Below are 140,013 nucleotides of genomic sequence, written 5' to 3'. Positions count from 1 at the left end.
CCGTTTCCACAGTGGCTGCACCATTCTGCATTCCTACTAGCAATGCACGAGGGCTCCAACTTCTCTGCAACCTCACCAACATCTGTTTTATTTCTGTCGCCCTAGTGAGTATGAAGTGGCAGCTCATTGTGGTTTTGATGTAAATTTTCTAATGACTAATGACATTGAATATCTCTTTGTGTGCTTCCTGCCATTTTTGTACATCTTCTTTGGAGAAATGTCTGTTCAGTCATCTGCCCATTTAAAAAAATTGGGTTCTTGTCGTTGTTGCTGAGTTGTAAGAGCTCTTCATATATTTTGGATAATAGACTCTTACCAGATATATGACTTGCAAATACTTTTTCCCACTTTGTGGTTCATCTGTTCACTTTTTTAAAAGTGTCATTTGAAACATTAAAGTTTTTAATTTTAATTAAGTTTAGTTTTTTCTTTGGTTGTGTCTGCTTCAGGTGTCATATCTAAGAATCCGTTGACAAACCCAAGGCCATGAAGATTCACCCTGTTTTCTTCTAAGAGTTTTACAGTTTAACACTCACATTTAGGTCTTTGATTCATCTCAATAAAGTTTGGTGCATGGTATAAGGTAGGGCTCCAATTTTATTTTATTTTTTTGCATGTGGATAGCCACATGGCCCACCATCATTTGCTAAATAGAATATTCTTTCCCCCATTGAATGGCATTGACAGCTTTTTCAAAAGTCAGTTGGCCATAAGTATGTGGCTTTATTTCCAGACTCTTAATTCTATTCCATTTGGGCATCCTTCTATTCTATGAGTACGCAGTTTTGATAATTGTAGCTTTGTAATAATTTTCGATATTGGGAAATATGAGTCCCCTAGCTTTGTTTTTCTTTTTCAAGATTATTTTGGCTATTTGGGGACACCTGAAATTTCATATAGATTTTATTTTTTAAATTTTATTGTTTAAGGTATTACAAATAGTCGTACATATGTCTGTCTGTCTCTCTCTCTCTCTCTCTCTCTTTTCCCCACTGACCTCCCCCCCGGCCTCTCCTTCATATAGATTTTAGAATCAGCTTTTTCATTTCTTTCCACTTTCATTTGAATTGAAGTAATTTGAGTTTTCTCTCTTTTTTCTTATTCAGTTTAACTGTTTTTCAATCTGTTGATCTTTTCAAGGAACCAACTTTTTGTTTTCTTGATTCTCTCCACTGCTTTCCTATTTCTTATTTCATCTGTCAATGCTCTACTCTTTATTCTTTCCTTCCTTTTAGTAGTTTTGAGTTTAACTTGTCTTCTTTTGATACTTCCTTAAGGTGTAAAGTTAGGTTATTGATTTGTGATTTTTCCAGTTATAAATTTACCTCTTTTCACTGCTTTCCTCACCTAATAGATTTTGGTATCTGTTTTTTTTTTTTTCTTCTCATTTTCATTTATCTCAAAGTGTTTTCTGATTTCACTTATAATTTCTTCTTTGACTTATTGGTTATTTGAGAGTATGATGTTTCATTTCCACATATTCATGAACTTTCCATTTTTCCTTCCATTTTGGTTTCTAATTTCATTTTGTTGTAGTCAGCGAAGAGTCTTTATAAAATCTTAGTCTTTTAAACTATATTGAGACTTGTTTTGTGGCCTTACATTTGGTGTGTCCTGGAGAATGTTCCAGGTGCACTTGAGAATAATGTATACTCTGCTGCTGTTGGGTGGAATGTTCTGTTTTTACCTGTTGGGTCTACTTGATTTATTGTGTTTATTGTTTAAGTCTTCTATTTTCTTATTGATCTTCTGTCTAGTTTCCTAATGGATCTGTTTCTCTCTTTCCTTATTGATCTTCTGTTGTCTACCCATTATTTAAAGTGGGGCATCAAAGTCTGCAACTATTGTTGAAATGTCTATTTCTCCATTCAATTCTGTTAATTTTTGCTTCATGTATTTTGAAGCTCTGTTGTTAGGTACATATATATTTATATTTGTTTTACCTTACTGATGGATTGACTGATCAATATGTAATGTACTTTATTGTATCATATACTTTTTATCTTAAGTCCATCTTGTCTGATATTAGTCCAGCCACCAAGCTCTCTTTTGGTCACTGTTTGCATACTTCTTCCATTCTTTTGTTTTCAACTTATGTGTGTTTTCAGATCTAAAGTGAATCTCTTGCAGACAGTGTATACTTGAATCATATTTTTTTTATTCATTCGGTCAATTTTTGGCCTTTTGATGGGAGAGTTTAACCCATTTATATTTAGAGTTTTATTACTAAGGGAGAACTTATTTCTGTCATTTTGCTGAGTGTTTTCTATGTGTCTCATAACTTCTTTGTTCCTCAATTCTTCCATTACTGCCTCTGCTGTGATTGCTTTTCTTTCTAATGTATGATTTTTATTTCCTTCTCATTTCTTTTTTTATATCTATCTAGATCTAGATCTATATTCATTTTTGACCTTAGTAGTTACCCTGAGGAATACAATTAACATCTTAATTGTATAACAATTCAGCGTGAAATAATACCAATTTAGTTTCAGTAGTATACAAAAACTCTGCTCATCCACAGCACTGTCCTTCCCATGTTGCTATGGTCACAAATTTCATCTTTATACATGCGTACCTGTTAACATGGGTTTATAATGATTGATTTATGAATTTGACTTTTAAATCATATAGAGAAGAAGTTAAAAACCACAATTGCAGTGTGATTAGATCGTATAGATCTCTACAAACATTTGTCTGACTGATGGTACCCCACAGTTCTCCTAGGTTCTGTTCATTTTTCATTATTCTTGTTTTCTTTGTGCTCCTCAGACTAGATAATCTTAATTGATGTATCTTTAAATTCACCAGTTCTTTCTTCTGTGTGCTCAAATCTGCTACTGATGCCTTGTAGTGAATTTTTCATTTCAGTTATTGTACTTTTCAACTCCTGAATCTCTATTTAATTTCTGTTGTAATTTCTATTTTCATATCTGTAGTCTCTATTTGATGAGATGTTACTCTCCTGGTTTCCTTAATTCAGTGTTCATGTTTATTTTAATACTTTGAGCATTTTTAAGACAATTGATTTAAAATCTTTGTCTAGTAAGTTCAAAACCCGGGCCTCCTGATGGACCGTTTTTACTAATTTATTTTTCTTGTCAATGCACTGTATTTCCTTGTTTTTGCATGCCTTATAATTTTTTGTTCAAAACTGGACATTTGTTGGCAATTCTAGAATCTAAAAATATATATATATATATTTTGAATTTAGAGAGAGAGGAGGGGAGAGGGAGAGAGAAAGAAACATTGATAAGAGAGAAACATCATTGGCTGCCTCCTGCATGCCCCCTATTGGGGATCAAGCCCACAACATGGGCATGTGCCCTGACCAGGAATTGAACTGGAGACCTCTTGTTGCACGGAACAATGCTCAATCCACTGAGCCACACCGGCCTGGTGGCAACTCTAGAAATTTGGTCCCCATCAAGGGTTTGATTTTGTTGCTTGTTGTTGTGTGCTTGTTTAGTGTTCTAAACTACAGTTGTAAAATCTGTATTCTTTGTCAGGTGCGAGAACTGAGGTCTGTGTTCCGTTAGCTTAGTGGACAAATAATGTTTTGATAGTTTAAAAAAATGGCTGGAGCTCTGCCAAAACAGAAAAGAAAGAAGAAGAAAAGACGACTCCCCCAGTGTTTGAAGGCTGGCTCTGCATGAGGGCCCTTTACCCGTCCGCCCCAGCCTCCCCGTTCTGCTTTCATGGTGCCTGACCATCAGCCAGAGAACATGTAGGCTGTCTGTGGGCCTTTTCTGAATTTGCATCCAGCCCTGGTCACGTATTAACTTGTTGATACTGTGGGATGCGTGGGAGCTTTTAAAAGCCCTTGTTCCCCAAGCACCTTCTTTCACAACCTCTTCCTTCCCAGGTTTTCTGGTCTGTCAATTGCTTGTCCCTACTGACGTTTCTTATGCCTTTAAATGCTATTGGCAAGCACCGCACGTAGGAAGCCGCTCCAGCCCGGGAACGCTCTGAGTTGTTAACAACAAAGGCACCCTCCTGGGCCAGTCCTTCAGACAGGTCACAGGCAGCCACGACTCGCTGAGAGTAAGTTCCACCTTGTCCCTTTGGCCCCGGCAGCCTGCGGCGAGGGCTGCTGTCTTCATGGCCACTGCCCGTCTGGGGAGGGAGGGATGGTCGGTGGGCGATTTTAAATGCCGTGATGCTCATTTACTGAAAAGCAGCAGCTTCTTTATCCCCAGACCTATCCCTCGTGTACGTGTCTGACTAGATTCCAGAGCTCTTTGGAAGTTGACTCAAACAGTTTTTTGCCAGGTGATTAGTGGCTTTTGTGGAGGGCTGGCGCCCTGGAGTTCCCCGCGTTGTCATTGTCAGTGCTGTCACTCTCGGGTCAGTGTATTTTAAAATGACCCCCAGGTCATTCCTACCCTCAGGCGGCCTGGGACACCTACCCCATGGACGGACCCCAGGCCCCCCCCCCCCCCAGCCCTGCTTCTCCGGGTCTCTCTTCCCCAAGTACACCTTCAACAATGTGGCCTCTGATTTCTGCTCTCCATAGTCACCCTTCTCTGGGCCTTTTTAAAAAAATGTACTATCCCTCTTTATACATAGCCCTGGAGGCTTCCCCTCACACCCTGCAGTGGCCTGGCCCCCGGGCAGCTGCTGCCCCTTTGGCCCTTGTCAGGAAGCCCGAGGCAGCTGGGTGTTCTCCGATGCTGATCCCCGTGGCTGGTGACGCTGCACACGCTCAGGGCTTTTTCCTAAGGATTTCTGTCCGGGCAGCGCTCCCTCCCCATGGAGTTGGCTTATTAAAGCTCAGCATTTGGAGCAGTGGCCTTTCCCGTCTCTCATCCGAGAGGTTAAAAACGCTGACCAAGGAAGGGCCAAGGCCGGAGCTCTGCAGTACAGGACGAGGGGACGCTCACCAAACGGCCATTCCTTTAGCAAGAGTCCTGGCTCGGCTTCCCCCAGAAGCAGAGCTGGAGGCAGGGATATGGGTGCGAGTAGTTTATGTAGGCGGCACTGCTGGGGAGCACAGGGCCGGGGTGGGGAAATGAGATGGGGAAGGGCAGCGCCAGGAGAGAGTGTACTCATGAATCAGTCACAGCTATGGGCAAGTGGGCCATCCCACTGAGCCCTGGGTCATTGGATACCACAGTTTAGAATTGCTCACAGGGGTTGAGGAAGCTGCCCATCATTGGTTGAGGGTCACTCCTGGGCACTAACATCTGGATCACGCTAACATGAGGCAGATCACACTCATAGCCAGAGTCCCTCAGGTAGACACAGGAAGCCATTGGTTTGTGTAGGACCTATCTGCCTGGGACTCCAGGGTGGGCCATGGGGCCATGGGTGAGACCCAACAGTATCTGCTTCACTTCAAAAACATTAAGGACCTCGTACTGTGCCAGGATAGAGATGCCGCAGTGCCCAGAACACAGAGTTACCCTCTAGGGCCGTGGTCAGCAAACCGCGGCTCTCGAGCCACATGCGGCTCTTTGGCCCCTTGAGTGTGGCTCTTCCACAAGATACCACGTGGGGGCGCTCACATACAGTGAGATTGAAACTTTGTGGCCCATGCGCAGAAGTCTGTATTTTGTGGAAGAGCCACACTCAAGGGGCCAAAGAGCCGCATGTGTCTCGTGAGTCGCAGTTTGCCGAGCAGCAGTTTGCGGACCACTGCTCTAGGGGGTACAAAGTGATAGGCAACACACTAAGTCAGCAAACAAGCAAGCAAAATGACACGACGTAGTGATGACGGCTACAAAGAAAATAAAGCAATGACTGGGAGGACTGGAGCTGTGGCCACTTCACAATGGTGGTGGGACACGCTTTCCGAAGCGGTAAATATGAACCAAGAGCCTCAAGGAGGCAGCAATGGGAAATTCTAGGAAAAGTGCTTTGGAGGAAGAAACCAGTGCTATATCCCAGGGCTTGTTTGAAGAACAGAAAGAAGTTCCGTGTGTTAATAAACTATGGCATATCCACACAATGGAGTAATATACAGCTGTAAAAAATGAGAAAGCATTCTATAAACTAATATGGAGTCATTTTCAGGATACTCTATTTCCAGAACACTCTCTGGATGTGGGAGTATGCTCGGGCCATGTCAGGGCAGTGCAGAAGAATGTAGTAAGTCACTCTTCACTGAAGAACAAAGATAAGTAAGAAAATACAGGCACCTACCTGCTCATTTGTGCAAAAGAAATCTAGGAAAATAAACCAAAATTGAAGAGTTTGATTAAAGGTGAAAGGAAGAGGTTTGAGAATGGGCAGAAAGAAGAGTGAAATGGGAAAAGGTATCAGGTAGTGAGGAAGGTGACACTTTCTTGGGTACAGGCAGTCCTCGGGTTATGTCGGACTCAATGTCCATCGTTTCGTGTTACATCACCATCTCCCATTTATTTATAAAAGAAAAGTTCAGTCATTTCGCCATATATACATATATGCTTCATGCTTTTTATTATTTATTTACCACAAGTAAAGGTCAGGAATTGTTATCTTTATTTAAAATTTTTTTTACTGTTTCATTTCATTACTGCTGTGTCTGTGCTCCATGTGAGTGACGTAGGTGCTTATGTAGGTGGGTTCCGACTTATGGTGAAAATCGCGTTGCGTAGCGCCGTAGGAACGGATCTCCGACGTAACCCGAGGACCTACCTACTGTATATCTTTTTTATTCGCTCTGGCCCTTAGAACCATAGTAACATTTTATATACCCGTCACATTCCTCCAAACAAGCAATAATTGAAATCAGCTAGGACAAGAGGTTAACCTGAGATGAAATGCAAACAACGTGAATTTAGCTGTAAGAAACGGAGAGCATAACCACATTGTAGGATGTGGGGAAGAAAAGGAATAATTTAAGTAACTGTGGAAAGAGCATCTGACTGAATATTGTAAAGCTAAAGACAAAGTGTACATCAGTGCTGTAACCTAGTTATTAAATGGTTGCTTTCAAGGGTATAATTAGCAAGTCTGAATTCTTTATGTGTACACTAGACCAAATAAGTAAATAAAGTGTAGATAATGAAAGCTGGTTACTCACTATAGAAGAACTTACAAATAAGAAAAGTGGGAGGTGCCCTGGCCAGGGTGGCTTAGTTGATTGTCGTCCACACAGAAAGATTGCCAGTCTGATTCTTGGTCAGGGCACATGCCTGGGTTGCAGCTGGATCCCCAGTAGAGGGCGTGCAGAAGGCTGCTGGTCAATGTTTCACTCTCACATTGATGTTTCTCTCTCTCTCCCTCTCCCTTCCTCTCTAAAAAATCAACAAGAAATCTTAATAAAAAAGAAAAAAGTGGGAAGGCTAAAGTAAACCCTGTAGTATTGGATTAAAATCTGAGATATAAGTATGAACTCATGCTATTTAATAAAAATACAAAGGTAAACATAACATGTGTGTTCATGGGTGATTACACATATATATTTCCTGGCTCTATCTATAGAAGCAATGGCATCCAGGAGCAATGAACACACCTAGTGCCCCGTTCCTGGTTTCTAAAACCATTCTTCAATGAAAGGAACTAGGGCTCCATAGAGAAATGGTTGATTCCAGGCTTGAGGCAGGAAAAATTTGAGGTGAGTCTGGTGGTTCCAGAAAGTATAAAAACCCTCAAAACAAACAAACAAACCAACAAACCAACCAACAAGGAGGGAGCATCTGAAAAGAATATAGGAATCAACCTCCAGGAACTCCCAATGGTCAAAGCTAGAATAATTTGAGCAACAAAATAAATGATGGTATTAGATTTTAACCCCCAAAATAAAATAAATAGCTATGTGTCCATACTGATATATATAAATAAACAGATAAAAAGAATAAGGGAAAAGAGACAGCTCTCTCTTACAGTATAATCTAATCTAATAAAAGAGAAACATGCAAATTGACCACACCTCTGCTACACTCCAAGGCATGCCAACCAGCCAATCAGAGCGACTATATGCAAATTAACCCAACCAAGATGGCGGCCAGCAGCCACAGAGCTGGAGCAAGCAGGAGGCTTGGTTGCCCTGGTGATGGAGGAAGCAAAGCTTCTCGCCTGCCCTGGCCAGCTGTGGCCGCCACTCAAGGCAATAAAGTTTCCATTATAGAAGATAAATAAATCCCAGATACCTGCTTCCAGCCAGCCTCCACTGGGAGCTTGGGTGGCTGGGGACCATGGCTAGCCTGCAAACAGCCATCAGCCCCTCACCCAGGAAGGCCACACCTTCATGGGGTGAGGGGCCCCGCTGGGGGGCTTGGCTAACCTGCAAACAGCCATCAGCCCCTCACCCAGACTGGCCAGGCACCTCAGCGGGGACCCCCACCCTGAAGGGGGTGTGGCCAGTCTGAAAACGGCCCTCAGCCCCCTCACCCAGGCTGGCCAGGCACCCAAGCGGGACCCCCACCCTGATCCGGCACACCCTTCAGGGCAAACCAGCCAGCCCCCACCCGTGCACCAGGCCTCTATCCTATATAATAAAAGGGTAATATGAAAACTGACCTTAACAGCAGAAAGACTGGGAATGACTGGTCACTATGACACACACTGACCACCCGGGAGTAGATGCTCATGGAGGAGTTGCCCCCTGGTGGTCAGTGCGCTCCCACATGGGGGAGCTCTGCTCAGCCACAAGCCAGGCTGATGGCTGCCAGTACAGCAGTGGTGGTGGGAGCCTCTCCTGCCTCCTCAGTGGCACTAAGGATGTCCAACTGCAGCTTAGGTCTGCTCCCCGTTGGCAAGTGGACATCCCCCGAGGGCTGCTGGGCTGCAAAAGGGATGTCTGATTGCCAACTTAGGCCCAATCCCCCAGGGAGCAGGCCTAAGCCAGCAGGTGGTCATCCCCCAAGGGGTCCCAGACTGCGAGAGGGCACAGGCCGGGCTGAGGGACCCCTGCCTCGAGTGCACAAATTTTTGTGCACCGGGCCTTTAATATATATATATATATATATATGTATATATATATATATATATATGCCTAAGCGACTGTTATGACCAGTCAACTGTTCGACTGGCTGTTATGATGCACACTGACCACCAAGGGGCAGACACTCAATGCAGGAGCTGCCCGCTGGTGGTCAGTGTATTCCCATAGCCAACCTCCTATGGCTGGCCAACCTCCCATGGTCCCTTCCCCTGGCTGGCTGGTCCCAATCAGCCCTGATCGGGACTGGGCAAGACAGCCCTGATTGCCAGCCAGGCTAAGGGACCCCACCTGTGTATGAATTCCTGCACCAGGCCTCTACTCCTATCTAATAAAAGACAAAAAGGGTAATTGACCATACCTTCGCTATACTTCCCATGGGCTAATCAGGGCGATATGCAAATTAACTTCCAAGAAAGATGACGGTTAATTTGCATACATAGGCACAATGATGGGAGGTGAAAGGGGAAGGACGGAAGAATGGTGATCAGAAACCCAGGCTGCAGGCAAGAGGTGGGTGGCACAGCAAAGGCGGTCCACAGGGATCAGAGAACGAGGGCCACTTTGCCCGCCCCCTAGCCGTTGGTTGCCATAGGAAAGCTGGGCTGCAGGCGAGGTGGCACCCCCGGGACCCAGGAGCTGCCTCGCCTGTGGCCCCGTCATCACCATCGCGATCGGAGAGCTGGGGCACAGGCCAGGCGGCACCCCGGCACCCCAGCACCTGACATGCAAAGGTCGGGGATGAAATAGCTTTTCCCAACCACATCTGCAAATATCCCGGGGAAGGCATCACCGAAGAGTTCACAACAACGCTCTTACTTGGCAAGGAAGAAAACAGCTGGCAACGGAAACAATCCCTTACATCAAAGTTAAGGTCCCTCTGAGTAAAAAAGAACATTTCCAACATAAAGGAGGGAGCAGGCAAAAATAATAGGTTCTCATGACTTCCACTGAAGTCTGAGCATATGACAGAGTCAAAACGAACATACAAATTAAAACAGACAGTGGACATTCAAATGACCCGAACCAACTGTCACTGTTTGTCCCAATAGCAGCAATGCTTATGTGATCATATAGTTTAACAAACATACAAAACAAGTCACATGATAAGAGAGGTTCGGCTTCTAAAGTAAATTGAATACGTTCTTTAAAAATTCTCATGTCCTCCACTCTGACTATAATTCTTAATTTTCCAATCAGAAAATTACCCCAGGTGATCCAGTAACATGTAGAACTCCAGTAACCTAACTTATTTAAGAAAACAAACATCCCAACCATTTTTAAAATATTTAAATTTATATTTTAGGGTTAAAATTATAGAAGATATTTAGATCCAAATATATTCTCTGAACAGAAAATATTTCAGTTTTTGATTTAAAAAAATAAACATAACAAAATATATAAGTGACACATTTTCCCAAGGAACTCTGAATTAGTACCTTTCCCTCTAACTTTCTTCAAATTAAGAGAATCTATGGAGTTCCCTATACTGCACAAGTTTTAATGAAAGAAAATAAGACCTTCTAAGAGCATCAAATACATGTTTTCTTATTTATAAACATATATACTCTTCTCTCTCTCTCTCTCTCTCTCTCTCTCTCTCTCTCTCTCTTTAGAATATATTCTTACTGATTCAGACAGGAAGGGAGAGGGAGAGAGATAGAAACATCAATGATGAGAGAGAATCATTGATCGGCTGCCTCCTACACGCCCCATACTGGGGATCAAGCCCACAACCCGGGCATGTGGCCTGACCTGGAATGAAACTGTGACTTCCTGGTTCATAGGTCGATGCTAAACCACTGAGTCACACCCGCCGGGCTCAATTCTTATTTATAAATTCATTCCAAGGACATATACAGCTTGAAAAGCTTTGGAAGTAGTTTCAAAAAAAAAAAAAACAACTAGTTTTTAACTAAGAAGAAAACAGTTATAGAAGAAAGTTTAAATTAAAAGAAAAAAATTGTTTTAATTTATTCAAGAGTGGGAACATCCTCCATGAAAATGTGTACCTTGACTGTGGATGGCTGGGTGGCCTTATCACACCTTAGGAATTCAAATGCTTTTTACAATGATAAGAAAGAGAGTTCTATCTCATTTCTCTCCCAGGGTAGATGTCTGTCAATAGAACGTGGACATCAATAAAAGGAGGGGCTTGCACAATCAATCCAGAAAGTCAGCAATCTATGAATAATCCAGAACCCAGTATTTATCTCCTCTGCCACACACCCTCCCTCCCAGCCAGTGAGCAAGATAATTACTCTCAAGTCAAGCTAAGTGCCCCCCAGTCACAGTGGCCCAATGCTGACATACAAAGCATACAAATAATTCTCACTCTGGCATAAAAGTGACAACTTTCTAGGAAGAAAAGCAGATACTGTAAATTTCTCAAAGTCTTCCTGAAACATTTTTTAAAGTAATTTTTACTTCTTTAGAAAAAATGCATACATGGCAAACCATCGGTAATAAAAGGCCCACTCTATAAAATTTTACCTGGTCCTACTCATATCTGCAATCATAATAATATTTACAGACGAATATATCTATACTAATAACAGAGTAATGTGCTAATTAGACTGGGAGACCTTCCAGGAGACCTTCCAGATGTTCTTCTGGACAAAGCCATGGTGGTGGGGCCAAGGTAGAGGCGGTTAGAGGCCAAGGGGGGGGGGGCAGTTGTGGGTGATCAGGCTGGTGGGGGGCGGGGCCGTTGGGGGCAAGCAGACCAGCAGAGGGGCCAGTTGGGGGCAAGCAGGCCATCAGTGGGGGTCAGTTGGAGGTGATGAGGCCTGCATCCTCTCCAATTTAGGACCCCTCAAAGGATGTCCTACTGCCAGTTTACAGGGATCAGGCCTAAACCAGCAGTTGGACATCCCTCTCGCAATCCGGGACTGCTGGCTCCTAACCACTCACCTGCATGCCTGCCTTCCTGATTGCCTCTAACCATGCTGCCTGCTGGTCTGCTCGCCCCCAAATGCCTCCCCACCATCCTGATCACCCCAAACTGCCCACCCTGCTGGCCTGCTCACCCCTATCTTCCCTCCCCACTGGCCTGATCACTCCAAACTGCACCCCCCCGCCCCCGCTGTCCTGATCACCTCCAACTGACCCCCACTGATGGCCTGCTTGCCCCCAACGGCCCCGCCCCCCACCAGCCTGATCACCCACAACTGCCCCCCCCCCCCCCTTGGCCTCTAACCGCCTCTACCTCGGCCCCGCCACCATGGCTTTGTCCAGAAGAACATCCGGAAGGTCTCCTGGAAGGTCTCCCAGTCTAATTAGCACATTACTCTGTTATTAGTATAGATATATTCGTCTGTAAATATTATTATGATTGCAGATATGAGTAGGACCAGGTAAAATTTTATAGAGTGGGCCTTTTATTACCGATGGTTTGCCATGTATGCATTTTTTCTAAAGAAGTAAAAATTACTTTAAAAAATGTTTCAGGAAGACTTTGAGAAATTTACAGTATCTGCTTTTCTTCCTAGAAAGTTGTCACTTTTATGCCAGAGTGAGAATTATTTGTATGCTTTGTATGTCAGCATTGGGCCACTGTGACTGGGGGCACTTAGCTTGACTTGAGAGTAATTATCTTGCTCACTGGCTGGGAGGGAGGGTGTGTGGCAGAGGAGATAAATACTGGGTTCTGGATTATTCATAGATTGCTGACTTTCTGGATTGATTGTGCAAGCCCCTCCTTTTATTGATGTCCACGTTCTATTGACAGACATCTACCCTGGGAGAGAAATGAGATAGAACTCTCTTTCTTATCATTGTAAAAAGCATTTGAATTCCTAAGGTGTGATAAGGCCACCCAGCCATCCACAGTCAAGGTACACATTTTCATGGAGGATGTTCCCACTCTTGAATAAATTAAAACAATTTTTTTCTTTTAATTTAAACTTTCTTCTATAACTGTTTTCTTCTTAGTTAAAAACTAGTTGTTTTTTTTTTTTTTTTGAAACTACTTCCAAAGCTTTTCAAGCTGTATATGTCCTTGGAATGAATTTATAAATAAGAATTGAGCCCGGCGGGTGTGACTCAGTGGTTTAGCATCGACCTATGAACCAGGAAGTCACAGTTTCATTCCAGGTCAGGCCACATGCCCGGGTTGTGGGCTTGATCCCCAGTATGGGGCGTGTAGGAGGCAGCCGATCAATGATTCTCTCTCATCATTGATGTTTCTATCTCTCTCCCTCTCCCTTCCTGTCTGAATCAGTAAGAATATATTCTAAAGAGAGAGAGAGAGAGAGAGAGAGAGAGAGAAGAGTATATATGTTTATAAATAAGAAAACATGTATTTGATGCTCTTAGAAGGTCTTATTTTCTTTCATTAAAACTTGTGCAGTATAGGGAACTCCATAGATTCTCTTAATTTGAAGAAAGTTAGAGGGAAAGGTACTAATTCAGAGTTCCTTGGGAAAATGTGTCACTTATATATTTTGTTATGTTTATTTTTTTAAATCAAAAACTGAAATATTTTCTGTTCAGAGAATATATTTGGATCTAAATATCTTCTATAATTTTAACCCTAAAATATAAATTTAAATATTTTAAAAATGGTTGGGATGTTTGTTTTCTTAAATAAGTTAGGTTACTGGAGTTCTACATGTTACTGGATCACCTGGGGTAATTTTCTGATTGGAAAATTAAGAATTATAGTCAGAGTGGAGGACATGAGAATTTTTAAAGAACGTATTCAATTTACTTTAGAAGCCGAACCTCTCTTATCATGTGACTTGTTTTGTATGTTTGTTAAACTATATGATCACATAAGCATTGCTGCTATTGGGACAAACAGTGACAGTTGGTTCGGGTCATTTGAATGTCCACTGTCTGTTTTAATTTGTATGTTCGTTTTGACTCTGTCATATGCTCAGACTTCAGTGGAAGTCATGAGAACCTATTATTTTTGCCTGCTCCCTCCTTTATGTTGGAAATGTTCTTTTTTACTCAGAGGGACCTTAACTTTGATGTAAGGGATTGTTTCCGTTGCCAGCTGTTTTCTTGCTTGCCAAGTAAGAGCGTTGTTGTGAACTGTTCGGTGATGCTTTCCCCGGGATGTTTGCAGATGTGGTTGGGAAAAGCCATTTCATCCCCGACCTTTGCATGTCAGGTGCTGGGGTGCCAGGGTGCCGCCTGGCCTGTGCCCCGGCTCTCCGATCGCGATGGTGATCACGGGGCCGCAGGCGAGGCGGGATCCCTGGATCCTGGGGGTGCCGCCTCGCCTGCAGCCCAGCTCGCTCTCCCTCTGATCGTGATGGTGATCACAGGTCCGCAGGCAAGTCGGTTCCTGGGTCCCGGGGGTGCCGCCTCATCTGCAGCCCGGCTTTGTGATGGCGATCACTGGCTGGGGGGCGGGCAAAGGCGGCCCCGGTTCTCTGATCCAGGGCTGGAGGGCAGGGCAAAGGCGGCCCCCCGGGCTGCCTTTGCCCTCCAACCCGGCTCTTGGCTGCAGCCTGGGTTTCCAATCACCGTTCTTCCATCCTTCCCCTTTCACCTCCCATCATTGCGCCTATGTATGCAAATTAACCATCATCTTTCTTGGCAGTTAATTTGCATATCGCCCTGATTAGCCAATGGGAAGCATAGCAAAGGTACGGTCAATTACCCTTTTTGTCTTTTATTAGATAGGATACACACATATATATATTCACAAGATCTGCAGTTGGTGAGCCTGTGGAGCCACAGGTGCAGTTGCAGTCTGAGGCAAAGTCCAAAGGCAGGCGATGACCATTCCCCCACTGGAGGACGGCCAGCAGTCCTTGCTCCGCCTTTTTGTTCTACTCAAACCTTCAGTTGATTGGATGAGGCCCATCACACTGGGGAGGCCAACCTGCTTTTTTTAGTCTCCTAATTCCAATGTCAGTCTCCTCCCAGGACAGAGCCTCCGGTGCCGGGAGATCACGTTCTCTCCTCTCATGACCCCTGGTTGAACCCCTACTGTGGGGCCCGGCGCAGGGGGAAGAGCTAAGAATGCAAAGTCAGATGAGACAGGGCTGTGCTTTCCAGGTGTCAATAGTTTACTGTTCAGTGGGAAGAGACCTAGAAAGACATTCCCTCCTGGGGACTTCATCATGCCCCTGCTGAAGGCGGCCTGTCTGGGGAGACAGGGGTCCAGGTGGATTTGGCAAAACCCAACCATCCTCCGTCACCTGCCTCCCTCCCGAGCCCTCATTGTCCTTGTGATGCAAAGGCTCTACCCAGAGGAAATGAGTCATTTTATCTCATTTCATTTTTATGACCAACAGATGTGGCAGAGCTGTTCCTGTTTCCAATACCTGGTAGGTCAGGCAGATAAAGCTGAGCGAAAACAGACACAGCGATGCTTGTGTGTGTGTGTGTACACCATGCACACGCACACACACACACACACACACACGCTCTTCTCTGGCTTCCAAATTTCTTAAGTGTTAGGTCATTTTCCTCCCTGGCCAAATGGCTGTCCGCCGAGTGGGGGGCGGCCCATAAATCGTCCTGCCCGTGATATAAAACAGCCTCATTGCCAGCGGGGCTGTGAGCGCGGTGCTGCCAGCTCGTAAAGCAGGGCCGTGTCACCCCCGCAGAGCGGAGGCAATAAAGGGCGCGGGGAATTACCTGCTCCGCAGCTGTGCACCGCGGGGACGTGGCAGCGGGCCTAATGGGCTCCCCCGCCCGCCCTGCCACCTAGTAAAGCTCTGCAGTTAAACGTAATCCCGCCCTTGCCCCAGAGCAATTTCTCTCCGGGAGAGAGGCAGCTCCCTGAGAGAGGAACTGTCCCCAAACCCAACCTTGCACCAGAACTCAAAATGTCCCTCTAAGAGGGAGGTGACGTCATTGGGCCATCAGCATCTCCCACGTGTGTAGCTGGGGCTCTCTCCCCAAGGCTCACTGCTGCCACCAGCGCCTGCCCTCAGCGCCTGCCCTCAGCGCCATCACCAGACCTGCTCAGCCAGTGCCCACAACCCCAAGCAGCACAGCCGGGCAGAGGGCTCTCCCACCGCTGGTGACCACCTACAGGGGGCCTCAGAGACAACTCACTCCCCAGTGACTGACTACCCCGAAGCTTCTCCATTTTTCTTGAGTCTCTGATGACCCTTCTCCTGCAGACACAGGACTATGCCAGGGGAGAGGCTAGAAGCCCTTTCCTATTCCCAGTGCCAGACTGATAGGTCGACCTCCCCGCTGCGCTCCTGCCCCTTCCCTCCTGTTCTGACAGGGCCATGGGCCAGCCTGCTGTCTGAGGCCAGTCCTCCCACCCTGCTGGCCCACCCCCGCCTGTTGGCCCCACTCCACCGTGTCTTTTCCGCCTCTCTCTCTCAAATGGATCCCTCTCAGCCACTACACTTAAGTTTTTCCCACAAAATAATCGCAAACAAACCCTCTCCAGCGATTGTTCTCTCTTTTCTGTCCCCCTTGCTGGCACAGTTCTTGAAAGACTGGTCTCTACTTGCTTTCTTCAGGTGCCACCTCCCCCTCCCCATGTGCCAACCCACCCCTGCTCCTGTCGCCAGCGAGTTCGCTCAGCGAGGGTAAGTGACCCAGTGAGTGGGAAGTGCACTTGTGCTGTAGAGAAACAATACAGAAGATGAGGAGATGGGGCTAAGGAGGAGGTTATACTTCTATTTTATTTTATTTTTTAAATATGTCTTTATTGATTTCAGAGAGGAAGAGAGAGGGAGAGAGAGCGAAACATCAATGATGAGAGAGAATCATTGATTGGCTGCTCCTGCACATCCCCAACTGGGGATCAAGCCCGCAACCCAGGCATGTAGCCTGACCTGGAATCGAACCATGACCTCCTGGCTCATAGGTCGATGCTCAACCATGGAGCCACCCAGGCCGGGTGAGGAGGTTGTCATTTTAAACAGGACGGTCAGGACATCAAAGGCCTGAAGGAGAGAAGGTGTGACTCAAGTGTATATCCGGGGAAGAGCATTCCAGGCAGTGGGAACGGCCAGTGCAAAGCCCCTGAGGCAGAGTGTGCTGGGAGTATATGTGGGTCAAGGAGGAGGCCAGGCTGCGTGAAGTGGGTGATGTGGGGAGGAAAGATGAGGTCTGAGAGCCTCTGGGCCTGAGGACTTGGCTGAGTGCAACAGGAGCACAGGGTCAGGGACAGGAGAGCAGAGAGTGACACGATCTGAATGAGGCACCACGGGGAGTGAGGACAGGCTGTAGGAGCTGGCGGGGGGGGGGGGGGGGGCGGGCAGGTAGAGCGGTGAGAAGCTTGGGATGAGATGGGACACAGCGGAGGAGCGGAGTGCTGGTGAGCCAGCTCTCGCAGGGGGAGCAGCCTGCTCCAGTCTGATCCCCATCCGAAAGGCGCCCACCATGCATCCTCGCAAGGCCAGTGGCCTCACGGCCGCCGGCAGGATTCCTGTGAACTCTCCTCGGCTCAGCGCAGCACGGGGCGCCTGGGGGTTTCGGTGGAAGGTGAAGAGCTTGTGGCTTGTCTCTGAAAGAGCCCAAAGGACTCCTGGCGGGTGGGGTGTGGGATGTGAGAAAAACCAGGCCAGGGGTGGCTGCAAGCCGCCCGTCTAACTCCTCACATGGAACCTTCACCCGGTCTCACAGTGGTCAGGTGCGCCCGCCCCGCGGCCACCGCTCCTGGGGCTGCTCCTTTGGGTGAGTTGCTCACTAGAGGACCCAGAGTCCTGGGCAGCTGGAGGGCATCCATTCGCACGGCACAAACCGCAGCTCCAGACCGAGGCTGGGCAGAGGTGCTGGAAAGCTGGGAGCCTGGGCGGGGCCGGGTCCTTGGACACTCCCCGCCTGTGTGCTCTGAGCATGCCGCCACGAGGTCCTTCTGTTGAGGGAAGGCCACCAGTTCATCCCACGGCGGGGCGGGGGGTGCAGGGAAAGGGATGCCTCCCTCTCCCATCCTGCACGCTGAGAGGTGAGCGCCCAGCTCTGGGGCGCCTCAGAGCACAGGATGCCCGCGGCCCCCGTTGGACCCAGGTGGCTGCGGTGCTGCCTGTCTTGGCCATTGTCTGTGCACCGGGTTTCCTGCTGGATGGACTTCCCTCCCTATGAGGTCACCCGGTCTTTGAGGGCAGGGCCTCTGGGCCTCTCACGCACCTTCATTTCCCTCCTGGTTCCCGCCTTTCCTATTCCGTCTCCAAGACCATAGCCTCCCTCCTGGCCTCTGGCTTCAGTCTGACCAGCCCCTTCCGTTCTGGTCTAAGGTTAGAATGTAGTACGGTTCCCAGCTTTTTCAAGAGTGAACCAACCTTCTTTCCTTTCCTTTACTCTTCTCTTTTCTTTTTTCTTCTTTTCCTTTTGCCTCTCTTCTTTCTCCTTTCCTTTCTCCTTCTCCTCCTCTTCCTCCTCTCCTCCCACCCTCCCTCCCTCATCCCCCTCTCCCTCTTTTTCTTTTTGCTGTATAGTTTTGGGGACATGAATTTTAATACTTGTGCAATCACCACCATAATCAAAACATCTCCCTCCTTCAAAAAACACCGGCACTCGCTATGTCTCTGTAGTGGAACCATTCCCACCCCACCCCTGATGACCACGGTCTGTTCTCTTTCGAGAATGTCCTATAACAGGAGCCAGTGAATAGGGAACCTTCTGTGATGCAGCACCACGTTCTGGGATCCACTCAAGTAGTTTCCGTAGCTTCTACCTTTTTCCTGTTGAGCAGTCCTTGTATGAAAGGTCATGGTTTATCTAGCCATTCCTCTGCTACAGACATGGAGTTGTTTCTAGTTTTTGATGATGGTGAGTGGAGCTCTGGCAATCCCGTGACTAGGGTTTGGGTGAGCACACGTTTTCATTTCTCCCGGGTTAACATCTACGGGTGGGATTCTGAGCCATGTGCTAACTCCGAGCGTAGCTTTATAGGAACCCGCAAAGCTGCTGCTGAGGGTGGCTGTGCGTTCTGCACCGGCCAGCGGGCGCGGGCTCCAGTCACACCGAAGCTGTGCCAGCACCCGGTATGGTTAGAGTTTAGCCATTCTAGCAGCTGTGTAATGGCACCCAGTTTAACACTGCACCTATGTTTACATTTGTATTGCCTTAATGGTTATCGATGCTTATTTACCATCTATACTTCCTATCATCGGTCTTTCGTTCATTTTTAAATTGGATCATTTGTTTTCTGATTGTTGAGGCTTAGGAGTGCTGTATTTATTCTGGATACAAGTCCTGTGTTAGATATGAAATGAGAACATAATTTCTCAAATATGTGCCTTGTCTTTTCATTCTCTTAACAGCGCCTTTTGCAGAAAACACATTTTTCATTTTGATAAAGTCCCATTTCTCACTTTTTTCTTTTATGAGTTGGTTTTTTGATGTCATGTATAAGAACTTTGCTTAAACTCTGGTCACAAACATTTTCTCCTGTGTTTTCTTCAAAAGTTTTGTGGTTTTATGTTTTATATTAGCTCTATGGTGTGTTTTGAGGTAGGTAATCTTTGGGTTTTTTTTTTAAATATATAGATATAGTTTATTGATTTCAGAGAGGGAGAGGGAGAGAGGTAGAAACATCAATGATGAGAGAATCATCCATTGGTTGCCTCCTGCACGCCCTCTACTGGGCATCACAATCCAGGCATGTGCCCTTGACCAGAAAACCGAACCTGGCACCCTTCAGTCCACAGGATGACGCTCTATCCACGGAGCCAAACCGGCCAGGGTGAGGTAGGTGGTCTTCGTATGAGGCCTGAGCTTTAGGGGGAGGTTCTTTCGTTCTCTCCCTGTGGCTGTCCAGTCATTCCAGCACCACTGGTGGGGCAGACTGCCCGTTCCCCCTTGAATCCCTCTGCACCTTTGTCAGACATCACTTGGTCCTCCAGTCGGCCTTTTCCTGGGCTCCCTATTTCAGAAGTGGGCAAACCTTTCTGCGGCGGGCCAAGTAGTAAACATTTTAGGGCCGTGGGCCATATAGTCTCTGCCTCACATCCTTTTTTAAAAAGTGCTTTTAAAATGCAAAAGCTATTCAGAGCTCAGCATCATACGAAGATAGAGGGTGGCCTGGCTGGATGGCCTGCTCGCTCCGTGCCCTGGCCGCGTCTGGCACCGGCGCCACCTGTCCCGACTGCGCGGCTTTGCAGGAAGTGGTCAGGCTCGGTGGGTGCTCCACCCACGCTCGTCAGTTCGTGGGTGCTCTCAGGCCATTTGCACTTTCTGAGATTACGGACATGCTGGCAGTTATGTCCACCGTGTTCTTGTGTTCCCCCTGGGTGCTGTGTTTGTTCCCGTTCCCCTTTCCCGCCCTCCTCGGGTCCTCTGAACCTTTTGTTAGTATTCCGTTTCCGCTGCCTATTCTGTTTGCCGCCCCCGCGTTCAGTTGGTTTGTGTCCTGACAGCACCAGCTTTGCAATGAATGTGCCGAGCTCTCCTCAGGCTCCTCGAGTCCGCACTTCGCCACCCGCTGTGGAGAATGTTACGGAGCCCACAGGCCCCTTCGCCCTCTCCCTCTGTCGTCTGTGTCTTAGGACATCTGCCTGCATTGGGAGCCCCATCACACAACGTTACGCTTTCTGCTTTCAACTGATAAACAAATTGTAAAGAACTCAAGAAGGAAATCTACTCTGTTCACCCAGATAGGTGCCCTTTCTGCTGCTCTCCCTCCTTCCGGATGCTCCGAGCTTTCTTCCGCTGCAATTTCCTCTCTGCCTGTAGAAGGACCCACTGACAATGGCTTCGCCCGTCCTCCTTCATCCGAGAGTGTCTGTCTATGAGTGACCATTTTACCTCCCCCTGACGGATGTGCTCCTGGGCACGGACTTCCGGGTTGGCAGTCTTTCCTTTTAGCATTTAAAAATATTCCACTTCCGTCTGGCCTCCAAGGTTTCTCGTGAGAAATCTCCAGTCCCTTCAGGTGATCTCCTACCTATCTTCAACACCTCATCAGGTCTCGCTCCCATTACAACTCTGCTAACTGGACATGCCCCTTCCTGCCACCCTCCCGCCCAGCACTCCTTCCTGTGCATGACATCGCGCACACATCACTCCATGCTGTAGTGATTAGGTCACATGCTGGGCTCACCCACTTGTTCTCTGTCTTGTCCACCAGCTGAGAGAGAGAGACACACACACACACACACACACACACACACACACACACACAGAGAGAAGGGGAGGATGGGGAGAAGGAGGTGATTTAGAAGCAGCTGCTGAAGACTGATGTTTTCAGGACCCTCAGATGACCTCTGAGCTCAGAGGATGTTCCCGGAATTGCACTGATTAGTCGCGAGGGTCCTGTGTCAGGAGAAAGCAGGGCACCACCGCAGAGGGCGTCCCCCACACCCACTCAATTGCAGGGAATCCCCAGGTGGTTCAGGAGACAATTGACGAGGGTTTGCGTTACCGTGGGCTCGCTCACTCGCTCACTCACTCACTCATTCATTCATTCTTCAAGTCTGAGGTCCTGGGTAACACTGGCATCATGTTCAGAGGACTTCTGTGTTTGCGCCCAAAGGAAACATGTTTTAATGGTAATTTTCTGGAACTACAGCAAAGGCCAGTGGACTTTGAAGTTGGAAGAGCCCATCAGAGACCCTCAGCCCAGTGACAAGCAGCTGTTGGTCCCACCATGAGATTCTGCGAGGGCCTTTGCTCTCTGCTCAGCCCAGCCTGCAGCCCAGCCTCCTTCCTCCTCCTCTTCATCCAGGAGGAACAAAATGCAACACAACCCAGAACTCTCCAGGGCGCTCAAAGCTCCTGCGGCCTCTCTGTGCACAGAACGGCCCTTGTTCCAATATGTTCTGAAGGGCCACTCACAAGATTCAATTTCTCTGTGTCTCTCAAAGCCTTGCCCCCTCCCCTCCTTCCCGAAGCCTCTGGAACTCCCGACGTGCAGACACCTGAGCAGAATTAATGAAAACTCCTGCTGGGCCCCCAGGTGCTGGACCTGGGAGACCAGGTGAATCAGAGACGGCTCCGGCCCTGGCGGCTCCCAGCCGGGCAGGGGGCAGCTGGAGGCGCCGACGGGGCCCTGCGTCTGCAGCGTGCTGGGGAAGCCAGCTCACCTCAGGGGTGCTGTGGGGGTTCCAATTCTTGCCTAACGTGCGGGCAGCTTTCCTCCGCGTGTGCCTCAGTTCATCTGGTGTTGAACTGGGTCAGCTACTTTCAACCTTTTCCACCTCCTGGTACATAAGCCGATTACTAACATTCTGCAGCACACCAAAAGTATGTATTTTTCCTGACCTGACAAAAAAGGTGTAATTTGGATTTATTCACACCCGATGGCTATTGTGTGGGCTGTTGTCATTTTTCTGTCTGACAGTCGAAGGGAAAAGCAGGCAGTGCCCTGACTAAGTAGCCTGGTACTGCATGTTTGAAACACTCTTGCGGCCACCGGTTGGAAGTCACTGAACTAGATAGCTGGTTTCAAATTCCACTCTGTGTCTCCATGTCTGTGCCACTGGAATTGCGCTGATTAGCAGATGAGGTCCTGTGTCCGGAGGACAGCCAGGCGCCGCCACAGAGGGGTCTTCCCCGCTCAGTTGCAGGGAATTCCTGGTTGGGTGGTCAGGGAGGTGGGATGGGTGGAGGTTCTGAGTCTCCTGCTCCCAACTTCAGCTGGATCAGCTCCAGCTCCACTTTTAACTGAGTCCTTGACCTTACAGAGCCAGTTCCACTTGAACAAACGAATGCATGACTGTTAAAATCGGAAGGCCACTGATGACCACGGTAGTGGTGACCATGACACCTGGACTCACCAGGTCTCCACAGAATGGGTCGTGTGGACATATAAACTTGGAGAAGACCTCCAGGCATATGAGGCTGTTGGCAACTCGCAGCATTTGAGTGGGTATTAGGCACACTGCAAATGATTAACAAGAGGCTCTCTGCAGGTGAAGAGGGGGACACCTTGATCTGTAGTGTTTGCCGATCCCTGTGGTGTAAACTCTCCCAATATGGCCAATGCCAAGTAATGAAAGTCTCTGAACGCAGAGTTTGGGAAGAGGTGCAGGAACTGGCTTTGGCACATCACTGCTGACGGCACCAATGAATGAGCCCACTGTCTTCCCCCTTTGGGTGTAGAACCAACCAACATACAGAGTCAGGAGGCAGATGGAGGCTACAAGGTCAGTCGTATGAAGGCGGGGTGAGTGGGCTGCTAGATGGGATTCTTGTCAGATACCCGTCTCTCTAATTCTAGGAGCGTGTGCTTCCCTCCGCCGACGTGGGGCCAGGCATGTGACGTGCTTTCCGTGCCGAGCCGAGGCCCCGAGGGCCTCCTGTGCGTTGCTTGTCCTGTTGTGCTTGTGCCGTCGCTGTTAGAGGTCCCAGCCCGCTCGGGGCCAGGAGAGGCGGCTCCGAAGAGGGCGCTGCCTCAGCACTCACCCAGGCGTGGTCCCCTCGGCAGCCTCGTAGGTTCCTGAGCGGAATAAAGGGCTTCAGGTGGCATTACTGGGCCTTCGTTAACTTATTCAGAAAACGGCGTGGGAAGCTGCTCTAACAGTCCTCAAACGTAGCATAGGTTTGGAACCGGGCAGTGAGGGGATTTAGAGAAGGTTGAAAGTGGCAGAAAAGTGCTGACCCGTGCTGTGTGGTGAAGAAACATTTGGTAGCATGGCGGCGCGTGGCGATCTGGGAGGAGGCAGCGTGCCTCTGCATTTATGGATTGGGCAGCGTTTCCAGGGACGGCCTTGTGACACGGAGCTTCTTCAAGCCATAAAGGACAACGTGCTTCAAGTAAAAGATGCGTTCAGAAAGGAACCCGCCGTTCACATGTAGAATCTAGAAAATAAAGTTATTTCTCATCTCCAGTCCTCCAGCCGCTGAAAGAGCTTCAGATTAAGGCTTGGCCTGAGGTGCCCAGACCCAATCCAGGCTGTGCCGGAGGCACGCAGCTCCGAGCAGAGAGTCAGGGATGTGCCCCTGGATGGCAAGGCCCTTTGTCTGAGGCCCTGGAAGGAGAAAGGTGGCTCTAGAGCATCCTCTCAGTGATAACGGGGTGCCTGGGAACCTTCAGGGCATGGCCCCACACAGCCCGAAGGTGCCAGTAGCCAAGTGTAGAGAGGAACTGGCCCGAGTGACTGGAACCATCCATGCAGAAGAGCCGCAGTGTCTGAGAGCTGACGGGCAAGTGCATGTGAGCATGGGGTACAGGGGACCGAGGCTTTACAATGGAATGGACCTCAAGGCTCCCACCTTCCTTCAGGCAAGAAGAGGTAGAGACCTACTCCATCACCTAAGGGGACACGCTTTCCAGTGCTGCTTCCGGAGTGGAAAGGATGATGGAGGAGGAAGACCCCCACTGGGGGCAGCGGGGAGCACGGGGACTGTGGATCGCCAGGGGCACACTTCCCCAGGGTAGAGGCACTGGCACTTCCGCCCCGCAGACTTCGGGTGCTGGAACAGTGGCTGCGATGGCCGTGATCCCAGCCCTGCCCCACTGCGTGCTGGGTGTGCGCGGTGCAGGGACTGGCTTCTTTAGTTCCTAAGTCTTTGGGTCAAGAAGAGCCGCGTCCAGAATGAATGCAGAGCACACAGGACCTAGACCCTGACACAGCTGACTGGCTGGAGAGACGGGGTCGTGGACGAATGCACTGCAACGGGGAGGACGTCACCTGGCCTACGCATTATCGCTGAGAAGTGCTCTCTCCCTCCCACTCCCGTGGACGCGTGCCCTTCCGGACATCGGCCGTGATGGTTTGGCCAAAGGAATGAGGTGAAACCGATGGTGCGCTGGTCCTCAAGGACCCACACTTTCTTCTTGCTTCTGGTGCTTCTGCCGTCACCACAGAAAGCAGTGCTCAAGCCAGCGTCCTGGTCCTGGGGGAGGACGAGAGCCACGGGAACAGGCCCAAGCTGCCGAGCCAGGCCAGCGAGAGTAGCTGCCCCCCGCTGCTGCAGAGCTGCCGGCCCGCCCCGCCCCGCCCAGCCCAGCGGGGACCGGCCGCCCCGGCTGATCCAGGTTCAGGAGCTACCACGTGCGTCTTGCTCCAGAGGTTGAAGGCCTCGTGGACATTGTCAGGCAGCATGATGGCGGCCATCGTTCACTGACGGAGGATGCGTCACTTGAATGGCCACCCGGGGCTTCTTAAAGCTGTGGCTCATCCCGCCGCAGGCAGCGCTGAGCAACTTCGGTCCCCCAAGCAGAGCAGAGCTGCTTCCAGAAGCTTAACACAAGCGAAGGTGCCGAGCCTGGAGCTGAGCTTTGAAGGAGGCGGAGACAAGGGCGGGCCAGGCACGCTCGGCCCCCCTCCCGAGTGTGCAAGCAGCGGGGCGAGCCCCCTGGAGGAGCGAGGCCAGGAGGCAACTCTGGCTGCGTCTTTCCACCAGGAAACTGCCGCCGGGGACGTGGGGGCTCCCCTGACACAGTGGACCGGAGACGCTCTGCAGAAAGGAAACGCTAGGTCCCATTTTCCTTGGTGTTTCCTACGCTTCTGTACCGGAACCTTCTTCAGGCCACGTGGTCCCACCCACAGCATGGCCCTGAGTTTAAACACCCCCCACGGCTCCTTCCCAGGGCGCCACCAGTGCCTTCCCTCAGGGAGAGGAGGGGGCACGCAGGATGCACACCCCGCCCTCGACCCAGCCCCGCAGCCTCTTCCCTGCTGCCCTGTCCCAGTCCAGAGCTCACCCCAGGCCTCACACCCTAGTCGCTGGCCCCACTGGGTGGCCGTCTCTTCCCGTGGTTGACTGATCTCTTACTGGACCTGAGCCTTCCTGTGTACCTGCCAGGGTCACCTCCCAGGACGGAGCCCTGCTCAGGGCTGCTCCCCCGGACCCCTTGGCCCACGGCTGCTGCCGGGATCCTAGGCTCCAGCTTCCTGCCCTGACTCCTTCGGCACCAGAGCACGGCCGGCCAGCCTGTCCTCCCCGCCCCGCCCAACTCCCACACCATCGGACTGCCCCTCAGAGAGGAGGCTCAGGGTGAGGGGTGCTGCCACTCAGAGAGGAGGCTGTGGGTGAGGGGGGCTGGGCTGTCCCTCAGAGAGGAGGCTGTGGGTGAGGGGTGCTGGGCTGCCCCTGGTCAGAGAGGAGGCTGTGGGTGAGGGGTGCTGGGCTGCCCCTGGTCAGAGAGGAGGCGCTGGGTGAGGGTGCTGGGCTGCCCCTGGTCAGAGAGGAGGCTGTGGGTGAGGGTGCTGGGCTGCCCCTGGTCAGAGAGGAGGCTGTGGGTGAGGGGGGCTGGGCTGCCCTCAGAGAGGAGGCTGTGGGTGAGGGGTGCTGGGCTGCCCCTGGTCAGAGAGGAGGCTGTGGGTGAGGGTGCTGGGCTGCCCCTCAGAGAGGAGGCTGTGGGTGAGGGGGGCTGGGCTGCCCCTGGTCAGAGAGGAGGCTGTGGGTGAGGGGTGCTGGGCTGCCCCTGGTCAGAGAGGAGGCTGTGGGTGAGGGGGGCTGGGCTGCCCCTCAGAGAGGAGGCTGTGGGTGAGGGGGGCTGGGCTGCCCCTGGTCAGAGAGGAGGCTGTGGGTGAGGGGGGCTGGCTGCCCCTCAGAGAGGAGGCTGTGGGTGAGGGGTGCTGGGCTGCCCCTGGTCAGAGAGGAGGCTGTGGGTGAGGGTGCTGGGCTGCCCCTGGTCAGAGAGGAGGCTGTGGGTGAGGGGGGCTGGGCTGCCCCTGGTCAGAGAGGAGGCTGTGGGTGAGGGGGGCTGGCTGCCCCTCAGAGAGGAGGCTGTGGGTGAGGGGGGCTGGGCTGCCCCTGGTCAGAGAGGAGGCGCTGGGTGAGGGTGCTGGGCTGACCTCAGAGAGGAGGCTGTGGGTGAGGGTGCTGGGCTGCCCCTCAGAGAGGAAGTTGTGGGTGAGGGGTGCTGGGCTGCCCCTGGTCAGAGAGAAGGCTGTGGGTGAGGGTGCTGGGCTGCCCCTGGTCAGAGAGGAGGCTGTGGGTGAGGGGTGCTGGGCTGCCCCTGGTCAGAGAGGAGGCTGTGGGTGAGGGGTGCTGCGCTGCCCCTGGTCAGAGAGGAGGCTGTGGGTGAGGGTGCTGGGCTACCCCTGGTCAGAGAGGAGGCTGTGGGTGAGGGGGGCTGGGCTGCCCCTCAGAGAGGAGGCTGTGGGTGAGGGGTGCTGGGCTGCCCCTGGTCAGAGAGGAGGCTGTGGGTGAGGGGGGCTGGGCTGCCCCTCAGAGAGGAGGCTGTGGGTGAGGGGGGCTGGGCTGCCCCTGGTCAGAGAGGAGGCTGTGGGTGAGGGTGCTGGGCTGCCCCTGGTCAGAGAGGAGGCTGTGGGTGAGGGGTGCTGGGCTGCCCCTGGTCAGAGAGAAGGCTGTGGGTGAGGGTGCTGGGCTACCCCTGGTCAGAGAGGAGGCTGTGGGTGAGGGTGCTGGGCTGCCCCTCAGAGAGGAGGCTGTGGGTGAGGGTGCTCGGCTGCCCCTGGTCAGAGAGGAGGCTGTGGGTGAGGGGGGCTGGGCTGCCCTCAGAGAGGAGGCTGTGGGTGAGGGTGCTGGGCGCCCCTGGTCAGAGAGGAGGCTGTGGGTGAGGGGGGCTGGGCTACCCCTGGTCAGAGAGGAGGCTGTGAGTGAGGGGTGCTGGGCTGCCCCTGGTCAGAGAGGAGGCTGTGGGTGAGGGGGGCTGGGCTGCCCTCAGATAGGAGGCTGTGGGTGAGGGTGCTGGGCTGCCCTCAGAGAGGAGGCTGTGGGTGAGGGTGCTGGGCTACCCCTGGTCAGAGAGGAGGCTGTGGGTGAGGGGGGCTGGGCTGCCCTCAGAGAGGAGGCTGTGGGTGAGGGTGCTGGGCTACCCCTGGTCAGAGAGGAGGCTGTGGGTGAGGGGGGCTGGGCTGCCCTCAGATAGGAGGCTGTGGGTGAGGGTGCTGGGCTGCCCTCAGAGAGGAGGCTGTGGGTGAGGGTGCTGGGCTACCCCTGGTCAGAGAGGAGGCTGTGGGTGAGGGTGCTGGGCTGCCCTCAGAGAGGAGGCTGTGGGTGAGGGTGCTGGGCTACCCCTGGTCAGAGAGGAGGCTGTGGGTGAGGGGGGCTGGGCTGCCCTCAGAGAGGAGGCTGTGGGTGAGGGTGCTGGGCTGCCCTCAGAGAGGAGGCTGTGGGTGAGGGTGCTGGGCTACCCCTGGTCAGAGAGGAGGCTGTGGGTGAGGGGGGCTGGGCTGCCCTCAGAGAGGAGGCTGTGGGTGAGGGTGCTGGGCTACCCCTGGTCAGAGAGGAGGCTGTGGGTGAGGGGGGCTGGGCTGCCCTCAGAGAGGAGGCTGTGGGTGAGGGTGCTGGGCTGCCCTCAGAGAGGAGGCTGTGGGTGAGGGTGCTGGGCTACCCCTGGTCAGAGAGGAGGCTGTGGGTGAGGGGTGCTGGGCTGCCCCTGGTCAGAGAGGAGGCTGTGGGTGAGGGGGGCTGGGCTGCCCTCAGAGAGGAGGCTGTGGGTGAGGGTGCTGGGCTGCCCCTGGTCAGAGAGGAGGCTGTGGGTGAGGGGGGCTGGGCTGCCCTCAGAGAGGAGGCTCTGGGTGAGGGTGCTGGGCTGCCCCTGGTCAGAGAGGAGGCTGTGGGTGAGGGGTGCTGGGCTGCCCCTGGTCAGAGAGGAGGCTGTGGGTGAGGGGTGCTGGGCTGCCCCTGGTCAGAGAGGAGGCTGTGGGTGAGGGGGGCTGGGCTGCCCTCAGAGAGGAGGCTGTGGGTGAGGGGGGCTGGGCTGCCCTCAGAGAGGAGGCTGTGGGTGAGGGTGCTGGGCTGCCCCTGGTCAGAGAGGAGGCTGTGGGTGAGGGGGGCTGGGCTGCCCTCAGAGAGGAGGCTGTGGGTGAGGGTGCTGGGCTGCCCCTGGTCAGAGAGGAGGCTGTGGGTGAGGGGTGCTGGGCTGCCCCTGGTCAGAGAGGAGGCTGTGGGTGAGGGGGGCTGGGCTGCCCTCAGAGAGGAGGCTGTGGGTGAGGGGTGCTGGGCTGCCCCTGGTCAGAGAGGAGGCTGTGGGTGAGGGGGGCTGGGCTGCCTTCAGAGAGGAGGCTGTGGGTGAGGGTGCTGGGCTGCCCTCAGAGAGGAGGCTGTGGGTGAGGGTGCTGGGCTACCCCTGGTCAGAGAGGAGGCTGTGGGTGAGGGGGGCTGGGCTGCCCCTGGTCAGAGAGGAGGCTGTGGGTGAGGGGGGCTGGGCTGCCCTCAGAGAGGAGGCTGTGGGTGAGGGTGCTGGGCTGCCCCTGGTCAGAGAGGAGGCTGTGGGTGAGGGGTGCTGGGCTGCCCCTGGTCAGAGAGGAGGCTGTGGGTGAGGGGTGCTGGGCTGCACCTGGTCATAGAGGAGGCTGTGGGTGAGGGGTGCTGGGCTGCCCCTGGTCAGAGAGGAGGCTGTGGGTGAGGGGGGCTGGGCTGCCCTCAGAGAGGAGGCTGTGGGTGAGGGGGGCTGGGCTGCCCCTGGTCAGAGAGGAGGCTGTGGGTGAGGGGTGCTGGGCTGCACCTGGTCATAGAGGAGGCTGTGGGTGAGGGGTGCTGGGCTGCCCCTGGTCAGAGAGGAGGCTGTGCGTGAGGGGGGCTGGGCTGCCCTCAGAGAGGAGGCTGTGGGTGAGGGGTGCTGGGCTGCCCCTGGTCAGAGAGGAGGCTGTGGGTGAGGGTGCTGGGCTCCCCCTCAGAGAGGAGGCTGTGGGTGAGGGTGCTGGGCTGCCCCTGGTCAGAGAGGAGGCTGTGGGTGAGGGGGGCTGGGCTGCCCTCAGAGAGGAGGCTGTGGGTGAGGGTGCTGGGCTGCCCCTGGTCAGAGAGGAGGCTGTGGGTGAGGGGTGCTGGGCTGCCCTCAGATAGGAGGCTGTGGGTGAGGGGGGCTGGGCTGCCCCTGGTCAGAGAGGAGGCTGTGGGTGAGGGGGGCTGGCTGCCCCTGGTCAGAGAGGAGGCTGTGGGTGAGGGTGCTAGGCTGCCCCTGGTCAGAGAGGAGGCTGTGGGTGAGGGGGGCTGGGCTGCCCCTGGTCAGAGAGGAGGCTGTGGGTGAGGGTGCTGGGCTGCCCTCAGAGAGGAGGCTGTGGGTGAGGGGGGCTGGGCTGCCCTCAGAGAGGAGGCTGTGGGTGAGGGGGGCTGGGCTGCCCCTCAGAGAGGAGGCTATGGGTGAGGGGGGCTGGGCTGCCCCTGGTCAGAGAGGAGGCTGTGGGTGAGGGTGCTGGGCTGCCCCTGGTCAGAGAGGAGGCTGTGGGTGAGGGTGCTGGGCTGCCCCTGGTCACAGAGGAGGCTGTGGGTGAGGGGGGCTGGGCTGCCCTCAGAGAGGAGGCTGTGGGTGAGGGTGCTGGGCTGCCCCTGGTCAGAGAGGAGGCTGTGGGTGAGGGGGGCTGGGCTGCCCTCAGAGAGGAGGCTGTGGGTGAGGGGTGCTGGGCTGCCCCTGGTCAGAGAGGAGGCTGTGGGTGAGGGGGGCTGGGCTGCCCTCAGAGAGGAGGCTGTGGGTGAGGGTGCTGGGCTGCCCCTGGTCAGAGAGGAGGCTGTGGGTGAGGGGTGCTGGGCTGCCCCTGGTCAGAGAGGAGGCTGTGGGTGAGGGGGGCTGGGCTGCCCTCAGAGAGGAGGCTCTGGGTGAGGGTGCTGGGCTGCCCCTGGTCAGAGAGGAGGCTGTGGGTGAGGGGTGCTGGGCTGCCCCTGGTCAGAGAGGAGGCTGTGGGTGAGGGGTGCTGGGCTGCCCCTGCTCAGAGAGGAGGCTGTGGGTGAGGGGGGCTGGGCTGCCCTCAGAGAGGAGGCTGTGGGTGAGGGGGGCTGGGCTGCCCTCAGAGAGGAGGCTGTGGGTGAGGGGGGCTGGGCTGCCCTCAGAGAGGAGGCTGTGGGTGAGGGGGGCTGGGCTGCCCCTGGTCAGAGAGGAGGCTGTGGGTGAGGGGGGCTGGGCTGCCCCTGGTCAGAGAGGAGGCTGTGGGTGAGGGGGGCTGGGCTGCCCTCAGAGAGGAGGCTGTGGGTGAGGGGGGCTGGGCTGCCCTCAGAGAGGAGGCTGTGGGTGAGGGGGGCTGGGCTGCCCTCAGAGAGGAGGCTGTGGGTGAGGGTGCTGGGCTGCCCCTGGTCAGAGAGGAGGCTGTGGGTGAGGGGGGCTGGGCTGCCCTCAGAGAGGAGGCTGTGGGTGAGGGTGCTGGGCTGCCCCTGGTCAGAGAGGAGGCTGTGGGTGAGGGGTGCTGGGCTGCCCCTGGTCAGAGAGGAGGCTGTGGGTGAGGGTGCTGGGCTGCCCCTGGTCAGAGAGGAGGCTGTGGGTGAGGGTGCTGGGCTGCCCCTGGTCAGAGAGGAGGCTGTGGGTGACGGGGGCTGGGCTGCCCTCAGAGAGGAGGCTGTGGGTGAGGGGGGCTGGGCTGCCCTCAGATAGGAGGCTGTGGGTGAGGGGGGCTGGGCTGCCCCTGGTCAGAGAGGAGGCTGTGGGTGAGGGTGCTGGGCTGCCCCTGGTCAGAGAGGAGGCTGTGGGTGAGGGGGGCTGGGCTGCCCTCAGATAGGAGGCTGTGGGTGAGGGGGGCTGGGCTGCCCCTGGTCAGAGAGGAGGCTGTGGGTGAGGGGGGCTGGGCTGCCCTCAGATAGGAGGCTGTGGGTGAGGGGGGCTGGGCTGCCCCTGGTCAGAGAGGAGGCTGTGGGTGAGGGGGGCTGGGCTGCCCTCAGAGAGGAGGCTGTGGGTGAGGGGTGCTGGGCTGCCCCTGGTCAGAGAGGAGGCTGTGGGTGAGGGGTGCTGGGCTGCCCCTGGTCAGAGAGGAGGCTGTGGGTGAGGGGGGCTGGGCTGCCCTCAGAGAGGAGGCTGTGGGTGAGGGGGGCTGGGCTGCCCTCAGAGAGGAGGCTGTGGGTGAGGGTGCTGGGCTGCCCCTGGTCAGAGAGGAGGCTGTGGGTGAGGGGGGCTGGGCTGCCCTCAGAGAGGAGGCTGTGGGTGAGGGTGCTGGGCTGCCCCTGGTCAGAGAGGAGGCTGTGGGTGAGGGGTGCTGGGCTGCCCCTGGTCAGAGAGGAGGCTGTGGGTGAGGGGGGCTGGGCTGCCCTCAGAGAGGAGGCTGTGGGTGAGGGGGGCTGGGCTGCCCTCAGATAGGAGGCTGTGGGTGAGGGGGGCTGGGCTGCCCCTGGTCAGAGAGGAGGCTGTGGGTGAGGGTGCTGGGCTGCCCCTGGTCAGAGAGGAGGCTGTGGGTGAGGGTGCTGGGCTGCCCCTGGTCAGAGAGGAGGCTGTGGGTGAGGGTGCTGGGCTGCCCCTGGTCAGAGAGGAGGCTGTGGGTGAGGGGGGCTGGGCTGCCCCTGGTCAGAGAGGAGGCTGTGGGTGAGGGGGGCTGGGCTGCCCTCAGAGAGGAGGCTGTGGGTGAGGGGTGCTGGGCTGCCCCTGGTCAGAGAGGAGGCTGTGGGTGAGGGGTGCTGGGCTGCCCCTGGTCAGAGAGGAGGCTGTGGGTGAGGGGGGCTGGGCTGCCCTCAGAGAGGAGGCTGTGGGTGAGGGTGCTGGGCTGCCCCTGGTCAGAGAGGAGGCTGTGGGTGAGGGGTGCTGGGCTGCCCTCAGATAGGAGGCTGTGGGTGAGGGGGGCTGGGCTGCCCCTCAGAGAGGAGGCTGTGGGTGAGGGTTCTGGGCTGCCCCTGGTCAGAGAGGAGGCTGTGGGTGAGGGGTGCTGGGCTGCCCTCAGATAGGAGGCTGTGGGTGAGGGGGGCTGGGCTGCCCTCAGAGAGGAGGCTGTGGGTGAGGGGGGCTGGGCTGCCCCTCAGATAGGAGGCTGTGGGTGAGGGGGGCTGGGCTGCCACTCAGAGAGGAGGCTGTGGGTGAGGGGGGCTGGCTGCCCCTGGTCAGAGAGGAGGCTGTGGGTGAGGGGGGCTGGCTGCCCCTGGTCAGAGAGGAGGCTGTGGGTGAGGGTGCTAGGCTGCCCCTGGTCAGAGAGGAGGCTGTGGGTGAGGGGGGCTGGGCTGCCCCTGGTCAGAGAGGAGGCTGTGGGTGAGGGGGGCTGGGCTGCCCCTGGTCAGAGAGGAGGCTGTGGGTGAGGGGGGCTGGGCTGCCCTCAGAGAGGAGGCTGTGGGTGAGGGGGGCTGGGCTGCCCTCAGAGAGGAGGCTGTGGGTGAGGGGGGCTGGGCTGCCCTCAGAGAGGAGGCTGTGGGTGAGGGTGCTGGGCTGCCCCTGGTCAGAGAGGAGGCTGTGGGTGAGGGGGGCTGGGCTGCCCTCAGAGAGGAGGCTGTGGGTGAGGGTGCTGGGCTGCCCCTGGTCAGAGAGGAGGCTGTGGGTGAGGGGTGCTGGGCTGCCCCTGGTCAGAGAGGAGGCTGTGGGTGAGGGTGCTGGGCTGCCCCTGGTCAGAGAGGAGGCTGTGGGTGAGGGTGCTGGGCTGCCCCTGGTCAGAGAGGAGGCTGTGGGTGACGGGGGCTGGGCTGCCCTCAGAGAGGAGGCTGTGGGTGAGGGGGGCTGGGCTGCCCCTGGTCAGAGAGGAGGCTGTGGGTGAGGGGGGCTGGGCTGCCCCTGGTCAGAGAGGAGGCTGTGGGTGAGGGTGCTGGGCTGCCCCTGGTCAGAGAGGAGGCTGTGGGTGAGGGGGGCTGGGCTGCCCTCAGATAGGAGGCTGTGGGTGAGGGGGGCTGGGCTGCCCCTGGTCAGAGAGGAGGCTGTGGGTGAGGGGGGCTGGGCTGCCCTCAGATAGGAGGCTGTGGGTGAGGGGGGCTGGGCTGCCCCTGGTCAGAGAGGAGGCTGTGGGTGAGGGGGGCTGGGCTGCCCTCAGAGAGGAGGCTGTGGGTGAGGGGTGCTGGGCTGCCCCTGGTCAGAGAGGAGGCTGTGGGTGAGGGGTGCTGGGCTGCCCCTGGTCAGAGAGGAGGCTGTGGGTGAGGGGGGCTGGGCTGCCCTCAGAGAGGAGGCTGTGGGTGAGGGGGGCTGGGCTGCCCTCAGAGAGGAGGCTGTGGGTGAGGGTGCTGGGCTGCCCCTGGTCAGAGAGGAGGCTGTGGGTGAGGGGGGCTGGGCTGCCCTCAGAGAGGAGGCTGTGGGTGAGGGTGCTGGGCTGCCCCTGGTCAGAGAGGAGGCTGTGGGTGAGGGGTGCTGGGCTGCCCCTGGTCAGAGAGGAGGCTGTGGGTGAGGGGGGCTGGGCTGCCCTCAGAGAGGAGGCTGTGGGTGAGGGGGGCTGGGCTGCCCTCAGATAGGAGGCTGTGGGTGAGGGGGGCTGGGCTGCCCCTGGTCAGAGAGGAGGCTGTGGGTGAGGGTGCTGGGCTGCCCCTGGTCAGAGAGGAGGCTGTGGGTGAGGGTGCTGGGCTGCCCCTGGTCAGAGAGGAGGCTGTGGGTGAGGGTGCTGGGCTGCCCCTGGTCAGAGAGGAGGCTGTGGGTGAGGGGGGCTGGGCTGCCCCTGGTCAGAGAGGAGGCTGTGGGTGAGGGGGGCTGGGCTGCCCTCAGAGAGGAGGCTGTGGGTGAGGGGTGCTGGGCTGCCCCTGGTCAGAGAGGAGGCTGTGGGTGAGGGGTGCTGGGCTGCCCCTGGTCAGAGAGGAGGCTGTGGGTGAGGGGGGCTGGGCTGCCCTCAGAGAGGAGGCTGTGGGTGAGGGTGCTGGGCTGCCCCTGGTCAGAGAGGAGGCTGTGGGTGAGGGGTGCTGGGCTGCCCTCAGATAGGAGGCTGTGGGTGAGGGGGGCTGGGCTGCCCCTCAGAGAGGAGGCTGTGGGTGAGGGTTCTGGGCTGCCACTCAGAGAGGAGGCTGTGGGTGAGGGGGGCTGGCTGCCCCTGGTCAGAGAGGAGGCTGTGGGTGAGGGGGGCTGGCTGCCCCTGGTCAGAGAGGAGGCTGTGGGTGAGGGTTCTGGGCTGCCACTCAGAGAGGAGGCTGTGGGTGAGGGGGGCTGGCTGCCCCTGGTCAGAGAGGAGGCTGTGGGTGAGGGGGGCTGGCTGCCCCTGGTCAGAGAGGAGGCTGTGGGTGAGGGTGCTAGGCTGCCCCTGGTCAGAGAGGAGGCTGTGGGTGAGGGGGGCTGGGCTGCCCCTGGTCAGAGAGGAGGCTGTGGGTGAGGGTGCTGGGCTGCCCTCAGAGAGGAGGCTGTGGGTGAGGGGGGCTGGGCTGCCCTCAGATAGGAGGCTGTGGGTGAGGGGGGCTGGGCTGCCCCTCAGAGAGGAGGCTGTGGGTGAGGGGGGCTGGGCTGCCCCTGGTCAGAGAGGAGGCTGTGGGTGAGGGGTGCTGGGCTGCCCCTGGTCAGAGAGGAGGCTGTGGGTGAGGGTGCTGGGCTGCCCCTGGTCAGAGGGGAGGCTGTGGGTGAGGGGGGCTGGGCTGCCCCTCAGAGAGGAGGCTGTGGGTGAGGGTGCTGGGCGCCCCTGGGTCTGGGACGAATGGCTCTCCATTTGTCCAGCGCAGATATTCAGAGCAGCCCCTGGAAGAGCAGCCAGATGCTGACTGTGACATGCTAACCCCACCCCCACCCCAGAGAGGCAGCACACACACAGCCAGCAAATGCATCCGCATTAAATATTTCTGGGCAAATGTGAAATAGTCCATTCTGACACTGTTGAGAAAAAATACAGCCTAATTTCTGTTCAAATGCACCAAATTTACTGCCCAGGTCCTCATTAACTGTGTCAAGGAGGAAGCAGGTAGACAAAATAAATTATGAAAAAATTACTTTTTTAATGTACAAAAAGACTTATTTACAAGTTGAGCATGTCATCTCAATCCATAGCAGGTAGAAAAAGCTAAAAATGTTCTGGATATAAACTTGGCTGGAGGACTCCCCTACAGTATTTCCGGGCGACGTCTTCTGTACAGACTATATACAGGGTGGGATGGTGTGACATCCTAGCTCAGGGAATGAATGACCACCAGAGCCCAGACCCCAGGCCCTTCCCCCCCCCCCCCCCCCGGGGCTGTGATTTGGACTTGGCCTTTCCTGGAGCCTAACAAAGCCCTGGTGTTCTGGGACGCAGCGGGCCCGGGGAAGGTCACAGTCAGTATCAGGCTCCTAGTGGTACAGCTGGTTTTGGCAAGGATGCCACGAATTCAACACGGGGAAGGTGTGGGGCGTGTGCTGGGGAGGATGCACCCGCTCATCCTACCTTGTGCAGGAATGTCTCCTGATGCCAGTTCCAAATCCCACCTGAAGGAGGAATCACCTCCTTCCCCTCCCGCCCGCCTCCTCCCCCCCCCAGACGCCATGCACATCATCATTCTCTGGAACGAATGAGGGCAGAGGGAGGGGATCCAGGGGTGCCGGGACTCGGCAGGGACCCCGGGCTGCTGGAGAGTGGGCAGCGTGGCTGGAGGCACCTGGAGAGGCCGCCATCAGGGCCTGGGGCAGTGGGCGGGCAGTGCCCTGGGGAAACAGGGCTGGGTAAACATGTGACTCTTCCTATGCCAGGCGCCCGAGGCTGGGCCCTGTGCTCACGTCCTAAAGGTCCGTCCACGCGTGGGCCCCTCGGTCATCCGTGGCCGCAGCGGCTCCAGCAGCCCCGGGGCATTCAGAAGGGAGTGTTCCTTTCAGGGAGGGCCACGTTTACACGCGTGGACGCTGTAAACACGCCTGGAGGCCCGCCGCCTCTGAGCACCCCGAGCATCACGGTGTTTTCTTTCCCTTTTCTGGCAACTTCCGTCCTTTATTCATTCTATACACGCAGGCCGTGTGCCAGGTGCACGCCTGGCTCTGCGGGTAGAGATGCCGGCTCCACCCCCCTGGAATCAGGATGTGCTCCGAGTCACCTGGGTAAACTCTCTCCTCTGCGACCAGGGACGGTAGCGGCCTCACGGCCAGCTTGCGGGAGGATTCCGGGGCCAGCAACTCATCCTCCTTGCAGGATCGGAATAGCTCATCTTCCTGGATTACAACATCCAGTACGGCTTTTTGATTCAAACCCAAATGTGTTCCTCTGCCCTTTTCCTCGTGTACTTGGAAAGCCCTGGCCGGTGGGACCCCTCTGTGACGGGCGAAGGAGCCGGAGCAGAGTGGTCCCCTAAACACCGGAGGCGTGAGCACTGTGTAAACGAGCCTTCCTGCTGAGGTTTGGTCAGTGTTCCAAAAGTAACCCCAAAGAAGACCAGACAGGGTGCACGTAAACTTGCCTTAAAGCATTGTGGTCTGAACCACAGCACCCTCCCCCCCACCCCAGGCCTAGTAATACTTTTTTGGAAAAAGACAAAATGGATGACACCCCACTCTGGAAACGATTTCTTGGGGTCCCCTCCACCAGGGGCCAGGGCCTTAGGTCATCATGTTGAGGAACTTGCTTTCCTCGGCCAGGCTGGTCAGCATGGAGCTCATGTCCCCGACGGCCATGTTGCTGATGCCCGTGGGGACGGAGGGCAGAGTCAGGGAGCTCCGGGGGGTGGTGAGGCGGGAGGAGCTCTGGGAGAGGCTATGGAGGAGGCTGGGGCTCAGGGCGCCTGAGAGCAAGCTCGAATGATCACCATCATCCATGATGGCGTCGAAATCGATCTGGGAGGCCTCCAGCAGCTGGGAGTCCACAGTGCTGGACACCTGGTTGACGCCTGGTGAGGACAAGGGCTGGGGCTGGAGGCCCTCCGGGCAGGCCTGTGGCTGCGGCGGTTGGGGCCTCATGACCTGGCAGCCTACGTGGTTCTCCAGGCCTCCATTCTGTTCATACATGTGGATTTGGCCATAATAGTAGAGCATGTTGTGGTCCTGGGCTCCACCCGTGTCCTGTGGGGGCAGCTGAGGAGGCAAGGATGCCATAGTGCCCATCGCTCCCTTGGGCACAGACTCTGCCATCTCCTGGTTGGCTGATACAGAAGCCATGGCATGGCCAGCAGCCCTGGCATAGGCCAGCTGCTGCCCAGCACGTACCCCACGGTGGCGGCCAGCAGGGCTGGGCTCAGGAGGTGGCCGGGGTTGCACTAGGCCAAAGCCGGGTCCCGCCAGCCCCCCTGAGGCCTGCTGCAGCTCCAGGAAGCCGGGCTGGTGGGAAGGCAGAAGACTGGGGCCCTGGTGGTAGCCCTCCTGGCTCATGGGGGCTGCCAGGTGATGGCTCTGCTGTGGGTAGCTCGGGGCTGCATGAAGTGGTGCCATCCCGGCCAGGGTGGCATTGGGAGCCCCAAGTTCCCTGCGTCTACTACCCATCACGGAGGGGTCGGGAACAACTTCCATTTGCTGGGGGAGCCCCAGGTGACCGGGCTTGGCTGCCAGGTTGCTGCAGGATGGGGGGAATGGATTCAGGGCCCCGCCCATGCTGCTGGAGCTCAGCTGGGGGTGGCCTTGGCCGTAGCTGGCGTGGGGGCTCGCTGTGGTGGTCATGCTGGGACACTGGCCCCCCGCCTGCCGCAGCTGCTGCATATGATTCCCCCTGGGCCCGGAGGGGGCTCCGCTGCAGGGCCGCAGGTGTGGCTGCGCGCTGCCCAGACCCCGAGGGCTCGGCGGCACGCCCTGTGCACCGTAGCCCGGGTACTGGCCGAAGGCCGGCTTCTGCTGCGCCACAGCCAGGGTGCCCTGCAGAACAGGCGGAGGCTTCCCCTGGCTGCTCAGGGCGTCCATGGTGCCAGAGCTCACCTCATTCCACTGCACAGGCATGCTGCTTTTGCTCGGGCCAGAGGGGGCGCCGTAGCCCAGCTGGCAGCCTCCCAGCCCAGGGGCGGAGGGGCCCACGTTGGAGTCCGCAGCCACCATCCTGCGCTGGCCGTGCAGCCCCGGGCTGGGCAGTTTGGGCTGTTCAGGGAAGCAGGAGCTCTCGGGGGGATGTGCCTGCAGGGCGCTGTCGCCCAGGTTGCCCGCGTGTGCCTTGATGTACTGCACCACGTCGTCGGGCAGCACCAGGTCGTCCTCGGGCAGCAGGAGCGGGCCCTCAGGCCCCGCCCCATCTGTCCCCACCGCCATGGCTTCCATCACCATGTTCTCGCTGATGCTGGGTGGCCGGGGGGAGTAGGTGCCGCGGGCTAGGCTGCCCTCAGCGCTGGCGGGACCCTGAAGGTGGAGGCCGCACCTCTCGGCCGCGCAGGGCTGCAGCGGGCCCGGGTTCACATCGTGGGCGCTGAGGAAGCGCTGCACCCGCGGCGGAGCCAGGGCGTCCGGCCGCCTCACCGGGTCACTGGCCCGCCGCGCCCCGCTGCCGCATGCCTCGTGGGGGAAGGCGGGTGCAGGCCCTGCGTGGCCATAGGCCAGCCCCCCACTGCCTCGCCGGGGCCCCAACACGCGCTCTGATGCGTCCAGCAGAGCCAGCCGGGCCCGCAGGCTCCCGCGCTCCAGGCCTGGCAGCGGCGTGGGGGGCGGCCCGCCCGTGGCCGCCGCATACTTGGCTCGCAGGCTGTACTGCTGCGCGGGCGTCAGGCTGAGCGGCCCCGTGCCCACCCCGCTGCCCTGGCTGGCCTCGCTGGAGCGCCGGGACGCGTCCGTGGAGATGGGGTCGTAGGAGTCCGCCGAGCTGGCCTGGGGAGGGCGGCCAGCGCCCAGGGGCGAGGCCTCGCTGGAGCGGCGGCTGGAGAAGTAGGGAGAGATGCCGGAGGAGCGGCGGCTCACGGTGTAGGCCGAGCTGACCGTGCTGGCGGAGCTGTCGCGGCGCTCCTGCAGGTGGCTCAGCACCGTCACCTCGCTGGCCGACAGCTCGGACAGCCGCGGGTTGGGCAGCAGCCCCAGCGGCCGGCCGCCCCCACCGCAGCTGAAGTTTTCCAGGATGGAGCCTGTGGGGAAGGAAAGAGGTCAGCACGGGGCGGTGGGAGCGGTGCCCTGCCCGCGGGACCAGGCGGAGGCTGCAGCCCGGAGCCCTGGGACCCGGCCTGGCGCCCCGCAGGCACTCAGCCATGGTTTCTGGTGGAAGCGGTAAGGAGCAAGGTGGGCGAACGTGGCCCTCCTTGCAGAGCGTGGGCAGCAGAGTCAGGGCCGGACGCCGCGTGGCTCTCCCACTGCCCGGCTGGCCCTGAGTTCCCATCCAGCTGGCGCTCTGCATTCCCAGCTGCGAACGGTGTCCTCGCCGTGGACTGAGCTCTGGAGAAGAGCCCAGGAGGGCCTGGCCCTCACCCTCTGGGGGGGCTGCCAGCCAGGCTCCTGGGACAGGGCTGACTGAGCAGGCTGCTGTAGGGAGGGCCGAGACCCATGCCCACGGGAGGGAGGAAAGGAGCAGGGGGGCAGGGAGAAGTGAGCAGTGACAGGCCCGACGGCAGCCTTGGCGGACCCCTGGGGAGCTCCGGGCCTCAACAGCCCTTGCACTCTGGCAGTGATCGGTCCCTGGATGGAGGCCACCCTGGGAAGGGTGACCTTGGTGGGGCAGCTGTCAGCAGCCCAGGCGATCTCTGCAGGAGGCGGAGAGGTGAAGGCCATCTGCTAGCAGTTCCCTCACAGCTGAGTCAACAAGTCCTTGCTTAGGGAAGAGCTGGTGGTGCATCCCCGTGTTCACGTCCCACTAGCCCACACTGTGGTCCACACTGGCCGTCAGTCCCCGAGGGAGCCTGGAGGGTAAGTGCTCCAGTGGCTGGTGCACGGCCTGGCACAGGGTCAGCACCCGAGAAGTGCTTGGTGAAACAGCCTTCCATCTCAAAACTTGGCCAACACCTCCTGAGGCTGAACACAGGGCTGCCTCCTCCAGGAAGTCCTCCCTGCCCTTCCCTAGTGGACATGCTTTCTCTCTCCCCGACACAGCTCTACCTCCATGCTGTTTGGCTCATTCTGCGGGTGACTGTGCATCTGGTGGCATGGCCTTCAACTGAATGCTCCCTCTAACCACAGGAGTGAGACTATCACTCCTGCCCAGGGCCTTTGCCATGGTGCCCACACAGGTGCCTGATAAGAGGCCGAATGAATCATGAGGAGGAGGATGATGTGAGCAGGGTGTGCCGGTGTTTGGGGTGGTGGGGTGCAGCGTGGTGTAGTTGAAAGAGCATGGGCTCTGCAGCCACTCAAGCCTGGGCTAAGTCTCAGCTCTGCCCTTGGGTTAAGTGAGGCCCTTCATCTCTGAGCCTCAGTTTCCTAGTCTGTGCAATGGGCTGGTAGGATCCACCCTATTGTGGCCAGTGAGAGGACACACAGCGCTTGATGGGCATGAACCTGGTGGTGCTGCCCCAGGCTCTGTCCCCCTCCCCCCCACCCAGCCCACACACCAGGACCTCCACTCACCGCTTCCAGGGAGGGGAGGCAGCTTGGGGTTCCGGGGGTGTGGAGCTGGCCCGGCCCACGAGCAGGAATCTTTAAGTGACTTGAGCTTCTCCCTCTTGAGCTGCTCTAGCCGGTGCATGGCGGTCATGTGTTGGCGCAGCTGCAGGCCGCCGGCAGAAGGGGCGGCCAGGGCTGAGGTGTCGGCCCCCGGGGGCGTGTCATCCAGCGCTGTCAGGTCTCCCAAGCTTCCAGGCCCCGTCCCCGGCATGTCCACCCCGCTGTCATTGTTGGGGGCGCTGCCCAAGGGAGAGGGCTCGCTGCTGCAGGATGACTGGGCCCCAGGGCTGGCCTGGCACAGCTGTAGAGGACGGGGTGAGGTCAGATCGGCGGTGTGAGGACCACCTGGCCTGCGCCCAGGACGGCACCCACAAGGCAGGGGCGGGAAGGAAGCTGCCCCGTGAGGACCGTTCGAGTAATATCTTCTCTCAACCTTGGCCTCCCCAGCTACAAGATGGGCCTGAACTGCCTTCAGGACAGAATCGGTGGGTGGAAGGGACTCACTGGCGTGGAGAGGACACCAGTAACTGTCAGCCGCCTTGCCCCGCACCGTCCCTGCTCAGCCCACCCTCACTCATGCCAGCCCGCCCCACCCCCCTCGGAGCTGGCGAGTCGTCAACAGGTGGGCACCTTGAAGCTGTGCCCACAGAAGCAGCCGCAGCCGCGTGAGGTTGACATGAAAGGCACTTGAGCATTCCCAACAACCGCGATGTGCACGATGAAGGAAGGGACAAGGAGCGCTGCGGCTGCCTTCTCGGCAGGCCGCGGGGAGCGTGTTCGGAAGGGAAGGGACAGGCGGGAGGGGGCCTGTCCAAGGGCCATCCCAGGAGCCCTCGCGCTGGGCCGGGGCAGAGGGGCTGGGAGCTCATGGCGCCTGACAGTGCAGAACCCACGGAACCCGGACCTGAGCCCCAGCGAGGCTGACGCTGGGGGAGCCCCTCTGGGCTCGTTTCTAGGCTGATTGCTCCCAAATTCCAGACTTCTCTTTGGGAAGCGGCACAGCTCCGTCCTGTCCAGGCACCACCCGCGCTCCTCAGCTCACTCCGCACCTTCTGTAGGTCAGTCCTGTCCTCTGCAGCCCTCTCCCACCTCCACTCTGCCTGTCCCTCATGCGGGGAGGTCCCCACTGCTTGCTCCTGGGCCTGTCAGCTTGACTCTTGCTGCCAGCCTTGCCTGTTCCAAGGGTCCTACCTGCCGTCTACCTATCCAAACCCACCTTCCCCTGGACAAGCCCCCAGCCCACCCTCACTCATGCCAGCCGCCCCGCCCCCTCAGGCTCACCTCAGTAACGTCTATCCTTGGGGGAGGTACAGTCGGGGAAAAGAGGCGGAGACAAAGAACAGGTGGTTAGAACGAAAGGAGTGGCGGCCAGAGGGGTGAGGATGCAGACAGGACAGCGGGCAGGGAGCCCGAGGCGGCTCTGGTGCTGGTTAGAAGGCAGACACCGGCAGCCACTCCGCCCCTCGCAGACTGGCCACGTGGGGGCAGGCACTCCATCGCCCACAGCCTGCCCAGCACCACGGGACCTGCCACAGAGCTTCTGTGAGGCCCACGGTGGTGAAGGGAGGACAGTTGAGCTGGAGAAAGGAGGCACAACGTGGGGTGCTTAGAGAGGGGGCCTGGGAGGGCCCCCAGCTGCAGGTGGGGTGCTGGACCCCAGGCGGTGCTCTGGAATGGGCCTGGCCTGCTGGGCGTGGCTTCCTGGGGGACAGGGTCTCACTGCCCACTCTGCTTACCCCGGAGCTCTCGGTCTTGATGGCTTTGACGTGCAGGCAGTCCTCAGCGGACTGGCTGGTGCTGCTGGCCTCGGCGCTCTCCTCGGAGCGCTGGCCGCCGGGCTCAGTGCCGGCCTCGGGGTCCCCATTCTCCTTGAGCAACAGGGCGCGGAGGTGCACGTCGTTGCGCTGCTTCTTGGTGACGTGGGCGTCCGGGCCGTGCACGGTTTTCACGTGCTTCCGGAGAGAGCTGGGGTCCGTGTAGCGCTTGGTGCAGCCTGGGATCTTGCAGATGTAGGGTTTCTGGGAGAGAAGCAGGCGGCGTGACGGACGGGCCACGAAGGCACTCGGCATGGGCGCACTCCCCTCCGGAAGCCAGGCCGCCTCCCGTGGCAGAGCCTGGCTGCCGCCGCTGGAAGGCGTGCCCCGTTCGCAGCCATGCCATCTGATGGAAGGGGCCCGCCCTGCCAGCCTGTGTGCACGTTTCCGGCAGGTGAGCATGTGGCTAAGGGAGCCCCCGCCACACCTGGGGACGGAGATCAGAGGCTGGGGGGGCGGGGGGGACAGAGCCTGGTGTGACCGTCCCGCCTCCCTGACCAGGGCGCGGGGACTGTGGACATCAGGCGTGAGGGTGACACTTCCCTGTGCCTGTGAGGCAGCGCTGCAGCCCAGGCTCTCTGCGGAGGAGACGGGTCAGAGGCCGAGGAACTGGCTCACAGCTGCCCGGCAATGGGTTGAAAACCAGGGTTCCTGAGCCTCAGTCCTGAGCTCATACATGCACACGCTACACCCACATACATGCATGCACATTTATATGTGTACACACACGTCTACACGCAGGCACATACCCAATACATACAGGCACACACATATACACACGCAGGAGTACACATGCTTACAAACACATTGACATGCACATATACATATAAAGCACACACACACACCTACATGTGTACATACTTACAAATTCACACCCACATCCTTCCCCACACATAATGCATACACATGTACAACCACACCCACATGCATACCTGTATTAACACACAGGCATACACACAGGCACACACCCCTCTTCAAGGCCAGCTCATCTGTAGAGACTGAGGGGTTCAGATACCTCTGGGAAGTCCTCTAACTTCTTACAAGCATTGGAGCAAGTCCCTTAGGGGTTCAAAATGAATCTAAGCCCTAGCTGGTCTGGTTCAGTGGATAGAGCATCAGCCAGTGGACTGAAGGGTCCCGTCTTCGATTCCTGGTCAGGGCACATGCCCGAGTTGCGGGCTCCATCCTCAGTAGGGGGCGTGCAGGAACCAACCAATCAATGATTCTCTCTCATCATTGATGTTTCTCTCTCTCTCCTTCTCCCTTCCTCTCTAAAATCAATAGAAATGTATTTTAAAAAATGTATCTAAGCTTTTAGAAATGTTCTTTCCGGAGTCTCCGAGTGACAGCATTTGATCAGCAGGGCAGGGCCTGGGAGGTGGGCAGAGCGGACACCATGGGCTCCCGCCCACTTCCTCCCAGGGCTCTCAGCCCAGCCAGGGCTCTGGCTCCCGGGGGAGACAAAGGCTGCCCCGTGTCCCTCACAGGCCAAGCGGGACTGGCAGCACTAGCGGGTAGGCCTGGCCTCACCAGCTGCCCAGGCCCTGTGTGCTGAGCTGACAGAGCTCGGTGGGGAGAGGGCCCCTGGCACCTGGCCTCCAGTCGTCTAGAGGACACGGGGCGATGCGTGTGCACGCGTGCCCGTGGGGCCGGAGCAGCTGGCGTACCTCGTTGGAGTGGGTGCGGTTCTGGTGCTTGGCGCGGTCCGAGGCGTTGGAGAAGGCCTTGTTGCAGCCCTCGTGCTCGCACACGTACGGCTTCTCCCCGGTGTGGGACCGCAGGTGCGTCTTCAGGTTCTCCAGGCGCGAGTAGGCCTTGGAGCAGCCCTCGAACTGGGAGAGGCGGGTTTGGTCAGTGAGGGCGCCCCGGACCCAACGCGGGAGCCTGGCCTTGGGCCAGACACGCTCCTCCCCAGCCCTGTCTGCTCCACCCCGCAGTGCAGCCAGGAGCGTCAGCTCGGCAGTAACACCCTCCCTTCTGATTAGGGAACTGACACCTGGCATTTCTGGGAAACTTGGCCGGGACTGAAAAGTACAGAGGGATGACAGCCGCCGCCCGCCAGGGACAGCCCGCCGACCCCAGCGACGTCTCATTCTGCGGGCGCTGCAGACATTCTTTTTTAAAACAAAATCGGGAATGTGGCATTACTTAGTCAAGTTTTCTGCTTGTTAAAACCAACAGCACATTGTGAGACCATCAGCAAAAACTCTTTCAAATGTTATTTTTAACTATTTCCCAATGCCCCTCCCTGATTAGAACTGTTCTGTGCATTGAATGTGCTGAGAATAAACTCCAGTCCTCGTGGCCTCGCCCTCGCTCTGGCCACCTCGATCGCCTCAGCTCCTTGAGCCCACTGCTTCTTCCGGGCTGGGCCCTGGCACACAGTCCCCTTTGGCCAGACCCTTTCCCCCGCCCCCGCCCCCGCCCCCGCCCCCGCCCCTGGCCTGGCCTGGCTCACTGCCTCTCCATCTTGTAGGTCATCCCCGCGAGCACTTCTCTGACATTCTTAATCATGCTAACCACCCTCCCCCTTTAAGCTCCCTCACACAATTTAGAACGATCTTAATCGCCCTGTGACCTGGCTCCCCACTAGGGTACATGCTCCACGACCGCAGTTTCCTTTTAGGTCTCGTTCATTTCTGCGTCCCTAGTACTTCGTGCCAGATGAAAGGAACACCTCGGAAAGGAAAGGAGGAAGGAGGGAGGGAAGGAGGAAGGGAAGGATGGAGGGAAGGATGGAGGGAAGGAGGGAGGGAGGGAAGGAGGGAAGGAGGGAGGGAAGGAGGGAAGGAAGGAGGGAGGAAGGGAGGGAGGAAGGAGGGAAGGAGGGAGGAAGGAAGGAGGGAGGGAAGGAGGAAGGAAGGAAGGAAGGAGGGAGGGAAGGAGGGAGGAAAGAGGGAATGAGGGAAGGAAGGAAGGAGGGAAGGAAGGAGGGAAGGAGGGAAGGAAGGAGGGAGGAAGGGAGGGAGGAAGGGAGGGAAGGAGGGAGGAAGGGAGGGAAGGAGGGAAGGAAGGAGCGAGTGAGGGGGCAGGGAGGGTGGGGTGGGGGGGACCAGGAGTATATACTTAGGATCCTGCAGCAGCATCCAATGTACCTGTGAGAACTGACCTCAGAACGACAGGGAAACCAGCAGGCACTGTCTCATTCCCCCCCCCCCCCCCCCCCCCCATTTCTGACTGACTGAGCACACGTGGCCCAAAGGCCTTTGATCTGTTTCTGCCGCTCAGGGCTCAGGGCGGAGGACTAAGGCTCAGAAAATAATTTCCTGCAAAGGACCCAGACAGCCAACAGTCTTACAAAAGGAGGGCTAATTTGAGGACTGACAACCTCAAAACTTACTGAAAACTACGATAACCTGACGGTGGCCCCGGCGCAGGACACAGAGATCCACGCGGGGCCGTGAGAGCTCAGAAACAAGCTCCTGTGCTCAGGCCCTCTGACTGTCAGCAAGGGCGCCAAGGCCGGCCGAGGGGAAGAACAGCCCCTCTGACAAACCGGACGGGGACAACGGCCGAGCCACGTGCGAAAGAAGGGAGTTGGACCGTCCCGCACGCCGAATACAAAAGTGAACTCAAAACGGACTAAAGACCTACAAGGAGGTGCTGCCCTATAACACCAGACACAGGGTGGGGCATAGCAGGTTGTCACAACTCAGAACTTTGTGCTTCAAAGGACACTATCCAGAAAATGAGGAGAAAACCCACAGGATGGGAGAAAACATTGCTAATCATAAGGTCTAGGAGAACTACTACCATTCAGCAATAAAAAGACAAATAATTTAAAAATGGGCAAAATATTTGAGTAGACATTTCTCCAAAAAAGATATATGAAGAGGCCGGTAAGCACGTGAGCAGACACTCAACTTCATCAGTCCTCAGGCAAACACGAGTCAAAACCACAGCGGCCTGCCCCCGCAGCCCGCCGTGATGGCGGGAACCAGAAGACGGGCAACTCATGCTGGCAAGGACGCGGAGAAACCAGCCCCGCGCACGGCTGGCGGGAAGGGAAGCAGTGCAGCAGCCTCTCTGGAAATCAGCCCGGCTGGTCCTCAAAAAGTTAAAATAAGAGCTTCCATATGACCCAGCAATTCTGCCCTAGCATGTACACCAGAGACTGAAAGTAGGTCCGCACAGAAACTTGTGCATAAGCGCTCACGGCAGCATATTCATGATAGCCAAAGAGTGAAAGCAGTGAACATATCCGTCAACCGATGAATGGGCTAGAAAACTAGCACCTATCCATACAATGGAATACCATTTAGCCACGACGTGAAGGAATGAAGTGCTGATACCCGCTGCACCATGGGTGAGCCTTAAGAACAGGCTAAGCGAAAAGGCCAGGCCGAGCGCTCACACTGCGCGGTCTCATTTCTACGGACTGTCTGCAGCAGGCAAGCTCAGGCGGAGGAGGCAGATCAGTGGCTCTCAGGGAGTTGGGGGAAGAGAGAGCAGGAAGTGACTGCTCACAGGTATGTGGCTCTGATTGGGGTGATGAAAATGTTCTGGAATTAGCTAGCAATTCACAACTTGTGAATATACTAAAAATCACTGAAATTGCACCTTGTTAAACGATGATAGACTTTAGTATGTGAATCTTATTTCAATGAAAAACTTGCTAACAGAGGTAACATAGTTCATTGAATCCTGGGCAGCACCAATATTAAGACAGCCCGATCTCGAGGTAGTAGAATGAGAATAAAATGTACATCCTGGAATCCATGAAACAGGGCAAGTCACGAAGAGGCGCTCCCAGAGGTTTTGGCTGCAGCCATCAGCGCCTCGCCGGGCCTACTCCCCTTTCACGAGGGACCGATTTCTGTGTGTGAAAAGGCCTTACCCATCATCATCCCAGGTCCGTCACTCCATAAGGGAGGCTGTCTGAGAGGGCTTCTATTTGTGTTCACTTAAAAAAACAGAGATTTTACCCCTCATGGCTCAAGCCGTGACGCCCAGTGAAGCTTTCCTCTGCGCAGGGCACAGGCTGCAGGTGCTGCCCAGCCAGCGCCTGCGTGGGTCACCCAGACACGAGAAGACAGGAGAAGTGTGGGGCCAGCTGTGCTGGGAGGGGCAGTCACACTCCCGCTGCAGCACACCCTGAGCGAGAGCCGAGTTCTGGACGACAGGCAGGCGCGGGGCCTCAAGGGCCGAGACAGGCGGAAGGCCCAGGGCAGGAGCAGACCGAGCTGCCGGACCCTGGGCTCAGCCCGGCTCAGAGCCGCTGGGGCCGCCCCGCGCGGCTGCGGGAGGGCGAGGAGGGCGCACTCACCGTGCACTTGTGCGGCTTCTCGCCCGTGTGCCGGCGCATGTGCACCACCAGCATGTACTGCGCCTTGAAGGGCTTCTGCTCCCGCGTGCAGGCCTGCCAGCGGCACACGAACTCCTTCTTCTCCCCGTGGATGTGCTCGTTGTTGATGTGCTGCCGGAACAAGCCCCGAAGGGGGTGAGCCCGGCCAGTGCCTCGGACCCCTGCTGAGCGCAGGCCACCCCCACAGACCACCGCCCACTCTGTCGGGTCACCCTCCTCCTGTGGTTAGTGGCCACCAAGTGAAGACATACTGTGTGCTAATGTCTCGGCTGCATTTCCCACTTAGTCATCAAAGCGACCATCCCAGATGGTCAAAGGCGCCCCGCTCACCCCAGACGGGGCTCTGGGCTCTAGGAGGACTGGTGGCCATGATGATGCTCCCGGCTGCGCTGCACACAGTAGGCACTAATTAACTGCAGCGAGGCAGACAGGGTGCCTGAGAAGCCTCTCTGAGCTTGCCCCTGTTGTTCCAGGTGTTTACATTAAGTTTCTGTTATAATGGAAACGTCATTGCGTCCTGGTCTCCATCTGCGTCCTGATAACCCGTAAGAGGGCGGCTTTGTCCCTTTGCACAGAGGCCCAGCTTGTTAGTGGCTGCAGGGACTGACCCCCGCGGAGGACCCTGGGACCGTGTGGCACTGCCCCTGGCACAGCAAAGCCCGAGAAGGGAGCAGAGCTGCCAGCGACCATGTGACTGGGCACAGTCAGCATGGCACTGGGACCCTGCTCGTCAACTTGCGGCCCACTGGGGCAGAGCGAGGCAGGCAGCCACCCTGGGCGGGTGGTCCTCAGACTGTCTTGGCCAGCACTGGTCTGGGCAGGAACAAGGCTAACTTTCCTGCCTCCCTGACCCTGCGCCCACACCGGTCATCTGCCCTGGCCTCACCATCTGTATGGCGCCCAGAGTGGTTTCTCCTGTACATGGAGCCTCGGGCCCAGAGGCTTTCGGTCTCGGGTAACAGCACACGGGCCTGGGCAGACCCTGGGGTTACAGTCACCTTCTTTGATTATCTAGTCCTGAGCTCAGTCCTCCCTGAAGCAGGCGTGTCACTCACTGCCCCTGAGCTCAGTCCTCCCTGAAGGGGGTGTGTCACTCACTGCCCCTGAGCTGGGCCTGGCAGACATGTGGGTGGTGCCCTTGGGACTTTCATGTCCCCATTTTGGGCTGTGTATCTACCTGGGGTGGAAAGAGGTGGTGGTGGCGGCTCACACAGTGGTGCAGAGGACACTGCTCCTTGCTCCCTCCCACTGGGGCTTCTCTCTGAAGGCAGGGAGCGCAGGTCCCATCCTCCCCTTCCTCGCCCTCGGCTCCAGGCCTGTCCTGCTGTATGCCAGTCAGGCTGGGCCTTCCTCCCTGGGGAGGGGCAGGTGTGGAACAGCAGGTCCTGCAGTCCCTCCTCTCCAGCCCCTCTCTTCTCTCGTTCTCAGCTCCCGCTCGCTTTCATCCCCCCTCAGCCTCTAGACCCACACTGCCCAGTGCGCCAGTCACTCCCCACTTGTGCTCTGAGCCCCTGAAATGTGGCTGCTCCCAACTGGGAGGGGCTGTAAGTGTAACACACCTGTTTCAAATACAGAGTGAAAAAATAAGGGATGTCAAATGTTCCAATATTTTGTTTTATATTGATCACATGTTGAAATGATAATCTCTTAGATATACTGGGTTAAATAAAACATATCGTCGAAATGAATGTCACCTGTTTCCTTTCACTGTCTCTTACACATGCTCCTACATAACATAAAGTGACGCGGGTGGCGTTCGCGGCCTGCAGGGTCTTCTCCTGGCGGTGCTGCTGTGGACCTTTGAACCCCGCAAGGCCGTCCGAGCTGGACACCGAGGCCGCGTGCCTGAGTGCAGGCCCCACTGGCGGGCACACAAACGCCAGCGTGGCTGCAAGTAAAACCTACAGCACCTTGAGCTTCTAGGGGAACCTCTATTAGCCTCACTTCCCATTTTTAAAGGCTTTCGAATGATGGGAGTGAGCCCTGACAATGCCTTGCAGTTTTTCTTATTGGTTTACTTAGCGACAAATTGTTCATCATCGACCGAGGGCTCCAGCCCGCCCGTGCGCCGGCGCCATCCATCTTCCCGGGAAGCAGGCAGAGCTGGTGGGGCGCCGGCTCCCTCTCCCAGCGGCTGGCTCTTCCGTGGCAGGCGGAGGCGCGCACCTGCAGCCGCAGGGACAGCCCAGGCACAGGCGGGAGCCCCCTTCCCGTCCGGACCCCTCTGCCTTCCTTTGAGGAATCCCTCCCTGCTCCTTGGGGCCAACTCACTCATTACCGAGCGCATCTTGTCATCCTGGTCTCACTCTGCCCGGCCCCTGCCTGGCCCAGACCCCGCCCCTTCTTCCTCTGATCGAATCTCATCTGTCCCATAACTCAGCTCCCACGTCCCTTCTCCACCTCGGACTCTTTGATGCAAAGAGTATAGACAAGACCCTGCCTCACAGGTTCCACGCCAGCTGGGGGATGGTCCGCTAGGACATGTGTCTCCTGGATGAGAATGTGGGAGGAAAAACCCAAACACAAGAGAAGCCCGCAGCACTGGAGAGCAACTGTGGCACAGATGGAGGAAGCGGCGGGGTGGGGGTGCTCTCAACCTGAGCTCCCAGCGCTGGGGAGAAGGACGCTCGCTCGGGGTGGCTCCTGGGTGCGAGCAGTGCGGGCACGCGTGTGCATGTGTGTGTGTGCATGTGCGTGTGTGCTCCCCCCCCCCCAGTCGCACTGCTAGTTTAGTGTGGGGCTCATCTTTACAGACACTCATTCACCAGGAGCGTGTGCTGGGACGGGGTGTGGGGGCTTGTTCTTGAATTTAAGGTCTCTTCCGGGTGGAGAAGAGAGGCGCTCGGGGCTGGTGTGAGGACAGGGAGACGGAGGCAGAGGGGCGACCAGGCATGGGCTGCGCTTTCTGCTAAGTGGTTACGCTGGGGTCATATTCCATCTCCACACCTCTGTGCAGTAGGACTCACCCCACACAGGAGGAACTCTGCGGCTCACGGAGGTTGAGTGGCCTGTTCTCACCTATTTAGAGTTGCTGCCTGTGGTTTGAAGCCTGTGCCTCCACGCTGAGCCCCACGCCTGCTCCTCCCACTGCACAAACTACCCCGCAGCCGCCACAGCAGGTGCCGCCATCGAAGAGCTTACGGTGGGGACCAAGGCGAGGGCGCACCCTGATGGGCACCCAGATCAGGAGGTCTTCTCTGGCCTGTTGCTCTGCCAGTACCAGGCATGTTCACACAGCCCCCTGATCGGGCGGAGACAGCCACCTGCGCCTGTGCGGGTCGCTAAGCACTGCCTCCGAGCGGAAATGGCCAACTCCGTCCTCCACGGGAGGAACTTCCTTCAGGTTTCGGGGCCAGGATCGCGCTTACTCTGCCATGCCGGCCGGCTTAGCTGGCCTCACTGCCCTCTCTGCATTGGTTGCCAGGACCCTCAGGAAAAGGGTTTACCTATGAGCCACAGCTCAGAGGACTTGGCTTTGCATACTAACTGGACTCCTGACTCCCTTTAATTGCGCATTTCCCCTGAATTGTCCTGTTCCCTTGTTTTCCTTCTAATCTCTTGTACTGCATATGTATCTGTAAGCCCCCTTAGACACAGGCCTGGATAAGGAATCATGCTGTCCACTTGCGAGGACACGGCACCCCTGGGAGCCTCCTCCTCCAGCCCCTCCTCTGTCTGGGGCCTGGCAGGCTGCAGGCTCCCTGGGCCCAGGCCGTGCCCCCGCCGGGTGACGGGGCCGGGAGGCTTACATGCACCAGCTGCTCCTGCGTGTCATACTCCTTGGTGCAGTCCTCCCAGTGGCAGTTGGTCTCGTAGATGACCACCTCCGCCTCCTGCTTGCAGTCGTCCCTGTCCAGGTCTTCCTTGAGGTCGGCCAGCTGCTCCTGCGGAGGAGCAGAGCACACCCCTGAGCCTCGTCCAGCAGCAGCCCTGCCCAGAGGCTGCCGTCAGCTCTGCACAGCCTGTGCCCAGGCCCCGGGCTGTGCAGGTGCACACACAGGCACGTGCACACGCACTGGCTTTCCCAGCCCCTCCTCAGCGGGCCCCTGCCCATCCCTCTCCCGTCACACAGCCGTCCTGGGCCCCTCCCTCCTCTCGATGCCAACTTGTCATCACCAAGGCATCTCGCCACATCCTGAGTCAACTGGCATCGCGAGGAGAGCTGGAGCGAGCAGGTGGTGGCTTTGCTGTTTAGCTTGGTTTCCCCTGTGAGGAGCCTGGTGGGCTCACAGGCCCTGGGGTGGGGCATTTCAGTCACAGGGTCTGCTCTCCAAGGAGGCAAGAGGAACCCAACAGGCATCTGGCCTGGCCCTCCAGACCTCTCACTTTCTTACTGTCCTCTCCTCCCAGGCACCCAGCACACCTGGATTTGAACCCAGGACAGCGCGCGGCTCGGTGAGCGTGCTCGCACGTCCTCCAGGCAGCTGATCCGTGAACAGCCTGCAATGGGGGCTTTCTTCCCGCGCTGCAGCCAGAAAGGAGGCTCGGAGGGCTCCTCGCCCTCCCAGACACACAGCGAGTGTGGAGGCCTGGACTTGGACTCCAGCCCCCCTCCCCCCCGGCATGGAGCCCACACGTGCCCATTTCAAGGTGACAGGCCTCCACCCAGTCACAGGTGCTTCAATTCAAAGGGGACAACATGTTTGACTCCAAAACCAGCAACAGACTGAGCATAAGTCGGCGCCACCGCCTGGGAGGGAACGGGAGCTGGTGGAAGGGAGGCACCGGAGCCCGGGCGGGAGGAAGGCCCAGGAGGAGCTGGCGAGGACGCCAGGGCTGCCGGCTCCGCTGCCTCCCGATGTCCCACTGGCCGCCGGCCGGCCCGCTCCGAGCAGCGCCAGGCAGAGCCGACCTTAGGATGCCCTGCTTCCCATTCAGACTGCCCACCACCGGCACAGACGTCCTGTCTTTCAGAACAGCCTCTGTGGCAGACATGACAGCTCAGGCTGATGGGGAGACCTCTCCCCACAGCCAAGGGGCCCCCAGACTCCAGACACTCAGCCTCACTCCTCACACTGCTCTGTGGTGAGGGGTGACATCGGCACCCCGCCCCTGCGGCCGGGGACCCGCCCTCCTGGCCGCCCTCGGTAGTTTGTGAACGCACCTTCCAATCAACGCACGTGTCCAATGCACGCGCTCTGAAGAGCAAAACGAGGTGTGGTGCAAGAAGTCCCCCGGCAGCTCCGGGGCACATGCCTGACTCCTTAGAAAGCAGACCGCGTGCCCGCTCCGCCCTCACCCTCACAGGAGACCTGGTCCCGGACTGCATGCTCTGCTGATTCAGAGAAGAGGCTGGGGGACAGGCGTGTGGGGACGGGGATGGCGGGGCGGCGGTGCACCCGGCCCCCAGGGCGCGCTGGGTGTCTTCCCAGCCCACAGGTTTGAGGCTGAGGCAGGGAGGGAGGCTGGGCTGCGTTTTGTGCCAAGGGAGAGCATGCCCACCCACCTTGCAGGAGCCGGGTCACTGAATCAGGACAGAGTGACACGGTGACAACCTCCTCATGATAAATGGCTCTCCTTCTCCTTCACAAATGAGGAGCCCAGCTGGGCAGGCAAGAGGGCTTACGGGGCCCGGAGCTGGACGGGACAGGGGAGGGAGAGCTCCCTGTGCTCAGTGTGGCCTCCACCCGTCCTCGCTGCTCCCCGTGCTGCTCTCCCCAGGACGTGCGCCGCCCTCATCCATTCCCACCGCCCGATGAGGGCCGCCCCGTGGAAGCCACGCATCACACTAAGAGGCTTTGGCGTCAGCGAGGGGAGAAGCATTTGTCTCCAGCCCCTCTGTCTGCCTGACAGTAACAGAACCCAATATTTCATAAAAATTAAGTGCCCGGAGCATGCCCCATGGCTCGCAGTCTGATAAAGGATGGTGTGACAGAGGCAGGGAGGCAGGGACAGGAGGCCTGAGCACCGCTGGTGTCAGCGCTGTGACAGGGTAGTAACGGATGGAGGCCAGGCCACCGTGAGAGACGGGTGGGAGGCTCGTCTGCGCGGCCAGTACTCACCCTGAGCCCTTCCCCCACAGCCTCTGCTGCAAGAGCTGGCCTGTCTGCCTGTCCTCTCGGATGTTGGACCAGGAGGCAGGGTCTCCCAAGGGACCTGCACAGGGTCTTAGCCCCACAGGACCACCCCGGCTGTGGGGCGCTCCGTCCCTCACCTTCCCTGTCCTCCCCGTCACCACACACTCATTCCCTCGCATGTGCATGGAGTCCTTGGAAACTAGATTTCACAGTTACCGTGCACCAGGCCCGGTGTAAACCCTGATGGCCTGGAACCAAACCAGACCCTTCCCTAGAGGGCCCCCTCCCACAGTGCCCGGTGCAGCGCAGGAGGCAGCAGAGTGGCCCGGGCTGGGCTGGGCTCCTAGTTCTGCAGGAGGGTCAGGAAAGGCTGAAGTGGCAGTGAGGGGGGCAGGGCTCCAGGGGGAGGGAGCCGCTGGACAGGAGCCTGAGCCATCAGGGGACATGAGCACCTCGGGCTTGTGCTGCATGGGGGTGAAGGGAGTGGTGGGGGCGAGACAGCTGCAGCCCCATATCATCCATTCACTCATTCTGATGACATGTTAGAGAGAGGAAAGGAGAGAGAAGAAGAGAGAAACGCTGGTTGCCTCCCATACTAGCCCCAACCGGGGATTGAACCTGAAATCCAGGTATGTACCCTGACGGGGAATCGAACCAGCAACCTTTCGGTGCATGGGATGACGCTCAACCAACCCAGCCACTCCCGCCCGGCAATTCAGGGTGTGTCTGAGGAGCCTGTAAAGTGCAGGGTGCTGGGGACACAACTCTGGACCTCCCTGAGCTCAGGACCGTCCGCCCCGCCCATCCTGGCTCAGTCATTTGCTCATTGGCTCATGCAGGCAGCCACCTGCTCATCCTTCACCAGCAGGGGCTCAGCCCCAAGGCTGCTGACCCCGCGGACGAGGCCTGGCCCAGCCTGGAGACGTGAGGGTGGCGGGCAGGTTACCTGCGTCAGGGTCGCCGGGGAGGCTGGTCGCAGGCCCTCGGCCTCCGTCTTGACCTTGCTGCGCTTATGGATGATGATGGGGTTCACGGTGCTGCTCACAGCCGACTCGCTGCTCTGCTTGCTCTGAAGGGGTGCAGAGGAGAGCCTGTCACTGGGGGCAGGGAGGACACCCCAAACCTCCGGACCCTCCACACACAGCCTATCCGGGCCAACCCTTGTGTTTGGAGTGGGAGAAACTGAGTCCTTCCAGGCAGGGGCAGGGCCAGGAGAGAGCCCGGACGGTCTGCCAGCAGCTTGCGCCACGTCCGCGGCAGCGGAACAGAGGCCTCTCGGGAAGGGGGCTCGGAGGACGGGGTGAAAAGGGGAAGGGACTGAGCAGCAGGGGTTCACGGGGATGTACGCACGGCACAGGGAACATAGTCAGTGACATTGTGGTATTAATGTGGGTGCCAGGTGGGTGCTGGAAACATCGGGGGTCACTTTATAAAGTATATGATTACCTAACCAATAAGCTCTACACCCGAAATTAATAGAAAATAATATTGGATGTAAACTGCAATTAAAACATAAAATTAAAGAATTTCTTAAAAAGATGGTCTTTGGTGAATCCATGCTCCAAAACTAAACTGCATGGTATTACTATTCATTAATCCATTTCATATTCTGGGCACGGAGCACCCACACTGTGCTGACTGCGAATTCAGGTTTCCCCATCTACTTACCTGTCTACTGCGCAGGCGACGTCAGAACTGAGGCTGGGCGCTGCCCACAGGAGTGGGAGCGGTGTCAGGACCCCTCCCAGGCCTCCCACCCAGCCTCATCCAGCCCAGGCCTTTCAATCCTGTGGCCTCTCCACAGAAGGCACCCCGAGCCACACCTGCACCCCGAGTCCTCCCGCACGTGGCCAGTGTGAGACGGGGACCGCCAGCCCTCGTGGAGTCGGGGCATCAGTTGGCCCGCTCCGCGCCCTGCACCCGCCTACCTGGCTGGCGTCGTTCAGACAGTTGCTGCTGCTGCTGAGCTGGGTGGGCGTGGTGCTGATGGAGGTGAGGGCCATGGGCTGCTGGGCCAGGAAGGTGGGGGAGGGCTGGATCAGGGGCGGTGTGTGTCCGAAGGCCGAGCCCAGGCCCCTCTGCTGGCTCAGGATCTGCTGGTAGGCCACGGGGTTGATGGGATGGGGGAAGGTGAAGGCTGGGCTGCAGAGAAGAGCAGACGAGGTGGTGGAGCGGAGGAGAGGGAGGGAGAACCAGGGCTCTGTTAGGCCAATACTTCCTGGGCAGAGGCGGCCTTGCCCAGGGATCGGATGGGCATGTGCTCACCTCACCATCACCACGGCTCTGCCTCACTCCGAACCAGCAGTGGCTCTCCACTGTGCTGTCCCAGGCCTCGCCTTTCATGCTTAGCCTCCAGACCCGGCCCCAGGGGCAGCCTTCACCCTGGTAGGTTGGCCCCCAGATTCCGTCCCACCCCACCCTGGCCCTTCACGGCTCTGGCGCGAGGGGCACCCCTGCTCTCTATGAGCCCCACTTGGCCTCCGAAGCCGTTCTAAAGCCCTCGTCCAGGAAGTGAGCCCTGCGCCCTCCGGGGCACAGCCCCCTCTTCTCCGCCTACTGCACTTGGGTCTACACGGCCACTCGCACTAGCATCTTTCCTGAAGAGGCCACTGAAGGAAGGTGGCCCGAGGCTGAGCGTAAAGGAGCTGTGGCTCCCCCTGCTCCCTCAGATCCCACCCCGACGGAGGGCGGGGATCGGCGGCCGTGTCCTGAGAGGTGTGGGCCTCCTGGAAACGGGGCCCCGGGCCCCATCATCCTCAGGTGACCGCAGCCACGGCTGGCAGCCTCACGGGACCGAAGCTAAGCCAGCTCACACCCTGACCCTCAGAGATGACAAATGCCTGCTGTTTAAGCCGCCGAGTTTAGAAGGAATCTATTGTGCAGCAAAGACAGCGGATGTCTGTTACCACTTCTACTCCTGTGTCCTGGGCCGAGCGCTCCCAGCAGTCCCAACACCTCTGGCCTCTCGGGATGCGCAAGGGGAGCACATGGTGTCAGCCGCGTCCTCAAACAGAGGGGCTGGGCTAGTGGCACTGACGAGGTTGGGGTGTGCCATGCGGTGGCCACGTGGGAGCCTGCTGCCAGCCAGAGACTCACTCGCATGGTCCCGGTCAGTGTCACTCACCCTTGTGTACCCCCAAGCGGGTCCGGGGCCTGGCTGCCTTAAATACTAGGAACATCACCTTTGACTTCGATTCACTGGGACCGAATCTTTCAGGACAGGCCCGCCAGAAATTGTGTTTGGGGCATGAAGTCCTGTCTTTCTTCTCTGGTGAAAGTGCTGACCCTCCCTACTTGGTCCCCAGTCCAGCTCCCAACTCTCAGCCCCGCTTGCCGGCTGGGCTCACCTGAGGGTGCCCGCCGACAGGTGCCCGTAGGAGCCGCTGGCGGCGGAGCTGCTGCGCGAGTTGTTGATGTAGGCCACCAGCGAGTTGGGGGAGGTCCGGATCATCCGCTGCAGGTCCAGGCTGGCATCCGATAGCGGGGAGATGGACAGCGCCCGCTTGCGGCTCAGGCGGGGCGTCACCCGTGGGCTGGAGAAACGCGACACTGTGGGACAGCCAACCCAAGGCACATCAGCAAAACGTGTTTGGGGGGGGGAGGTGAGGGGGCAGGTGGACTGCAGGTGAACGACAGCTCTGCCATTCTCCAGTGGTGGCCTCTTGGGCCAGGGCTGTAGCCACTTTCAGCCTCAGTTTGCTCATCTATAAAATGGACTGATCCACACGAGGTGTGGTGAGGATTTAAGAAGCACAGGTCAGATGCTCGAGTGAATCTGAGCACTGAATAACGTCAGTGCCCTTCCTGTTCAGGATGCAGGGACCAGCTGGACCCACAGTGCCTGACGCAGGACAGCCAAGTGCACAGGGTACGTGAACCACCCACGAGGCCAGCACCAAATGGTTGCCGGTTCGATTCTCAGCCGGGGCACATACCTGGGTTGCAGGTTCAGTCCCCAGTTGGGGCATGTATGGAAGGCAACGTATCGATGTTTCTCTTTCACATCAATGTGTCTCTCCCTCTCTCTCTAAGCATGTCCTGTAGTGAGGATTAAAAACAAAACGAAGGGCCTGGCCAGTGCCCAGGAGCCCCTCTGTCTGTCCAGACCCGCCCAAGCTGGCCTGACCTCTAAAAGGCAGCTCAGTCTTCCTATTTTTGAGTATTTGCTATTCAGGTAGATGAGATTATAAATACTATTTGATCCAGCTTCTTCATCCAGCGCTAGTTTGTGAGATTGCTCTGCACTGCTGTGTGCAGCAGTCACTGGCTTTTTCATTGTTGTAGAAAATTCCATCGGGTGACTCTGTGGCCAGGGTAGCCTGGTATGTCCCTGGGGGAGAGGTCCTATGTGGTCTGAGCCTGTCTGAGCAGGCACCACAAGCAGGGCCAGGCCGTGGGGGAGCACAGCATGGGGGGGGCAGGCTGTGGGAGCACAGGGTGTGTTCAAGCAGCCACTGGGGTTGTTTACAGGCCACCCCTCCAACTCGGGGGCCACTGACTGGAGAACGGGCGGGCAGGGGCCAGCAGGCCACAGGGAGAGGCTGTTCCACACAGGTCTCCAAAATGCAGGGCACAGCGGCCACAGAACTGACATGCGCCTGCTGAGTGCCGGCACTTCTCACGCCTCCCTCATCTCCTCACCGCAGCCCTGGACTAGGGGACCCCTTTACATGGAGGACACCGGGGCTCCGGAGGGTCTGAACAGGGTGGAAACCCTGGTGCGTGGAGATGTGTCCAGTGATGTCAGACCATTTCTAGGCCGCTGTGTTGTCCAGAGGAGACACAGGGCCTTGCCTGGGGTGGGGCTGCGGAGGAGCTGTCTGGAGCCAGGGCAGGTCCTCCGCCCGCCCTGCAGTTATGCGTGAACAGCAGTCTTGCCTGACTCCCGGGAGATGCACTCCAGGGCCCCAGGGGGTGCCTGAGAGGGATAGGAGCACGCCCTACACACACTTGTAAGTGTTAAGTAGTCTCATCTTCATAAGCACCCTATAGGGAAGGCGCTATTATCAGCCTCATGGTACAAATGACAAAACGTTTGTCCCCGGCAGCCTTGGCAGAGAAACAGACGGGAAGGCAGGTAGATGGCCACCAAACCCCCCACCTCACAGCTTCTGCTCAGGGTGGGGAGGTGAGGTATCCTGGGAGGGTGCTCCTGGCGGGGCGGGGTGGACAGCCGGCCACACAAACCTGATGCTTCGTGGCTGCCCTGGCGCATGCTACTCAGCCTCCACGAGCCCCTCTTTGCCCGTCTGCCCAGGGGGCAGTGTGCTTGGCTTGCAGGGCTGTCGTGAGAACACATGGAGCGTAGGAAGGATCGTGCCTAAAACCCAGCAGAGCGTCCACAGGGGGACTGTGAGTTGATTCAGCTTTGTCAGGGGCCAGGAGGACTGGTGCGCAGGCTGAGCCCAGAGTGATGGCTGGGGCAAAGGACAGCATCCTGAAAGGACGCCGGGGCCACACCGCAGCACAGCGTCACTACACACTCGCTCACCTGCCCGGTCGGGCATCCTCTAGCCTCTTCGTTCTTATTCACCGAGTCACACCGCGCCAGCCCTCACTTTAAAGGGAACTCAGAGTCAGAACAAAAGCGTTAGGAGCAGCTGGCAAAGGGGGAGATGTGTGTGGGGAGACAGCATATCATGTAAAGCAGAAATACACACATCTTTGGGATGCAATTTTACAAAAATGTTTTGCTAATATTTGGATTTCCACCCTCTCTTTGCGCCCTTAACAAGAGGAAACAGGCCAAATCTGACAGTGATATTCATCTCCGTTATTCCCACCCCTCGAGGGAAATGTGTTTATTAATGCGCCTCTTCCCTTGATAAATTACTAAACAGAAAGAAAAGCCTGGCACTCACTTCCCGTGGCTTCCCCTGTGATTTATGACCAGAATTGGTGGAGCCGCTGCATCCGCTCATGTGTGGATGCGGCCGTCCTGACGTCGACAGCCTCCGGGCGACCAGCCACAGCCTGCCCTAACCTAGGCGGGACCAACGCTGCCCATTCCAGGCGCCGCTCACGTCTAGACCCTGTCTCACCACTAGTTCTTTCTTCTGTTCATTCATGTGTTTGCTCCTCACCCAGCAGACCCTTGCGCAGTGTTGACAGTATGCCAGGCAGCGGCTGGAGGCCGCGGGGTCTGCAAGCAAGGAGGACCCCCAGCCTGTGCTCCTGGAGCTCAGCTTCCAGGTGCGAGATGGGGATGCTGGCTACCCGCCAGCAGGGTTCGTTAGGTGCCACCTGTGCTGGGTGGGCCCAGGTGGTCCCGAGTGCTCAGGGGGTGGCTGCATTCCCCGGGAAGGCCGGGAAGGGCAGGAGATGTGGGAACAGCCCTGGACCCAGGCGACCCAGGTTCCCATCTGGCCTGGTAGCTCTGAACTGGGTGGCTTTGGGTGAGTCACTGAAGTTCTCTGAGCTGGCCCCCCACCTGTAAGACAGGCCAACAGCACCTACCTCCGGGTGGCTGTGGGCTCCTGACCAGCATATCCATAGCTCTGGGTGGACCGCCTCTGGACCCAGGAACCTGGGCTGAGGGTGGCCAGAGGGATGCAGGGATCCGAAGGACCCAGGAGCCATGTTTGCTCCAGATGCTACTGTCGTCAGCACCGGGCTGGGACACACCCTCCCTGGGGACAGCGGCCGCGCCCTGTGGCGAGCTCCTGGGCCCCGAGTCCTCGGTGGTGGGGGGTTCTCCTGCACGGCCCACTCTCACCCAGCCCTGTTCTGGACTCACCGAGAGAGGCTCTAAGGACATCTGGCCGAGGACCTGGCCCTGCCCACTGAGCTGCCCCAGCCCCTCACCGCCCTGATGGGGTGAAGAGGGAGCCTGGGCTTCGCAGCCTGACCAGCCCGGGTCCTGCTTCTGTGAGTGGGGCTCCAGCTCAGCTTCCTCACCTGTACAGTGACTTCGAAGGCTTGTCTCACAGGGCTGTTGGCGCACATGCCTCACTAGCTGCGCCTGAGCACGGCAGACTGCCCCCGGACCCCGGCCAGGCCTCTCCTCGGCGGCAGCTGGCCAGAACTGCCTGCCTCGGGCCGCCGCGGTCCCTCCGTCAGCTCCGCCCGCCTCGCTGCGGTGTGATCAATGTAATTGGTTTCTGAAACCCCCCTGGACCCACAGGCAGCATAAAGCACGGGCGTCAGAACGGAGGTGACATCCGAGTCAAATTAGTGTCAATATGACAATAAAATATACAGCCCGGAGGAGGCATGGGCTGTAAACAGACAACATTTCAATCGGAAACACTTCCATCTTCCCAACGCGGTGGGAGTGGAGGGAGTGCGGCGGCGGCTGAGCCGCTGGTAAATCACCGATATTCAACCGACAACACGAGGAAATTCCACTTTAGGGCGCTGATGATGGCGAGAGAATCCCGCTCTCCAGAGAGCCCTCGGCAGAGGGTAACCGTGGGTCCCTGACGGGTTATCTGCTGCCTTCCAACGCCCCCGCCCCCCTCCGTGCTCTCCGGCTACAAGTCAGATCCTTTAAGAACCAGAGGTGGCGAGCCTCCACCGGCCCCAGGAGGCCAGAGCTCCCAGCAGAGGGGCCGGGCTGCAGGGAGATGCGCTTTCCTGCCCCAGCCTGGCCTCCCTGGGAGGCCTGCAGTCTGGGCTCTCAGCAGGCGCCCCACCAGGGCGTTCCCCCTCCCACCTCCCCTCCCCACGCCATGCTTTCCCCTACGGAGGGTGCCTGCCTGTACACATGAGATTATTTTAGGCTCGATGGAGACAGAGACAGGGACGCCTTCCTCCAATATGATCAGGTTTCCCATTTTTAAAAAATGCTAAGTTCTATTTTAGCATCCATTTCTTCAACCCGCTCTCCTGCTACAAGTCTATTAAAAGTATTAAATAAAGAAGTGTGCAGATGGCCCTTGTCTGAGGTGAAATTTTGCCGTCGGTTTGGCAATGAGTGGACGGGGCTTGCTCTGCTGGATGCGGACCCCAGAAGCCGTCCCACACCCTCCCAGGCAGCCTCAGCCTGCAGACCCCGTCCCACACCCTGGCTTGACAGTCAAAGCCCCGGAAAGTTCTCTCTGCCCCACTGTTCTGCCTTCTCTTGGGCTGTGAAGGAGGTGCTGAGAGAGGAGGCTGGGGAGGGGGGGTGGCCTTTGTCCTGCCAGGAGCTTACACGGAGCAGCGCCATGCGGGAGGATGCGACTGGCAGGGCCTCGCTGTGTCCCTCGCATCTAGAACGGCGCCTCACTCGGCCTGAGAAGCTGAGATGCCTCCCAGGCCGGAGCTGGAGGGCGATGCCTCCCTCTGCGCCTGAGCCCTGAGCCCAGGCGTTCTCAGGACCGAGGGGCAGGGCGACGGCAGTTGGTGTGATGAGTTAGTCAGCGGCAGCCGACCCGAGCTGGGTGTCCTGTGCCACTGTGAACCCATCTCTCCACTCCCTGCCTTCCAGTTCTGATGCCCAGCCCCCCCCCCCCGTGTGGCCCAACGCTGAGTGCCCAGAACACAAGCTGCCCTGTGCCCAGCCCCGTCCGGGCGCCCTGCAAGCTGACAGCTCTTTTCCAGCTGTTTCTTTCCGAATGAGTTGCATCTTCCTATCCCAGGTGCTTTGTGACTGCCACTCACGCGCGAGCTCACCCACAGATGCAGAGGCCTGCTCCCTGGCAGCTAAGCTCAGACCCAGCGTGCAGACACAGAAGTGCCAGCCAGTGCAGTCGGAGCTCCTCGGGCCCCGAGGCGGGCATGGAGGACGGGCAGCTGGGCTGGGTAGGACTGGGGCAGTGTGTCGGTAGATGTGCCAACTGACCCGGGTCCTAGGACACCGTGCAGGATGGAGCCAGGCCAGCCTGCAGGGAGGGCACGCAGGCAGGAGCGGGGACCTGTCCGGGGGAGTCTGGATGCAGCGGTGGCGGCAGTGCTGTGTGCCCGCCTTCCCAGACGGCCTCTCGGCTCAGGCTCATTGCCTGCCTCTCGTGGATCACTTACCCCTTGGTCACTCGGCAGTCATACCCTGGGGCTCCTAGTCACCCTCGGGGTGACATTCAAACTGTGACATGGTTCCAGCGGCCTTCCCCCCAGCCTCATCTTTCCCACTTGAAAGATGGAAAAAGATACTGGTGGAAAGACATTTAAACTACCGTTAACTGAGCACATACTACAGGCCAGGCACCGAGACAGGTTCACACACAAGATCTTATCCAGTTCACATAGCACGCAGGGCCGGTGTCACTGCCCAGACCTTCCTGGTCCCATCACAGGCAGGCGCTGGCCTAGGTGTGCCCTCAGCTCACTGCTCACCGCCACCCTGACAAGCGCCCTGGTGTGGCCCCGCTGCTCTGGGCTGAGCTGGAACACAGCTGGTCCAGGGGGCCCTCCCTGAGGCCATGGCTCACCGGCTGGCCAGATGTGCTGGGCTGCGTGGAGGTGGTGGGCCCAGGAAAAGCCAAGATGCCAGTGACAAACAGATAGGGGCTTGGAACCCTGACTCGCCACCTGGGCAAGTCACCTGGGCTGGGAACCCGTTGGCTCATTTTAAGCAGGGGTATACTTCCAGCCTCAGGAGGTGGCTGGGGCGTCACGCGGGAGAATGTGCGGGAGGGCCCAGGACAGAGGCAATTCTCCTCACAGCAGGTGCTCGCGCCTCTCCTGCCCTCGGGGCACCTGCTCCACCTGACCCTGCGGCCAGCTTCTCTGTGCCTGCCCACCGTCCAGCTGGCCCAGTCCGTCCACACTGAGGCCCTGGGAGGTGGGACCAGTTTGGGGTCACCTGACGGTAGGACATGGCTGTTGGGACACATGGTCCAGTTTTATGCCCTGTATGCGGTTGTCTGGTTTCTAGCTTCGTCAGGTCACAGGTGCACAACCTCACCACCTGCTGTCACCCTCCGGCTCCCGTGGGAGCACCCGCAGGGATGGTGGGAGGAGAGAAGGGAGCATGTGGCCAGCACGCACGGGGCCAGCAGGCTGCGCTTCACTCTCTACACCGTGTGCCTAGTGCTGGGGGAGGCGGGGGTGGGGTGGGGGGCAGACACAGGAAGCAACTTCCCATCACGTCCCTCAGGGAGCATCGAGAGTAACGTGGACAATAAATGAGGGAGGGCTGCAGTGCTCGGCCCGCACACCCTTTGGGAACAAGTAGGCACAGCCGTGGGCAAACTACGGCCCGCGGGCCGGATCCGGCCCGTTCGGCTGTTCTATCCGGCCCGCGGAGCCGGAAGAGCGGAGGGTTCTCTTGCTCTCCCCTCCGCTCCTTCACCAGCAGCAGTGTTAACACAAACACTCCATCCATGCTTTTGTTCCGGCCCTCCGGTCCAGTTTAAGAACCCATTGTGGCCCTCGAGTCAAAAAGTTTGCCCACCCCTGGCTCAGGGGCTCAGGAACCGCCTGATGGCTCCTGCGAGTGCACACTGAGCGGGCAGAGAGAGGAAAGCCAGCGGGGGTGGGGAGCGCGTCTGCAGGCTTCCTGGAGGGGGTGGGCCACAGCCAGGCCTCAGGCGGGAGGGTGCGGCTCTGCCCCAGCCCACGATGGAACTGTGTGGCTGTCCTTTGCCCTCCCTAGCTCCACGTCTGACCTGGCAATGAACTTCCAGCTCCGCCTTAATCTATCCGATACGTGACCGCCTTTCCCTCCACTAACCCAGCGCTGCTTCCCCGCAGCTCCTACATCCATCCTCAGAGCCGCAGTCAGAGTGAGGGTCCTTTTAAAATATGTCGGACCTCGTTACTCCCCTGTCCAACCCTCTCTGAGGGCCCCATCCCACTCCCCACGAAAGCCAACGTCGGACCAAGCCCCGAGCAGCCTGCAGAGGCAGCCCCAGAGCGCGGCACCCCGCTGCTGCCCGGCTCACGGGGTGCCAGGCACACGGGCCTCCCGGCCGCCTTGTGAGCTCAGCCGGCCCGCTGCCTCAGGCCCCGCACCTGCTGTTCACCCGCTGGGTCACTCTTCCCGCATATTTCCGCACGGCTCACTTTTTTCAATTCTTTGTTCAAATATCACCTCCCCCGTGAAGGTTTCTCGGTTTCCTCGTTTAAAGTCGCGCCCGCACTGCACGCGGCCGTCCCCTCCGGCTTTGCCCGCCTGTCCCCGAAGGCAGAGGCGTGTGTTTCGTCCCCTGCAGTGTCTGCGATCCCCGAGACACCCACTGAGTGTTTGTGTGTGTGGCTCAGGCCTGGCCCCTGTGGACACAGTCCTGGCAGGGGTGGGGGTGAATCCAGACGCATCCTTAGGGCTCCTTACCCCCAAAGGAGCAGCAAGCACCCGCCTCAGCCCCTGGGGGCACCGTCAGCCCCTCCCATCCCGCCCCTGCCACCACCTGGCCCAGCACTCACCGTCCACTGGATTGAGGTAGTCGTGGAGGTGGGGGGTGCCAGTGGCGCCCCCCGTCTGCAGGAGCAGGTCCCCGTAGGACGTGGGGTGGCCCGCCATGAGGGCCACCTGGTGGTAATAGTCTGAGGGGTTGGTGCCTGCCGGGGGGAGGCCAAACAGCCCCCTCTCCTTAAGGTGCTCATGGACCACTGTGGGCAGAGAGGAGGGAGAAAGAAAGAAGCCATCAGAATCTGGCAAAGGAAGAAAAAAGAGACCGATCGCCTGGCCTGAGGAGTTCCCCTCCGTGTCCTCAAGTCCATCCCTTGTCCTCTGAGCACCTGTGTGCCCCTCCCGCAGCCCCATGTCCGCACCGAGCAGGCCAAGTGGGTGGGCATGTTGCTGCCATAGGGCGGGAGGCCAGCCCGGCCTCAGCTCTGCATCCTCCACGTCACCAAAGCCATAACCCCGCCCTCTCCTTCCCCCCAACCCCCCCAGAAGCCCACAGCTCAGGGCCACAGGGCCGTGCTGCAGCCGAGGCTTCGGAGGAAAGATACAAACGAAGGTGCCAGGGCAGCAGACGGTGGGCTGCCTGGCAGTGCCACTGTGCATTCCAGGTGAGAGCGCAGCCGAGAGCTGCCGGGCCTGGCTAGATAGAGCCCCTCGCCTGCCACAGGCCACCAGCTCCCTGTCCAGCGGCTGCAGAGCGGGCTGTCTGCCTCCAGCCCTCGCGCAGCCCTGCCTGGGCCTTAGCAGAGACAGGATGGGCACACGTCAGTTCTCAGGGGGCCTGGCCCTCAGGGCTGTGGTGCCAGGGAAAGGATGGGGGGCTTGGAAACCACACATACCCAGGGCGAATCCTAGCTTAGACCGGTCTGCAGAACTGGGGCAATAATGCCCACCACTCCAGGTCTTACTAATGATTGTAGCACAAGGCTGTGCGGAGCGCCCGCGGGTCTGTGCAGGTGCAGCGAGAGGGAGTCGGTCACTCTCTGATTTCACTGTCGCCACACCGCAAGCAGGGTCGCCTTTACCTCCCTTAGCTCTTAGAGGGCCAGGGGTCCTGCCCAAGGTCACACAGCAGGCGGCTGGCTCTAGAGCTCAAGTTCCCAACCACTGCGCCCACGCCCCTGCCATCAGTCCTGCAAATACCAGGGGAGACCTCCTGTGGCTGGAGAGAGAAGCTGGCAGCAGAAGAGGCTTCCTCCTCCCCCTTGCCCCCCATCTTCTCTTCCTCCTCCTCCTCCTCCCTCCTCTCCCTCCCCCATCTCCTCCTCCCCTCCCCCTCCCTCATCTCCTCTTCCTCCTCCCCCTCCTCCTCCCCCCTCCCCATCTCCTCCTCCTCCCACTCCTCCATATCCTCCCCCTCCTGCTCCTCCTCCTCCTCCTCCTCTTCCCTATCTCCTCTGCGTCCTCTAGAGAGAGCCTGGCCTTCAGCCCCGGCGCTTCAAGGCCTCTGCCTGTCGTCCATGAAGGAAACGCCCTCATCCCCCTCGTCGCCTGCCCCCTCCTCCCTGAAGTCTTCCCCAGGTGCCCATTCACCCTCGGGCACACGTGGTCTGGCAGATGCTGCCTCGTGCCAGCAGGCGCTGGGCTGATGCTGCCTGGTGGCCCGACAGGCTCCTCAGCCTCCTGGGGGCTGGGCCAGGGCCAGTGAGGCCTCAGGGTGTCTGGTCCACCAGAGGGGGCAGGGTCATGCAAAGTAGCCACAGCCTTTCTGCTGGCCCATCGGGCTCTCATGGGTGTGGGATCGGGTAAGCGGGGGTGGTAGGAGTCACCTCAACGTTTACATCAAAATCTGGCCTGAAGTCAGTGCTCGGTCAACTCGAGTCTCCCTTGCGGGCAGCCCGTCCAGCCACTGGCTCTTCACAGGCCACACGGCGGTCCCTGGCCCATAGGTCCCCAGGCGCAAGCTCGGCTCCTGGCCCTCCCTAGACACCCCACGCTCCCCTAGCCCCTCCCCCACAGTGAGTGTGCACTAGCTCCCAGGTGCACTTGGCCCTGACAAGTGAGCCAGCCTTGGTGTAAGCACTGCTAGCACCAGTTTTACTCCCTCGCGGCCTGGAGGCCAGAAGCCCACAACCAGGTGCTGCAGCGCCCCCCGCTCCGAGGCTGTCGGGCAGAATCGCCCCTGGCTGCTCCAGCTTCTGGCTTCCTTGGCCTGTGCAACATCACTCCCATCTCTGTGTCTTCTCACCTGTGTCGTGTAAGGACACCTGTCCTTGGATTTAGGCCTGAGTGGACCAGCCCGGATGATCTCATCTCAAAATTCCCAAGGGAACCACATCCACAGAGGCCCTCTCCCCAGCCAGGCCTGCTCTCGGGTTCAGGATGAGACCTGGCCTTCTCCCCTGGGGGTACCACACAGCCGGCGACACCACATGTGAACATCAGGGCCTGCACCGTCGTGCTCCAGCCGCCTGGCCCGGGCCATCAGGAGAGGCGGGGCACCGCCCGCTGTCCACAAGGGGAGGCAGGCGCAGCACACACCCCCTCCAGACACCTCAGCTCGGTCAAGGCCAGGCGGGACCACGCTGAGCGCAGGGCTGGGTTCTGACCCCGAGCAGCAGTGTTCAGGGCCCGGGGCTGCAACCCTTTGCCTGGTGCGGTTTCTCTTTGGTGAATGGGGGCGGGGGGGGGGGGAGGGTTGGGGGGGGGGAGAGGGGGGAAGCGGTGCCGCAGGGCACCTCCTGGACCCGGGCAGGCTGAGTTCTCTCACTGGACACTTGGGCCTGGAGCTCAGCTTCACTCTTGGCCACACCGGGAGGTGGGGAGGTGCAGTTGGGGACCAGGGATGGGTGGGCCGTGGTTCTGGGGCCTCTGCCCGCGGGCTCAGTGCACGCAGCCATGGCCTCTCTGGCACTGACTGTGGGTGCAGGGGAAGGTTTTTGTGGGCAGGTTTTGAGAAGATTCACCGGGTTGCTTATTGTTTTTAAACTTTTCTTTTTTCAACTACAGGTGACATACAGCATTATGTTAGTCTCAAGTGCATGAGTGATTAGACATTTATATGCTTTAGGAAGTGACCCCGTAAGTCCAGTACCCACCTGACACCACACGGCTGTTACTCACCGTCAGCGGGGCTGAGGCCCCTGGCTGCAGAGATCGTGGGGAGCGTGGGGCTGCTGTGCATGGCGCGGAGGTAATGCTCCATGTGGGGGCTCACGTACGGGTGGGGGGCGTTGAAGGGGGACTCCCCAGGGCCGGCGGGGTGGGGCGAAAGCCGGATCAATGAGATGTCGGAGATGACGGGGCTGCCACTCAGGGCAGGAGGGCTGCAGAGAGAAAGAGGAGCTTTCTAAGGAGGCGTGGCCTGCTGGGAGGACCGCAGGGAGCCCGGCACGCAGCAGGACCCAGGGGGCACCTGCACTTGTCATCCGGTATCCAGCATCGCTGTCACCCTTCAAGAGTCCGAACTCTCACCCAGCCTGTGCGTGCAGGGCAGCACCTGCATGCCAGCGAGGCTGCCCCCACCACCCCGTGTGGGGGTGGAACTCTCTGCACACACGGCTGGGTTTGCTGGGACACAGGCTCAGCAGGTCGCACACCTGTGCAGGTTGCCATTGCTTCCCAGTGCGCTCCGGGCTGCATACACAGCGGTAACAGATCAATCTTTGTTGAATGAATGACTGTGCAATCTGCCAATGTGTGAGGCACAGAACCTGGAGATACTAATGCTGGAGGAGATGCAAAGTGCTCGTATTCCTAACAGAAATGAGAAAAGGAGGAATCGGAGATGCCCCAAAGGAGAAGTTCGGCTTCAGGTGGGCAGTCCCTGGTGCGAAGCGCTCAGCCGGGATCCGCTGTGAAGGAAAAGGTCGAGATCCAAGAAGAGCTTTGAAATGGAGCTGTAATTAAGTTTGGAATATCATTCCAGCTTCCCTTAGACCAGTGGTTCTCATCCTTCCTAATGCCTCGACCCTTTAATACAGTTCCTCATGTTGTGGTGACCCCCAACCATAAAATTATTTTCGTTGCTACCTCATAACTGTAATTTTGCTACGGTTATGAATCGTCATGTAAATGTCTGATATGCAGGATGTATTTTCATTGTTACAAATTGAACATAATTAAAGCATAGTGATTAATCACAAAACAATATGTAATTATATATGTGTTTTCTGATGATCTTAGGCGACCCCTGTGAAAGGGTCGTTCGTCCCCAAAGGGGTCGCAACTCACAGGTTGAGAACCGCTGCCTTAGACGAATTCCTTCCAAGGCTACGAAGCCTCCCTTCTCAGATGTCCTGTTGACTGTGGCCTGCCTTGGTTCCTCTGGTCCTGGCTGGCATGGCCACCTCCCATTTCTACGTTCCCCTGGCTGGCCCTCGAGGAGGTGCCAGCTCTGCTCAATGTGAGGATGGGACTTTACACAAGACCTGCTCGCCAGGGCCTGTAGGCAGCTGTCAGCGTGTGAGCTGTGGGGGCGTTGAGCAGTTACCGCCTCCCAACACACCCATTAAAGAAAACACACCAAGTCACTTGGGAATGAAATTCACCAAAATTCAGTTTCCAAATGTTTTCAGAAAATAGGGTCTCTCTATGACTTGGCAGAATGCAAAGAAAAGAATGTGCTAGAATCACACAAACCTGGATTAGAATCTCAGCCTTTAACAGCTCAAACTGAGCAATTACTTTAACCTCCCAAGCCTCAGTTTCCTCATCTGTAAAATGGGGATAAAACAGTATCTATTTCATAGGGTGGCCAGGAGGATGAAAGTCCCCAAAACGGTGACGCAGCTGTCAGCCGGCTGTTACAGCAGCAGCACCGCACTTTGAGGGACAAGCCCACAAGTGCCCGGGGGGCCCTCAGTCTTCACATGGGGTTGATGTTGGATGCAAAAAGCTGGCACTGTTAGAACTGGTTGCTTCAGAGGGAAGAACGTCTGCTGGCTGGAGCAGAGCCGAGATCACAGAGCATTTTCAATAGTGCACGCAACTGTGCTCACAGCACAATGCCAACCAGGAGCAAACAGCTGCCCTGCAGGTGGCTGAACAGCTGGGTCAACACGCTACTCAAGGCTGCTCCCTGGCCTGGACGTAAGCATTCTGCAACCTTATTTTCTAGCTTTCCCGGATGCGATTGCAATGACGTGCAGATCCAAGGAACTGCCAGGCCAATTCCACGCTGCCGCACGTCTTGGCCTCAGATGCCTCCCTGCGCTCTGCACCTCGCTGGGCTAATTCTGTGTCCTCCCCTGTAAGCCCAGGTCAGGGATCCTCCTCAGTGGGATCCGCCCTCCCTGAAGCGCCTCCCTGGGCACTGGCTCTGCTTCCTTCTCCCTGCTTCCTCCCCCTCCCCCCCCACAATGTACTGCTCCGGTCCTGGTGGGTGGGTCCACCTTCTAGGCCTGCCTGGGAGCAGGGCCTGTCCCGGGTACCTCTGAATGCTGCACCTGGCAGGGGGCTGGCATCCCACAGAGGCATTCTTGAAACCAGTGAGGGCTGCACGTCTGTGTGCCGAGCTCTGAGCGTGGTAGAAGGAAGCCTTTGGGATAAGTCATAAGTCGCAGCCTCAAGCTGTTCCTTTCACAGGCCGCCTCCAGAGGCCAGTCCACACGAGGAACTGCACTAAGTGTGAGGGGCTCAGGAGAGGGCTTAGGGCAGGGGCTGCTGTGTGTCCAGGGGGAAAGAGAACCTAACATCCCCAGCACAGGACAGGCGTGAGGACAAGACTCAGAGACTGTCACCGAGGGGCAGGGAGGGTGCCTATGGGAGGCTCTTGGGACAGACCTGGGGTGGGAGGGTAAACGTTCTGGAAGGCTGAGGGGAAGAGTTGAGGTGCTCCCCATTCTCAGACCCTTTGCTCCTTCCCCAGACACTCGGGGCGGGGCCCACAGGATGCTGGTCGGGGTTGTGTCACAGCAGCCTGTGTCCTAGGGGGCCTGCCCAGGCCTCTGGCACTGGGGTTCCCCTGTGGAGCCCACTGACCACAGCTGAGGCCCGTGAGACAAGCCGTGGTTACATGGGGAGTTAAAGTGCCATGTTCGGGCCCAGGGCAGCCTGGGTGTCTGTGAGCTGACCCCACTCCACGGCCAGGTGAGCCTCTCCCAAGTAGGAGGCTGGATTGGGTGGTGCCTGTGCAGCATGCGCCACAGCGGGGCCTCCCTGGGGGGTTGGAGCCCAGTCCAGCTGCAGAAGGTGGGCTCGAAGGTGGCAGGTGGGGCCTATTTCCCCGCAGAGAGCGGCTGGGACTTCTGTCTCCACTCTCAGAGCCCACATGGAAGAGGCAGACCTGCCAATCAGGTACGCAGTGAGAAGTTTGATAAAGGCTCCAGCAGAGGAACAAACTCCCTAAGTGTCTGTAGGTGTGAGGAAAGGCTTCTCAGGGAAGGTGAAATTTGGGCTGGGTTCTGCAGGATGAGTAGGAGTTTATGAGGAAGCAGCATGTCCAAAACCAGGATGGCATATGAGGATGTGTGTGTGTGAAGCTGATGCCTGGGGGTGGAGCACAGCCCAGAGGGCGCTTTGGGCTGGATCTGTATTGGACCCAGGTCCCCGCTTCTGCTGGGGGAGGGGGTGGGTGGCATGTGACCGAGACCATCCCTTGCCCCCAGGCACCTGGGACAGCAGCTTGGGCTGAACCCTTCGAGAAGGCAGTACTCTCTGTCCACAGGGTTAAGCGAGCAGGATGTCGGTGTGGAGCTGCTGGGGACCGTGAGGGGAGAGGCCAAGACCGAGGATGATACAAGGGACATCGGTGTGGAGAGATGGAGGACCAGTGTGTGGAACTGAACCCTGGGTATGGCTCCAGCTTCACCAGAAGCTAGTGCCTTGGCCTTTTCAGTATCTGAGCCAATACTTTTGTTGGTTTAAAGCAGTTTAAGCTGACTTTTTCTGTCTTAGGCAACCGCCAAGGCCTTTCAAGGCAACCTTGGCCAATACACCTCCCCTCCCCAGAGCGATCCGAAGAGGCAGACAGTTCCTCGGCCTGTCCGCTCTGCCACCTGCAGGATGTCCTGCCCACAGCTGCTGAGGGCAGCCACGCTGGCGTCCCTGAGTGGCCATGAGGCACAGCAGGGGGCTCTGTGTGCAGGTGCTGGTGACGGGCGGCAGCACTGCAGCAGGGCCCCGCCTCGCAAGGAGGAGGAAGAATGGACAATGCAAGTGGAGACCTCGCTGGCCGGCGGCTGTCCTAGCTGAACTGGACGCTGCCCTGGGGAAGCTGCGAGCATTCACTGCACTGTGAGTGCATGCAGCCCCCAACTCAAGAGATCCTTGTCTCCATTTCACAGAGGGAAACTGAGGCTCAGGACAGTAAGCAGGCTCAACCCAGTGGCAGAGCTGGGATGGACACTGGCCTTCCTGACTGTGAAGTCGGGCTCGGTGCTGTGACGTCTCCAGCGTCCCCTGGGAGCCAAGCTTCTGCCTCAGCGTCTGCCTGGGGGAGCTCACCTTGGCCCAGCGACGCGGATCTGAGGTCCCTAACCAGCAGAGCCGTGAGAGGCCACCTCAGCCGGTTCCCATGCTGACCCCGCGATGGTGCAGGCTTAGAGGAGCCCCCACAACCGTGGGGAAAGCCTGGCCTCTCTGGATTCTGCCACTGAGTGTGGCCCTGGGTGGGGCCAGCTGCGAGCCCGTGCCCGTGCCTGCAGGACGGGCAGTGGGTCTGCCCGAGGGTCGCAGCGAGATGGGCTGAACTCAGCGCGGAAAGTGCCGTGTGGCCCTGGGCGCTCGGTAGGTGCTCAGCCAGTCTCGCCGGCCCCTTCCTTAGGTTCCACAGATGAGTGAACGCAAGTGCAGAGGGTGGAGGAGTGGGCCCGGCCACATCTTCCCACATCACGTCCCGGCCCCTTCCCCATGCGCTGGCTCGAGATTTTTGCCAGGAGATGAAAGGAGAAGCGCAGGTGATGAGGAGCCTCCCCGGCCACCGTACTCTCAGGGCCACCCTGGCTGGGCCGAGGGAGCATCCCTAGACCAGGGAGACAGGCGTCCCAGGTCCCTGGAGCTGGGACGATGGGGATGGAGACGCGCTGCTAGAGGACGCATGGTCTCAGGGCTGAGAGTAAGAGTCAGAGTAAGACTTTGCTTGGTGGGTGGAGGAAGGAGGGTGTCTGACCATAGCCCAGCCAGAACCAAGGCCCAGGGCAGGAGCCAACGTGCTCCTCAATACCTCGAGAGGCGGGACGGAAGCTCAGGGGTCGGGCCCTGGGCCCCACCCATGTGCCTGTTTGGAGAGGCAGACAATGCAGGGCTGAGGGGTGCTGACTCACCCAGACTCAGCAGGAGCCGCTGGGCTGGGGCAGGCTCTGCCCCCCAGGGGTGGGAGCTGGAGGCAGGACCCTGGTACCCGGGCGACGCCCCTCCTGGTGCAAAGGCCTCCCGTGCAGGTTAGCAGGGCCGGAAGCAGGCAGGAGTGGGCCCTCTGTGTCTGCTTTGGCCCAGTGACGCGGATCTTAGGTCCCTAACCAACAGAGCCGTGAGAGAGTACTGACCTGCTGTGTAAGCCGAGTTTGCGGTGACCCGGTAGGAGCTACTGCGGGAGAGAGCGCGGGGTCTGCTGTGGCGCAGGCCCTCCGAGGCGGGACTCGCCCTCATTATCACGGTCACCTTTCTTCCCACCTCAGCGCCCCGGGAGCAGGGCCGGGTGCTATTTCTTGGGGTTGCCTAGCTCTCATGGGTGCTCCATCAAGGCAGGCTGGCAAGGCAGGCAAACTGCTCTCCTGCGGAAGGGCCTCCAGGCTCTGTGCGGCACCCCCCCCCCCCCCCCCCCCCCGCACACAGGGCCTGGGACGTGCCTTCCCGCCCGCCGCAGGGATTACACGGTCACTGACTCCCCACAGTCGAATGCGCCCTGCAAACAGCCCCGACATGCCAACCCTTCTGCCCCCAGGACGGCTTGCTTGCACGCACCGGTCCCGCCTTTGGGCTGAGATGCTGCCACCCACCAGGATGGCAGGGCCATGGGAGAGGTCAGCAGGCGGAGTGGGCAGGCGTGACGCTTACGCTGCTGCCGACCTGCTCGGGGCCAGGCACCCCCATCTCAGAAACGCCGGCAGGTGGCCATAGGTCCACGGCCGCTGGGAGAACAGTCCCTGAAGGTGGCCTTGTCACGCCGAGCTCGCTCACCCCCAGGCTGGGGCTCCTTAGTGCCAGGGCTGGGGGTTGGCAGGCGTGCCTGCTGTCACCTGGGCATCCCTGCAGCACGGGCAGCGCCTGCTGCCATGGGCCCCTCAGCAGACAGAAGACAGCTCTGCCGGGCTCCCCTGGGCTCCCCTGGGCGCAGTTCTAGCTCCTCTTCCAGGGGCTTGGTTTTGGGGGTTTTGTTTGATGTGTGAAACTGTATGTTGGCGAGCCGCTTCCACGTTGTCCAGAGATTAATTTTAAAAGTTCCAGAAATCAAGTCCTTTTAAAAACATCCTCAGGGGTCTACCATTGCAAGATGCTAGTGAATTCTTAGGGAAAGCACTGGAGAGCTGCTCCCGCCCAAACCGGAGGCCAGGTCGCTTGTTGCGTCAGTCTGCACGTGGCTCCGGGACTGGCCGCCCATCCGTGCGGAGGAGGCTCCGTAAACCAGCAGGCAGGCACCCCGGAGAGCACGAGGCCCCGCCTGCCATTCGCTGCTCATGCATAGTTCGCCCGTGGCTCCCTCCCCAAGTCAGTGCTCACTCAGCACGAGCCGCTGACGGCACTGGGGCAGGCTGGGGGTCCGAGGGAGACTCAGCCAGGCTCCACACTCAGGAAGTTGGGCAGGTGGTCACAAACCTGACTGATAAGTACAGCACCAGGAGTGGACACCCGACATTTCCAGGGTCCACCCTGAAGCTACACATGTACAGATCTCAGCAGAGCGTATGAGAGTCCGTGAGGCTGTGGGGAGGACAAGCTACCCGGGTGTGGCGATGCTACTGCTGAGCAGGGTGCCCCAGGTCCAGCCATGAGCTCAGGGAATTACAGCCTCCCAAGCCTATAGTCCACAGGTTTGCCTTGACAAAAATCAGCATGCTGGGGCTTGTGGGGTTATGAAGAGAGCGTGGACACTGACTGCAGCCTGCAAACAGAACAAAGGGCGCTGACACAGCGAAGGGTGGAGGGAAGCATTCACCCACTTTGCTGGGGCAATCTGAGAAGGCTTCCTGCAGGAGGCGGCATCTGAGCTGGGCCCAGACTCTTAGAGAAGAACAGAAAGAAGGCCTGAGTAGTGCAGGCCTGGTGTTCTGAGACAGAATAGCTGAGCAAAGGGCAGGTCATGTTGGGGAATAGCTCACAGAGCCCAGGGCTGAAGCTCTGACCAGACAGCTGGGCAGGAGGAGAATGTGTGAAGAAAATCCTAAAGCAAATGTCGATAGCATGAGGTACGTTACAACGGGAACTTCTCTGCACCCAGAGAGTAAAGAGACCAGGCCCAAACTGCGAGAGGTTATTTACAGCGCATATAACTAATCATGGAATGCATAGTCTCACAACATAAAATGCTTATTCAAATCGATAGGAAAATGACAATTCCATAGACAAATGGCTAAAATTGCTGACAGGCATTTCGTAAGAAGGAAACGTTATCGGCCAATAAATAAAGGATGCTCAGCTTCTTTAGTAATAAGGGAAGCAGAAAATTAGAATCACAGGGAGATGCCACTTTGGCAAAAAATGTAAATGCTGATAACATCATCCTGGTAACAAGGAGGTGGAGGGAGCCGAGCCCTCCCACCTGCTGGAGGGGTGAGGTCAGCAAAGCCACCAGCAGAGGCCTGGCACATCTGGGAGGGTTAAAACGTCAACCCCGCTGACGCGCGGTCTCGTTCCCAGACGCTGGTGGGGCCCGGAGGGTGGAACAGCAGCACCCGGCAATATGCTCAAAAGCACGAAGGCACAGGCGCATCCCAGCTGCCTGCCAACACTGAGCAGCGAGTCTGATGAAGTGGGATCCCCAGCACTAGCGGGCGCGTCTGCAGGAGCTGCACAGCGTGAGAGCAGGAACACCCCTGCAGCGGTCCCATTTCCGCCCAGCCCACCAGGCAACACTGAACAACGCGCTGCTGGGGCATCGCCTCCAGGCAGGCGCTACAGCGGTCAGGGGACGACAAGCTACAGCGGTCAGGGGACGACAAGCTCCAAATCCCGGAGGTGGTACCGAAGAGGCTGGGCCGGACAGCGGAGGTGCGCACGGGACCTCCGAGGTGCTGCCATACCCCTCGGCCTGGGGCTGGCAGGGCACGGGGGTGTATGTCTTTATATTTCCACCATGCTTTTGTTATTCTCTTGTATGTCTTTGACATTTAATAAGGCCAAATTTTTACAAAAGCACAGCTGGGTGGAAGCTAGCTTTGGGCGAGCAGTTGGCTAGGTGGATGGGGTTCCGGGTGGGAGTGGAGTGGCCGCAGGCCTAGTGTGAACGTGTGTGGGCGGCTGGAGAGCGTGTGAGGGAGGGCTCAGTGGTTGCCTCCCTCATCACCCGGGGGCTCATCTTGGCCGCTCCAGCTGTCTGCCGCGCAGGCTCCCTCTGGGCAGTCCCAGCCGCCCATCCGGCCTGCTCTGTGACCGACACACATCTGTGCACGCACGGACCATCGACCCTCGGCTCACCCTGTTCCCATCACAGCCCGCACGCTCGCCAGCCCGAGCTGAGTGCCAGCTTTCGGCTGTCAGGCCCTGCGGAGAGCCGCAATAAAGAAATCACTGTTTCCAGTTGACAAAGAGCAGATTTCTTACTAAGTAAACACTGATGTTTTCGCAGGGAAATTAGGTTATAAAATTGCTCCTACAAAGGAGGTCATACAGATGGACTTGGTTAAGATCTAGCCACACGGGCAACAGGGGTTAACTCAATCGCCCACCCTTTATCACCCCCCACCCCTTGGAGCAGGAAGATTGGAAGGTTATCAGCTTTTCAAACATAAAAACAAGAGGAAGTTCCCGGGAGTCTTTTCCCCTCCTGGACTGAGGACTGGTGCGGAGCTGGGCGGGGGACAGGCAGGCGCAGGCCGGCCCGGGGAAAGGCTCTGGGGGAGCCAGTTGGATTGCCCTCCGCAGTGACCTGTGGCCTCGGCTAACCTCCACGAATGGGGAGCCTTTGTCTGTAAGAACAGCTCTCGGGCTGAGCAGAGCTGAGCGGAGCCTTCCAGAAAGTCAGTTTCCTGTGTCGCAGGGCAGATGTCAGGGTGCTGGAAGGGGAGCCCTGGGTAGGAGGGTAGGAGTGAGGCATGGGGCTGGGGCGGGGTTTAAGCAGAGAGCAGAGGCCCGTGGGAGGGAGGCCCCTATGGGACACTCCCACACTGAGAGTCCTCAGCTGGGCCTGGCCTGCCAGAGCGGTGTGCGGCATTTCCTTCCCTGGACAATCCCTAAGAGTCTAGGGCGGGGTGCTGCCGACTTCACCAGGCCTTTGAGGCCGTTGGCGTGCGCTTTGAAAAGGCCCCTCTTTCACACGGGCATGCAGCAGGGACAACCCGCAAAGGCAGTGCAGCCCCGGCTGTGGGGGATGGAGAGCGGCAGGCCTCCCGGCCTTTCTGCTGGGGAACCGTCCATCCCTGGTTTCCTGGTGCCCTGGGCTCCCTGGCTCCCTCTCCCGCATATCACCCTGTAGCGGCCCAATTTCTCCCCCGTTCCCCTCCCAGCCCAGGAGATCCTCATGGACAGCAAGGCGTGCTCCCTCGGGCCTGTATCCCCACCCAGCACCTGGCACAAGGCTGGCGCACATAGGCATTGGGCGGGCATGGCCACAGGAACTGCCCCAGGAGTTAAGCAACAACTAATCTCTTTCTACTTTGCTTGGGTGGGACAGGTCACATTCACATTTCAGAAGCGCAGCTCCTGGAAGGAGAGGACGTGCCCAACCTATTTCTCCCTCATGGCACTGTGTTATCCACGCAGCGACGCTGGCTGCAGCGACGAGGCCTGCAGAGCGCAGTCGCAGGGCCAGGCAGGGCACTGCTCCCGCATTCCACAACACGGCAGGAGTGACCCTGAGCCACAGCCCTTGGGACACGGATCAATCCTGCAACAACGACTTAGGTGAATAAACTAGTGCTTTCTGGGCACTGCTGCTGGCTTCTCCCTCGAGTGGACAACCTGGACATAGGCAGTGGGAGAGACCCCCCCCCCCCTCAGAGGGCAATGTACCCCACCAACACCTGTAATTTTGCCATTAGTGATTCATTCCTTGGGGCTAATTACTGTTGTGTTTCCATGCTTCCCAGCAGGGGCAAGGCACTGTTGCTCCAAAACATGCTCTGCGATGCCCCGTCCTCTCTGACGACGATCATGGCACAGAGGAGCGCCAGCGTGCGGCCCGAGCTCACTGACTAGCTGAGTGGTCGTGGGAAGCCCTTCGATGCTGGGAACCTCAGTTTTCTCCTCTAGGACTTGGGGAGAACATCGCCCACATTCCAGGGTGTCGGGAGGACTGGATATGGTGCCACCGGCCCGCACCCAACAGAGTGCCTGGAGTGAAACGGGAGTGTCCTGTTGGTGTCCACACGAGACCCAGAAAAGTACGTGATTGTCCGGCGCGCGCTCTGTGCCAGAAGCTGTTCTGCATGCTTCGCACACTCGTCGTCTAAGCCTCACGCCCACCCAGGTGGGTGCGGCTGTGTCCCCGTCTTCGAGGTGGGGACACCGAGTCTCACGCAGGTTAAACCGCAGCCCCAGGACAAACGGCAGGTTGTGAACTCTGCCCCACCCTGTTCCGCCGACACCCCCGGGGGTGGGACGGGAAATGGCCAAGACGAGGGGGCCCTAGCAGGACAGGAGAGGGCCCAGCGGATCACCTCCCACCTTGCAGGACCGTTCCACCGGGCAGCTCCTCCCAGGCCTGCCTCATTTCTGCACATCAAGATGGGCTTTGCTCCGGGCCCCTCCTGCCCTGGGCTGGCCACACGGGCTCTCTCTAAAGCCCAGAGCCAGGCAGCGTCTCTTCTGCGAGAAGCCAGCACTCATCCAAGATCAAAGAGCAGGCCGCCTATCAGACACGCTCCTCATGAAACTTTTACAGGCCAGCCTCCATTATGAATGAGCTGTCTGTGCCGCACCTTCCCGGAGCGGGGAGCCGAGGCTCTCGGAGCGCGGGGTGGCGGTGGGCCTCCGGGTCAGATTTCCCAGGTTCCCATCCCAGCCGTGCTGCTCACTAGGAGGCTGTGGCCGGAGGGGGCAGCCAGCCTCACTGTGCTGGGTTTCCCTACTTGACAAGCCGAGTGGCAATGCGCCCTCCTCCTAGATCAGTGATGGCGAACCTTTTGAGCTCGGCGTGCCAGCATTTTGAAAAACCCTAACTTAACTCTGGTGCCGTGTCCCATATAGAAATTTTTTGATATTTGCAACCACAGTAAAACAAAGACTTATATTTTTGGTATTTATTTTATATATTTAAATGCCATTTAACAAAGACAAATCAACCAAAAAAATGAGTTCGCGTGTCACCTCTGACACGCGTATCATAGGTTCGCCATCACTGTACTAGGGTGTCGATGAGGGGAGGGGATATGACCCGGAGGCTGTGGCTGCCCAGAGAGGGGAAGGTCTGCCTGGAGGGTCTCTGGGGGCCATCACATCGCTGTGAGCCAAGGCCCCGCACCTCTGTCACGCAGTCCTCACATGGCCACAGAGGCTGGCGCATTGGCCCTACGAACAGCCTGGTCCCAGGGTTTCCGGGCTCCGCGTGCCTGCTGTCCAGCTGCTCTGAAGAAGTGGTCGGCCACAGTGGGTTTTTAGGGAGTGCTCCCTGGAGACAGAGGAGAGCAAGGAGCCTGGGGGAGAGGGGGAGGTGGGGAGGGGAAGGGGGCGGGGGCGGCGGCGGCGGTGCAAGGCCCTGGTGGGTGGCCCCAGGCCCACGCAACCTCTTGCCCCAGGAGCCAGGTGGGCTTGCCCTTGGAAGTCTCATCCTCCCACAAGTTTTTGAAAACCACAAACAACGTCAGTGCTCTATGAACCATGAGCCTGGTGTGTTGTGCCAAGAATCAAGGAGGAAAATGCCCACATATCTTTCGGTGTCCCCCCCCTCCCATCCACCCCTTCCTCGGTGACTGGCTGAGGACAGAGCTGTGGGGCCCAGGACAATGCAAGTGAGTCACAGGCTGTGCAAACGTGCTTGCTGCTCTCACGACGGCGGACAGTCTTCATGGAACACTGACCTTGGGAAAGCCATCTTCCAAGGCCCCGGCCTGGAGGTTCACGAGCTCAGCCAGCAACAGCAAAGAAACGACTTTCTTCAGAGCACACAGGGAGGGCTAAGCACCCCATTAATATGCAGGCGCCGGCATCAGGCATCCTCACAGCGCTCTCGGGGGCCTCTGGGTAATTGGCAGGTGTGACAAAGTGTGCGGATGATGGTGGGAGGTGGGTACTCACACCCACCAGCTGGCGTCCCTCCCTTTCCTTAAAGGGCTGGAGTCAGCATGTTGACTTTGTATGAACTGAGAGGTAAGCCCCAGAACCATGTGTCCCAACAAGTGCCCCCTCCCCTCCCCTGAGCAGGGTGGCCTTGGGCCGTGACCGCTGCCGCAACCACAGCTCCTGATCTGCAGGGGAGTGGTCAGTGGTGGTCGGGTCCAGAATCGAGGCAGGTGCTGGGGGTCATGGACATCTCGGTCAGGTATGGAGCCGGGGTAGCAGGAGAGAGGAGGGGACTGTCCTTCCAATGGCTGAGACGTCACTATCCACTGCTCCCCAACCCGCACCCCAAATGCTCACCTCCTTCTGCAAGTTGAGAATATGAATCGATTTTGGTCAACTTGAGGGCACTGGATCTGGGCACAGGTAATGAAAGGAACAGGGGATTTGTAATACCCCCAGGTGTTACTTCAGAGTCCTCATCACTGGAGCCACGCCCTGCGGGCTCTGACTCTGCAAAGCCAACAGAAGTCATTGGGCCACTTTCCTGGGTACAGAATGAGCAAGGCAGTCTGTGGGCGCCTGTGAAAAAGCAGATTCCCAGGCCCCGCTCCAGCCTGAAAGAACCAGAAGCTCTAGGGCAGGGGCCCGGGAATGTGGGTCTTTCAGACATACCCCAGTCAGACCTTCAGCCAGGTTTGAGAACTGCGGCACGAGATGGTCTCTAACCTTCCGGCTGGAAGTGGCTGGAATGGGTCCTCTCTGGAACCCCGGGCAGGCTGGGATGGGAAGGACCCAAGCGACACGGTGAGTGGAAGGCCAACCCCCACCCCGGAGCCAGGAACATGAGCTTCCACCTTCCCGGCCAGCGCACGAGTGAACCGAGCCCCGGGCAGCCTACACTCCCGCTTGCAGGACACTGAGGAACGGGGAGCCTGGCCGAGGCCCTGCCATGTCTCAGCCTAGGTCCCCACAACACGCGGGCGAGCCAGTTCCCAAGGGCAGTCTCCAGGCAGTGGGGAGCACGGGGCCTGCTTCTCACCCTGAGAAAGGGCTCTCAGCCTCAGGAGCATGTCCCGGGGGTGAGGGTGAGGGGTGGGGGTCACGAGAGAACTCTGCCTGACCAGCAAGAACACTCCCTCCAGCCATGTGCCTCCCCATCACCTGTGGTTTACAGGTAAGAGGTGCTGCACCAGGAGTCCAGGGCCAGGGCATTCCCCTTCCGGAAGGCTCTGAGCATTAGCAAGCTCTGCTCCTGTCGGGTCTGCACCTCCTGCTGCTGAAAGGACAACGTCCTTCCGGGGGTAGAGACCTCCTCTCTTCATCCCCAGTGGTGACTTCCTCCGCCCAATTCCCCACCTTCCTGTGCCACAGCCACCGACAGTAGTTCGTCCAAGGGCATGGCGCGGCCTGCCCCTGCCACACAGGTCCCGTGCCTGCAGTCAACCTCCTTCTCTGACAGGCCAATGGAGTAGCAACAGTGATAACAACCATTATTAGCATCTACGGAATGTTTCCAAACTCTCACTTAAATTACCCCATTTAACTCCCAAAGTAACTCAGTAGGTGGCGTAGGTACCCTTACTATGCATTATGCCCTTTGACAGATGAGAAAACCGAGGCTCATTCCTTCAGCTTGGTCAGTGCCAGGGTACAAGCCCATAGAGCCTGGCAGGGCTGGGGACAGCAGTGCCCCTGCAGGCCGGGCAGGGCAAGGAGGCCGCGGTGGAGCACTGCCCGGAGTCCTGGGCACTGGCGCTCTGTCACGCGGCGACTGGACCATGAGAGCCAGAGTGGACCAGGTCCCGGGTGCCTGCGCAGAGGCCTGTGCACGGAGCCGGAGGCAGGAGCCTCGAGGCGGGCTGACAGGAGACGACACCGCGCCTCATTTGCTGAGCAGCGTTTGTGTAATTAGGCACATTTGCTGCTGGCAAGGAGGAGGAGCGGCCACAACAGCGGCTTCTGGACCGGGCTGCACCAGGCTGCCCCATACTAATCACAGGGCCTGGGCCACAAGGGCCGCTTTCCTCCTGAGCCCTGCCCGTTTCTTACCTGGGACACTGAGGGCAGGGGTGAAGGGGCGGGCTTTGCAGCAGTCGCCTCGTCCCCTGTGGCCTGGCTGGGACCCAGTGCCCTGAGGACAAGGTGGGGCCACTGGACGCCAGGCCAGCAGGATGCGGGGAACAGTGCTGCTGCCACGGCCGGGTGTGAACGGACCAGCCCTCCTTGGCTCCTCAACCCTCGAACAGAAGCAAGCCCAGCGGCTGTGCAGGGCACGCCCTATGGGGGTGGGGACACCTCTGAGCCTGTGTCTGCATCTGCGAGCTGCAGATTTAACCCACCTCACAGGGCCACCGGAAAGCGAGGGAACAGCAGACCGGCTCCAGGGCACAAATTCCTCACGCCCTGTACTGTACGTGGTGATGCTGGGCTCACCACTGGGACTGGTGATCCCAAATGAGCTGGAGAACAACTTTCCGAGAGGTCCCCGTCCTAAGCCCTGGGACCTGGGAATGGGAGCTTCTGCAGCAAAGAGCCGTCGCAGACGTTGAGTACAGGACCGTTCTGGGTTGCCCCGTGGCCCTCAGCACAATCACAGGTGCCCTGATGAGGGAGGCAGAGGGAGAAAGGACCGCAGAGGAGGATGGCCACGCGAGGACAGAAGCCGGGGAGGAAGGCAACGCGAAGAGAGGCAGGGCCTGTGAGCCAAGGAAAGGATTCTCTCCTGGAGCCGCCAGGAGGAAACGGTTCTCCCAGCACCGACTCCTCCAGTCCTCTGGCCTCCAGAGCTCCGAGACCAGATCGGCCCTGGTTAACCCACCGAGTGAGGCGCTTCCTCACAGCAGCAGCAGGAGACTCAGCGCCCTGCAGCTACCCAGGGAGGTGAAAGCACCACCGAGCCAGTGAGGGACAAGACCGTTTGTGCAGGCCACTGGCCGGGCCGGACTTCTGCGACCTGCCATCGTCACCTACTTCTCCAGGTGCTCTGCCCACACGCTGCGCCCCCCTGCCTAGGAAGGGGGCAGGCCCAGAGGGCGGATGTGGCCCGTGTCCAGCCCAGAGCTGGTGAGGGCGAAGCCTGGAGAAGACGCAGGGCGACCTCCTGCCACAGCTCCACTCGCACAGGGAGGGACAGCACTAGGACCCCCATTCAGCGACCAGGTCCTGCCTGCACAGTGTCTCAAACCCGCGCCTGCAGCAGGCGTGGCACATGCAGACCGTGGCCCTGCCTGGAGCTGACTCTGCAGGTCCGGGCCTGGGCACCTGCATTCCTAACAGGCAGGGGCAGTGCCCTCACCGAGGGTGGTCTGTGCTCTTTGGATTCGGTGGAACCTGCTCAGGGGTCCTGGAGTCACACATGTGCTCCCGAGAGAGGCCAGTGTGTGTGGCCGAGGGGCTGGGCTCAGGGTGGGAATGGGATTTCCAACTCCCCACCCCCGTGTGGGTGACCCTCGTGCCAGCTACCTATCCTCTCTGTGCTGCCTGCACCTGTAAAGCAGGGTGACACGGAGCGCACGCTCACCGGCTGTTGCAGGAGTGAGATGAAACAGGAAGTGTTAAACAGCCACAGGTCAGAGTTAATCCGAGAAATCGCATTCGCCATGGGGGCGGGGGGGAACTTCTCCTATCAGCTTGGGGAGATGTGAGCCGGGATGTTCCCCTGCAGTGAGGGGCCTGCTGGCGCCCCTCCGGGAGCTCTCTGCACTGAGCACGCCTTCGCGGCCCTGGGACCCGGCAGGGAATCACTTCCCGCAGACCTGCTGTGCCCAGGACCCGTGTCGCCGAACCAGCCAAACTTGTCTCAAGAGCAGAAAATCAGCAACTCCAACCCCCTCCTAGAAGGGACTCAGCTCCCTTAACACGCTTAGGTTCGCAGATGCCACCAACTGAGCAATTTCCGGGGAGCCACTTGCTCCAAATGTACGCATCTCCCCGAAGCTGCTGGAACTGGCCTCAGTCCCCGGAAGCTGCTGGAACTGGCCTCAGTCCCCCAAGGCTGCTGGAACTGGCCTCAGTCCCCGGCAGCAGCCGAGGCCTGCGAGGTGGGCGGGCTGTGGTGGGCGCATGGCTGCAGCAGCAGGTCCTGCCTCGTCCACGAGAACCAGCCACATGCGCCGAAACGTGTCGGAAGACAGGGAGACAATGTCCACATCTGGGACAATGGGAACAACACGCTAAACAGTGATAACCAGAGACTATAACTCACAGACCATCACAAATATCAATGCATTTATTTGGAAAAGAGAAATGGGGGAGAAGGCACAGCTAGCTGTTCCTCACAGGAGCATGCTAGCAGATAAATGTGGGAGGAGTGACGTGCACTGAAAGGTGGCACTTGGCAAAGACGGGTAACGCCTGTTTCCGGCAAGAGCCGCCATGGAGGTTGCAGTTTGGGGTGCCAATGTGAGGAGGAGGAGGAGGGTATGCACACATTAGCAACGTGACTGCTTTGTCATTACAGAGTGGCCAACCTCAAACTGGGGAAACGCACCTGAACTGAGCGATCACAACTCATCCAGGGTGAGACGTATCCCCTCGGCCTGCCCCCGGCAGGAAGGGCACAGCATCGCTTTTCTCGTTATTCCCCAAAACATAAAGTCTGAATTTAATCCGAGGCAACATCAGACAAGCCCAGGAGGACGTTTCATGCAGTAATTGGGCTGCCCCCTGCAAAAATGCCACGGTCATGAAGAGAGACTGAGCGACCGTCCCAGATTAAAGGTGCTGATAGAGATAAGACAACTAAATGCAAAAGCTGGGTCCCAAACCAGGGAAAAAGACATGAGCAGGCGCCTGGCCAGATCCGGGCAAGACCCACAAGTTGGTTCATAGCACATCTGAGGAAGTGGTGAAGGGTATTATGGAAATCTTTGTACTATTTTTGCAACTGTTTTTATATGTCTGAAATTATTCCAAAGTAAAATACATTTTTAAAAAGAAAATAAAAATCCCAGGTTTGATCTGCTGTGGGGAGGAAAGGAAATGTGTGCCCAGAATAGGAGTCACCTGAGGTCGGGTCCCCTCTCAGTCACCGGCCCCAGACCAGGCAGAGCGCGTGCTTTGAATATAGTGAGTGCTCAGCAAGTGCTCACTGCCTCTACTCGGTCGGGAGCCGGGAGAGCAGTGGGTGGGATGCATGGAGGGCTGTGCACTCAGCACACAGTGATGGTGCACCTACTGTGCGCCAGCCACTGGCAGAGCCTGCTGGGAGGCAGGTGTGAACCCACAGTGCGGTAGTGCGGTGGAATCCAGGGAAGGGTCCCACGGGGTGTGCGGGTCCCAGTGCCCCCAGAGGAGGTGCCCCTCGGCTGAGGCTTAGAGGATCTGAGGAGACGCCCGGAGGAGGCCGGGGCCAGTGGGAATCGTGCGCCATTCTGGGCAGGCTGGGCAGCTGGAGCCGAGACACAGGAACATGCGGCAGGGGTGTGAGTGCTGGAACCACAAACAGCACGTGGGCAGGTGAGGTGGCTGGGTCAAGAGGGGCCACAGAGCAGCTGGTCCTGTGCAGTAGGCCCCTCCGGGCAGGTGTGGAGCAGCAGGTATGCTGGGGGGAGGGGAAGGCCGTGGCCTCTCTTCTGAAAGCAGACACGGGGGTAGCATGGGCATGGCTCATCAGGTAATAAAGACCAAGAAAAGTGACGTCGGCTACAGGCCTCAAGGGGTGTGGTGGGACAGCACTGGCGTCTCCCTACCTGCGGTCTCAAAGCAGGAGCAAAAGAGGCCCCAAAGTCTGACTCTGAGCTTGTCCTTATAAGCAGGGTGACCCTGGAACTCAGTGTCCAAGTCGGGACACTTCAGAGAGCAAAAGGGGTGTGATGAATTTTTATGCCTGGACAACATGTAAGGAAGGTCAGCATACTTCTATGGGACCTTTGGCCTGAAGGGGCTCCCACTGCCGGGGTACAGAGCCCCAGGTGCGTGTGGACCCGCCAGGAGAGTCGGCAGCCTTGGAAGTGGTGAGGTGGGAACCAGAGGGAGCTGGGTGTCCACATCCCACCCACACAGCCACTCGGGGTCCCGCTCAGTGCACCCGTGGGTGGCAAAGGTGACGATGCAGATCAGGAACTCCAAAAAGAAAGACGGAGGCAGGAGAGCGGCCGGGGCTGGCAGCCTGGCTTCCCTGGTGCGGGGAGACTGCACGCCGAGGCGGCGGGCCGAGGGCAGAACTTACCCGTGCACGCCGTGGGCAGAGTGTGGCTCGTAATGGTACCTTCCCTCCTGGTGTCTCATGTCAATCGGTAAGGGAGCATGGAACGGTGGCCAAAGGTGCTGCGGCACTGCACGGGGGAGAGAGACAGGACTTCAAAACCTTGCCCTTCCCTGGAGAAGCCATTTTCAAAGGGCTTTAAAGCTCAATGAATTTCAGAGCAAAAGCAGTCAGGACGGGGGGCTCCGGGGTGCCCGGCTATCACACACCCACGAAGGGGGATGAATAAATAATCAAAGTCAGCCGGAGAACCTACATCACTCACATAAAAGATCCCCAACCGCGCTCTTGACAAAGACAAGCAGCTAAGCGCTCTTTGAACTCGGGGAGATTACAGGCTGGGCCGCAAATCAGGGCTGACAGAGCCGACAGGCTTCTGCCCATCCCGGCCTTGGCTGGGTGGCTCCAGGAGCCCTGGGTGACGGCACCCACGCCAGCCACAGTCACCCGGAGCTCTGTGAAGCCAGGGCCCGCTCCGCTGCAGCCAGCAGACACCTATGCGGGCATGTTAATTCCCCAGCTCTTGCCATTAATTACTGACCCTAAGCGCGCTGGCGGGGCCTCCGAGCTGTAAATGCCGACGCGTGAGCATCGGTTTCCAGAGGTGAGTCAGCCCCTGTCTGCACTTGGCCTGCCCTCAACAAATCATCATGGTAATTGTAGGATGCTCTTTGCTTATTAAGAAAAAATTCCTGGGTACCCTGGAGGCAAACGTAATTATAGGTGCCAGGAAAACAAGCCTCTTTAAAAAGTAGTTAGACTGGAGAAAGGGCTAAGGCGTGGGGATTTCTCCACGGCCTCACTCACGCGGAAGGCCTGGCCAGTGGGAGTCAGCGGTGAGGCTGACCTGCTGGCTGGCTTTGAGCCGCGGCCGCTTGTCTTCCATGCACGCGGGGCAGCAGCCCGCCGGGCCTGCCCTAATAAAGGCGCCCAGACACTGCTGCTCACGTGCAGACTCTGGGACTGCTCTGTAAACGCTACCCGCTCTGATTTTACTGTGGTAAAATACATACAACAGGACACTTACCGTTTTAATCATGCCTGAGTGCACAGCACAGGTGAGCACGTTCACATTGCTGTGCCATCACTGCCACCACCCATCAGGGGACTTTCCGTCTTCCCCAGCTGAATCCCGGGGCCCCTCGCACAACCCCCATCTCCCCACCCTGGCCAGGCGACCCCCATCCTAGCTCTGTCTCTATGAATGCGGCTACTCCAGGCCCCTCTACGGTATTTGTCCTCTCGTGCCCGGTGCATTTCACGAAGCATCATGTCCTCAGTGCTCATCCACTGTACCCTGTGTCCGAAGGGTAGGCCACGTTCTGGTCATCCATTCATCCCTTGAGGGACACTTGGTTTGAATGCTCTGAACTCTTAACAAGAGTTAAAACTTTTCTCCTGACATTTTAAGCTTAATTTTTACATATTCAATTTTATCTTCATAATTCCACAATACTGGCATCTTCCAGGGGGACTTGCGACAAAGAAAACCAATTTCTCACCCTGATTAAATCAATCTCCCAGACTCCAGAAATCTTGGGCTCCCAGGGGAACTGGCCTCTAATAACAGAGGACAGCGCCTCCTGCTTCCACACAGGGACACACTGGGCTTCGGGAACCCTCGGGGAGCCCAGCAGGGAAGCAGTGCCACCTCCACAGAGGTGCCAGAGGCGCAGGAAAGGGCCTGTATGGTTTCTTCAATGCGGCCAGGCAGACCGAACCACAGCACTGTTAACAAATGTTTCCCTGCATTTCCGAAAGCCCCCCGGGGCAGCCAGGGTGGGTGTTATTGCACCCATTTCACAGATGAGAAAATGGAGGCCAAGGGTGATTTCAGCTCAGTCACGGGGCTGAAAAATGGCAGAGCCAGGAGAGTCCAGGGCCCTGGACAGCTGGTCATAGCTTTTCCCTCTGCCCAGCATGAATGAACACTCAGAGGCAGCCCTGATGCAAGGGGAGTGCCTGGGCCTCCTGTCCCCGCCTTGCTCACCCACTGTATTTAGCAAATGCACACAGTATCAGGCCTGTTCTAAGCACTTTGTGAATATCAACTCCTAGGTCTTCACAGCAACCTCAAGCTGCACTCACCCCAGAATTCCTGGTGTCCCGCTCTCCACCCCCAGTACCTGTGTGTCCTTTTCAACCCAGAGTTCCACCGACAGGGTTGAAGGGGGTCCCTTAATGCAATATCAGATTCCCCCAGCCCACCCCGACCAGGCCCCACCTAAGCAGCTGTGAGCGGGGATGTGTCAAGATTAATGCAGCTTGTTCAGGTCTAAAGAGCTCCAGCCGCCACAGGGATGACGTGTGTGTGCTAGTTTCCCAGGCAAACGTGAACTGGAGTGGCGCCAAGGCTGACCTGCCGCTCCACCAAACCAGGCTGTGCATGTGCCTGTGTGTATGTGTGTGTGTCTGTGTGTATGTGTGTGCACCTGTGTATGTGTCTGTGCGTGTGTGCATGTGCGTGTGTGCCTGTGTTATGTGCGTGTGTGCCTGTGTGTATGTGCGTGTGCCTGTGTGTGTCCCTGTGTGTATGTGCCTGTGTGCCTGTGTGAATGTGTGTGTGCCAGTGTGTATGTGCCTGTGTGCATGTGTGCCTGTGTGTGTGCCTGTGTGTATATGCATGTGTGCCTGTGTGTGTTCCTGTGTGTATGTGCGTGTGTGCCTGTGTGTGTGCCTGTGTGTATGTGTGCGTGCCAGTGTGTATGTGCCTGTGTGCATGTGTGCATGTGTGTGTGTGCCTGTGTGCCTGTGTGTATGTGCGTGTGTGCATGTGTGTATGTGTGTGTGCCTGTATGTGTGCCTGTGTCCCTGTGTGTATGTGCGTGTGTGCCTGTGTGTATGTGTGTATGCCACTGTGTATGTGCGTGTGTGCATGTGTGCATGTGTGTGTGCCTGTGTGCCTGTGTGTATGTGCCTGTGTGTATGTGCCTGTGTGTGTTGGGGAGGAGGAGCCTGGGCTTCTGGGAGGAGGCGTGAGGGACAGCCATCCAGAGTCCCGCCTCAGTCAGGGCTGCTCCCTCTTTTTGGCCGGTCCCTGGGGTAACAGCTGTGGAGGTGACATGGGAAGTGGCTTTCTCTTTCTCGAGTCAGAGGGGCAGGGCAGGGCCTGGGCACCTCTGCTGCCCTCCAAGCAGCTGAGGCCCATGGGATGAGCAGGCAGCAGGGGTTCTGGCCACAGCCCTTTGCCCTCTTGTTACCACTTGGCGTCCTGAGAAGGAGCCTGGGAACACGTGTTAGCGGTTCACCCATCCAGGCATTGATGTGTTAGGTCAGTCGGCAGCTTGGGTGTGGCCCAGTGCCCACCGGGTCAGGCAGGGAAGTGCCACAGGCACTCACCGCAGTGAAGCCCGCGGCCTCCTGGGCCTTTGCTATGGCACCGAGGATCCTTTTCTTGCCAGGAAGCACATGGAGAGCAATGGCCAGGCAGCTCATGGCTCCACCAGCTCCCCCCATGGAGCCCTAGGTGCTGCCAGCTTTGCTATGGCACCAAGGATCCTTTTCTTGCCAGGAAGCACATGGAGAGCAATGGCCAGGCAGCTCATGGCTCCACCGGCTCCCCCCATGGAGCCCTAGGTGCTGCCAGCAGCCAGCACCCAGGAGGCCCTCAGCAGCAGGGTCTCAGAGGACTAACATCCACACATAGCCCCTGGGGTGGCCCCAGGGCGGATGGACGTGTGCCTGCCCACCTTCAGAGGGACCAGTCCGCTCACAGCAGGGGGCTAAGCATGCAGCAGACAGGTAGCAGTAACCACTCATCCTTTCATCCCTTCCTTCCTTAGTTCACTCCTTTATCCACTTATTCACCTGCCTGGTATCTGGGCATGCTCTGAGCAGGCAATGCTCTAGGGCCCTGGAGCAGTGCAGTGACGGCAGCCGCGGTGCCACCTTCACAGAGCCGTGCAGCTCTCCCGAGGACACAAGCCGTGAACAAACTAGCAAATATATTTACACCATAATGTCAGGGACGGCGAAGCTCAGAGGAAACGGGCTGGGCACGGGGCAGAGAGGGGGTGGGATGTGGGTGGGAGTAAGGGCTCCCGCAGGACAGGTGCACCAGGCGGGGGGACGGCAAGTGCAAAGGGAAGACTCAGGATGTCGGCGCCAGGAGCAGAGGGTGGAGGTGAGAGAGACAGGGGAGAAGGTCCCATAAGCCTGGTCGTGTTGTGGGAAGGACTCGGATTATTTTGGATGCGGGGGTGGGGTGAGGGGAGAAGGGTTCTGAGCAGGAAATCAAAAGGCCACAGGAGCAGGCCAGGTGGTGTGGGGCTGGCATGCGCCTTGGCCAGGAACCCCAGGTGGGCCCTGCCACTAGTGACCATGGGACTTGGGAGAAATTATGTCCCCTTTTCTGGGTCTCCCATTAGCCATCTGCACAATGAGGACTGGGTGAGCTCTAATTTCCTTCCTACCAGACAGTCCTGCTATTTGTGAGCGGTCACCACGCCTCTGGGAAAGGGCCACACCTGTCTCAGCCAGGGACACACCAAGGCGTCCTGAGGGACCCGAGCAGGGCGTGGGAGGGACCCGAGCAGGCCACAGAGGGACCCTGAGCAGGCTGCGGGAGGGACCTTGAGCAGCCATGGGAGGGACCCTGAGCAGGCCACAGAGGGACCCTGAGCAGGCGCAGAGGGGCCCCAAGCAGGCGCAGAGGGGCTCCGGTGCAGGCTCTGCTTCGTCTTTGTGGCCCTATCTGTACAACGCACTGACCCAGTGGCCCTCTACCTCCTCTCAGCCCATCAGCCACAGGGCCTGTCAGTGAAGCCACTTGTAAGACAGCCCCCAAAACCGTCTCTGGGACCAACTGTGCCCCCGGTAAACTGAGGGTGAAGGCTGACCCTGGAGCATATGAGGCTTGAGAACCTTTCAGACCAGCAAGGCCTGGCCCCGACCCCCTGAAGGAACCTTCCAGAGGCAGCTGCTTAGCCTGGGCCCCTGGGCCAGGCCCCGGGGGGGACGCCACGGTGGACTCGGCGGGCAGTCACTGCCAACAGCCCAGGACCAAGAGGATGAGCAAGAACAAGAGCTGCCTTCGGTGACATGCGGAAGGAGGCCCTTCCACACGTTGTTCTCATTGTGGGCTCTTTTTCCAAGTTAAACAAAAACCCCAGCCCGGCATCCTCCCGGCAGCGGGGAGGACACACCACATGCCGGCTCTCGGCGCGGCTCTCTTTAAGTTCCGAGGGAGAGACTCTCAGCTGGGGCTTTTCTGTGGCTGCCCGACCCCCTGAAAGAATGCACATTTGGTTTTGATCCCACACAGAAAGACCAACAGTCTGAGCAGCGAGGATGGTGGCATCTGGCTTTTTTCTTACCCCAGAATTTTCCTGTGCTAAGGTTTAAGTGCCCAGTGCTCCTCGCTGGTGGTCCCAGGGAGGCAGCGTTACACGGCAGTGTCGCTGGTTTAAGGATCTCGCTGTGTGAGCGCGAAGGCCAAAGGGAAGGTGAAACGGGTGGGGAGGCTCCCCTGTGAGCCGGCTCTAGTTCATCCCCACGCATCAGACATGAGGACTCCGGTGAATTTCTGCCGGAGCGGATGGGCGGGGTCAGCAGGGGCTCAGACAAAGAAGCAGGAAACTGGGTCACGGAAACATGACGGGGCAGCTGTGTGAGCAGCTGGAGGATTCCCTTCAGGTGAAGTCATGTGCTGCTGCAGCTCCGAGGCACTGCCAGGGGGCTGAGCTCGGAGCGGGCCCACAGCTGGAGGGTAGCGTGGTGAAGGCAACCGTCGCCCAGGAGAGCCGGGTGTGTTGGGGACGCGCCAGCCCCAGCTGTCCGGTTCCTAGAGGCTAGCATGGTCTCCAGGTGCTGTGTCTCTTCCGTCGAGACTGAGGAAGGCCTTAGCTCGGACTCCTGGTTCCTGCGAGCAGAGCTGCCTTGCCCTGCCACTGCCCGAGGGGCGGCACAGGTATCCTGGCAGGAGGCTGTCCCGGCACAAGGCAGGCCTGAGGAACGACGAAGCACAACCCCACCCCGAGCAGCCGGGGGGACTCGGGAGGGAGGCCGGGGGCCAGAGCAGGTCACGGGTCCCCATCCTTCTCGGGCAGCTGGCCCAGGCCCTGGGGCCACGGTGCGGGAGGCCAGTGCCGGGCGCCTCGTGGCGACTGGACGGGCTCCAGGTGGCCTCTGTCAGCAGAAGTGGAGGCATCCTAGCCTGGCCTGGCTGGGCCAGAGAAAGATGTACTGGCCCCCAACTTCTCTCACACGACGGGGGGCTCTGCTTGGGATGCCCAATTAATGACTAGCCGACCACGTTCCTTCCACTTATAACTCCTCGCAAGTGACAAGAGCTCCGAGTGAAGGGTCTTCGTCTGTAAAGGCGGAAGGACACGCCGTGCCGCGTGTCCGCAGTGTCTGCACAGAGCCGACCTCCGGCCTCTGGGGAGACTGAGTCAGGCCCCTGTTTAGTCACGGAGGAACTTTCCCCTGACCCCCATGCATCAGACAGGAACTCAGACGCGCACCCGCGGTTGATGTGCCCCCGTGCGCACGCAGGGCTCCTGCTCACCGAGGTGCAGAGCGGGAGCGGGTGCGGGCAGGATGCCACATCATGGCTTTGGGCGCTGCAGGAAAAGTCTCCTACAAGTGAACCTGCTGACCGCCACCCCATTCCAGTGGGCCCATCCCCAGGGGGTCAGGCCAGCTACTCTGAGCGCCAGCCGGGCCCACTTTCCGTTCCCTAGTGTCTGTGCCCTCACTGGCCAGGACACAACAAGCAAGTGAGGGGACTCACAGGTGGCCTGGTCGTTCTAGCGAGTAAACAGCGCCATGAATTCTGTTTGAAAGGATGGTGTTTTTATAAAGGCACACATATCCCTGCCTCACCTTCCCCCAGCCACATCACCCAGTGCTGCAGCCGTGACTTGGCCCTCAGCAAAGTCAGCGGCAAAGACGCTTCAGCAGAGCGTGTGTGACCGGGTCCCAGGGAGGTACCACCTCCCGTGTGCGGGAGGATGGTGGTCCAGCGGGTGGACCCCCTTAATGATCCAACTGCCTTAAAGCAAACCCAGCTCTGCCCCCAAGAAGCGAGGGGATCAATGATCTGACAAGTGCACGTCTGACAAGACTGGCGTCCCACAGAGAGAGACTGCCACTCCATCTCCCTCGACGCCTGCTCACCAATTAAACCGTTTAACCCGCAGGGGACGGGGACGGGGACGGGAAGACGCTCTGCTAATGACAACTGTTCATCGTTGGGAAGAGATGGAGACCTCTTATTTTTGCCCCCTTGACCTGGACACTTCAGCGGGACACTGGCTGGCTGCCTGCTGGGGACAGTCTCTGTTTCAGCCCTGAAGGGGCTCGTCACGGATCCCACAGGGCAGGACACCTCGCTCTCCCCTGCTCCTGTGAGGCCCCAGCCCCACTCCTCGGAAAACTGGAGCGCAGGCTTCCCAGAATACACCAGAAATGGCAACACTAGTGTCCGAGAAGGGGCTGACCAAGGGAGATGACATCGCCCAGACACGTGGCGCCCCTGACGTGGCCTTGACCACACAGGCCGCGGGCTCACCCGGTTCCAGCTCCTCAGCCTCCTCCGAATCCACAGTGGAGCTGCCCACCACCAGGGCCCAGCTCTCAACCCCGGGCCCAGGCCCAGCTAAGGCCTCCCGCCGGTCAGTGGGCGAGGGCCCTGCTTGAGTGCTCTGGAGACCCAGGGTACGAGGCGCAGCTCCTGCACCAGGGGCAGCTCCGCAGAGGATGTCTGACCCCATGTGGCAGGTGGGTCCGCGCGGCACAGGCTCAAGGAAGGGAGGTTCCCACGCAGCCCGGAGCAGCCGGGAAGGCCCTCTGGAAAGGCGGTCTCGGGGCTGGCCCCGAAGGGGAGACCCCGAGGGAAGGGAGAAGAGGATCCTTCCTCGGGCCCAGGCAGTGCAGACAGAGCCCAGAAGACTCGATGGTGTCCCACACGGAGCTGTGTGGCCTGAATCCTGGCCTGAACTTTGGGCCTCTCCTGTTCATGGGACGAAGAACACCTCTGCCTGGGGTCCCCTGGGAATTAAATGATGCGCACACGTCACAGGAGGCACTGTGAGCACCTGAGGCACGGACATCAGCGCTTCTCCGGCCCCAGAACCGCCTGCGGCTTTGTAAACTGCTGGGCCCTGCAGGCGTGGCGACGATCGCGCTGTCCTGTGGACTCCGGGGGCCTGAGCACCAGGAGGACGCAGGCTCCGAAGGTCACCACTCCTGAGCTTCTCCGCGCTGCGGAACAAAGGTGCGTGCCGGGCTGGGAGAAGCCCCACGAGAGGGCACGCACCCAAGCGGCTTGGGTGGCCTCGGTGGACTCTGAAACGCTGCAGACAGGTGACTCAGATGGCCACGGCCTCTCCCAGCGGGCACGGCGCCACCGGCCCGGCCTCAGAGCTCGAAGGCAGGCGAGTCAGGGGAGTCCAGGAGCGCCTCCTTCCCGGGGCCAGGCCTTCTGCCTGCGAATGGCACCACCACCCAGCAAGCCCAGGCAGGCTGCTTCCCAGGCCTCTGCTGATGCTGATGCCCCGCCCCGCCCCGCCCCGCCCCGCAGGAAGCACTTAATAAGAATCATAATATCCTGAATGGCACTCCACAGCGGGCAATTAAAAAGCGTTTCTGTCTCACTGGGGGGAGGGGAAATGAAAATCAGACAGGAAATTCCAACACCACAGCTGGCTGGTGTCCTGCGGGCTGAGGCCCAGCCTGCTCTCTCTCACAGCCAGTCCCGCCCCCACACAGAGCGCGGTAGGACCAGGGCCCGCCCGTGCACACCCCCACCCCGGAGTCACAGGCTGGCCTTTCCAAGAAGGTGCTGCTTGACAAAATATGACAAAGTAGATGCTGGAAAGAGCGCAGGAGGCCGGGCCAGCGCCAGCTGCTGCACCAGGGCAGGCCCCGAGCTCTGCAGACAGCGGGCAGGGCTACAGGGAGAAGTGCTCTCTGTGAGGGCTGGCAACGCGCCTGCTCCAAGGCCCCCGGGAGAGGCAGGCTCCTGTCCACAGGCCCTCAGCTCAGGAGCCCGGCCGTCCCGGGACCAGTCCCTTCCCAGCCTCCGTAACTGGGAGAGTAAATGTCTGTCACTCGCGCCCTCCAGTCTGCGGTATTTCGGTTACACAACCCGATCTGACTGAGACATGCTCGGATGGTGAGGCCAAGATACGGGGAACAGGCCCCAGGAGGCAGATGGGACCTGGGCCAGAGGCCACAGGGACGTGGTGGACAGCACTGGGCTGCAGCGGACACCGTGGCCCAGCCGGGCCCCATCACTGATGCTCTTTGCCTGCCTGTGCCTTGGTTTGCTCATCTGTGCAATGCAGGCAGCGGCAGGACCCACACCAGAGGGACACCATGGAGCAGAGCCAGCCCTGCGAGGACCTGGGAGTGCCAGAGGCCCTCTCCACGACCTCGTGCCCTCAGCTAGGGGTGGGGATGGGGGGAGCTCGAGGCACCCTGAGGAGACGGGGAATGAATGTGTTGCCCAATGGTCAGGGTAGATGAGTGGGGTCCCACTTAGAAAACCTTAGGACCAAAAATACCTTAGCGAAGGCCAAACCCGATCGAGTTTGAAGTGTCCTGGCCACAGAATCTGTTCCAAAGGAAGTGAAGTCAGGACCCCAAACCCACAGCCGACTGCAGCCCAGGGGCTGTGGCTCCACAGGTGTGCCCGGCAGACCTCCAAGCGACCTCGCAGAGAACAGAGCCCAGGCCACGGGCCTGGAGTGAGTGGCCTGTGAGGCCCCGCGGTCCAGGCTCCTGCCGCCTGTTCCCGAGGCAGGGGGCCAGTGTGGCCCAGCACTGCCCGGCTCACCTGCACAAGCGTTCCCTGGAGTCCTGTCACCCTCAACAGGTTCACCTGCCCACTTGTACCAGCAGCCCTGGCAGCTTCGATGCTGTCCCGTCACTGCCCGAAAGCCCACTGTCACGGGAGATGGGGATCCGACGTGTCACGCCACTCTGCTTCCCTCCACAGCACCCGGCCCTTCCTGCAGGTCTAGCAAGAGCTCAGTCTGGCGCTGGTCTTGCTGCAGCCCCCAGAGCGCTGAGAGCCTGTGGCCGTTCTGCTGCCGTTCTTGAGGGGCCACAGCGCGGGGTCCCACCAGGCACGGGGGCGCATTCCCAGGCTGGCGAAGGCAGCCCTCACTCCAGGGTGTGCTCTGAGGCAGCGCCTGCCAAAGCCAGTGTCTGAGATGCAAAACCCGGCCTGGGGCCTGCCGGGAGGACAGCCTGCAAGCACCTCTGAGCACGGCACTCAGGTGCATGCGCTTGCGTCCCCCCGTGACAGCTGGTCACACAGCTTCCCTTCCCCAGCAGCAGCCTCTGGAGGGCACCTCGGCGCCCTGGCCGGTGCCGTCCCAGCCGCAAGGTGTACTCGTCTCCTAAAAGCAGTGGTTCTCAACCATCCTAATGCCATGACCCTTTAATACAGCTCCTCATGTTGTGGCAACCCCCAACCATAAAATTATTTTCGTTGCTACTTCATAACTGTAATGTTGCTACTGTTATGAATCGTAATGTAAATATCTGATATGCAGGATGTATTTTCATTGTTCGCGACCCACAGGTTGAGAACCGCTGCCTTACAGGGATATTTTCCTTAAAACATTCTCTACCCCAAACTAGTCTCTCTCTTAGTGCCAACTGTCAAATGCAGCCCTGGCCCCAGCATACAGTGCACATGCTATCTTAAATCTCCTGTAGTCACACACAAAAAAGACCCTAAAAAAGAAACTGGTAATAATCCTATATAATAAAACCCTAATATGCAAATCAACCGAACGACCGAACAGCAGAAGGCCTGTCCAGGCCACCTTCCAGGCGACCACACTATGACATGCACTGGTGCCAGGCCAGCCAAGGTGGGTGCGATGGATTGGTCAGGGGGCCCTGCATCACCCCATGATTGCCCCGCAGAGGGAGGCCCAGGCCAGCCAAGTGATGGCACCCTATGCCTGTCACCCACAGAGGGAGGTGACCAGTGGTGGGGAAGAGGGGGCAGTACCATACAGATGGCAAGCAGTGGCAGTGGTGGGGGCGTGGCCAGCTGCTGGCAGCCGGGGGAAGGAAAGCCCGAAAGGCCCTGATTGCCAGCCAGGCCTAGGGACCCTACCCGAGGGGTCCTGGATTGTGAGAGGGTGCAGGCCAGGCTGACGGACAACCCCCCACCCCGCCCCCATGCACAAATTTCATGCACCGGGCCTGTAGTCTTCATATAAATTCATTGACTCAGCATATCCAAAATATTATTTCAATATATGATCAACATAAAAGTCATTAACAAGTTATTTTGTATTCTTTACTTTATACTAACTCTTTAAAGTCGCTGTGTAGTTTATACACATCGCAGCTCAGAGCAGCTGCATTCGAAGTGCTCAGCAGCCACGGGGGTGGAGCGGCTGCTACTGAACCCACAGCCCTAACCCGTTATCACTGAACTGCGACTGTTCAGACGTCCAGTCGAGGTTAAGAAAAGCCTCGACGGCACAAAAACATGGTGATGAACATTCTCCCCACAACTCAGTTCTTCCTCACGTCTCACTCTTAACTATTTGGTCAATTCCTGCCCTTCCGCCCTTGCTTCCACCCACTGGACTCCCAGGGTCGTTCCTTCTGCACCTTGGCCTCAGGGCAGAGCAGAGTGAGTCAGCCACCCACTGCCTTTCCCACAGGCTTGGGCAGGTGCTCCCGAGACCTTCTGACAAAAAGAGAGTCCCAGTGTGAACCCTGAGGACTAAGAAGGGTTCCTGGGGGAGCCCTGGGCTCATTTTTTTTTTTTAATGCAGAGCCTAACAGTCATTCTGCACAGAGGCCTCTCATCAGAACCGCACTCAGAGGGCAGCCTGCACTGAACCACCTGCCTCAGCACCCCAGCCTTTAGCACCGAGTTCCTGGAGTGCTAAGCAGCAGGACTGAGGCTCTCCCCATCCAACTGAGGATGTGCCCCTTTGACCACCAGGGCCAGCAGCAGGGACTTCTGTCTAGATAAGCCCACTTTCCCTGCTGGAGCTGACCATGTCTCACCAGAGCAGAGCAGGCCTGGGTGGAGTGCACCACCACGGAGCGAGGCTGCCTAGCTGGCGAGGCCTGGCCCCGGCCGCCGCACGGCCTGCCGGCTCCCGGCCGCCCTGCAGCACTCTCGGGTTGCCGCACAGCAGGGCTGTATCACTGTCAAGCGTTTGCACTAAATAACGTCTCCTTTTTCACCACACCCCAACTTAGGGATTCCTGTTGGCATTGAATTGGCGCCAACGACCATCTGTTGACACCAGAAAGCAAAGCACATGCAGGACTGTGCGGGGCGGGGATGTGGAAAACACTGGCCAAGCCACGCGACGCCTCCGGAAGCCCGCTCCCTGGGCGGCACTGGTTCTGCGTAATTCCGACCAACGGGCTAGGTGGGGGTTCCAGCACATGCCATTCCCACACCCTCCCCACCCTCCAGCCCACCACCTCACCTCCACCTGCTGCTCGCGGGAACCGGGGTTCCCTGCATCTGGACACTGGAGGTCCCACTGGCAGGACTCGAGGCCAGGCCACGGGACCCCCAGGAGCAGCAATTCCCCCTTTTTGCTGGCAGAGAAACTGAGACGCAGAAAAGATGGCCGCGTGACTCCACCCACTGGCCCTGAGCAGGGCCAGAACCTTGTTTCCTAGAATAAGACTGTGTGAGAGGAGAGAGAGGAAAACAACTCCAAAGGCTTCCTGGACATCAGAAACCCTCTTGCAAAACAGTATTTTGATGAGCTAAGTGTGAATGAAAAGCAGAAGGAATCTATGTCCTTGAAAATAAACAGGGTTAAAATACAGGGCAAACTCACACACACAACGTGTTTCGGGCCAGAGAAACCAGAGCTGTCCTTCCTTCCACACACCCAAGAGCAGCCTGGCCCGTCCACCCCTTTAAGGTATCTGTGGGCCCCGACCCTGCTCTGCGGGCCCAGGTCTACCCCAGCAACGGGGATCTAGAGGCGGGATCCTTGACGGTCAGCCCCGGTCCTGTCGTTGCCTGGAGAACGGAGTACAAGCCCAGCGTCGTCCTAGCACGCTCCCGATCCTGCCCTCAAACTGGCCCCAGGACCAGACCCCAGAAGGCCGTCCCTCCTCCACAGCTCCAGCCTGCAACAGTGCTCACTGTGCCCAAGAGTCCCTCCCCACCCCGGCCTGTCTCCTCATCACACCAATTCACAAGCAAGTCCAGTTCACTCGTGCCTCCTCTAGGATGCTTTCTAGACCTTTCTGCCCCTCTTCAAATCAGGCAGAAGATCTGCCCTCTGAGCCCATTTCCTCAAAGCTGGAGTCCAGCACCTGGGCCGGAGGGAGTGAGGAATAGTGCCCCATGGTCCGTGAATGAATGAGCGGGGGATGAGGGAGTGACGCTCCTCACTACAGGAAAGGAGAGCGTGAGGCCGGCAGGGTGGCCACCAGCTGCTGACAGTCTGCATGCATTAATGCAGGACCGGGGAGAAAGCCCGCCGCACAGCGAGGCAGGCAGAGCAGGAGCAGACAGGCATGGCCATGGCCACGCAGCGACATTCCCGTCAACGACGCACCGCGTATATGATGGTGGACCCATGAAATCATAACGGAGCTACCTAATGCGGTAGCACCACGCATCACTTGCATGTTGTGGCGATGCCGGCGAAAATAACAGGACAGCATGGGCAGTCATGGACAGTATGCAATACTTGATAATAAACGACATGCTACTGGCTATGTGTTCACTATACTATACTTATGAAAGTTATTTTAGAATATTGTATTTCTGCTTTTAAAAATAAAGATGAAAAAGATGGATGAGAGCAGAGTAGCAGACAGAGTAGTAGTAGAAAGAGCAGAGTATCAGACTGAGTACTAGTAGACAGAGCAGAGTAGCAGACAGAGTACTAGTAGACAGAGCAGAGTGGGAGAGGGGACTAGTAGACAGAGTGGAGTGGGAGAGAGGACTAGTAGGCAGAGCGGAGTGGGAGAGAGGACTAGTAGACAGAGCGGAGTGGGAGAGAGGACTAGTAGACAGAGCGGAGTGGGAGAGAGGATTAGTAGACAGAGCGGAGTGGGAGAGAGGACTAGTAGACAGAGCGGAGTGGGAGAGAGGACTAGTTGACAGAGCGGAGTGGGAGAGAGGACTAGTAGACAGAGCGGAGTGGGAGAGAGGACTAGCAGACAGAGCAGAGTGGGAGAGAGGACTAGTAGACAGAGCGGAGTGGGAGAGAGGACTAGCAGGCAGAGCAGAGTGGGAGGCAGGACTAGTAGACAGAGTGGAGTGGGAGAGAGGACTAGTAGACAGAGCGGAGTGGGAGAGAGGACTAGCAGGCAGAGCGGAGTGGGAGAGAGGACTAGTAGACAGAGCGGAGTGGGAGAGAGGACTAGTAGACAGAGCGGAGTGGGAGAGAGGACTAGTAGACAGAGCGGAGTGGGAAAGAGGACTAGCAGACAGAGCGGAGTGGGAGAGAGGACTAGCAGGCAGAGCAGAGTGGGAGAGAGGACTAGTAGACAGAGCAGAGTGGGAGAAAGGACTAGTAGACAGAGCAGAGTGGGAGAAAGGACTAGTAGACAGAGCAGAGTAGGAGAGAGGACTAGTAGACAGAGCAGAGTGGGAGAGAGGACTAGCAGGCAGAGCGGAGTGGGAGAGAGGACTAGTAGACAGAGCGGAGTGGGAGAGAGGACTAGCAGACAGAGCGGAGTGGGAGAGAGGACTAGCAGGCAGAGCCGAGTGGGAGAGAGGACTAGTAGACAGAGCAGAGTGGGAGAAAGGACTAGTAGACAGAGCAGAGTGGGAGAAAGGACTAGTAGACAGAGCAGAGTGGGAGAAAGGACTAGTAGACAGAGCAGAGTGGGAGAGAGGACTAGTAGACAGAGCGGAGTGGGAGAGAGGACTAGCAGGCAGAGCGGAGTGGGAGAGAGGACTAGCAGACAGAGCGGAGTGGGAGAGAGGACTAGTAGACAGAGCGGAGTGGGAGAGAGGACTAGCAGGCAGAGCGGAGTGGGAGAGAGGACTAGCAGGCAGAGCGGAGTGGGAGAGAGGACTAGCAGACAGAGCGGAGTGGGAGAGAGGACTAGCAGGCAGAGCGGAGTGGGAGAGAGGACTAGCAGGCAGAGCGGAGTGGGAGAGAGGACTAGCAGGCAGAGCGGAGTGGGAGAGAGGACTAGCAGGCAGAGCGGAGTGGGAGAGAGGACTAGCAGACAGAGCGGAGTGGGAGAGAGGACTAGTAGACAGAGCAGTACAGATTCCTTGGCTCATCATCTGGGACCCTCCTTGGAGACGGACAATGAAGGTGGTTCTAACAGCAAAGGCACCAGGCTTCCTACATGTCGAGCGTTCCCAACATGTGACATTTGTTAACTGATTCAACCCTATAGCACTTGGAGGGGAATGTATTTTTATTATCATCCTGATTTTAGGGGCTGGGGTCAGTCCCAAGGTCTCACTCCAGGCCTGGAAATTCCAGACAGGTTCTTCTGAGGGGGGTGTGGTGGTGGGGGGTGGGACAGTGAAAGCTCTCCTACTTCCATAAAAACATGAGTCCAAAACCTGGTCAGTGCCGCTCAGTGATAGAGCATCGACCTATGAACCAGGAGGTTGCAGTTCGATTCCCAGTCAGGCTCCTGCAGGCTGGGTTCCCAGTAGGGAGCGTGCAGGAGGCAGCCGATCACTGATTCTCTCTCATCATTGATGTTTCTATCTCTCTCTCCCTCTCCCTTTCGGTCTGAAATCAATAAAAATGTATTTAAACAAACAAACAAACAAACAAAACACCTGAGGCCAAAGAGGAGGCCCAGCCTGGGCCGGCTTCGTTTGATCCGAGCGGCAGGTGTGTGATGGAGGAGGCCGTCCACGGGGCCCAGCAGGAGTGGCAGAGCCCACCCGCTCCAGGAGCACGGGGCTGGGCTTGTGTTCCCACTTTGTTCATGGCCTTCCCAAAAGTGATTACAACCCCCCCCCCCAATAAAAGGGTATTCTAAGTGCTGCCGAGGGGTGCGCGAGTAGGAAGCCAGTCCGGGAGGGCCCCAGGGAGGGGTTATCTGTTTCCCCAGCTGTGCTCCGGTGCCTGCTAATAACCCCCATGGATCATCCTGCCTGGCTGGGAAAACGTGCTGACTGGCGTTACACGGGCCCCCTCCCCCGTGGCTCAGCACCCCCAGCACATGCGGGTGCTCCTTGTTGCATGCTGCTGCTGTAGCCAGGGCGGCGAGGATGGCAGAGGGCCACCCCAGGCCCACGAGCGCCTGCAGTGCAGAAATAGCACCCACCTGGCTGCGTGCTGATTAATGGTGGGGTCCCACTAATAGCCCTGCTTAACACAGGAGTTTGTCAAGATGAAGTAATTGCCTTAAACAAAAAGTGTTTATCTGTAAGGCCTGCTGACGAATGACTGGTGCTGGGAGACGGGGTGATGGATGTCTGTGACTCCCGGCCACCATCGCCCCCCCCATTTGCATAAAGTAAAACGCAGCCCTTGATTAGGGTGAGAAGCCCTGCAAACCCTGCCAAGGGAGGGGCGGCCAAGGCCCTGCAGTCACCCCACCTCAGGCCTGCGGGCCCCTGGGGGCCCAAACTGCCTGTTAGTGTTACACTCCCGGACGGGCAAGGCCCTGAGGCAGGGATGAGCCAGGTGCCCATGGGCTGGAGTTGGGACAGGAGGGCTGGGGGGGAAGAAAGCACAGCGTGGGGGAAGCGCAGACGCTGTCAGGGGCCCTGAGGAAACAGGAAACAGGGTGGACAGGCCCCCCCCTCCCCGTCCCCCCACGGCTAGCCCTGCGCTCGCACACCCAGCAAGCCCGCTGCTGTCACTGAAGCCATGGCCACTGCACAGCGCTGCGGCCCATGGGGCTGTTACCAGGCGGTGGCCTGGGACAGCCAGGATCCCCCGTATAAAGCGGATTAAATGCGGTTGTGTGCACCATCTCACCCCGCTAGCATCGGGTTCCAGGTTCCAGGGCTCCAGGGCTCGGGGCCATGAAGTCCATGTCTCCTTGAGCATCTCACGCTCGCCCCCTCCAGGTGGCACCGTGAAAGCGACGATCCCGGAAATGGGCAGGGACCCATGCAGGGGGGCTGGAGACAGTGGCTGCTGGGAGGACAGGTGGGCTCCCTGAGTCCGGGAGGCACCTTCAGGTTATCTCCTGCTGGGACCCTCATCACCAAGCAACCAAAGCCTCATTTCACAGATGAGGAAACGGAGGCTTGATGAGTATGTAACTTGTCCAAGATCACACAGCAAGTAACTGGCAAGGAGAGAAGGAGTGACCACGATCATGCTGACCCTGTAGCTTCTGATGACTCAGGGGCTGAGAGCTAGGACACTCACGGCCATTCTGGAGGTAGAGCTTCCGCACGAGCTGTGGGTGACAGTGAACCCCGAACTTCCCAACGGGTCAGAGACACACTTGGCACTCACATGAAACCCCTGTCGGCCTGCAGCTCCCTCTGCCCACAGCCTGCCCCGCAGCCACAGGCCAGGCAGTGCCTCCCGGCGGTGGATTCCACCTTCCTTTGGGGGCAGGGGAAGGTTCCCAAACCAAACCGCCCACCCAGAGTCTGCCTCTGGCGGGAGCACCGCCAGCCAAGCCAGGAGCTGTTCCCATAACATTGGTTTCTCCCCAACCACAGTTCCAGGCCGAGGCCATGTGTGGCCCAGTGGTGGGGAGGAGCAGTGGCCAGATCTGGGCCAGGGGACCGCCCCTCCCTGGAAGCAGAAATGGTGACTTCTCCCAAGCACACAGGGCCCTCCCGCCTCAGCTTTGGAATGCGAGGAGTCTGGCTTCTTTCCCCTTCCCGGGTGCTGGGAGGGACCCAGGGTGAGCACGAGTCCGCAGGGCGGAGCAGAGAAAACGCTCCCAAGTCAAGGCCCCTGCCACCAAGGGCTCTGGGAAGGTGTCCCCACAGAGCTGCCAACTGGAGGGAAGGTGGACTATCACGCCTGGCTTTGCCCAGGTGCACAGGGATGCCTCCCTGACACTCATGCCTGTGCTCCACTGGTCCCGGGCACCCTGCTCCCATGCCCAACCCCTTAGGCTGAAGCTACGGCAGCTCAGTGGACAGACCACAAGACCAAGATTGAAGGGCCTCCCTCCTCACCACCAGACAGACAGCAGCCACTTACCACACGGGCCCAGGGGCAGGTTTAATGACCTGCTCTGCGGGGTCTCATGTACACACGGGGCCATGCTGTGCTGCCATGCCACCCTTCTTGCCACCCCCACCCCAAGACATGACGGAGGATCAATAAATGCCCCAGGAGGGCAGCAACCTCCACCCCCATACTGTCCACTACAGTAACAGGGCTGTCCCCGCCAGCACCCCGTGGTGGAAGAGCAGCGTGTACGGCGTGACGCACTCGAGGAGCCAGCACGCGTGCTGTGCCAGGCGGATGCTGTGCCCCTGGAATCCACGTGTATTTGCTCTGTGACTACCCCCACGCTACAGGCGAGGAAACTGAGGTTCGGCGAGTATGTAACTTGTCCAAGATCCCACAGCAAGCAACTGGCACGGAAGGGTCTGAACCCTGGGCTGTGACTCTGGAGCCTGAGGCTTAACCGTCTCCCCCTCCGGCCCATCCTGATGACTGGTCTCTTCATCCCAGCGTGACTGGCTGGCTGGGGAATGGAGAAGCCGAGTCCCTGGCCGGGGAAAATGCGCTCCCTGTCACGTGTGCCAACGTCATGGGGTCTCTTCCAGAGAGGCCGCTCCTGTCCGGAGCCCCTGGAGGACACCAGGCTCCCAGCCCCGTCTTCAGATCCCGACGCACAGGCACGAAGGTGACAGGTGCGCGGAGGAGCGGGCCAGGGAGGCCCCGGGAGGAGAAGCGGCAAGTGCGCCTTGTGTCGGGCATCGCAGGCAGAGCAGTGGAGAAGGGTGGGGCGGGGCGTCAGGCTGGAGGAGGGTGAGTCTGAGGCGTTCCACATCTGACATGACACCACGACACCGGGCACCAGCCTGCTGGTGACGGAGAGGCGTCAGGTTTTAGACAAGGGAGCGACAGCGTCAGCATTGCATTTTACATCCACAGGAGCGGGGGCTGAGGTGTGAGGATGCTGCTGGGGAGAGGAAGGGAATTAAGACGCAGATCCTACCTGAACGATGGGGGTGAGAGCTGAAGGGCCTCCACAGGGAGGCAGCGGGGCAGAGGGCGTGCACCCCGACCTTGCAGGCGCCGGGGCAGCAGGCCTTGTGCGGCGCGGGTGTGGGGGTGAGTGGAGAATGAGGCTGGCCTGGCCAAGCATCCTGGGAGGGGTGCCAACTGGAGCTCAGGCGGGTGGTGGTGTCCCCAACTATGAGAGGGGACACGGGAGAGAGGCTGCTTTGAGGGTCTGCAAACGGCGGTTTCTGAGCTGCTGAGTTTGGGATGCGGTGGGGCAGCAGTGGCCGGCCGCACCCAGGGCCGGTGTGGACAAGGCGGAGCTGGGAGAGCTTTGAGGAGACACTGGGTGGCTGAGCCCCGAGTGAGAGTGCCTGTGTCAGGCCAGTGGGTCAGGAGAGGGGAGCCAGGCTGGGAATCAGGGCTCCCGTCAGAGCTGGCTGTGCTCGCCTGGCCTCGGGCCTCCAACGCTGTGGCCTGGGTGCTGCCTCTGGTCCAGCTTCCCAGCATCCAGTGCAGGAGGAGGGGTGGCTCCCAGTCTGCACCCATCACCCGTGGCTCATGGCCACAGAGGGTGTGGACATGGAGAGGGGAAGCTGCTAGGGAGACCTGACCCCCTCCCCAGGTCAGTGTTTAGGATCCTGGTCATGCTGAAGCCACTGACTTCCTATCGGACCCCAGGCCCAGGGCTCGTCTGTTCCCTGCCCCCGTGCACCTGCTGAGAGGCAGTCTCCTCGGCTGCACGCCTCTGTCCAGGGGACCGTGGGCGCAGTTGGCACTCAGAGCCCAGCAAGGGCAGGAGCAGGGTGAGCTGGGTGTAATGACCACCGGCGTAGAAACTTGAGCTGGTTCAGGGTGGCACAGACCACTCCCTCATTGGTCCCTAATGACCCCGGAGGCAGCCGACACCTGAGTAACAAGCACATCCTGTGTGTTCAGCTGCCTGTTGGGTCTTGAGTGGAACAGAAGGGGCAGCAGAAGCCGGAGCCCACCTTGAAACCCGTGTGCCCACCGTGGTCCCAGGTGCAGGCAGGAAACCTTCCATTGGCCTGAGCGGTGCCCCAAGCCCAGTCCTGGAGCAGCCAGGATGGTAGGCAGAGAGAGGCCAGCCCAGATCAGCCTGCATTCCAGCTCCCAACAGTGAGAAGTCACCCAGGCTCTGAGTGTCCTGATAGAGGCGGGTTTGGTTTCCTAACCCTGGCTCTGCCATGACAGGCTGTGTGACCTTGGGCAAGTCATTGAACCTCTCTGAGCCTCAGTTTCCTCCTATGTAACTTCCTCCCCTTGGAGGGCCATTGGGAGAGTCACTGAGGTCACAGAAATGCAAGCTCACGCCCTAGCTGGGGGTCGACACACCTGCCCCTCAGGTAATCAGCGCTCCCACCCTCAAAGGTGGCAGTTGGAGGGTAGAGGATGCACAGTGGACAGGCACCCCCCTTAAACTGTGAGGTGCCACCGGGAGGATCCAGCACCAGCAGCAGGTGGGTTTGAGCCCCCTCCCCTCTCCTTTCCCTCCCACCTCCCTCCTCCTTTACAGGAACTAAGAGCCCCTTTTACAGCCCTCATGTGGGCCCCAGGGAGCCAGGCGGCCGCAGTGAGTGCTAATACTCCCAGGCACATTTACTGAAACCTTTTGACATGGAGGATATTTTTATGAGATAAGTGCCCTGTGTCGGTATCAACTGGCAAGTTTCATTGCTCACATTTCAGTCCTGCAAAAAGCCTTTTTCAATCACTGTCCGTGGCAACAATAAACTTTAATGGCTGAGAGAAAGCCTGCAGCCCAGGCGCAATCTGTCCTTCCACATCTCCGCCCCATGCCCCAGACCTCCCTCCTCTCTTCGCAGGGCCAGAGGCCCAGGCAGAGGGGCAGACGGAGGGTGCCATCACCCCCCCCCCAACCCCCTGCTTCTTAACCTCGGGGATCACAGGCTCTGAAAGCATATTAGAAACACCAGGGAATTAAATATGCCAATGCCCAGCCCAGCTCTGACCAACCGAGACGGAATCTCAGAGTTGGAGTCGGACACTGGCCTTTGTAAAAGCTCCCAGGGAGGTGCGGCGGGCAGAGAACAGCTGCACTTCCTCCCAGCAGGCAGCAGGCACGTCCTGGCCACGCCCGTCTCCCGCAGGCCATGCCCTCGCTTGCGCACCTGCACACGGACCGGCGTCCTGCACCCAGAGATGCCGGGCCGGTGTGTGGCTCTCTAGTTGGCAGCGAGAGAACCAGAACCAGAGATCACAGGTCACACCGAGACCCAGAGACCCACGTGCCCTCAGAGCCGCTGCTGCATGTCTATCCTGTGAGTCCTGCGGGGGATGAGCATCGGGTGAAGGGTAGCCAGGCAAGGGAGCACCAGCGGATGGAGAGTGAGTCCGGGATGGATGGCTGCATGGCTTCTACCTACAGGAATGCCACTCAGCCACCTCAGGTCCTACAGGTAAGGATGGTGCTTGGTGTCCCTGAAATGCTCCTTTTCAGAAGATCCCAGCAGGTTCCAGAACTCGAGGTGGGCGGGGTCTTTCCCTGTCCTCCCGATCACTCCTGGCACCACTTACAGAGCCTTGCCCATGGCACATGGCTGGACTCAGGGGTTGACCCTGCTCCTTGGACTGAGGTGAGCTGAGGACAGCTCCCTCCCCACCCCTGTATCACACTCCCAGCGTGCCACCTCCATGCTCTCCCACCACCCACCTACCTCGCCCCAGCCTCATCTCCCACCATCCCCTGCACACCCACCCTCTCAGCAAACCCCAGGCTCCGAAACCCAACCAGGTCTGTGAAGTCACCCCCATGGACTCTGGCTCCCCTGGAACACCTCCCAGCCCCTCTCCTGGTGTCTGCCCTGATCCCGCTGGGTCCCCTGCGGGAGCAGACATGGGGCTGTCCTGGGGGCCTAAAGGCTCCCCTTCATGGGCCGCACTGCGGCTAGCCGGGGAGGCCTGCGGTGCGGGCCTCTGAGTGTCGAGTACGGAGGGAGACTGTCGGACCCTGAGCAGAGCCCCGACGGAGGCCGGGCCTGCCTCTCAGTGGGATGCGGGTTTTCTCACGCGTCCCCAGCCCACCGGTCTGCTCGGGTTGTGTGTGCCAAGTGGAAGAGTCTGCCATGACCGAGCGCTGGGTCCCAGCTCTCACTGAGGAAAGGGCCGAGGCTGGGGGGTCCAACCCAAACCCAAACCTGAATGTCCCCCGCCCCCCGGCTGTCTGGCCCCTAAGTCTACCCTGGAAAACTGGCCTCAATAAATCCCTCTTTTGCCATCATTTATTACGTCTCACTTCCCTCCCCTGCCTCAGCCTGAACCATTTATTACAGCCTCAAATGAACAACTTCTGCAGCTTCCAACCACACTCACCAGCTTCACCTGTCCTCCCCCACCCATCGAGGAACACAACTCTGTCTCCTAGAGAGATGAAAAAGCCCAGCACTGGGGACCATTAAGCGCGTCCTTTGAAATGCATGCGAGCTGTGGGTTACCGGGTGAACTCCGGCCTCTGATGAATGGGAACCAGATGCGGGCCTGGAGGTGCGCAGCATCCTGCCACCACAGCCGTCACCAGGAGGAAAGTGGGGGGGGGGGGATAGCGCAGGCCCTGGAGGGGCTCTGGCCAGTGTCACCGGCCAGGTCCCTGGCACCAGCTCCGGCTGTCATTTTAGCCGTCACCTAGGACAAGAAGCGAGGGCCTCCTGACAGCGCCATGAACACCAGGGCCTTCCGGCCGTCACTCCTCCTCCCTCCTTCGCACACTGCACACTCGCAGAAATCTGGCGTAAGCTCCCATTCTAACTCTTAGTTGTCTGAATGCTCAAGCCTGAGGGAAGGCCTGTCTCCGCCTGGGCCTGGGGACTGGGAATGCTGCAAGCAGGCAGTCCTCGATCACAGGACAGGGCTGCCTGTTAACAGCACCACTTCTGGCTGCAGGCGTTTCTTATCATCATGAGTTTGCTCAGCAAGCCCTGACGACCAAGTGTTAAATGGCTGCAGTGGTGTGCTGAGATGTTAACAACCGATTCTCAGGGGAAGGCGGAGCCCTGGTTTGAGGCATTTGCCAATTTCTATGGTGTAAACCCTCTCACCGTGGCTGATTTCAAGTTACCCACCAGCAATCCCTGAACTTGGAGTTGGGAGATGAAAGAACTGGCAGCCACCAGCGAGTGTGAGCTGCCAAATTAGGTCTCTACAACCTCCACTGAATGCTTCCTTAAGCAAGGCCTTTCTTCTTTCTGTCTTTTTTTAAAGACAAAAACATCTTGTATCCTGAATGTAAAATACCATTTTCTACCTAAAAAAAACTAACGGGATTTTTTCTGAAAGAGACCATCCAATGATGAAAGGTGTATGGACTCGCTGTTTGGAAATAACCTGGAAACCTATCCACAGGGCGTTCCCTGCCTCGAGCTCACCAGGGTCACCTAAGTGAGAAGGTGCTGACAGAGGCTGACCACAGGGAGCTCCTCACACCAAGCGGCTGTGAGCAACCTAACTGCGACAGGGGGAATGGTCCCCTGCAAGGTGACCCCGCAGCATTTTACCATCAACAAGAAGGAAGCGGGCGCGCCTCTTCCTGAAGTTGGGTTCACGTGCCTTCTCTCTCCCGGGGGCCTGCGCAGGCGCCTTGCTCTCGGTGGTGCTCCGGGGCCTAGCTGGGGGCTGGGGACATGGAGACCCTCCCCGGCGATGCCGAGGCCTGAAGTCATGGGCTGACCAAACAGCCGAGATAAATCAAGGCGAGGACACTGTCACCCTGGGCCATCCCGAGCCTCTCAATCTCCATGTGAATTTAGCAGCTCGGCGTGGTTTTTAAGAAGCCAATTGAATCCTGTCACTTTTTAAACGATACCTCTTCACATCCAGCCATGATTTATCTGTCACTGAGGAGCAGCTCCGCGTCCGAACCGTGCGGGAAGGCCCGCGGCCACGCCACTTCATCTACAATCGTCCCCACTCGGCACAACACGGCGGAAATCAGCCGCCGTGCTGGAGGCTGCCAAGTGTGAACTTCAGTCGGCGGGCCATTCCTGTAAAGCTCAAGTGGCTTTATTTGGAAAGAAAATACACATTTAAAAAGTGTTTACGGATCTGAGCGGGGTGAGGGTACATGTGCGGCGTGTGCAAATTTGTGCTGGTACATAACCCAGAGCTAAGATTTATGCCGAACAGGAACAAGGCTCTGTTTTTCCTTTTAACCTAAAAAAATAAAAATGATTTCAGATTCTTGAACAGCCCAGAGGCATGTGAGTGACCACACACTATCCTCATCGTGCTCAAGGCACGCGCGGAACCTGAACTCGGGGACCCGCAGAGGCAGAGCCCTGGGCGTCCTCCAGCACCTGGGCAAGCCACCGACTCGCACTCTATTGCTGCAACCACGGCCCCAGGACCCCTGGCTCCTCCACATAGAAGCTGTGAAAGTAAAAGACAGGCAGCAGAGGAGGGACAACAACAATGCCCGAGAGAGTGGGCAGTGTCCCCTCACCTCTTCTCATCCACACACCCCTCACGGGGCCAGGATTATCACCCCACTGGACAGAGGGGCACCGAGGCAGCGCATGCTCCGATCCCGTGCACAGGTCGCCATGATGGCTGGCGGGTTTCTCTGAGAGTCCGTGGGGAAAATGACAACGGGGTTGCCGAGAGAAGTGACTTGGGAACCTGCCCGTCTCAGGCCTTGTGACTCACCGTGTGGCCCTGGGACCCACAGCCTCGGCATCGGCTGGGAAGTGTCTAAGACGCAGAACCCTGGCCCCGCACGACCTACGGGGTCCGAAGCTGAATTTCAGCAGGTCCTGGGGCGACTAGTTTGTGCATGGAAGTCTGGAAGTTTGAGAAGCACTGGCTTAAGGGCTATATTCTGCTAAAGGAGGACTGAGAAAAGTATGTGTGTGTGGGTGTGGGGGGGGCAACGAAAAAGACGGGGCCCATTCTGCATCCCTGGAGAATCTGCCCAACTCAGAACCCCAAACAGAGCAAACGACCCTCCGCTTTGCCCAGTGGCCCCCCCCCCCCCCCGCCCGCCCACAGGTTAGAGATGCAGACGCTCAGGCTCCACGCGGACCCAGGGACCGAGGGAGCCAGCAGCTGGGATGGAGCCAGGGGTCTCGCTCCACAGGCTGAGGCGCTGGACAGCCCGGCGCACACCCCACAAAGGGCCACTGTCCCCTCCCAGCGCCATTTGCATGTTATTGCGGCCACACCTGGCTTGCACAGCAGAGGGGAAAACAGCCTGCATTTGTACTCACGGTGCCAACCTCGTTTCCAAAGCATGTTTTCACCCGGTACCTCATTTAACCCTCACAGCAGCCTCAGGGAGGCATGCTGGGCCCGGCTCTCCTGGGGAACAGCCCGTGTGTTAGAGCCAGGCCGACCTGAGCAGAAAGCCGGCCCCTGGGCTGCGCTCACGCACTCGCCCTCATTTCACTGCAAGTTGCACCCACACAGCCAACAAGGCCTTCCAGACCCCGAGAGGGCGTGGTCCCACCCTGGCCCAGCGGAACACGCTGGGGCTCTCTCGCCCACCCCCCAGCCCCCCATTCACAGCTGCAGGCTGAGGGGTAGTGAGCCTGTGGTGTGTGTGTGAGGGGCGGGTACGGGGGAGAGCTCCCACATTCCCAAAAAAGGCAGCACAGCCCTGCAGGTAAAGTGTGCCCCCTGCCCGGGCGCTGGCTCTGTGACAGGATCTGCAGGAGCCGGGCCCACTGAGGTGCCTGCTTGTAAACGCAAAGGCACGCTGAGCCCGGCTGCAGTACGCTCGCAGGAGCCCGGGAGAGAGCTGTCTGGCAGAAGGGCTGCGTGGAAGATGCCGGGAAAGGCCGTGCTTGGCTGAGGGTGGACATGTGAGCGCGTCTGTGGGAGAGAGTGGGGATCGCGCTGGCCCTTCTCACCGCAGACCCCCCAGCTGCCTGCGTCTGGAGGTGCCATGAGCCGCCCGCGCCTGGTTTGGGAAGGGTGCCAGGCTGGGTGCCTGCACTGCTCAGGGAGGGGCCCAGGACACCAGCTGATGCTCAGACATGGGCACAAATCACTTCACCTCCAGGAGCCTCAGCTGCCTGGTGTCACCTGGAAGCTATAATCCTTCCGCCGGGGTCGGCAGTGCGGAAGCCAGGCTCCGTGTAAAGCGTCAGCCCCAAGAGCGCTCCCTCCCCTCTGCGCCGCTCTGCTGTGAGGGAAGAGAAAGAAACAGCCCCATGGGAACGCGCCACGAGGGTGAGGGAGAGGGAGGCTCGGCCGGCCATCTGCACGGACCTCCCTCACGTGCTCCCGCGAAAGCGTCCTATCTACTGGGTGCTTGTTTCTCCTGTCGAGACAACGTGCTCACAGAGATTTCCTTTTTCTCCGCAGACACAGCAATGTCGGGGGAACAGAGCCCACACTCACGGCACAGGAATGACCTTCTTCATGACGATCTTTGGGTTTTTGTTTTGAAAATCGACTAGAGCAGCATGTGGTGCCGCTGCATTTCCCTCTCATTTGGAAGGAGGGGTGAGGGTGGGAGCCACGGCGCACAATCACAAGAAAGGATGAGGACAGGGTAAGAGAGCCTCCCTGGGAAGGCGAGGTCGCATTTAGGCCTCCGAATGCAGGAAGCGGGGAAGGTGGGGTTCCGAGGGATTAGCACCAAGACCGGTCTAATTGGAAGGGGCACTGACATCAAACGCAGAAGATGATGGCACTCCACTGGGTGTAATTATCAGGCGATTTCATGAAACAGGGTGAGAAAGACTCGTAAAGTTTTAGGACCATAGATGACCAAGTTATATACTCACAGGACTGAAGGCAGGGTCAGTTCAGCCTCGGAGGTCATCCATCAGACCCGCCATTGCACTAACCGGGAAACCGAGGCTCCGAGACAGCCCCCGCCTCCCGAGGCCACAGATGCTAGTGACAATGCCTCACACGTCCTTTCGTCTTTCATTTTCCAAACAGAGGGAGCTGTGAGGGGTGCGAGTGTGGCGGCGCGTACTCTAAAGTGTCCTCAGATATGAGTGAGGGCAGGGACCGGCTGGCGGGGTGTTCCCTGCAGACAAGGAGACAGCCACACGGCGGAGAAAAGCCAACAAGATACCAGCGGGTCCCCCAGACGGGAAGCCAGCAGAAACCCTCCCCCAAACCCGTATCCACAGTCTCGTGACTGCCTAACAACAACAACACCAACTTTGGCTTTTTTTAAAGCTTTATTCCTACTTCTTATTAGAAAAGTGGAAGCATTCAGGGTCCTCAGCGTGGAGAGCCGAAGCTGAGAGAAAACATGACGTGCTGTGAGGAACCCGGACAGTGAGGGCGCAGAGCCCCCGACTTCCAGACCCGCACGCAGCCCCGCGGCCCCTCTTCCAGACCCGCACGCAGCCCCGCGGCCCCTCTAGGCGTCCGCTCAGAGCCTGCGCCTCTGAGGCGGGCGGACGGGCGGAGGCCTGGAGGTGCTGTGATGGAGAGGGGCGCCGTGCGGTGCCGAGGGAGTGTTGGGGAGAGCCCCACATTCGAGGTAACCTAAAGGGGAAGGGCTCTGGGACCTCCGTCCCAGGACAGTGATGGGCTCTCTCCCACCCCGTTGCCTGCCCTCACACAGGCACCTGGGACAGAAGGGGGCACCCCTTCCTCCCAGCTCCCTCCCAAGCATTAACTTTGATCGGTTCATGTTCAGCTCATGACCTCTTTCTCTTTCTCCCCGGTTGACCCTGTTAAACGACATGCCCTTTTGGGGCTGCCCCCAGAACACAGGGTGGCAGTGGATAAGCAAACCCCTCAGAGTGCACGTGGGCTCCTGCGTGATTAACACCAGGCTGGGGATCCCTCAAGACGGGAAGAGGGGCCAGGCTCCAAAAGGGTTTTGTGTCTGTGCGTTTTCAGGGGACAGAGGCCTGTTTCGCACTCGCACCTTCACCACAAAATTGCCATTGCTGTGGGTGGAGCGTCACCTGGACCTCCGACGCGGTGGCCATGCACGGGCATCTTCTGCCTTTAGAGTCCCCCCCCACCCCGTCTCTGTAAATGTGCCCCGTCCAACCCAGTGGCTTGGCTCACACATCTCAGGCCTCCGTTCCTCCTCTGCTTGGGCCCTGCCTGACCCCCGCCCCCCCACCTAGGGAAGACATGCCCCTCTGGGTTCCTCTGGACCCCAAACTGCCTCTGACATCCTGGCCCTGAGACGACCATAGACTCTTCCCCTGAACCTCAGCTCAGTGGGGCCTGGGACTGGGCCTGGGGTGGGGAGGGTGGGGCCGCCTCAGGTCCTCAGTTTCAGACAGGGGGGGAGGGTGTCCAGACTCACACAGGAGGGAGGAGGGAGATGGGGTCAGTTAGACATTGTAACGCTTAGCCTGATAGGAAGCACAACTGGATCCTGCACACAGTTCGACCACCGGCGCTCACCGTGCTGGCTCCTGGCCTCGGTTTCCTCATCGGTACGGCGGGAGGAAGAGCCCCATTTGGGATGACAGCGGCGTGCTAGTGACTCAAACATCGAGGTGTCAGAATTGGAAAACCTCAGCCACAGGGGACCAAATCCTTCACGTTAAGCAGAGGCCAGGCAGGGGGTGTGAATGGGAGACAGGAATGAGAAGCAGCGCCCTGTCTCCCAGGCCCACAGCCTCCATGAGACCCACCCTCTCTCGTGGAAACTGGTGGGAAACACGGATTTCTCGTTGATCAAATGTTGCCCCAAGTCCGAAAGGAGATGCTTAACTTCCTCCCCTCCGACCACCTGACCTTCCTTCCATAAGTCCTCTCAGCGCCAAGTCCAAGCAGAGCGCTCCTTCTCCGTAGGTGCCGCAAGTTGCATTTTCCGTTCTTGCTTCTTTTCATCATCCTTGTCTTTTCCTCCCGTTTCCCAGGAGGGAGACCTGCTGGGCCGCGGAGAGCGCAGGCTGGCCCAGGGGCTGTGTCCACAGCCTCGTGGCCAAAGCCCCCACTGGGGAGCCCCTTCCCTCATGGTCAACCGTGTCCCTAGGGAGGCGTCCACTGGGCACTAGGAAGCAGGCAAACCGCTTATTCTGGAGGAAGGCAAAATGGGGAGCGAGGGCTTATCTGTGTGTGGGCTTGACACGAGCTGGTGCCCGCCGCCTTCTCCCTTGGCAGCTCTCGTGACAATACTGGGGTTCCTCCCCCCCAGGCTCACCGGGTGCAGACTCAGAAGCACCTCAGTGGCCCTGGCCGGTGGCTCAGTTGGTTCGGCGTCGTCCCATGTGCAGAAAGAATCGCCGACATGGAAGCAGTGGAGCCCTCGCCCGCCGCCTAGCAGTGAGGGCTGATGCAGCACTGCTGTGCCGGAGAACGGCCAAGGGCAGACAAGTGAGGGAGGAGCAGGGAACAGAACGCGGGAGGGAACAGAGCAGGCGCTCTGAGAGCTGGAGGGGAAAGGCCTCCCGGCACAGTTGAGACCCGCCCCTCGGTCACTGGCTGCAGATGGGCCTGGGCCCCAGGCAAGCTCTCCCTTCCAAGGGAACAGGCACCTGCCACCAAAATTGCATTAAAAAAGAAACAAAGAGCTTCGCATTAAAGAAGCGCACAGATTGGGCGACAGGCAAATGCTTGGGAAGAACCAAGAAGGCAAGTTGAGCCCAAGAATGAGACACCCCTCCTCTTGGGGAGTCGGCGTTTCAGCTGGGCAGGAAGTAGAAAGGAAACACTAGTGAGTGCCCCCGAACTCAGGGCCAGCTGCCACAGGACCCCTGCCACCCCTTTCAAGACTTCTGTCCCCATAGCAGGCCTCCCTCCGCCTCCGCCCTCCCTCCCGGGATTAACACGATGTGAATTTATTCTGCAGGGGCAGCTGAGGGTGCGGGGTCAGGTGGGGGTCAGGTGGCTCGGTGTTAAATCACGCTGTCAGCCCCACACAATCCCTCTGTCCTCAGGCTCGGTCATTACTGGGGCTTATGCAAAATAAACAGCTTTGCTAAATATTCCCCCAGCCGGGCCCACAAAGGCCTGGCTCAGGCTCAGAAGGCAGCCAGAGACCCACACACGGCTGCCTACCCGCTCAGCTGGCGGGCGGGAGTGCATGGGTCCTGTCCATCTTGTCTTAGTCTGCTTTAAGTTTCCCTTTTTCTCTTTGGTTGGTTTTGTGCTTAGCTTTTCTTCGTTGGTTTTTGTAATTCCTCCCAAGACACCGCGCCATGAATGCTGTTAACCTATTCCTGTCTGCGCTGCCTCACTCCCTTCACTTTCTCCCTCGGGCTGCCGGGACTTTCAATCCCCACTTTCTATGGGGGAACTGAGCCATGAGAAATCTCTTGTGAACGCTCCCAGAGAGGAGCCAGTTCTCAGAGGACCCACCTTTCAGGACAGGCTCTGCAGCGGGGGTGGGGGGCCCAGCAAGCACCGTTTGTCCCAGAGCCACCCACAGGCCCCAGGTGGGGAGGGAGCCGAGGGCAGGGCGACTGGGTTTGAAAACAACTCTCCCTTTCTCAGGGATGGGGTTTGGCTATTCACCTTGAGCCCTCCCGCTCCCCCTACTCTGCCCGTCAGGAAGAGCAAACTAAACCAGAAGCAGGAAACAACAGCCCACAAACTGCGCAGCTCAGCCTCCCCCCCACTCCCGAGGGCCAGGCTGGAATACGAGACAGCTGAGATGGTTGCTCCAGGACACCGGAGGAGTCTGAGACGTAATGTGCCAGGTGGCAGGGCTCGCCTCGCCCGGTCATCGTCCTCACTTTGCCCAGGAGGGGAGTGAGGCGTGGAAGCAGCTTGCTGCGGGCATGGTGGGTGGGGGCCATCCCGCCTGACGCCAAGTCCACAGTGCCTGCCAGAGAACTGGCAGCGGCTCCATCTGGTCCGGGTGCCCCAGAGCAGACCCGGAGATGAGGATGTGAGTGCGGTGGGGGGCGGGGGGAGGATTTTGGAGGCAACAGGCCAACTGCAGAACAGCAGGGACAGGCAAGGCAGGCAGGCGGCTAAGCAGGGACATCAGCACCCTCGGGCGACCAGGCTCAGCACCACAGGGACCCTCTGGGAGCCTGTGGAGGCTTGACCTTAGACCCAGGCCCCGACAGTGGGGTGAGGGGCTGGGCACTGATACACCAATTCTGCCAGAGACATCTGCTAGGTAGGGCTGTCGATTTGGGGTGCTAAGTTCCTGGCATCCTGGTCTGCCACCAAGGCAGCAGCCAGGGAAAGCCCTGGGGCACAGACCCGTGGGTGCCAGGACCCGTGGGTGCACTGGTCAGGAGGCGGCAGCGAGTGTAGGGCGCAGTGTCCTCTGCCGCGCACTAAGGGTGCCAAGCTGGAGCCCCCCTGGCTGTGCCCCTTGCTGGCTGTGAAGTAGGGAGCAGGCTTTGTGCACCCACTTTCCTGAAGAGTAAATAGAGCTCCGGGCCCTACCCAGCAACACCAGCACTGTGGATCACGTGGTCCCACAGCCCAGACCTGAGCCCTCCCAGACGTGGGGACCTGGACCACCAACCTGCAGGAACCCCTCCTGGAACGAACGCCCCCTCATGGACCAGGCCAAAACCCAGGTGAGGACAGCTGCGACTTGAGCAGAGAGCAAACCTGCCCTCCCTCCCTCCCCGCCCTCCCCCTGGGCCCTCGCTGGGGCCAGCGGGCCAATGCTTCGGGGGAACACCTGCTCAGAGTGCGGGGCTAAGTAGTCCGAGGTGACAAGTTGCGTAGCCAAACAGGTCACATGGCCAGCGGCCTGCAGGGTCACGGCGGGAGGGGCTTCACCCACCGCACCTCAGGGGGGTCTGTGCTGGTCACACATGGGGGGCACTGACAAAGGAGCCCCTACTCCAGGAGTCTGTCTTGTCGGTTCAGTTTCTCCCAATTCCCCAAGTCTCCATCCCAGCAAATGAGGACAGCCTGGTGGGAAAGGCTCCTTCTACTACTTTCCAGACGGAGTCAGGGGGCACGGAGGGGCCGTCACATGGGAAGAGGAAAGAACAGTGATCTCCACGGTGAAGAGGCCGGTGAGGCCCTCCAACTGCCCCTCTCAGGAATGGCACCGGCCCCTGCCCGCTGCCACGCAGCCACCCAGGACCTGCCCTCCGACCCTCTCCCGCCCTCTGGCCCAGCTCCAATCACATGCCGTGAGCCACTCCATTTACTCGGTTAGTTTTATTTCTCAAACACTTCCATAGCACTCACTATAGACCAGGCACCTAGCAAAGGCAACGCATTTTATCCTCAGAACCACCCCTACAAGGTAGGTCTCCTTGTCCTCATGCCACAGAGAAGGAAACTGAGGAAGAGGTCAGGCAGAGCCAGAATTCAAACCCAGGCAGTCAACTCTTACCCACCAGGCTGTATCGCCTCTCAACAGGTTCCTTTTAGAACTTTTGTTCTTCAAGGCGGCTCGAGCGCCACCTCCTCCAGAAAGCCTCCCGAGCTTCCTCCTTTCCCCCTGACCACTCCAGGTTGAGGTCGCCTGCTTGTCTCATCCCAGCTCCTTTCTGTGCAGCATTGGTGCCACCCTGCCCACTCCTCCTCCACCCTGCAGCTCCCTGCAGCCAGAGGGCTTGTCTTTCCACACCTGGTGCCTGGTGGGTCCTCCAGAAATGTCTGCTGACAGAAGCATTGTCAATGAACGAACACAGGGACACGATCCTGGCTCGGCCGTGAGAGAAAGCCATCGCCAAGAAGCCAACACCAGGAGGAGAAAATGGCTAGCGGGGAATGAAGCAGGGCTGCCCGTCCTGGCTCCTCCCTGCTGCCCAGCTGCCAGCTTCAGGAAGCCAAGCCTTTGGGGACCCCTGAGCCAACGGGGGCTCCATTGCTCACCAGACTCCTAGAAGCACAGATGTCCCGAGGGAGGCCTGACCCCTTGTGAAACACGCCTGCTTACCAGTGGAGGAGCTAGGAAACACACATGTCTAAATCCACACTGCTGTTTTCAACTAATGTTTTTAATCTGGAGGTGATTTTCGATTCAAATGCAATTGTAAGAAAAGATAGAGAACCCGTGTACCCTTTACCCAGATTTCCCTAATGATATTTTGCAAAACTCCAAGGCAACAGCAGAACCCGCCTGCTGACAGCGATACAATCCCGTCTTGTTCTGATTTCCCCGTTTTGCTTGTACGGGCACCCCTCGTTTCACTGCCTCCGTGGTGTTGTGCTCCCCAGATGTTGCCTTCTTTACAAAATGAAGGCAAGTCCCTCCACGAGCAAAGAGATTACCAGTCGCTTTATGGGCGGTTTGGAATCGAACCCATAATCCCTCTGCAGCATGCCTGTACTCATGCGTGTGTGTGTGTGCGCGCGTGCGTGCGTGCGTGTGTGCGTGCGTGCGTGTGCGTGCGTGTGTGTGCGTGCGGGCTCTGCAGGGAAGTTTCTGGACAGTCTCATCAGCACAAGGGCCCTTCCTGTGCCCGGTTATAACCACCTCCTCCTCCTCCTGTGCCTCCCTACCTGCCACTGACCGACTTTGACCCCGGTAATCTGTTCTCCATTTCTAAATGCTGTCATTTCAAAACTGTATCTAAGGTTATTGTTTGTAACCTTTTAGGGTTGGCCTTTTCACTCAGCATAACTTCCTAGTGATTCATCAAAGGCGGCGTGGGCATGGAGAGCCCATTCCTTCTCACAGCTGGCTAGTCATCCACGGAATAGATGAACCACGGCGTGTGTGACCATCAGCCACGGAAGTACGTCTGCACCGTCTCCGGGTTTGGTTATTATAAATAAAGCTGCTATAAACATTCACGTATAGGTTTTCGCATGAACCTAAATCTTCCCTTCTCTGGGATAAATGCCGGATCATACGGTATTTGCATGTTGATTCAATAAGAAACCGCCAGGCTGTTTTCTGGAGTGGTCGCACCATTTACGCTCCCGCGAGCAACGAGTGAGAGATAGGGCCTCCAGCGCTGGGTGCTGCACTGACTGTCTGCGTCACCTGTCCTGACCCGTGTGCCGCGTCTCACTGTGGCGGTACCTGGAGCTCCCTACTGGCTAATGAAGTCGAACATCATGCCATGCGCTTATTCGCCATCTGATGCATCCTCTGGTGGAATGTGTCTTTCATGTCTGTGGCCCGTTCCCTAATTGGGTTGGGCTTTCCGCTGTTGAGTTCTGGGAGTCCTTGCAGGTTCTGGGTGCTAGTCCTTTGTCAGACATGTGGCTCACATGTATCTTCTCTGTCTGCAGCCTGTCTTCTTATCCAAGAGGGTCTCTCGGAGAGCAAGTTTTTAGATTTCAGTAAGGTCCAATTTAATTTTCTTTTCGTGGGTCCTGTGCCTGGCCCTGCATCCTGAAAACTGTTTTGCTAAAAGCTTTTGTCTGTCTAAGGTTTACAGCCACACCGCATTCCGATTTCTCAGGCTTCCCTCGGGCACAGGACCTGCGCCCTGGGAGGTGGGAGGCGTTCTGCTGCAGCCTTGGTACCTCCCAGCCACCTTCTGAGCATTGGCTTAGGGTGAAAAGATGAAAAGAAACCGCCACTTAAGCTTCTTTAGGACATAAGGCTGCACCTGCCCCACATGCCTTCCGACCATTTTCCACGGCCTCTCTGACAGGCAGGGCAGGAAAAGGGCCCAAAGACAAGAGGCCCGCTCTCGGTGCCCCCATCTCCCTCCTCCCTGGACCCCGGCACCTGACTACCGGCCTCCCTCAGGGAGCGTCCCTTTTCTGGACCAAGTCCTTACAGCATCTAGCCTGGGCCCCCTTCTCTGTGGGATGCCAGGCCGGCAGATCCACCTCCATTTTAACTGTAGAGAGGACAGGAAACACTAAGTCACTGCGAGCCAACAGGGCTGCGAAGTATTGGGTTCTCTTGTGAAAAGGGATTCGCTACCAAGGCCTCAGCCAGCACTGGCTCGCCGAGGCACCCCGAGTCCCATCTGCTGGGTCGCCGGGCCTGGAACTGGACCCAGAAGAGGCAACTCGGAACAGAGACCCGTTCGGGAAAAACTGGCATTACTGATGAGAGTCACCTTGCATCACGCAGGTCTGACTGTGACAAAAGGAAATCCCTGATGATCTGAATACAGACTGTGACCCAACAATCACACCACCCACCACACCCAAACCAAACCCGAAAGCAGGGCTCCTCCGGGCAGCGTGGCCGGGCCTGCCTCTAACGGCCACCACCTCTCCTGAGTCACACACCACAGGTCTTCTGTGTCTGAAGAAGAAGCAACAAAAGCAAGAAGATCAAAGTGACGGTGATGCGGCTCCGAAGAAGAGACTCGGAACCCCGGGTCTGGCTCCTAAGGCTCAGTAGCGACGTCCCAACGCGTCACTGATGTCCCAGAAAACACCAAAAATCAAACCCAAACCTCTCCAACCTTGCCCAATAGGACAGCAGCAACTCTGGATTGCGGCGTTTGGGCAGCCGGGAGTGTTTACCCTGCAAAGGAGGGCCTTCCCCTACCCGACTGGCCAACGGTCCCTCTCCCCTCCCCGCCACTGCCTTCTCCCCCGGAGCCTTTTTTCAGCGTCCAGCCAGGACGAAGGCCGGTGACCGGGCAGGAGCGTGAGGGGCCAGGCAGGACGGGACCAGAGGAAGGCCACTCCAAATCACTTTGGCAAACTTGGGCTGAGCCACAGCCACGGTAGCTGGCAAAAATCAGGCGCCCGCAGGCCAGGTCCTGCGAGCTGCACCTACGCCGCCCGGAGCGGGCTTGCCGGGGCCCTTCTGAGTGAGCAATGAAAGGCTCTGTGAATGGACTGCCCACGCTGCTTAGCCGCCTGTCACGTTGATCTAGCACCGCGCTGGGCCCGGCCTCTCAAGGACCTGGGCAAACGCGGTGTTAGTGATCCCCTTCCTCTTAAGGGTCTGCTCCAGCCACTCCACTCTTTCCCAAGGAGGAGACCCCCGACCCTGACAATCCATCAAGTGAATGCAAATCGTGGCCCAGACAAAACCAGGCAAACAGCACCCTGCTCCGGATAATGTCTCTGTGGGAGAAGGGCCCTTCAACGATGATTGCTGTGTACACACTCCCTAAATGCCCCCCTTCTGATCAGCCTCCTAATGACTTGTGTGCACACCCGCCTCCTTTGAAACGCTCCCAAGTGCATGGCACCGGCTGCCTCAAGGCCAACCTCAAACAGCGGCCTTCCGGGCTGCCCAGCGCCAGGGAGCAGGCCGCGCAGAGCTCGCCCCGCGGTTGACGACAAGCCTTTGGAAATCCAGCACGCGCCCGGGAAGGAAAGGAGCACTCCGGGGCGAGAGTCACGGGCTGATGCTCTGGCTGGGACGGATCTAATTTGAGCATCAGTTCAGGTTCACTGGGGGATATTCCCAGGTCGCCCCTGAGCTGTGTGTTTACACAATGGGCTGCCCTTCACACTGGCACACGGGGTGCGTGGAGGGCCCTGCCGCTTGCGCTGGCCACTGCTTACCACGTGGGCGTTCCCAGGCAGCATCCGGCCACCTGCTTTCAAGGATCGCAGGAGCCCGCTGGGGCCGGCTTCCGAGGGCCGTCTGAGAAGACACCGCTTCCTAGAGGGTCCCTGGCACCTGCAGAGAAAAACCTGGTGCACGTGTCGGTGCACGTGTATCAGCATCTCTCTCCTGGGCCCAGACCTCTCTCCTGAGCACTGGGTGGCTCTGCCCGCCCCTCGCATAAGTCCTGGGCTCCTTGGATGTGACACATCCACAACGAAAATGTCTGCATCTCCTCCACACAGCCCCTCCTTTCAGGGGGCACTGCCACCCACTCAGCCGCACGGCCTGGCTACCTCCTGGCCCGTCCACAGAGCAGCGGTGGCGTGGGGCCACACATCTGCCTCCAGGCCACGCCAGGCCTCTCCGCCCTGGCCTAGGTCCTGGCAGGCCGCTGGCCTCACCCCTGCCGCCCACGCCCCTCCAGGCCCCAGGAAGCCCAGGGCCTCCCAGCATGCAGGTCTGCCCCTGGCACTCTCCTTCATAAACTCTCTGGCAAAATGGGACTAGGAATTCCTTTCTCCCGAGGTCGGCGTGAGGCGCACATGCTAAATGGCAACGTGCTCTGGCAGCTACAGGCGCCCATAAACAGGAGTGGTTTCCCGTGTCATTGTCCTGGTGCCACAGAGTGAGAAAAGCCCGGTTTTATGATATGAGCCCAGGTCCGACGTGGTAACAATGACACCTTCAACGCTAAGGACACCGACCCACATCTGAGGCCCCTCCCTCGCTGATCCAGTGAAGTCTGGTGCTACCTCCTCCTCCTCCTCCAACTCAAGAGTCCAGAGGCCTCGACTTCCAAGGCGCAGACAACTTAATTGTTACTCGTCCCTGGAGCCCGCAAGCCTGAGTCACTGCCCACCTGCTAGACCCCTTCCCCGCCCCCGTGACAGCAGCCACCACGTGCTCGGCTTGCGCAGCGGGCGTGGGACCTGCCTGCCGCTGTGGCTCTCCCACAGCCTGAGGCAGCCAGTGAGACACACGTGGGCCGGAGGCAGGGCCACGAGAACACGTGCTCCCCCCAAAGAGAAGGGAGTGGGGCAGGAGGGGAGCAGGCGGGTTGGAAAGGCTGGAGCAGACAGGCACAGGCGTGCCACCGTGGGGCAGTGCTTCTAGCACCAGACACCCGGAGGCGCGCCCTGGCTGTGAGGGGCTGTCTGGGAGACGAGCCTGCCCACAAAGCCCAGTGGCACTGGCAGTGTGAGCACATCCTCATTCTCGGAGCAGGGGTCTGACAGCATGGCCTGCGGCAATGCCAATGACAGGCCCACAATAATAGGTGCCTTCGTGGGCCAGGCTCAGTAGCAAACGGACATGGAGACAGGCTTGCCCTCAGGCCCACAGTCCACTTGGGGCCGCAAACGCTCACAGGCAGTAGGCGCCACGGGGCAGTGCCTGTGGGTTTTACCCCTGGTGTCCTCACCATTCCCAGAGGAAGATCTATCCTGCTGGGGAGAGGGAAATCAGGGATAGCTTCCTGGAGGTGGTGACCTTAAGCTGGACCTGGAAGGGCAGTCAGATTTAGGTGGTCAGAGAGGTGGGAGCTGGCTGGCACTCACAGAAGAGGCTTCCCCACCAGGAGGAGAGCCAGGCATGGACAGAGGGAGTCGAGGAGCGGCCTGGGCTGGTCCCGGTGCCAGGCTGACAGCAGCAATGGGGGGCGGGGGTGCAGTGACCTCTCCTTCTGGCCTGGTGGGGTGAGCAGACGCCTGGCCTCACTCCAGCAGGGAGGTGGGGCAGGGTTTGGGCCTGAGCATGTGGCTGACTGCACTGCCCACTCCAGATGGACCCTGATGGCTGTGCTAATGTCACTTGGCTTCGGGGCGGGTGAACGAGGGGACCGGCCTGATTAAATCCACCATCTCGACCAGGGCCCACAGCTGTATATCTCCAAAGTGGGGGAAGTGACACCTCACAGCCTGCACACAGCTTCATTCCCGAAAAGAATGTGAGAGAGGGGGAAGGTCAGGAGACAGGCACAGCCGTAAATTTGATGGAGGGTTCGGCTGGAAACCCCATTAAATCCACACACGGCTTGACGCTGGGCAATGTCCTTCCCCGAGTCTGCTGAATGGGGCCAGGGAGGTGAGGGACTCACTAAGTAATGTCCTCATTTTTTGGTGTCTCCTATTACCCAGGGGATGAAAAACCCATTACCCATAAGGTTTAGTGGCACTTGGTCCCAGAACTGCAATGCTGTCCTTTACCCGAGCCCTCCCCTGGCCAGCACGTGCAGTGGGGCCTCTGTTGGCTGGTCTGTCCATTCCAGCATCCACGCAGCTGGGTCCCTGCCTCCCCCTCCCACCAGGTGGGCCCAGGAAGGAGTGGGCTGGGGGGGGGATCCCGGTCGGGAGCACTTGTGATGACTGGAGGTGAGCCCAGCACTGGGCTGCCTGAGAGAGGTGCCCTGGCCCTCAGACCTTGGTGCGACCTGTTCCTACGAATCACGCCTCAACACATGCCTCTCCTGGTGAGGCTCCAAAGCACAGACTGTTTTCCCTGGAACGAAGCCCCCTTGAGGGACAGACACTGGAGACACGGGTCTAGGGGCCCCCTTCTACCCCCCCACCCCCCACCAGGTGCGAGGGCCACATCTGTCCAAGACTCAGTGCACAAAATGGTGAAGATAACAGGATTGAGCTCAACTCTCAGCCGTGCAACCTTAGTGAATTACTAAACCTCTCTGAGCCCCTATCGCTGGATCTGTTCAATGGGATCGCAATGATGCCCCTCCTCCCAGGAGGGTTGTGGGGTCTAAGGAGCCAATGTAGCAAGTGCCCAGCGAACACCTGCCAACAGCACACCTTCCTTTGTGGCGAGGCTGGCGGCCCGGGTTACCTTCCTCCAGGCCTGACCGGAGTGTGGCCCTTTGCATTAGAGCAGGTACGAAGGCTGACCCCCGTGCAGGGACTGAAGGCACCTCTCCTTTCCCCCCGAAGCCCCAGCTAAACATAGGTGATGAGGCCATTCATGTGGTATTCTAGAAAAGGCAAAGTTACAGGAACAAAAAATAACAGAGGTTGCAGGGGCTGTGGTGGGGTGGGAGAGACTGCGAAGGGCAGGAGGAACGTCTGGGGAGAGGGACCTGGTCTGTATTTATCTTGATGTGATGGTGGCTGCACGACTGTACACAGGTGTTAACCTTTATGGAATTGTACGCCTCCAAGGGGCAAGTTTTACAATAAGGAAAGTATACCTTAATAAACCTGACTTAGAGAAAGGAAAACGGGTAGACGAAGGCCCGCTCGGATCAGGCGTGAGACTAGGAGTGAGGCCGGGCCGGGGGCTCCATGCTGGAGGCGAGAAAGAAGGTCTGGAGCCAAAGCAAAGCATTTCAGCAGGGCCCACGAGGAGCGCTGTGTGACACCACACTGTCCGACACGGGACAGGCGACAGAGGCACAGCTGGCCGGGCCCGGGCCCCAGGGCTCTGCTCTGTGACTGCAGCCACCGCCCGCCCTCCGGCTTGCCCTTCTCCCCTGCGGCCGGACTTCTCAAGTCACAGGGTGCCCAGGACCTCAGGGACACCTGCGTTCCCCAGGTGGGCCTCTGAGCTGGGTGCCCTCCGCCCTGCACACCATTCCCCTTCCCTGGGGTGTGGCGTCCTGGAGGCAGGCCTCCGAGAGAGCTCAGGGCCTGCGATGCCGCCCCTGCCTGCCCTCCCCCCTCTGGACTCCTCTGAAGCTGCGATTCCTGGAATATGTCCCGAGTCCCACCTCCCTCCTTCCAGAGCCCAGGACGCCCCAGGGTGAAACCATAGGCAGCCACATTCGTCCGAGACTGGCTGCAAACTCACAGTCAGGTGAGCCCTGACGTGGGCTGATCAGCTCAGTTTGCAAGCTGCATCTCCCCTTCCCTGTCCTGGGTCGCGAGTGTGTGTCTGGGATCCACCTGCAGGCTTCACTGGTCCCTTGTCACATCCTGTCCCAAGGGCCTGCCACTGCAGACTGACTTTGGAGGCTGGGTCCCTGGGAGCTCCCCGCTCTCCGGCCATGCCACATGGCTGTGCTGCTAGCTCCATTTGCCCTCCCTCCCACCTGCCCTCCCACATCCCAGGGGCCCTCGGGGACTTCCTCGGCTGGACACAGTCCCAACCTCGGCACTTCTGGGTGTGGCACGGGGAACTCTGACAGGGCCCTGGGGAGCAGGCCCGGCAGCTTTGGAATTGCGCTGCCTTTCTCAAAGGCATCACATTCAAGGTCTTTAGAGAGAAAGTGACAACACTAGCTGGGACCTCTGTGCACCTATCACATGGACCTGCTCAGGTAATCCTACCAAACACCCTGTACGGTTAGTGCCTCACCCCCATTTCACAGACGCGAAACCGAGGCTCTGAGAGGTCATGTTACCATGGAAACACAGGTAGCTTTTCCACCAAGAGGCGCTGCCTTCAGGTGGGCTCAAAAGAGAGACTAATTTCCTGTCTTGCTCCCTGGGGTAAAGCGCTCGCTCCGTCCACAGGAGCAGCAGAAGCAGGGCTGGGTCCTGTGGGCAAGGACCGAGGACAACAACGCCGAAGTGAGCTCAGCATCACCTCACATACCCACGTTTTCCAAAACCAGCGCAAATCAAATTCTGCTTAGGATATAATTTAGCTTTTTGTGATCTCTCATATGCCAATATCTCAACTGTCGTAACTCAGTTCCTACCTGCTTTTTCTGGCTTCTGCCTGCTGTCTGGGTGTTCCAGGCCTCGGACAGAGAAACCACAGCTCTGCTTCCTAGTGGGCAAAACAAGGTGTGTGTGTGTGTGTGTGTGTGTGTGTGTGTGTGTGTGAATAACCACATATGTGACCTGGTTTTCCCTCCTGAGGGCAGAGCGGGGGGCCCAGATCGGGGAGGGAGGAGGGCTGGAGCCTGAGGGCGGGAAGGAGCAGAGGTGTGGTGAGAGGAGAGGGGATTTCAGGCGCGAGGGATAAAATCCAGGCGCCTGGACTTCCATAGGTTGGCCCTGCCCAGCCTGGAAAAAATGGGGAACTTTCATCAGTCCCCTGGTTTTAAATCTGAGTGGAAAGCAATGAAGTTTGCCCACTTCTATACTAATGTTCCCAACTAGCAAAACCCCTGCGGCTGGGGCTAGAAATTCATGTAAAACACAGTGAGGGCCCAGGCAGCGGACAGAGGACCCCACGCTGGCGAGTGCTGGGCGTGCCTGTCTGCAGACAGGAACAGTCCTGCTTCCCCATTCCTCACTCTGGTCCTTAAAGAACCCTTTCCTTCCCTGTAAGAGCCCAGCAGGGTGAAGGGGGGAGGCAGACAGCGAGTGTTTGCCTCCCCGCCGGGTGCCGTGCCGGCCGCCGGGTGCTGTGCCGGCCGCCGGGTGCTGTGCCGGCCGCTGGTGCAGGGAGCCCTCGTGTATTCCTCCCCTGGTCTCTGGCACAAGGTGCAGATGGAGGGAATGCACACCATTCTCCATGTAGGCATCTTAACGGGCATTTAAAGTCCTAGGCTGAAACACAGCCCACTGCCGGAGCCCCACCTGATGCTGAAGAAAGTGATGGTTCACTCGGCTGGCTGAAGGGCCCCCCCCCCCGCCCCACATGGCAGGGTGGGTAAAACCCCCCTTAGAGCAGCTCATGCAAACAGGGGAACACACTGGATTGGAGCCTACTGGTCTTGGTCCGCAAACTCCAGAGTAGTAATTACAGGTTACTGGGGGTGACAGCCTGGCCGTTAAGTGACTGCAACCTCGGCACCTCCAGGCGTCCGGCCCGTGGCAGGGCTGCAGCCAGGGCGGACTGGCGGACATGCGCCTCTCTAAGCCAGCTCCTGGCCGGGGAGCCCTCCATGGTCCATCAGCCCTACTCCTGCCGGCCTGCGGACTCTTCCCTCACATGCGGGGCCCCTGTCTCCCGCCCGCGGAGAGCCTGCAACAGCCTCCTACCGTCTCCACCAGAGCGAGAATGCCAGGCCGACCCGACCCACTCCCCCTCCACATCACAGCCGCTGACCCAGCTGCAGCTGACCCTCCAGCCCTTTCTGACACTCGTGTTTTTCCACTAAGCCTCCCTAATACAAGGTCCTTTTCCATTTCCCCACTGCTCCAGGCTGGGCAGTGCCGGCTCAAAAAATCAAGAAAAGGAAAGAAAGTGGCTGTGGGAAGGCACGGGGCTGGGCGCGAGAGGCATCAGAAGTGTAGAAAGTGAAGCCTGTCCTTGCTGGGCAAGGACCGGGTCCACCACTGAGATCTGGGAGGACAGTGCCGGACACCCGGACACACACACACACACACACACACACACGCACTTCCGCAGCTGCACCCAGACCGGGGCGGGTGCTGGGGCGGGGGGAGGGCAGACCTGAGTAGAAGGGGGGGGGGGGGCTCAGAGGGCTTCCAGAGGGAGAAAGGTTTTTAAAGCCAGAAAAATTAAAACAAGTTTGGCTTTTTCTTTCGGCTATGGAATATGAGGTTTAAAAATACGGTCCCTGTAGTGTATATAATTCTTTATTCTGCTTTTGGTTGTTAAGTTGTACTATGTCATTAAGATTCTTGATAAATATCACTTTAGTGGGTTCATATGGTCTCAGTCCACAGGCGGGCATTAATTGATTTAAACATTCCCTCGTGTGGCCGGTCTTACACACTGTAACGCGGCTTTACGACACCATGATTCTGCTTATGCAGCTTTCCTCGCGCCTAATTATTTGCATAAAGCGATGGTCTTCGTCGGTTAGAGCCATTATTAGCCATAAAAAGTAGCTAATACGTTGGACTGGAACATCAGAAGGGGAGAGGGTGCTCTCTCGCTCTTGCCTGGCCTGGAGGGAGAGGCCACAGCGAATATCTGTGGCTGAAGGCAGAACAAACAGGCGAGTCAGCGGGGAAGCGACTATTCCCCAAGGTCTATTTTTCTGAGCTCACAGCTCTTCAGTTTCCCATCAGGAACCTCGGCTCAGCCAACAGTTTAATGCACCCATCTCAACCTGAACAGTTTTTCTTAGATGTTAATGTAGAAGAATTTAAAAAAGTAAACAAGTAGCCTTTTGATAGCAAATTCCAGTATTAAAACAGGGAGACTGGTATAGGACTGTGGACAACTGGCAGCATTGACTAGAGCTGACCGCACGCATGCCTCAGGCCCCGCGGCCTCACTCCCGGGTCCGTGCCGGCAGGAACGCACCACGTCTCCGCCGAGCCTGCGCAGGACGTCCACCCGCAGCACCGGGCAGCCCAGATGTCGCCACACTGGGACAGGTCAGTATACTGTGCCGCATTCACAAGCAGGGGATAAATACTATGCGATAATGAGAACGAACAAACCACAACTACATGTAACAACATGAACGAATCCCCCCAAAATAAGACAGAAGCTAGACGCAGAAGTGCACACACTGCACAACCCCATTGCTATAAAGAGCGAAAGCCAAGCGGCGCCATCAGAGGCAGAGTGTGCCTGTCGGGGGAGGGGGCTGGGAGTGGGCATGCGGGGCTCCCGGGTGCTGGCCGCGGTCTGTTTCTTAATCTGGGTGCTGGTTGCACACGTGTGTTCAAACGATAAAACTTCACCAACCGGTACATTTAAGATGCGTGCACTTTACTGTATGCGTGTTGTATTCTAATTTTTGAAGGATGCATGGTCAATTTTAAACCTCATCAAAATAGTTTATTTAAAAACTTTCTTGAGATCTGCATGCGAGGTGCTGCACACACCAATAAGTGACACAGGATTTGTCCCCTGGGCCTGCAGCCGGGTCTCAGGAAGTTCAGACTGACATGGTAGGATGGCAAGTGGCCAGCGGGGTCCTGAACAGGGCCGGAGTGGCAGGAGCAGGCCTCCTGCTCGGGGCCTGCTGGGGAAGCAGTCGCATGGTCACATTAGGGGGCACCGGGGTCAAGCCTCGGCTAGATGCAGCCCCTGGAGACCCCGGCCAAGCTTGGCCCAGCCCCTCCCGGCCACACGCCACGCACAGCAGGCCTTCTCAGACCTCTTGCTCTCCGACACACTGCTGCCCACTGTGTGAATGACAGGACCAGGTTCCACGTGCTCTTTAAGAGAAAGAATACCCAATAATGAATCTACACTTAAGCGCAAGGCCATGGAAGGGAGCAGGCAAACAGGGCCCTGAAGCATAAGCCTCCGCTGAGGGAGTCTCTGCCTGGCTGGGAGCCAGGTGACTGCCTGGCACGGGCCGCCCCCGACGGTCCTCAGGTGCCCGCAGAGCCGGCCTCGCTGGGTCAGTGGAGCCTCGCGCCTCCCTGCTGGCCCGTGCACACAGGCCCGAGGAGAAAGGCCACCCTTAGAAGGCACCACCACAGCCATGTCGTCGCATGTCCCTCCCCCAAGTCCTCCAGCCAGCTGCAAGCCCGCAGAAGACAGCTCCCTCCCGCCTGTCACCCCATCTTATTTCTCTGGAGAATATTTAAATCACGTGAAGGGATTTCAAAAATGTTCCTTCTGATGAGATTTGATCTCATGTATCTTTGCAGATGAGATTAAAAAAAAATTATTTTCCAGTTACAGTTGGCAAGCAGTATTGTATCAGTTTCAGGCGTATAACATAGTGACTAGACATTTATATACCTTGCAAAGTGATTCCCCCCCGGAAGTCTAGGACCCACCTGGCTCCAAACATAGCTATTCCAGTACTATTGACCCTACCCCCTATGCTGGACTTGACATCCCATGACTGTCTTTAAAACTGGCAATTTGTACTTCTGAATCCCTTCACTTTTACCACCCATCTCCCCAAACCCTCCCCCACCTAGAGACCATCACTTTGTTCTCTGTACATGAGTTTGTTCCTGTTTTGTTTGCTCGCTTATTGTGTGTTTTAGATTCCACAAATAAGTGTCTAACTTATCTCATGAAGCATACACCCTCTAGGTCCACCTATGTTGTCGCAAATGGTAAGATTTCATCCTTTTTTATGGTTAAGCAACATTCCACTGTACATATGTACACATCTTCTTCAGCCAACCATCTATCTAGGGACACTTACAACGTGCTCATGGGTAGGAAGAATACATATCGTTAAAATGTCCCTACTACAGAGTCCATGCAATCCCTATCAAAATACCAAGAGTATTTTTCACAGAACTAGAGCAAACAATCCTAAAACGTACATGGAACCACAAAAGACTCCGAATAGCCACAGCAGTCTGGAGAAAGCAGAACAAAGCTGGAGGAATCACAGTACCTGTATCAGATTACACTACAAGACTCTGGCACCCAAAACAGCATGGGACTGGCATCAACACAGACACAGGTCAACGGAACAGAAGAGAGCCCAGACATAAACCCTCGCCTACAGGGTCAATCAATGCACCACAAGGAGCCAAAAACAGACACCGGGGTAAAGACAGGCTCTTCAGTAAACGGTGTTGGAAAACACTGGGCATGCCAAGCATGGACCTGGGCCACTTCCTCACACCATAGGCAAAAATAAACTCAAAGTGTCTTAAAGATCTAAATGTAAGACCTGAAAGCATCAAGCTCCTAGAGGAGAATAGACCCAGTAAACCTTAGCAATACTTTGGGGATCTGTCTCTTCAGGCAAGGGAAACAAAAGGAAAAACCCATGGACCGCAGGTGAGATGTGACCTCACGGATCTTTGCAGCGGGATGCATGGAGAGCTTCGGGGACACGTGGCTCTACCCCGTTCAGTGCTCAGTGACCCCTCCGGTCAGAGCATGCTCAGCAGGACACCGGGGAGGGCGGCCTTCCGCTGCACTGCCCTCAGGAGCTTGCTTTGTAACGGAGAAACGCTGCTCTTGCACAGGCAGGAGAGCATCGGATCACTGGCAGCCCCAGGAACACCCCCACTTTGCCCAGTACACTGCCCTGACATTTCCCCTGCTTCTTCCAGTTTGCCACAAATGGTTTGTCTCATCTGAAACTGTATATTCTGTTGGATGTACTGTTTGAAGGAATTACGACGTCTCAAAACTGGGGTTGGGGAAGGAATTACGTTTCCTGAGCAATCACTGCGTGCAGGTAGCATTTTCTCGTGTCTGGACAAAGCAATTGTGTTGCAGAAAGAGCAACAGCTCTGGAGGCAGATAGAGTTTGCATGGAACACCAGCAAGCCTCCCCTCACTTTCCTCACCTGTAAAATGGGAATAATAGTACCGCATGGATTTAGTCTGAATAATAGATGGAAAGAGCCTGGACTGCAAAGACCCAATACATGTTGGTTCTCATTATTATAAGTTTCTGTACTCTTCAACGCACAAGCAATTCATGCTTCATTTAACAAGTTTCCTAGCGGTCACCCGTGTCAGGGTGAAGAGATCGAACTCACTTGTAGCTGCCGCTGGGCTGTTTAAATTGTTTGCAATTTTTTGTTATAAATAATGCTAGAAGGGACCTTTCTGCGCATGCCTCATTCGGTCCAATTAGAGCTGGAGAAGGGGCGTTGCTGGCTCCGGGGGCTCTAAATGTGTGTTATGTGCAGCCAAATGCCCTGCAGCCCATTCCACTGCTCCTGGCCTTCGTTAAACATGAGCTGACTTTTAAGTCTTTGCCAATCTGATGTGCATTCCCCGAGTACTAAGAAAGTTGGGGTTTTTTCCTTATGTTTAAATTACATTTGTAATTCTTCTTCTATTCATCGACTATTCATATATTTTATCCAATTGTCAAAAACTGGGCATTCTTTTTCTTTGTTTCACCAAGGTCAGTTCTTCTGTTGTGTTACACGCGGGGGAAAGATGCCGCCACCAGCCTGTCTCGTGTCTTCAGTGTCGACGGCATCTTCTTCAAAGAAAAGTGTACACTTTTCCCGATGCCCGCAATCCACTTGGAGATGCATCAAAACCAGACGAGGCAGAGACTGCAACAACCTCTGCTGGAGAGTTTAAACTTTTCATAGTAACAAGGTCAGAAGAGAGTATGCAGTTGTGCTGTGGTCAAGTGTATGCAGCTCTTCCTGGCGGCTTCCCCATTGGGGCTGGTGTAAGGCTCCCCAAGGCAGTCCAAGTGCCTGGGCGAATGAGTCCCCTTTCCGAGATTGGATTTTTAAAAACTCAGTTCTTGAACCCACTTTCAACTTATGTTTGTAAAGAGATGAGGCATGGATTAATTTTTTGTCTGTACAACCCACTGTCTTAAGGTGCCTACTGAGCTGTCCATCCTTCTCTGCCGAGGTGGACAGCCCCACCACCATCCTCACCTACACACAGGCTGGCTCCTTCGGGTTTTCTCTTCCGTGTACATTTTACACTCAGCGTGGAGACTTCATTAGGATACTCCTAGAAGTTGGGTCGTGACTGATGGCACAGGATCGACAGGGGACAGCACTCCTGCTGTAGGGCTGGGCTGTGTGAGGAACAGACGAGAGGAGGTGTCCGCCGACGGCCTGGGCTACGCCAGCGGTCCACACACGGGAACAGCTGCCAGTATTGCTGACGCTGCTACGAGCAGGACATGCTGCATCTATCCCCTCTCTTCTAGCCAAGAAAATGCTCTCTTAAAACCCGGTTTCAAATTCCTCCCAAGCCCAGTCCCTTGTCCACCGGCCCACGGCCCACAACCTCACCAAAGAACTCTGCTCCTTCAGCTCCTTCCCCCTGAGACCCGCCTCTGAGGCTCCGCCCCGCTCGCCCAGGGCATGGCTCCCCCGCTAAGACACCAGCCCGAGCTCATTCCTCCTGCTTTCCCAGGAGAGTTGGTCCACTTCTGGCTCCTGGGTCCACACTGGGCCTGTCAGGGCCTGTAGGCAGGTGACAACGGTGAATCGGCCTCCACTCTGCTCACCCACCGTGGGCTGACAGGGCGCTGTGTGCCTGTCCCCAGGTCCCAGCGTAGGAGGGCAGCCTGCGTGCAGTTAGCCACTGTGCCGGACACAGCACCGCCCTGCAGCCACTTACCTAGCACAGACCCAGGCCACTGCCAGGCCTCGTAACACCTGCAACGGCGTTGTCCCCGCCCACTTCATAGAGGACACAGTTGCAGAGCAGAGCTTAAGGCTGATAGTGGGGAGTTAGGACTCACACCCGGGACTGCCTGTCACTGCTGAGCCACGCTCCCTGAGTGGTGACTGGCCCAGGGCCCATAGTCCCAGAAACAAACATGCCCAACAGTCCCCTCCAGGCCAGGCCTTACTGCCCCGGCACCCAAGCCCCAGCTCCCAGCTGCGCTTCTCCCAGCACCTCCACCCCTTCTTCGCAGGGACTGCAGCTGCCACCGTGTGCAACTGTTGACAAACTAGTCAGCTGCTGCGGGCGTCTTTCGGAGCCGCCGCGCCCTCCTGAGCAGAGACACCTCATTAGTGCGCTGTATTTCAGCCCCGAGAAAACAATGCAGCCGAGAGACATAAACAACAAGTACAAATGCTACAGGTCACCGATGATCGATGCCACCGCAGATGCTCAACGTGGGCCGCTCACACAGACAGGAGCGAGGCCGCTTCCCGCACATCCGTCTTTCCCCAAACGCTGACGCAGGGAGAAGTCAGCAAGCGCAGCGGCACACACGTCTGGGGGCACACACGTCTCGGGGGGACGCGATCCCTGCCCACCAGGAGCCGTTCTGCCGGGAGCTGTGCTGTGTCTGATGACTTTCGGTGTTTGCAACTCTCGCTATTCCACTTTGGCGATTGGCTCTTACGGTTATGATCATAACAATTTTTTTCCTTGCTACAGGCCCAGGAATTTTTGTCTTTGAGAAAATAAAGTTTCGAAACACCCCAGCCAAGTTTTGGAAAAGAGCTGGCCAGCCAGTCGAGAAATCGGGCCAAAGGCAAGGCGAACAGCGGCTCTCGCACAGACCCACCCCACGGAGCCCTCACGAACCAGGCCAGATGGGCGGCTCCGGGAGGAGGCACGGGTGCCCTCACAGCTGGGCTGGGAGCCTCCGGAGTGAGGACAGCCGGGAGCCGGTGCTTCCCCGGTGGTCACGGTCTGCAGGCAGAGGGCCCCCAGAGCTTGGGGACAACAGCTCCCTCCCGGAGCAGCCTCCGACACAGGGGTCTGTGTGACCTGGACAGTGCCTGTGAGGAGGCACAAAATGGCCAGGCACCGCACACAAGGGAGACTGTGCGTGGGCCCGTTGCACACAATGGGAGGGAGCGGCGCTGGCACACGTGCTCAGACGAGGGGCTCAGTGAGCCGCTGGCGCTGAGGGGCACTCAGGGCCCCGCTGCCGCCGGCAGGAAGGTCAACAACGCCCTGTAGGCATTAAAAAGGAGACTGACCTGCTGTCTGAGGACCCGGGATCCCAGCATCCTTTGTGGGACCCAGAAAGTCAGAACTATCTTTAAACTCAGAGGCTGTTTGTCTGTCCACTGCTGTTCTCTCCCGAGTGTCCAGTGGGCCTCAGAGGTCCCGAGGAGCAGGTCCGACGAGAAAGGCCTGCGGAGGCTACCTTCTGCTGGGGCCGGCGCGAGAGGCGAGAGCGCAGCAATGCCTGTCTCCCATTTTTTTTGTTGTTTAAAACAAATATTTTTTTAAAAAATGGTTTATTTTCATTAACATGCAGTGGGTTTATTACTATTACTTTTAAGTGAGTTTAAAATATCTTTTAAATTTCTCAGCTACAAATTCTAAAATGGTAACTATATCAACAGATACAATCCCTCCAAAAGACGTCAAAAAGCTCTTTGGAGGTGTTAAGGAGTGCTAAGCATGTAAAGGAGTTCCTGAGACTAAAAGGTTTGAGAACTGCAGCTGCAGAACCTCCATGACAAAGGGCTTAAGGGGGGAGGATAGGTTACCCAGGAGCGAAGACAATTGCCTCATTTTTGTAGAACAGGAGATGTGTGTGTGGCAGAGGAGAGGGGGCAGGGCGGAGAGCGTCGGCACTGTGCGGAGCGACTCAGGGATGCGGTTTATTTAATCCCATGATACCTGTGGATTATCAGCCTCACTTTACAGGAGGGAAACCGAAGGCTGCAGGTCAGAGCACCGTGTCCACGGCCATGCAAACAGGAGGTGACACAGAACCAAGGCTGCAATCTGGGCTGCTCGGTCACCAGAAGCCTGTGTCCCTGACCATGAACCCAGGTGCCCTTCCCTGCAGGCCCTGGGTCTCAGGGAGTGGCTGTGTACCAAAGCCTCTGCCCACCCCTCCCTGGCACTGACTGCACATGACCTGCTCACTCTGCCATGTAGACGTCATCTCATCCCTGGTGGATAAGAACCCAGCTCTCTTATATGCATCCTGCATCCCATGTCCACCCCTGGACTGGCAGGTGACTGACAGACAGAACCTCAGTGGGGCCCAGACACTAACCCTCTCTCAGGCTCACTCCAAATCAGAAGCCAACCCAGACTGTGGCTGGGACTGCCAGCACCTTGGACGTGAGGTCATGGCGGAGGAGTGACGCTGGGCACAGATCTCCAGCCACAACTCCTGGACCACAATGTGGGTGTGGAACAGATCATGGGAGAGGGGGTGTCACAGCCTGTGGTCACCCAGCTGCCGCCACCTCCAGCCTGAGGACCCAGCCATCAGCCGCCCGCCACTGACCGCCCGGCACAAGGACCAAGTCTGTGCTCCCCGTCCTGCCTGCGCAGGCGGCTTCCCATCCCTTCTGCCTGTGGCACCGTGTGATGTCATGGCCAGACCCTGCGTGTCCCCCCGTGCACGCCCTGAGAAGGGCTGGAACTCAACTGATTTGCGGACGGGTTGGTGTGCTTGCTGTGGGAGTAGAGACACATAATAAATGGGCCCAGTTCCGTGTGCAGCACCTAATTTGCAATAATATTGAAGTCTCCAACAATAACTCATTTACTCTTATAATATATAAAAAAAGACAAATTGCTACATTGAACATGCATTTTCTTCACTGCAAGTAGCTGCTACCCCAGGGAGAAAGCCCTGTGCTGCTAACTAATAGTAAATCCTTTGGAAAATCATGTGTCATAATGATGGACAACCCGGGAAGGGGTATTAAATAGATTTAGAGGTTAGCTACTCTAACAAGAACAAAAGACGTCCTTTGCAAACCTGCACCTACAGGAGCACGATCGGCCGTGATTAGCACTCACCTTCTGACAGCCCAGGAGCGCAAGGAGAGAAAAGTTTCCGTCCGGGTGGGTGTCGGCACAGAGAGGCAACAGGAAGAGGGCGCGTGGGGGCAGCCTGGGCGTGTGCAGGCTGGCCCGGCCCCAGAACCTGCTCGGAGCCGGGAGTGAAAGTAGCGCCCCATTGCCAAGGAGCCAGACCACTCCTGTGCATCCCGGAGCAAACACGCAGGGCACACCCACCACGCCCACCAGTGCGGGGCACTCTATCTCTGAGAAGAAAGCCACAGCCTCGGGCGGGAGCACAGGCTGCCCGAGGTGGCGTTAAGCCCGTGGCCTGGTCTGGAGGGAGGCCGAGGAAGGACTGCCTGTCCCCCGCTAGCCTGTGACTGCAGCAGCCGGGCCTCATGTTTTCTGGCCCACATCTCCAAGTCCCAGATTTGGCTTCCGCCGTTTGGGAATCCTGGCCTCAAGGGCAAGGGTTGACAACTGAGTCCAAAATCCCAGGCAGCCCCTGCCTTTCCACCCACCTCTTGTCAGACTTGGTGGTCCCAGCTGGCCCCGGCTGCTCGCGGACCTGAGAGGTGGGCGTGAGGTGGAGCTACTGCTGCCTGCCCGTGTCCACCAGACTCCACAGGGGGGAGACAGAAGAGGAAGATGAGGTCAAGGCAGCTGCATGACTTGTGGGAAACCACACGCCTACAATGGCAGGGACAGCAATTGTACCCTCACCCCGGGGGGCAGGCTTCTCCCAGGAGCTGGGGCTGCTCTCCAGCAGGATCGGGACCTGGAGCTGGGTCTGGAGCTGGCCTGTGGCACGGCCACTTGTTGGAATCAAGGGTCAGTGGGTTAGCTCAGCAGCTGGGCTGCTGGAGGGGCAGAGGCCCCCGCACACTCTTGCCACAGGTATCAAAGCTGTCGACCCTGCACCTGCCCTCCAATGACGACTGAGCTGGCACAGGTGGGGGGCAATGCCACCTGTGAAGTCCAAGTTTGGTGTCGTCATTGCAAATCACTTTCACCGATTCCCTTTGAGACCCGAGCCAAGTCGCTGCCCTCACCCAGGACTCACCTATCAAATGCGGACCACACGCAGTCACTAGTTTCCCGCCATTCAGTCAATCAGTCAGTCAGTCAGTCAGTCAGTCGTCAGTCAGTCAAAGAAAGTTTTGCTCCTGAGCTGATGACACAAGTAATCTACAGCCACGACATCACTCACTGAGACGGAGGCAAGTCCGGGAAAACAGTGCGAAACCCGGTTCTCCCCACGTGTGTTGGCCTCTCCAGCACCCACCACGGCGGGCGGCCTTGCACTGCAATCCCAGCTCAGACACAGGTGCACTCACACTGTCGACAGACTTTGCTCTAAAACCTCAGTACGACACGTTATTAGCCCAACATGCTTACATGCCTTAGGACCTGGAAAATTATCCAAAACCTTCCAGAAAGAGAACAAAATGCTAAAAAGCAAGTAGAGAGAGCCATGGGGAGCAGGAGAGGCGCCCCTTGAGCTCTGAGAACGAGCTGGCTTGCGTCTCCTTCCTTCCTTAGCCACTCTGTTCCTGACTGCAAAACACCATGCACGGATCTGACTTCACCAGCGCCTTCTGCCTGCTGATTGCCAAGCTGTTCCTTCGCTGGCTCCTGGCATCGCACTTCTAGAAACCTTTCTATGGTGTAAGCAGCCCTGCCTGGTGATTGATGACCGTTTCGCAACTGCTATCAGTTTACTGTTTTAACCAATATATCATAAATCAGGAAGAGGAATGCTGGGCCCAACTGGAGAGTGTAGCTTTCGCTCATTACTTGGGAGGATTATAGCCATTTCATAAAATCCATTATCTAGGGAAGGATCCTATTGGCGGGGGCCAGGGAAATTCATTTCATGCTTCAAAAGTTTGTGATGGGGCCGGCTAGAAAAAAGAACTAAATTGTTTGGAAGGTGGGGATCATGATTTGTTAAAAAAACACAAATGGCCAAGATTGAGCTGTGTCCATTATACCAAATGGGCACTCTGTACTCAAACACTGGGCAGCGTCACCCAGGGCCAGCCCTGACCACGGCCTCCCAGGCTCCCGCAGCTGGACAGAGGAGGGCTGCTCCCCTGCCGCCCCCACTCCAGCCCGGCCACTCTCACCTCTCTCCTCTGTCACAGTCTGTGGCCGTCGGCTCTCATCCCTCCGGTCCTGTCTCAACAGGGCAACTAGAGGGATGTCCCCCACGGCCACCTGGTCGACCTTGTCCTTCCCGCTGCTCCGAGGATC

At 58.1% G+C, this 140,013-nt stretch overlaps 1 protein-coding gene across 1 annotated transcript; it reads right to left on the bottom strand.

Moving 5' to 3' along the window:
* Positions 1-35,177: 35,177 nt before the first annotated feature.
* On the bottom strand, positions 35,178-86,551 carry GLI2 (GLI family zinc finger 2). Its single transcript, XM_059704710.1, has 12 exons — positions 86,443-86,551; positions 68,082-68,284; positions 65,036-65,221; positions 57,097-57,298; positions 55,678-55,891; positions 54,696-54,818; positions 51,482-51,616; positions 47,694-47,843; positions 44,095-44,259; positions 42,350-42,631; positions 40,578-40,914; positions 35,178-39,148 (listed from the first exon to the last, which is right to left on the bottom strand). Exons 1-12 carry the CDS (start codon positions 86,499-86,501, stop codon positions 36,723-36,725), a joined length of 4,482 nt encoding a protein of 1,493 aa, XP_059560693.1. The 5' UTR covers positions 86,502-86,551; the 3' UTR covers positions 35,178-36,722.
* Positions 86,552-140,013: the final 53,462 nt, after the last annotated feature.

Source organism: Myotis daubentonii, chromosome 7, assembly GCF_963259705.1.
Source record: "Myotis daubentonii chromosome 7, mMyoDau2.1, whole genome shotgun sequence".
Classification (NCBI taxonomy): Eukaryota; Metazoa; Chordata; class Mammalia; order Chiroptera; family Vespertilionidae; genus Myotis; species Myotis daubentonii.
This window is presented reverse-complemented; position numbering and strand designations above follow the sequence as displayed.

Excerpts from the sequence above, each read along its gene's own strand:
- GLI2 (XM_059704710.1), bottom strand. The coding sequence starts at position 86,501 with ATGAGACACCAGGAGGGAAGGTACCATTACGAGCCACACTCTGCCCAC. Across the intron at positions 68,285-86,442 it reads TCTGCCCACGGCGTGCACGG|CCCTCCTGCCCTGAGTGGCA; the intron begins GTAAGTTCTGCC and ends TTCTCTCTGCAG. Across the intron at positions 39,149-40,577 it reads GCCTCCCCTCCCTGGAAGCG|GCTCCATCCTGGAAAACTTC; the intron begins GTGAGTGGAGGT and ends CCTTCCCCACAG.